General features: G+C 41.5%; 4 protein-coding genes across 12 annotated transcripts in view; 2 read left to right on the top strand and 2 right to left on the bottom strand.

Annotated features, from left to right (window-relative positions):
* Window positions 1-40943, top strand: part of POLR3E (RNA polymerase III subunit E) — a 41954-nt gene extending 1011 nt beyond the window's left edge. The window contains exons 1-22 of one of the 9 annotated variants that reach the window (XM_037814307.1): window positions 11404-11477; window positions 13086-13136; window positions 17336-17493; window positions 17910-18064; window positions 19124-19201; window positions 19984-20099; window positions 20453-20535; window positions 22446-22553; window positions 23522-23571; window positions 25011-25130; window positions 26284-26369; window positions 26629-26673; window positions 26746-26840; window positions 27899-28019; window positions 31211-31292; window positions 31984-32043; window positions 32160-32317; window positions 32843-32904; window positions 33545-34050; window positions 36426-36503; window positions 39580-39705; window positions 40555-40943. In XM_037814307.1, coding sequence (XP_037670235.1) covers window positions 19145-19201; window positions 19984-20099; window positions 20453-20535; window positions 22446-22553; window positions 23522-23571; window positions 25011-25130; window positions 26284-26369; window positions 26629-26673; window positions 26746-26840; window positions 27899-28019; window positions 31211-31292; window positions 31984-32043; window positions 32160-32317; window positions 32843-32904; window positions 33545-34050; window positions 36426-36503; window positions 39580-39705; window positions 40555-40611 — 2010 coding nt within the window. In that variant the 5' untranslated portion in view covers window positions 11404-11477; window positions 13086-13136; window positions 17336-17493; window positions 17910-18064; window positions 19124-19144 and the 3' untranslated portion in view covers window positions 40612-40943. The other 8 variants (XM_037814311.1, XM_037814306.1, XM_037814305.1 and 5 more) reach the window with 8 other exon arrangements.
* A 9598-nt stretch (window positions 40944-50541) lies between these two features.
* CDR2 (cerebellar degeneration related protein 2) lies at window positions 50542-81186 on the bottom strand. Its single transcript, XM_037815324.1, has 5 exons — window positions 80791-81186; window positions 73077-73189; window positions 55045-55193; window positions 54620-54784; window positions 50542-52414 (listed from the first exon to the last, which is right to left on the bottom strand). Exons 1-5 carry the CDS (start codon window positions 80870-80872, stop codon window positions 51550-51552), a joined length of 1374 nt encoding a protein of 457 aa, XP_037671252.1. The 5' UTR covers window positions 80873-81186; the 3' UTR covers window positions 50542-51549.
* Window positions 81187-87339: 6153 nt separating this feature from the next.
* Window positions 87340-88521, bottom strand: LOC119517748 (gem-associated protein 2-like). The gene has a single exon (XM_037814722.1). It carries the CDS (start codon window positions 88517-88519, stop codon window positions 87710-87712), a length of 810 nt encoding a protein of 269 aa, XP_037670650.1. The 5' UTR covers window positions 88520-88521; the 3' UTR covers window positions 87340-87709.
* Window positions 88522-88757: 236 nt separating this feature from the next.
* Window positions 88758-142351, top strand: LOC119518035. Its single transcript, XM_037815140.1, is given in 10 exon segments — window positions 88758-88781; window positions 89233-89339; window positions 89341-89474; window positions 90160-90399; window positions 90402-90565; window positions 132133-132287; window positions 134913-134996; window positions 138626-138748; window positions 141109-141287; window positions 142203-142351. Coding segments are annotated over 10 exon segments (1359 nt in total).
* The last annotated feature ends 1828 nt before the right edge of the window (window positions 142352-144179 follow it).

Here is a 144179-nt window from a genome sequence, read left to right as displayed (position 1 = left end):
ATTTAATTCTCACAGCAGCCCTCTAGCCAGCCATGTGGAGGTGGGTTCTTGTATTACCCTCACGGTCCCTGATGAAAATAAGCCTTTCACGGTCAGATGGTAAGTGGCAGAGGTGGTACTTGAACCTGTATGGTTCAATTCCAGAGCCCAGGTTCTTAACCACTTCACTATATGGCCTCTGTGTTGAGACTGGTCTAGTACACTCATTAAGAAGAAAGATCTTTGACATTAGCTTTTCTGGCTCTGCCATTCTCTAGCACTGTGATCTTGGACAAGTTACTTACTCTCTGAACCCCAGTTTCTTCATTTTCAAATGGTGATAAGTCTTGACTTAGAGGGCTGTTTAAATGAAGAGAAGATTAAATGAGAATGTATGTGAAGTCCTTAGAGAAGGAACTGACACATGGTGAACATGTATTTAAAGGTTGATTAGTTCTGATCACATCAGCCATCTTCCTTTCATAGAAGGGGAAATGGAAATGACCCAACAGGGGAGATGCTTTGTCCAAGGGGCACACGACCAGTGACAAGCCATAAGACGCCAGGCCTTGCTACTGCTAACCCCTGGGCTCTTCCCCTTTAACTACTGTATATTTTTGTCCTATACCTCCCCTTCCACTAGTGCCAGAGCCTGGAGATTATTTGGAGTTGCCTTTGCTTTTCTGATTGGCTGACAGTTTAGATTCCTGGGTGCAGTGTGGATGCACCAACTGTGGCCTTCAAGGACCTCTTCTGCTCTGGACCCCTTGTCAGCTCTGCCTGGTTTTCCTGCCCCCTTTCCATTTATTGAGCAGCTCCCAAGTAATAATAATAAACCTTTCCATAGGTTACATTGATTATCTTATTTAATCCTCACCATGGCCCTCTAGCCATGTGGGGGTGGGTTCTTTTATTACCCTCAGGTTCCTGATGAAAATAAACATTCCACTGACAGATGGTAAGTGGCAGAGGTGGTACTTGAACCCGTATAGTTCAATTCCAGAGCCCAGGTTGGGGATGGAGGCCATTCTTTCCTGAGGCCAAACCCATGGAGCCCCTGCTACAGAGTGCCCTTGTGGCCACAGGACACTCCGTTGAGCCCCAGGTGGTGATGGGTTTAGTGCTGCTGGGGAGTTGAGCTTGGATGCAAGGTCCATAGCTCTGGTCCTCAAGTGTCCATGAGACCCAACCCATGAAGCTACCAGTCCCTGGATGGGGCTAAGTTAGGCTCGCTGGGATGCGGGTCTGTGGCTGGTTCATTTCACTTACTCATTCCTTCACTGTACTATACTATATTGAGTGTCTACTCTGTGCCAGGTGCTGTTCCAGGAGAACAGAAGTGAATAATAATAATAATTTAAAAATAATCCCCACAACTCAATGAAGTTGAGTTCCATTTTATGGTTGAGGAAACTCAGGCACTGAGAGGTTTTCATGGAACTGACATTCTAGTGCAGAAGATGGATAACACATAAGCAAATAGACCAGGTAATTCCAGATTGTTATAAGAACCACAAAGGAAATAAAACAGAGAAATGTTGTGTGGGGGTGGGGAGTGATAGCTGAGGAAAAGAAGCCAGCCTTGCAAAGATCTGGAGGAAATTGATGGCGTGTAAAGGTCCTGAGGTAGGCTGGGGCTTGACCTATTGGAGGCCCACTTGGCTAAGTGCATGGTGAGGGCAAGATGGGCAAGATAATGCAGGATTGTGGAAAGGAGTTTGGATTTTATTCTTTGTAAGAGTCAAAGGTTTTGAGTAGGGGAATGAAGTGGTTTCCTTTCTTTACAAGGACAACTCGCCCTTGCTTGGAGAATTGGAGATAAGAAAGAGGGGATGCAGGGAGACTTGTTGGATCAGTACTTCTCAAATTGCAGGTCGAGATTTATCAGGGATGTGAAATCGTTTTAGGGGGATGTAACTAGCATTTTCATTTTTAATGAACCAGGATAGAAAACATCACTGCATCACTCATGGTACAAGTACAGTTATGTGAAACTGTGTTGCAGTTGTATAAATGTATGTCTGCTCTGGGTTGTTAATGTAAAATAACTTTCTTACTTTGGGTCTTAGGCTGAGAACTTTGGAGACCGCTGAGTTGGGTGCTGATGGGTGAGAGGGTAAAGGGAGGTGTTAGCCCCTGCGAGGACCCAGTCAGAGGGAAGGGTTCCAGCTCCCTAGCTCCTGGGCCCCTCAGCCTCCCTCATCTCCTCAGTGACTGGGCAGAGGCCAGCAGGCAGGCCAATAGCTGACAAGGCCAGTCTCGGAGAATAATCCTGTCTTGGGAGCCTCCCAGGCTGCACCCTCCTTTTGCCTGTGATCCGTTCCCTTGCTCACCTGGAAGTTTCCAGTCTCTGAATTGTCCACAGGAAATGTAGATGTTTGATATGTCTGGGGTCCCTGGCAGCCAGTGCAGGTGGGGTGGCGTCTCAGGCTCTGTCCATTGCCCTCTCTCTGGGTAGTAGTGGGCACTCTGTTGATTTAGGGCTTCTGATCTCCGTCTCATTGCCCACCTCCTGAGCTGTAGTAGTCACCTGTCTGCACTGTTTCTCTCTTGTCTGTCTTTTCTAGATCTTTGTCTGCTCAAGATTCTTTTGGAACTCCCTCTTAAACAGTGTTTCTGTGATTCATTTATTCAGATAACAAATATGTATTGAGTGCTTGCTGTGTGCCAGGTCCTGGGAGAACAGCAAGGAACAAAGTAGACCCAGATATTGCCTTCATGGAGCTTACAGCTTAGCGGTGGCAGAGGTGGGGACAGATAGTAAGTAACATGGTGTCACATGGTGATACAGCTGTGGAGAAAACCAGAGCAAGGAAGGGAAGTGGGGGGTGGGAGGGTTTGCAAGTTTGATTGGGGACTGGCAGGGAAGGTCTTAGTGAGGAGGTCACATTTCAGGAAAACCTGAAAGGCAAATGAGGGAGCCTTGAGGATATCTAGGGGAGTAGAGGTGCAGAGGTGGGAGGGGGCAGGATCAGGGATGAGGTCTGAGAGGTAAAGGCTTCATGCGCGATGAGGGTGACTGACTTTTATTCTGAGTGAGATGGGAGGCCTTAAAGGTTTCTGTGCACAGGAGTGATGTGATCCACTCTGGCTTTTCAAAAGCCCCCTTGAGGGACTGTGGAAAAATGTGGAAATATTAAACTTCCCCAGCTGGGGCATTCCTGATATGCTTGGAAGCACTGGGGACTACCAGCTCAATAGGCTGAGGCCTTTGTTACTGCAAAGGAGAGCCTAAGCCTACTCATTATTATGCCTATGAGTCACCCCCAAAGAACCTCTTCTGTTGCTCAGATGTGGCCTCTCACTCGAAGCCAACTCAGCAGGCTGTGGGTTGAGCACAGATTGTAAGGGGGTAAGGGTGGGAGTAAGAGACCGGTTAGGAGGCTGTTGACGGAATCAAGGCAAGAGACTGAGGAGGTGGCAGTGGGGGGCAGCCAGCTTCCGGATGTACTTTGAAGGTAGAACTGACGGGAGAGAGGAAGAGGCACGAAAAGGAGGCCAGCACTGCTGACCCGGGCAATCTCCAAGTGCGGGTTGTGTGTTCATAAAAAGTGGGGTGATCCCAGAGGTGGCCTGGGGATCCCAAGAGATGATATTGAATCACACAGAGAGAGAGCATTATACCCCTTTAAACTCACTTTTGGTCCTGCCACTTCTGCCCAGGAGAGGCTCAGTTGCTCCTGGTATGTCTTTAATACCTTTAACTCTTGGGCTCTCTGTGATGGCAACAGCAGACAGGTGGATTGGATAGTATTGTTCATTATTCATAGTATATGGCAAGTGGCAAGAGTTTTGATTTACAGTTGTGAAGTGAGGGTTCCTTTTTAAGGAAGTTTATTTAAGTTAAAAAGTCAGTTGATTTAAACAAAACATTAACTAGTTCAAAAGTTTAGTAGATAAGATAAAAATTGTGATGGTCTTACCCAAGAGACAGAGGTCTGTGGGCACCCATGTGCCTTTCTCCTTAGTCCCACCCTTTCCTACTGGGTGTATCAGGTCAGACCAGCTGATTACTCTCCCCGTGGTCACCTTGGCCTTTCCTCCTCCAGTCCTTGCTGAAGTTTTCCTGTCACCTGGAATTCCTCCTCCACTCTGTGCTTGTCCAAATCCATCGGTCCTTCAAGGCCCAGCTCAAAAGCCACCCCTGCTGCCCTGTCTTCCAGCAGGCAGCCCTTCCTCTCCCTCCTCAGAGCTCCTACCTGCGCTGTGACCTGAAATCTTAATGGCCTGGATTTGAAGTCCAGTTGGTGGTTTTCTGCTTGCGGTATGACTTTGGGCAAGACACCTCAAGTGTCTCTGAGCTCCTGTCTCCTCATTATAAAATGGGGACAATCAAACCACCTCACAGGGTTGTTGTGCTGAATTAAATGAGAGAAAAGCATGTGAAGACATAGTTTTAGACACAAAAATCCCACAGAGAGGAGAGTGCTTTGTCAGGGATGGGTTCAAAAATTGGCATGATAATCAAATATCAGAGATAGTTGTTGCTGGGAAAGGCTTTGAATTGTCCGCTCTCCCTATTTGACATCTGGCTCTTTTTTTTTTTTTTTAACATTTTTTTAAATGAAATATGACATATATACAGAAAAGTGATAACTTTCAAAGTACAGTTTAACAAGCAGTTATAGAGCAAATTTCAAAGTATGGTATGGGTTATAGTTCCACAATTTCAATTATTTCTTTCTAGCCATTCTAATACAGAGAGACTAAAAAATATCTGTATAATGATTCAGTGTTCATAATCCTTTGTTAAATCCTATCTTGTCTGTTGCTACTCCTCCCTTTCATTTGATCACTGTCAATCTTCCGGGATATCTAGGCAATGACCGCTCTAACTTGTTCATATTGAAAAGGGATGTTGACATTATGGGGAAGGGGATGAAGTTGGTTGATGTTCTTGAAGACGCAGGTGCCTCCGGGATTTGGGACTTATTTGGCATAGGAACAATCTGGAGGTTTTAAGTCTCTGAAAAATAAACTTAGAGAGTGAAACTTTTATGGAGATCTGAGTATTCTTTAGAGTTGTTGGGACTGCTGTTTGTTAGGGCTTGGCATACTGTGGCAATTTGCCATATCTATTTGAAGCTTGTGTAAGGGTAACCCTCAGAACAGCCTCTATACTCTATGTGAAGTCTCTTAGCCACTGAAACCTTATTTTGTTACATTTCTTTAACCCCTTTTGGTCAAGAAGGCATTGGCAATCCCACATGGCTGGTGTCAGGCTCATCCCTGGGAGTCATGTCACCCGTTGCCAGGGTGACGTATACCCCTGGACGTCATCTCCCGCATAGAGGGGAATATAATGAATTTATTTGCAGAGTTGGGCTTAGAGAGAGAGAGGCCACATTTGAGTAACAAGAGGGATTCTTACGCATAATTACAGGTAGGCTTAGTCTCCCTTTACAGAAGTAAGTTTCTTAAGTTCAAGCCTCTAAGATTGAGGGCTTGACCTTTTAAGTAGGGGGTCCCTAATTTCACATAGCATATATTGTATCCAAAATAAATAGTCTTACATTATCCTTAGTTGCACAATCATCATCACTCTCAATTTTAGACAATTATAACCCAAAACACCCCATAACTCTTACCCCCCTCAATTATTTACCCCTAGTATTTGTGTGGTACAAATAAGGTATTCCTATTACATATAGTCCATAGCATGCAATAGGTAGTTTTTCCTATATACCACTCTCTTGTTAACTATTTGTACAAGTGTCATACATTTGAAGTAGTTCATATAAGAACTTCTTTATATTTGTAGTGCTAATCTGTGAGATACATGACTTCAAACAACCCCTTTCAATCATATTTGCCTTCCATACAGCACTATTACTTATAATCCCATTAACGAACTATTATCACCACTGTCCATTCCCTTACCTCTAAGTTCAACCTTGTTAACTAGTCTGTACGTATTAGGCACTCCCCCCGCCCCCACCTTCTCTAGCTTCTATCTCTAGGTCCCCTATATTCCACATTTTAAGACTCTGATTTTACATTACCTAGGGGGTTCATATTAGTGAAATCATACAGTACCTCTCCTTTTGTGTCTGACTTATTTCACTCAGCATTATTATGTCGTCAGAGTTCATCCATGCTGTCACATGTTTCAGGACCTCATTCCTTCTTACTGCTGCATAATGTTCCATTCTATGGACATACCACATTTTGTTTATCCACTCGACTGCTGAAGGACACTTGGATTGTTTCCATCTTTTGGCAATTGTGAATAATGCTGCTATGAGCATTGGTGTGCAATTGTCTGTGTTACTGCTGTCAGATCTTCTGGGTTATATACTGAGTAGTGGAATTGCCAGGCCATAGGGTAACTCAATATTTAGTTATCTGAAGAACTGCCAAACTGTCTTCCACAGAGGCTGTACCATTGTACCTTCCTGCCAGCAGTGGATAACTGTTCCAGTTTCTCTACATCCTCTCCAGCATGTTTAGTTTCCTGTTTGTTTAACAGCAGCCATTCTTACAGGTGTGAGATCTGGCCCTTTAAAAAAATTTTATAAACTTTTTATTTTGAAATAATTCCAAACTTATGGGACAGCTGCAAAAATAATGCAAAATCTATACCAAGAACGCCAAAATCCCTCCACCCAGATACCCAGATCCACCAACTTTTAACATTTTGCCATATCATTCTCTCTTTCCATCTATCCATTCATTCATCTGTTTTCTGAACATTTGAGAGTAGGTTGTTGTCTTAGTTTGCTAATGCTGGAGAATGCAAAACACCAGAGATGGATAGGCTTTTATAAAACGGGGGTTTATTTCACTAAACAATTACAGTCTTAAGGCCACAAAGCATCCAAGGTAACATCTCAGCAATCGGGTACCTTCACCGAAGGACGGCCAGTGGTGTCCGGAAAACCTCTGTTAGCTAGGAAGGCAGCTGGCGTCTGCTCCAAAGCTCTGGCCTCAAAACGTCTTTCTCCCAGGACGTTCCTTTCTAGCAAGCTTGCTTCTCTTCAAAACATTACTCCCAGCTGCACTCTATTTCCTCTCCTTGAGCCAGCTCATTTATATGGCTCCACTGATCAAGGCCCACCCCAGATGGGTGGGGCCACACCTCCATGGGAGTATCCCACCAGAGTCACCTCCCACAGCTGGGTGGGGCACATCTCCATGCAAACAACCTAATCCAAACATTCCAACTTAATCCCCACTATTCTGTCTACCCCACAAGATTGCATCAAAGAATATGGCTTTTTCTGGGGGACATAATACATTCAAACCGGCACAGTTGTATACACCATATTCCTTGAGTATTTAGTACTTCCATGTACATTTCCTGAGAACAAGGATGTTCACTTGTGTTGCCACCTTAAGTACAGGCATACCTTGGAGATACTGCAGGTTTGCTTCCAGGCCACTGTAATAAAGTGGGGATCACAGTAAAACAGGTCACACAAATTTTTTGGTTGCCAGGGCACATACAAGTTATGTGTATACTGTACTAAAGTCTTTTACGTGTGCAGGGGTATTATGTCTAAAAAAAGCAATGTGCATACCTTAAATAAAAAATACTTTATTGCTAGAAATAAATGCTAACTATTGTCTTAGCCTTTAATGAGTCATAATCTTTTTGCTGGTGGACAGTCTTCCTTTGATGTTGGTGGCTGCTGACTGATCAGGGTGGTGGTCGCTGAAGGGTGGGATGGCTGTAGCAATTTCTTAAAATAAATGAAGTTTGCCATGTTGATTGACTTTTCCTTTCATGAAATATTTCTCTGTTGCAAGTGATGCTGTTTTGATGGCATCGTATCTACAGTAGGGCTTGTTTCAAAATTGGAGTCAATTCTCTCAAACCCTGCTGCTGCTTTTTCAACTAAGTTTATGTACTGTTCTTAATCCTTTGTTGTCATTTCACCAGTGTTCATAGCATCTTCACCAGGAGTAGATTCCATCTTAAGAAACCACTTTCTTTGTTCATCCTTAGGAAACAACTTCATTAAAGTTTTATCATGAGATTGCAGCGATTCAGTCACACTTTCAGGCTCCACTTCTAATTCTAGTTCTCTTGTTATTTCCACAGTTACTTTCTCCACTGAATTCTTGACCCCCTCAAAGTCATCTATGAGGGTTGGAATCAACTTCTTTCAAATTCCTGTTAATGTTGATATTGTTACCTCCTCCATGAATCACAGATGTTCTCAATGGCACCTAGAATGGTGAATTCTTTCCAGAAGGTTTTCAATTTACTTTGCCCAGGTCCAGCAGAGGAATCACTATGGCAGCTATAGCCTTATGAAATGTATTTCTTAAATAATAAGACTTGAAAGTTGAAATGACTCCTTGATTCATGGACTGCAGAATGAATGTTGTGTTAGCAAGCATGAAAATAACTTTCATCTCATTGCACATCTCTATCAGAGTTCTTGAGTGACCAGGTGCATTGTCAATGAGCAGTGATATTTTGAAAGGAATCTTTTTTTCTGAACAGTAGTTCTCAACAGTGGGCTTAAAATATTCAGTAAACCAAGTTGTAAACCGATGTGCTGTCATCCAGGCTTTGTTATTCCTTTTATAGAGCATGGACAGAGAAGATTTAGCATAATTCTTAAGGGCCCTAGAATTTTCGGAAGGGTAAATGAGCATTGGCTTCAACTTGAAGTCACCAGCTATGTTAGCCCCCAGCAAGAGAGTTAGCCTGTCCTTTGAAGCTTTGAAGCCAGACACTGGCTTCTCTCTAAGGAAGTCCTAGATGGCATTCTCTTCCACTAGAAGGCTGTTTGTTGCCAACACTGAAAATCTGTTGTTTACTCTAACCACCTTCATCAGTTACCTTGGCTAGATCATCTGGGTAACTTTTTGCAGCTTCTACATCAGTACTTGCTGCTTCACCTTGCACTTCTATGTTATGGAGATGGCGTCTTTCCTTAAACCTCATCAACTGACCTGTTAGCTTCAGACATTTCTTCTGCAGCTTCCTCACCTCTCTCAGCCTTCACAGAATTGAAGAGAATTAGAATTAAGGCCTTGCTCTGGATTAGGCTTTTGCTTAAGGGAATGTTGTGGCTAGTTTGATCTTCTATCCAGAACACTCAAACCTTTTCCATATCAGCAATAGGGTTTTTTCACTTAGCATTTGTGTGTTCACTGGAGTAGCACTTTTAATTTCCTTCAAGAACTTCTGCTTTGCATTCCCAGCTTGGCTAACTGTTTGACACAAGAGGCCTAGCTTTTGCCCTATCTCAGCTTTTGACATGCCTTCCTCACTAAGCTTAATCATTTCTAGCTCTTAACTTAAAGTGAGAGCTGTGCAACTCTTCCTTTCACTTGAACACTTAGAGGCTGTATTAGTTAGGGTTCTCTAGGGAAACAGAATCAACGAGAGATATCTATAAATATAAGATGTATAAAAGTACCTCACGCAACTGTGGGTATGCATGAGTTCAGATTCCATAGGGCAGGCAGCAAACTGGCAACTCCAGTGAAGATGTTCGATTAACTCCTCAGGCAGGGAACTAGCACCTTTGATGAACATGGTCAATGAACTCCTCAGGAAATGAACTGGCAACTTCGATGAACTCCTCAGGAAACGCTTCACTGGTCAGCCGCAGAAGAAGTGAAGGTCCTCTGTCTGTCTTGCTTAAAAGTCTTAGCTGATTGGATTAAATCCAGCCAATTGCATTCTCTCATTGTGGGACACACCCTTTGTTGATGTCATTAATCACAGCTGTAGCCAATTGACTGATGATTTAACAAACCAGCCTTCTGGTTTATTAAGCAGCTACAAACTTCCTTGCAGTAATGGTTAGGCCAGTGCTTGCTTGACTAGATACCTGGGTACCATCACCTGGCCAAGTTGACACATGAACCTAACCATTACAGAGGCCATTATAGGGTTATTAATCGTCCTAATGTCAATAATGTTTTGTCTCAGGAAATGGGGAAGCCCGAGAAGAGGGAGAGTGATGGGAAGGGCCGGTCAATGGAGCAGTCAGAACATACTCAACATTTATCAAGTTTGGGGTCTTATATGGGTATGGTTCATGGTGCCCCAAAATAATTATAATAGTAACATCAAAGATCACTGTTAACAGACATTATAATAATGAAAAAGTTTGTAATATTGTAAGAATTATTAGAATGTGACACAGACACACAATGAGTGATGCTGTTGGAAAAATGGTACCAATAGACTTGCTCAGTGCAGGGTTGCCACAAACCTTCAATTTGTAAAGTCAGAATATCTGCAGTGCAATAAAACAAAGCACAATGAAACGAGGTATGTCTGTACATTTATCAAGTTTAAGAAATTTAGCATTTATATAAAGCTTACAGTCTGTATTCCAATTCTTTCTTATGTTCCAGTAATGTCCTTTTGAGCCTTTTCTCCTCCATTATTAGATCCTGCCCAGGATCTTGTATCGCCTTTAGTTGTCATTGTCTGTTTCGTCTCTCTTGCTTTTTTACATTGTGGAACCACATATACAACATAATCTTTCACATCTCAGCCACTCCCAAGCTCACCGTTTGGTGAGATTAATCATATTTACAATGTTATGCTATCTTTACCACCATCCATTACCAGAAATTTCCCTCACCCCAAATAGAGACTTTGCAGCCATTATGCTTTAACTCCCAGTCCTCCTTCCCCTCCTCCTGGTAACTTGTACTCTACTTTCTGTCTCAGTGAATTTGCATATTCTAGCTATTTCATGTAAGTGGAATCATAAATACCTGTCCTTTCATGTCTGACTTATTTCAGTCAGCATGATGTCTTCAAGGTTCCTTCATGTACTGGCATGTATTAAAACTTGATTTCTTTTTACTGAAGAATAATATTCCATCATGTGTATATACCACATTTTATTTATCCATTCATCTGCTGATGGGCACTTGGGTTACTTCCACCTTTTGGCTGTTGTGAATAATGCTGCTCTGAACAGTGGTGTGCAAATATCTGAGTCCTGCCTTCAGTTCTTTTGAACTGAAGTGGGATTGATGGGTCACATGGTAGTTCTATGTTTAACTTTTTCAGGAAATGCCTGACTGGTTTTCCATCCGACTTTTTTAAAGCTTCTCTCCAGCCCTCAGTGAGTTCTCGAGCGTTTTAATCATAGCCATGGACTGGCCAGCTCCTGTCCTCCTGCATGGCAGTGAGTTCTTTGTGAGCAGTCAAGAAACCCTTAAAATCAGTCATTTATTCCTCCGCACAGGTACAGCCAACATGCGTTGACTCATGTCTACTCATTTGTACCCAGGGCTTGGTTGTTCTTCTTTTTTGGGGCGTGGGGGAAATGAGGTATATAGTTGACTGCCCGTTGTTGCCGCAACAGTAGACAGAGAAAAGTCAATTTCTGTTTGTCTCAGGCTCTTCCTCCCGCAGGGCCTGTTTCAGTGTAGGTGCCCCAGAAACGCCGCTTGAACGAATGACTGATGGTCCAGGCCTCTCCCTCTCCCTTGCAGACTGAGTCCGAGGACTACGTGGCTGGCTCCTCCCTAGTATGGCCAATGAAGAGGATGACCCAGTTGTACAAGAGGTAACTCCCAGTCTCTGCCCTCTGCCCGGGGTGGCAGGGAGACGTGCCTGGGCCCAGGGCTGTAGGCAGCGGGGCTGGGTCCCTTCCTCCCCTCCTCAAGCTGGGACCTGTCAGCCTCCTTAACTCACCCTTGCCGTTCCTTCTCCCTGGAACCATCTTCTGCCAAATACCTGCCTGCCTGACTCCCCCACTTCCTGCAGGTCTCTGATCAGGTACCACCTTACTTATCTGCCCCTTAACATCAGTTCATTTGCTTATCATCTGTCTCCTTCCACTAGACTGTAAATTTCATGAGGGCAGGGTTTTTTTCCTTTTGCCACTATTTGCACAGAGCCAAGTATAGTACCTGGCACTTAATAGGTACTCAGTAACCATTTGTTGATGAATGAATGGGCCTGACAAAGTCCCCTTTTTCCCTGGTGTATCCCAGATTCAGTCATTCAGCGATTATTCATTGGCTCCCTCCTAGAGGCCGGGGTCTGTGAGCAAGGTAGTGCCCCTGCCTTCAGAAAACATAGGACCTGTGGGGCAAGAATGACAAGGAAGGGGTCTCAGGGAGGTGGGTTCCAGAGGGCATCAAAAGAAGAAATTGCTTATAGTCACACTTACCCTTTCAAATCCTTCCAACCCAGAACCTAGACCTTTAGAAGTCAAAAGCTAAAAGTTAACTGCAGGTGGCTGTGGTCTTCCTGTCTGTAGAGGATGAAGTCTAGTTTGAAGGGAGGGGGCAAGGAGAAGGGCCCTGGAGATGAATAAAGGTAGTTCTCTTGTGTTTTTTTTTTGGGGGGAGAGGCTGATAAAGTGTTGGATTCGAGTTTTTTAAATGCATTTAAACTGTGGGTGCACTGTGGAAACAGGAGTTTCGGTAAGGTGGTTGGTGCTCAGGTAGAGGGAGATCAGGGGCCTCTGAGAACAGAGGCAGGTGCCCTCTGCCTCCCCAGGACTGCACGTGCTCCCCGCACAAAGGGGCAACCTGGCCGGTCCTTAAGGATGAGTAAGAGAGGCCTGTGTAAAAGGCATTCTGGGTGGAGGGAACAGCACGTGGAAAGTGTCAGAGTAGGGAGAGAGCATGGTTCATGTGAAGAGTTAGGGAACAGGAAGGTCAGTTCTGGGGAGGTGGTGTGCAAGAGTGGTTAGTGTGGAGAAGAGAGCCAGCAGGCCAGGTCGGTCCTGCAGGGCCCCGCAGTCCACGGTGGTGGGCCAGGATCGCCGAGGTGGAGGACAGGAAGAGCAGGCGGCTGGGGAAGCCCTCCCCTGCCCGGTCCTTCCCAGCAAACCATTCATCTGGCTCCAGGGAGCATCCTGAGTGGGGAAACTTGGGGGTGGCTGGTATTTTTATTGGGTCCTGGTGAACCTGGGTGGGGCCCACGCCCACCCTTGTCCTGGTCGCCCTGGGAGCTGTAGGGAGGGAGTCCTGAGCTGTTGTTGGCTATAGAAGCATCCAGGTTAGACTTGATTCCCTTTGTTTTTAGCAGGAAGTTAATTCCGCCTTCCCCAAACTGCCTATCTGAGCCACTACCCCTTCCCTGAAATCCGGGGAGCATGCCTGGGGCACATTGGGGCGCTGTGTTCTGTCTCCTGGTTAAGTCTTCTTCCCTTGCTTCCCAGATCGACGTGTACTTGGCCAAAAGTCTGGCAGAGAAGCTCTACCTGTTCCAGGTAATTGTGGGACTTGAAGTTAAAGGGGAAAAAAAGCAAATGTTGGTGGGATGGTAGAGGAACAGTCATAGACCTGTTTCGCTTTGCTTAGGACCATGAAGTGTCTGATAAGGCAGCTCCCTTTGCTATTGTGGGAGGGTTAACATTTGTCTCTCATTTCAAAGATGGGAAAACCAAGGCAGCAGTCACGTAAGAGGCAGAATGGTGAAGGTTTGGGCTCTAGGACTGTCGGGATTGAGGCCCAATTCTGTCCCATCTTAGCTGGGAGCCCTTGGGCAAGTTCCTTAACCTCTCTGTGCCTCAGTTTCTTCATTTGCAAAAGGGTGAGAGTAATAATAGGGTCCTCATGAGGCCCTTGTGAGGCTCAGATGAATCACATGAAAGTGCTTACAACACTGCTGGCCTGGAGTTTGCCCTGATAATGCGAGCCACTGCTGTTACCGAGGCGCAGAGAGGGGACTTTCTAGAGCGTGAACAGCAGGTCAGGGCAGGATTGGTGAGCACCCAGTTCCGTCAGGCGTGAGTCTCCCCATGCCATCATCCCTGCCCTCCCCCTGGGCCAGTGGCTTCTGTTGGTGGCTACTGCATTATTGAGCATTGACTGTGGGCGGCACTGCCTAAAGCACTTTATAATAATAGCTCATTTAAGCCTCACAAAGACTCAGTGGTTAGTATTAAACTATGTATATATATTTTTTAATCATATTTTTTTGTAGACTATAACATAGATACATAGAAGTGATAACTTTCCAAGTACAATTTAACAAGTAGTTAGAGAGCAAATTTCAAAGAATGTTATGGGTTACAGTTCCTCCGTTTCAGTTATCTCCTTATTGTGAAATATATACGCAAAAAAGTAATGTCTTTCAAAGTATGATTTAGTAAGTAGGTGTATAGAAAATTTCCAAAAATATTATGAGTTACAAAATCATAGTTTCGGTTATTTCCTTATTGTGAAATATAACATATATTCAAAAAGGTGATAACTTTCAAATTACAATTTAACAAGTAGCTGTAGAACACGTTTCAAAGGATGCTATGGGTATTACTATATATTTTAAAACAGCCTTATTGATATATAATTCATATACCATATGATTCACCCATTTAAAGAATTCAGTTCAGTGTGTTTTAGTATATTACCAGGGTTATGGTAACCATCTCCAAAATCTAATTTTAGAACATCTTTGCCCCTCCTCAAAGAAACCCTGTACCCATTAGCAGTTTCTCCATTTTTCCCTCATCCGCTTCCCCAGCCCCAAGCAAAACTCTAATCTGCTTTCTGCCTCAGTGGATTTGCCTATTTTGAACATTTTGTCTAAAATGGAGTCATGCCATATGTGTCTTTTGTGACTGGCTTCTTTCACTTAGTTTAATGTTTTCAAGGTTCACCCATATTGTAGCCTGGATCAGTACTTCGTTCCTTTTTTTTTTTTTTGATAACAGTTTTATTGAGAGAGAATTCACATGCCATACAATTCACCCATCTAAAGTATGCAATTCAGTAGCTCTTAGAATGTTCACAGATAAGTGCAACTATCATCACAGTCAATTTTAGAACATTTTTATCACCTCAAGAAGAAACCCTTTAACTTTCACCCCTTTGTTTCCCCCTGCCCCAGGCCTAAGCAACCACCAGTCTACTTTATATCGCTATACTTTTCCTTATTCTGGACATTTCATATTAATGAAATGATTTAATATGTGGTCTTTTGTTACTGCTTCTTTTTTATTGTGGTAAAGTGTACATAACATAAAACTATTTTTATCATTTTTAAGTGTACAGTTCAGTGACATTAAGTACATTGACAGTGTTAGTTAACCATCACCACTGTCTATTTCTAGAACATGTTCGTCACCCCAAACAGAAACTCTGAGCCTATTAAGCAATGACTCCTCATTCCCTCGTTTCCCTAGCCCCTGGTATCCACTATTCTCTTTTCTGTCTCTCTGAATTTGCCTATTCTAGATACCTCATATAAGTGGAATCATATGGTATTTGTGTCCTTTTGTGTCTGGCTTAATTTCACTTAATGTAATGTCTTCAAGGTTCATCATGTTGTGCATGTATCAGAACTTCATTCCTTTTTATGGCTGAATGATATTCCATTGTATGGATAGACCACATTTTGTTTGTTCATTCTTCTGTCCGTAGACCTTTGTGTTGTTTTCATCTTTGGGTTATTGCGAATAATGCTGCCATAAACATTAGTGTGTAAGTATCTGTGTCCCTACTTTCAGTTCTTTGGGATATATTCCTAGGAGTGGACTTGTTGGGTCACATGGTTATTCTATGTCTAATTTCTTGAGGAAATGTCAAACTGTTTTCCATAGAAGCTGAACCATTTCTTATTCTCACCAGCAATGCAGGAGGGTTCCAGTTTCTCGATATCTTCATGAACATCTGTTATTTTCTGTTTTATTTTTATTTTTTGGTAATAGACATTCTAGTGGATATGAAGTGGTATATCATTGTGGTTTTGATTTGCATTTCCATAACCACTGTGATGTTGAGCATCTTTTCATGTGCTTATCAGCCATTTGTAGATCTCCTTTGGAGAAATATCTATTCAGTCCTTGTCTTTTTTGTTACTGTATTGTAGGAGTTCTTTCTATATTATGGACATTAAACCCTTATTAAACCCATATTAAGCCTTAGTATTATTTCCAAATACTTTCTCCTGTTCTGTAGGTTGCTTTTACTTTGTTAATCATGTCCTTTGATGCACAAAAGTTTTTGATTTTGATGAAGTTCAATTTACCTATCTTTTTTCTTTTGTCACTCTTGCTTTTGTTATCATATCCAAGAATCCATTGCCTAATATTCAAGGTCCTGAAGATTTTCCCCTAAAAGTTTTATGATTTTAGCTCTTATGTTTAGGTATATGGTGAGAAGTCAGAGTCCAATTTTATTCTCTTGCATGTGGATATCCAGTTGTTTCAGCACCATTTGTTGAAGAGACTGTTCTTTCCTCCTTGAATGAACTTGGCAGCCTTGTCGAAAATCAGTTGGCCAAAAATGTTTGGGTTCATTTCTGAACTTTCAGAATATATATATATATATATATATTTGTGTGTCCTTGTGCCAAAACCACACTGTTCTAATTACTGTAGCTTTTGTAGTAAGTTTTGAAATTGAAGAGCATGAGACCTCCAACTTTGCTCTTTTACAAGATTGTTTTGGCTATTTGGGCCATTCACAATTTTGTATGAATCTGAGGATTTTGTAAAAGAAGCTGTTGGTATTTTGATAGGGATTGCATTGAATCTGTAGATCACTTGAGGTAGTACTGGCATCTTAATAATATTAAATCTTCCAGTCCCTGGACAAGGGATGTCTTTCTATTTATTTAGGTCTGCTTTACTTTCTTTCAGCTCTGTTTTGTAGTTTTCAGTGTCCAAGTCTTTCACCTCCTTGGTTAAATTCCAAGGTATTTTGTTTTAGATGCTATTGTAAATGAAATTGTTCTCTTAATTTCCTTTTCAGATTGTTCATTGTTGTAAAGAAATGTATCTGATTTTTGCATGTTAATCTTGTACCCTGCAACTTTGCTTAGTTTGTTTATTAGCTCCAATAGCTTTCTTGTGGACTCTTTGGGACTTTCTGTGTTTAGGATCATGTTATTTACAAATAGTTACAGTTTTACTTCTTCCTTCCCAATTGGATGCCTCTTATTTCTTTGTTTTTAAACTTTTTATTGTAGTGATATATATACAACTCAAATAACCACTTTCAAGTGTACAATTCAGTGGTATTGATTACATTAACAATATTGTGCTACCATCACCAATATACATTACCCCAGCTTTTTCATCCCTTCAAACAAAAACTCTACCCATTAAGCAATAACTCCCTTTTCCCTCCCCACTCCCCCACTCCCGGCCTCTGGTAGCCTATAATCTACTGTCTCTCTCTATGTAATTTGCTTATTCAAGGTATTTCATATAAGCCTTTTATTTCTTTTTCTTGCCCCAATTGCTCTGACTAGAACTTCTAGTACAATGTTAAATAGCAGTGATGAAAGTGGCCATCCAGTCTTTCATAAATGAGTGTGATGTTAGCTGTAGGTTTCTCACAAATGCCCCTCCCTGCTTTTAACTTGATTCATTTTTATGGCCAAATAATATTCCATTGTGTGAGTATACCACATTTTTCATCAGTGAATGGACATTTGGGTTGTTTCCCTTTTTGGCTATAGGAATCACACTGCTGTGAGCCTTCATGTGCAGATCTTTGTGTGGACACGTTTTCGTTTCCTCTGGGTCTGTACCTAGGAGTGGAATTGCTGGGCCATGTGTTCAGCTTCTTGAAGAACGGCCAGACTGCTTTGCACTGTTTTCCATTCCCACGCATAAGGTTATTATCAGTACTTTACCCCCATTTTACATATGAGAAAATGAGGCACAGATTAACTAATAATCTGTGCCTCCGCCCTGCACCCCTTAGTGCCTGGGGTTGGGACCAGGCAGTAGCCATGGTTGAAGCCTGTGGTTGCTGTGATGAGCTGAGAAGGACCTAGCACTTGGTGGCAAAAGTCCTGGGGTCCACTCCCCTGTATGTGCCTCTACTGACTGGGCCTGTGGGCCTATGGACCTGTCGATTGGGAATCCAGACCTGTTTGCTTGGCTGCAAGTTGGTAGTGGTGGTAGTGATGAAGCCATGCTACCGGGAGGGTAACCCCTGGGTTAGACCCACTGCATTTACAACGTGCCAGGTCTGGGCCAAGTGTCAGCTCCACTTGCTTTATTCTGTGCTTATCGCGGCCCTGTGAGGTGAGGGGACCCCTGCTCAGGGAAGCGAGGAGCCTGCCCAAGGCCTGACAAGCAGCTGACTGAGTTAGGACCGGAAACCTGGTTCCAGAACCCATGCCTTCAGATGATCGCAGAGCTGTTCCAGACCTTGGAGATCAGGGGCCCCGTGGGCTGTGGTGAGTGAGCCTGCCCAGCCCTGGCCCTTCTCGAGGGCTTGGTCCAGACCACAGCTGTGCCCTAGGCTGCACTCCTCCCACTGCAGCCCCCTCTGCCCTCTCTTCCCTACCAGCCTAGGAAGCAGGGAGGAGCCACTGTGTTGCTATTTAAGTGAGCTTTTAGGAAATAACTGCTTCCTTGGGCTAGAATGTAGCTGATCTGAAATGACCCCAAAAAGGCAGCGCTGACTCCCCACATGCCCACACCTCCACCAGGGTCATTCCCCAGGCCGTGGAGGCACCAGGCAGTGAAGGCCAGTACTGCAAGGATGGGGCTAAACGTGGCCCATCCACCCAGAATTGTGTGTGGGAGAAAGAAAAGAAAACATAGATCTGCGAGTACTGACGTGGAGAGGTGTCTTCAGTGTGTTGAGTGCAGAAGAAGAGGTTCAGAGTGAACTCATTTATATGAGGATACTTTTCTACCTGAGGAAGCTGAGTTCCAGAGATGGCTCTAAGCGGGTCAGTGCAGACCAGCTCCCTCATCTCTCGTTCCAATTTTTTATTAAAGAGAAGTTCATACATATGAAGAAGTGCAGAGAAGGGTGGAATGAATTTCCGTGCATCGGTCACCCAGTTTCAACAGTGAATAATATTTTGCCAGTTTTGTTTCTCTGCTTTGCTTCCTCGGGGATTCGTTTAACTTGTCCTTCTATCCCTGTATGGCCTGTAAACTGGGGGTGAGGACTCGGAGCCTCACTTCTAGTGCCATGGCAATGCCCTTTGCGTTACTAGAACCTGCTGGGCAATGTGCACAGGGGCCTGTTTGGGTTCCTGATGCTTAGTCATGTCCCCTAGAAGCCAAAGACATCCTGAAAGTGCCCTTGGGAAGGAGGCTAGCCCGCGAGCAACAGGGCTGCGGGCAGAGGCCAGTGGCGGAGCCTTAGAGCAGGGCCAGTCATGGGGTTCTCCGGTTTCCGCTCAGGTGGGAGGGTGGCTGGTGATTCTTGGCTGGAGCCCTGGAGCCCAGCTCTGGTCAGGGGCTGGGCAGGGTAGATTGATGGATTGCTTCCCCCTCAGTACCCTGTGCGCCCAGCCTCGATGACCTACGATGACATTCCGCACCTCTCGGCCAAGATCAAGCCCAAGCAGCAAAAGGTTGGACTCTGGGGTGGGCATGAGGACAGGGGAGGGATGATGAGGGTGGGAGCTGGTGGAAGCATGGGGACAGCCCTCTGGGGACTAGAAGCCCAGAGAAGGAACCATTGGAGTGCTAGGAGGAGAACCAACAACTTGCAGGGTCTTGAAAGCCAAGGCAGAAAAAGAGTTTCCAGAAGGAGAGCTGCAGGGGGGCGGGGAGGTAGGGTGGAGGCAGTTATGGAGCAGCCAGGGAGGGCGAGGCTCAGAATAAAGAATGGGATCAGGTGTGTGCAGAGCAGGGCCCACAGACTCTTGTTCACAGGACAAGGCAGTGGGCGGAGATGTGGAAAGCAGGATGGACATGAGGAAAATGTAGTGCCTAGAGGGAAATGGGGGAGAAGGGGATGCGGAGAACCAGAGACTCAGGCCCTGGGCACGGACGCCTGCAGTGCAAGCCCCCTGATGCCACGTAGAGGTGCTCTTCTGATATTGCCAGTTCTGCTGATTTTTCAAGAGACATTGGGAATAAGAATACTTAGGAGAAATCTCGTCGTTTTTAAACATAAGCACTTAAGTTAGATCTTTGGGGATGAGGATGGGGACAAACCAGACTGCACAAACCCCCTCAGAAGCACTGTGGCATTGCTCTTAGTGTTGGGGTTTGTGGCCTTGGGGTTTACTGGAGCCTGGGGCCCCTGGGAGGGACATGTGTCAGTCTCTGCTTCTGGACAGGGACTAGAATTAGGAGGTAGCTCTGCCTTGGGGTCCTCATAGCAGGTGGGGGTGCTTGGTGCCTCTAGGTAGAACTTGAGATGGCCATCGACACCCTGAATCCCAACTATTGCCGCAGCAAAGGGGAGCAGATCGCGCTGAACGTGGATGGCACCTGCGCCGACGAGACCAGCACGTACTCCTCGTGAGTGCCCCGGGCCCCCAGCCCACCTCAGTTCCCTATGGTCAAAGTGAGGCTCTAAAAGGCCTTAAAGACACCTGGTCCCTCTGCCCCACTGCTGCCTGCCCCCAGGGACTCAGCTTTGGCATGGCCATGAACAGAATCTTCCTGGCATGGGAAGCTTTTTCCCGCCTGAAGAACCCCTTTGACCAAGTTCTTTCTGGGACCGAATGGAAAGCTGGCCCCGGGAGCATCCACAACTGGACGTCCCAGCTCCCCACCAAGGCAGACGCCGTGTGGCCTTGGGTGGAGGTGTCTGGGGTGGAGTGGCCCGGAGTTTCCTTCCCCTTTATGGTCGGTTCTCCCACTGCTCCCAGGAAGCTGATGGACAAGCAGACCTTCTGCTCTTCCCAGACTACCAGTAACACATCCCGTTACGCGGCCGCGCTCTACAGGAAAGGTAACGGTCTAGGCATTTCCCTGGGAAGTGGCGGCTGATAGCAGCCTTTGAGGGGAGGGGAGACACTGCCTCGCCTGGGGTCCCACTCCCACCTCCTCCAGTGACAGACACCTACAGGTGCAGGGGGAAGGACCAGCATAGGCGGGCCAGGGCGCCACACCTCCACACACTGTCAGGGCCCCAGGATTCTGGCTTTTTAGGTGAAACCTGATTTTTAAAGTTGGCAACTGATTTAAGTTAAAAAAAAAATGTCCCCCATCTTCCCCCCACTACCACAAGCACACACAAAAGGCTAAGGAGATTGTCAGGGGGCTGGAATCGGCTCTTGGGGACTTCTGGCTAGACACTGCCTGACCCCTGGGGGATGGGGCTCCAAGGTCAGCACCCTCCTGGGACACAGACACAGGTTTACAGACACATACAGCATAGCATAATTTTTGGGATAGGTGGTAGAAGTTTGTTTTTTTAAATGCAAAGTTCTTATGACCCATCAATTCCACGCCTAAGTAACTACCCAAGAGAAATGAAAATATATGTCCACACAAAAACTTGTACAGCAGTATTCATAGCAGAATTATAATTAGCTAGAAAGTGAAAACAACCCAAATACCCACCAACTGATGAATGATATATCCATTCAGTGGAATGTTATTTGGCCATAAAGAGGGATGACGTTCTGACCCATGAACCTTGAAAACATTAAGTTAACTGAATGAAGCTAGACTCAAAAGGCCACATATTGCCCAATTCCATTTATATAAATGTCTAGACTAGGCAAATCTATAGAGAGGTGGGAGAGGAATGGGCAGTTACTGCTGATGGGTTCCTGGTTTCTTTGTGGGGTGATGCAAACATTTGTTCTAAAATTAGATTGTGGTGATAGTTGCACAGCCCTGTGAATTACTAAAATACAATAAATTATATCGTTTAAATGGGTGACTTGTTTAATATGAGAATTATATTCTAATAAAGCTGTTAAAAAATACAAGGAACTTAATTTATTAAGGGTTTAGAGTTTATGAAGCAATGAATGAAACTCATTAGAATACTTAGGACATGAATAGAATCCAAACTAGTGTCAAGGAAGTAATGCTTTCTATTTTGAACCAGTGTCTCAAGGTTATAGTTCTTTAAAGGCACACCCCTTGCAGCCATTACCATTTATTTATTTACTTCTTACCACGCATAGTCTGCTCCCACTGGAGCCCAGAGAGCTGCCTCAGAGCCGCTTCTGCCCTTAGCGTTCCAATGTCATCTCTTTCAAGTCTACGTTGACTTGCCAGAAGTCGATTGTTTGGCACTGCCTCCCAGTGAAGAGTTGTGTGTGTGCTCTGCTTCATAAGGAAAAATCATAATCTTGGTTAGAGACCACATAGAAACTCTTAGCTCTTTCTGCAGGCTCTTCTCCAGTCACGTTTGCACTACTACTGTTTTTAAAGGGACAAGTGGGATTGTGACAGGAAGAGGAAGGAGGTTGAGAAGGAGAGGGCGTCTGCGGGTAGTGGGAGCAAAGGCCTGGAAGAGAAGATCAGGGTGTTTGGTGCAGATGAGTTGCCAGTTGCACAGTTTTGATGGAGCCAACAGTTTGGGGAGTGAGGTGGTCCATGGCATCCAGGGCTGGGAGGGCCTTGGATTACTTGACAAAGGATGGGCAAATGGGTTTGAGCAGAAGAGTGGTAGGTCTGAGCCCAGTTCACTTCTTGACCCCGGTGTGTGCAGCGGGGCCCACGTTGGGGCTGGGGTTGGCCCAGCCTGGTAGCACCAGGGCTCTAGGATCCAGGGCTCGGCGGGGAATAGAGGTGGTTTAGCTGTGGCCCTCGGCTTCAGGGCCCCTAAATAAGCTCCCTGGAGCCAAGCTTGGTGGGTCAGCCAGTTCCTAGGGTCAGACCCAAGCCCTCTTCCTCCACCAGGTGAGCTCCACCTGACGCCTCTACATGGCATCCTGCAGCTGCGACCCAGCTTCTCCTACCTGGATAAGGCAGATGCCAAGCATCGCGAGAGGGAGGCAGCCAATGAGGGTGAGCTCTGGATTCCCGGCCCTGCTACTGTCTGTCTGTCTGCTTCTTGGCAGGATGGGAGGGATGGTCTTGGGAAAAAGTATTGAAGGGATTGGACTTGGTCTCCAGGGCACCGGTACTCAGGCTGGGGAGGAAAATCCTTAGGAACATAGAATTTGGCTTCATGCGAGAGTGGCGAGTGCTTGCAGAGGAGTGGTCGGAAGGTTTGGGTTCTGATGTGGCTTTGCTGCTGAGTAGCCAGTGATCTGAGTTAGCTGGTAGGGCACCTGGCTTCACCCCTCAAGGCTACATTTTCTTTCATTTACTTCTATGTGCTTATTCTACCAACTTAATGTTCCTATCTACCCACCTTCCTATCTTCCTATCTTTATGGGAGGTGTGTGAGTGAGAGTCAGTGCTCATGTACAAATATTCAAATAATCCACAAAGTAAATAGTGAAAATCAAGTCTCCCACCTTGTCTTCCACGTCTCAAGTACCCATCCCTGGAGGAACCACAGGTAGCACTTGTGTGTGTGTGTGTGTGTGTGTGTGTGTGTGTGTGTGTGTGTGTGTGTGTGTGTGTGTGTGTGTATACATGTACACATGTATGTGTGTGGCCAGGTCCCCTTGTAAACAAAGATGACATGATATTTATACTTTCTGCACTTTTCTGCAAAGGTAAGACTTTTTTTTTTTTTTTGAGAAAAAACTTTTATTAGAAAAGTTGTAGGTTTACGGAAAAATCGTGCATAAAATACAGGGTTCCCATGTACCACCCTATTATTAACACAAAAGAAAGGCCTCTTTGACCTACACTGTTGTTTTGGAGATTGTTCCACATTAGCACAAGAATAATGTCCCTCATTCTTTTCAGTAGTTTTATTTGATTATGGAGAAAGGCTAGATGTGACAATTGAGCCTGTGAGCCAGGTGGGAAGTTGAGGGCTCCACTGGAAGCTGCAAGGCAGGGGCTTGTTTTTCTTGCAGCGGGAGACTCTTCACAGGATGAGGCAGAAGAAGACGTCAAGCAGATTACGGTGAGCTCTGGCCCCAGCAGAGAGGGTGCGGCCTGGGAGGCAGCAGGGCAGGCTTTGTGGCTCGGCTGCCCAGGCACAGCAAGGGGGAGGGACGGCCTCCTTTGGAACTTCCCTGCTGGACTGACTACCTGGCAGGAATAACCTCACCTCTGCTCAGCCTCAGTGCACACACCTGTACCCCAGACACCAGCCCTGGTTGTCTCTAGAACCAGGATCCTGGGCTGAGGCTGGAATTGCCTGGGAGGAGGAGACCAGGCCCCCGGAGGCCCAGCTGAACCCACAGACCTAGTTTCTGCCCTGAAGCCCACATGCTTCATGAAGCCAGAGTCTCCTTGTTAATTAAATGTGCAGTTCTGTCTGTTCAGGGGTGCAGAGATGGAGTTTCTATTTTAATAGCCATTCTTTTATTTTAAAGGTTACTAGAATATTGGCCCTCCATTTATGGTTTATGAAGTTTCTCCCATTTAGGCATAATTAGATTAAAATGAGTATTTAAAGAAAACTGTTCTAGCTAATGATGCTCAGTGGGGAGGGATGCTTGTGATTGAAGATGGGTGAGTACTGCATATTGCATAATGACGTGGGCGGTGATGGCCGGGTCCTGGGTTCTTGCAGGCTGCCCTCCCCTCTTGGGACCTCACTGCCCTCATTTAACAAGGCATTCTGAGGCTGGTCTGCAGTAAAGACCCTTCTGGCTTTGGCACCCCAGGATTCTATAATCCGGCCAAAGCATCTGTGCCTTAAACAGGAGACCTGAGACAGGATGGGTTTGTCAGGACTCGGAATTGACAGAAATCCAGATCAAACTGGCTTGGGATTTGTTGGTCCATAGTACTGAAAATTTCAGGAGGCACTTCAGGCACGGCTGGACTCAGGTGCTCAGACCCTGTCATCGAGACCTGGTTTCTCTATCTCCAGGTTCTGTCTTCCTCCATAGGTGTTTTTCTTAGGCAGGGGGTCTGTCTCCAGCAGTGGAGAGAGTTGTCCCAGCAGCAGGCTCATATCCTCCCTGTTTCCAAGATCGCAGGAAAAGGAACATCTTTCTCATTCCTCCCAGTGGCTTCTAAGGCCGGCCAGCCGTGAACCAGCCCCTGTGGCTAAGAGGACTTGCTGCTCTGATGGGCCAGGTCCGAGTCACCTGCCTACTCCCGTAGCTGTGAATATGTGTGCATGAGTGTGAGGGGGTGCGGTTTGCTTCCCTAAACTGAGGAGGAAAATTGGGGTGTAGTTACCAGTGGAAGGGGAAATGGTTTGGATGCCAGGCAGGCAGAAGCAAAAGGTTGCCAGTTACACAGGGACACACAGTTGGAACTGAATTGGAAAGACCTACATATGTCGGGAGATGAAGAGGGAGACAGAGAGTGGAGTGTGCCTCAGACGTGGGGTTGTCTGGTCTCCTGGGAGGGGTGGGACAGCAGCTTCCTGCCCTCTTCCCCCAGGTCCGGTTCTCTCGGCCTGAGTCGGAGCAGGCCCGCCAGCGCCGTGTGCAGTCCTACGAGTTCCTGCAGAAGAAGCATGCCGAGGAGCCCTGGGTCCACCTGCATTACCACGGCCTGAGGGTGAGCCGCCTGGGCCAGCTGCTAGCACTGGGCTGGGCTGGGCCCTGGAGGAGACGCCTCAGTGCCCAGGCAGCGTTACACAGAGGCCTTGGCATCTCACCTTTTGTTGAAATTTCAGATTCATCTCTTGCCACTTGGCAGTACCTAAGGGAGAGAAAATTTAAATACTGTGGGCAACTTGACCTGTCCACCCTTCCAGCCTTTGTAGTGTACTCAGTGGGTGGGACTGTGAGCACAGAGCTGGGATCATGCCGTTTCCCTGGGGGGGGTCTCTGTCCCTCCACCCTCAGCCCACCCTAAGTGTGAGCATCTTGCTGGGCTCCGAGGGGGCCTGGTGCGTGGTTGTTTATTTGTCATGCATTGTGGGCCCTGGGTGCAGGCCATGCACTTCATCTCATGCTCCACTGAACCGTCGGCCACCTGGCATGTACCCCAAGTTCATGGGCCATTTTCCAAGGGTGACTGTCACTGTACTTGGTTTACATCTCATGCATTGACTTCAGAACCTAATCCTTGAGATGTGTATTGAGTCAGGGAACAAATTGAAGATTAACTCCCAAGGATACCAGAGCCCAGGGCTCCCTAGCTTTTTGGGGGGAGGAGCAAGTACTGATTTCTCTAGAAGCTTCTTGAAAGAAGTTTTGTTTGACAGAGCCTTAGACTCAGGAACAGACTGCCTGCCAGAAGCTCCACTATTTCCTAGCTTGTGACCTTGGGCAAATTACCTAACCTCTCAGGGCCTTGGCTTCTTTATCTGTAAAATGAGAATAATAATAAAATAATAGCATGCCTCATGGAGTTATTTTGAGGATGAAGTGAGAATATATACAGCCATTGGAACAGAGCTTGCCATAATGGGCACTCAGTAAATGCTGGCTAATGTTTCTATTATTAGTTGGTGTTCCTGCATTACAGACAGGGCGCCGAGTCCCGGGGTGCTGCAGGTGTGAAAGGTCTTGGGTTGAGGCCATGTCCCAGAGGCCCTGAGGTCTGTGTTCAGGAGGGTGGACGTGATTCTGTGGTGGACCTTAGAGCAGGGCAGTGGGTGGGTGACAGAGAAGACAAGAACTGGGTAGTGAGGGGGGCCTGTGGGTGGCCTGGGCCTGGGGCCTCTGCTGAGGCTCTCTTCTCCCCTCCCTTCCCCTCCCCACAGGACAGCCGCTCGGAGCACGAGCGCCAGTACCTGCTGTGCCAGGGCTCGGGCGGGGTCGAGAACACGGAACTCGTCAAGTCGCCCAGGTGGGATTGGCCGGCCCCCGGCCTGGTCGCTGAGTCTACATTGGTCCCCCCGAGGATCTCTGGTGTGGGTGCCCCTTCCCAACCAGTCCCTTGAGGTGGTGGCTCCTCCTCTAGTGTGTGTTTGGGGGCCCATTGTCCTCTGGAGAGGGCCAAGAGGTGTCCTGGGAAGGAGGCCTCTTCTTTCTGCAGGAGCTATTTGTCTGGTGGGTCTGGGGCAGCTGGGGCGGGCTGTGGCTGACCCTCGGCCCTCTCCCCACAGTGAGTACCTCATGATGCTGATGCCGCCCAGTCAGGAGGAGGAGAAGTAAGTAGGGTGGGCTGGAGCCCCTCGGAGCCCCCTCACCACCCTCCTCTAACCCATCTCCTGTGCTTTCAGCAGAGACAAGCCTGTGGCCCCCAGCAACATCCTGTCCATGGCCCAGCTGCGAACACTGCCCCTGGCCGATCAGATCAAGATCCTGATGAAGAACGGTGGGTGATGCCCTCTGCCTTCCTGGGGTCCCCAGCCCTGCCCACTCCCAGGGGACTGGAATCTCTGGGACGATGGAGGACCAGGGCGCCAGGCAAGAAGCCCCTGTGACCCAGAGCCTCCTGCCCAGCTTGGTCCTTGTGCGGAAAGATTGGGCTCCAACCCAGTAGTGGGCTCCTTCCGGCAGGCTCGGGGTCCTCGGCTTCACCACTCACCTGCTCTGTGAGCTTGGGCCCCCACTAACCTCCGGGGCGTCAGTTGTGCATTTGTAAAAAGAACTAATGATGTTTCCTCGGGTGAGGCTTCAGAAGGGCTTGGCACAGAGCCTCACATGGCAACACAAGCTGTGGTCGTTTTCATAATAAGCGTCTTCACGTGCACTGTTTCTTGGCCCCCTCACCCTGCTGCACAGGAGGGACCAGCCCCTCTTCTCAGATTGGGACTTGGAGGGCTGGGACCTGGAGGGGGCCTGTGGCTCATCGCTAGCAGACCTGAGCCTTGAGCCTCCAGGCTGAGTGCCAGGCCCAAGCACTCCTTAGGTGCCAGCGTAAGAGCATCTGGGGGCCCGAGGTGAGGGGTGGCTCCCGGCTGTGCCCAGGGTTGCAGGGTGCATAGATCACCCACAGGCTGCGAGTGCCGGGCTGCTGCCTTCCTGCAGAAGGCTCCAGGCTTTCCTCACTGCATCCAGCCTGGGCCTGCCCGATGCTCACTTGATGGGGTGCAGCAGAGTGCAGGTCTCTGGAGCCGGTATCTTGAGTTCAAATTTCTGCTCTGCCACTTACTAGCCTGGTGATCTTGGGTGAGTTTTGCAACCTATCTGGGCCTCGACTTGGCCTTTTGTACAGTGGAAGTGGTCACTCAGTCTCACTCGCGGGGTACCGGGGAGGGTCCAGAGAGATGCCCACAGGTGGCAGCCATTCCTACTGCTGATGTTATCATTAGGATTATTTACTTTCTAGGTCTATTACATGAGTTGGAGGCCACACAGACTGTTGGTGGGGGGGAGGAAAGGGCTCGGGGCCCCCCTTCCCTTGTCTGATGTCACGTGTGCCCTCCTCAGTGAAGGTCATGCCTTTTGCCAACCTGCTGAGCCTGCTGGGCCCCTCTCTTGACTCCGTGGCTGTTCTGCGTGGCATCCAGAAGGTGGCGATGTTAGTCCAAGGAAACTGGGTGGTGAAGAGGTAGGTTCCTTTTGTAGACTCTTTGAGGAGAGGGGGCATGTTTTGTCTTTTTAAAAATTTTATTTATCATGTAAAACCTGCCATTTTAACCATTTCTGAGTGTATAATTCAGTGGTATTAATTATACTTACAGTGTTGAGCTACCATCACCACTGCTGTGGACATCAGTGTGTAAATATCTGTTTGTGTCCCTGTTTTCCATTCTTCGGCATACACACCTAGGAGAGGAATTGTTGGGTCATAGTTAACTTCGTGTTTAACTTTTGGGGGAACAACTAAACTGTTTTTCACAGCAGCTGCACCATTTCACATTCTCAACAGCAGTACACGAGGGTTCCAAAGTCTTTACATCCTTGCCAATGCTTTGTTAGTTTTCATTTTTAAAATAACAGCTATCCTAGTGGGTGTGAAGTGGTATCTCATTGTGGTTTTGATTTTCATTTCCCAGATGGCTAATGATGTTGAGCAACTGTTCTTGTGCTTATGGCCATTTGTATATCTTCTTTGGAAAACGTCCATTCAAGTCCTTTGCCCATTTTTAAATTGGGTTGTTTGTCGTTTTGTTGTAGAAGTTCTTTATATATTCAGGATATTATCTGTAATCTCTTTTAAATCCATTTAAGTTGATGTAATTACTGATATTTTGAGTTTAAATCTACCATAGTGCTTTCTGTTTTGTCTTGCTTACTATGTGTTTTTAATTAATTCTCGCTTTCCACTGGATTGATTCTCTTTTATTGTTCCATTTTTCCCCCCTCTAACTTGGAAGTTATTCTCTCATGACTCTTTGAGCGATTACCTTACAGATTTCCGTGTGTGTTCATGACTTATCACAATTTAATATTAATTGGTGCTTTTACCTTCTTCCAAGACAACACAAAGACCTTAGAATGTTTGATATATATCCAACTCATATGCCGTTGTATTTATATATTTTAGTTCTCTACATTTTAAACCCACAAGATATTATGTTACCTAGTAAATATTCCTTAGATTTAGTTACATGTTTATTCTGCTCATCATTCCTTTCTGCATCTCACAGTTATTGTCTGGGATGATTTCCTTCTGCCCAGAGAATGCACAAGTGAAAGTATTTCCTTTCGTGCAGGCCTGCTGGTGATGAGTTTCCTTGGGTTTTGTCTCTCTGGAAATGCCTATTTAACTTTTGTTCTGGAAGGATGATTTTTAGTGGGTATAGAATTCTAGGCTGGCTGTTATTCTCCTTCAGCGCAATGATATCATTTCATTACATTCTGATGTCCCTTGTTTCTGTGATAAGCCAGCTGTCAGTCTAATTGTTGCCTCTTTAAAGGTGATGTACCTTTTCTCCCTCTGGCTGCTTTTAAGATTTTCTCTTTGTTTTGGCTTTCTAGTTTCATTAAGAAGTGTCTAGGTATGAATTTCTTTTTCTGTAACCTTCTGGGATTTGCAGGTCTTGAATTAATGGGTTGATGTCTTTCAGTAGTTTCTCTTCTTCTGGGATTCCTCCACTAGCCTGTCAGTTTCAAGGGGGTAGGAGTGGTCTGTCTTGGTTCTCCCTGTTATCCCTGGTGCCAGGTGTAATGGCTGCCCACAGCGGATTCTTGGTAAAGATGGTGTAACTACATTTTATGTATATTTGATTATATTTATTTTAAATGATTTAATATAAAATACATTAATAAAGACTCACTTTTCAAGTATATTCTCATGTGGTGTAAGGTGAGCAATTTCACAAAATGTGACTTACTCAAATTAAAGAATAAGTGATTTCATTGCAAAAAGTCCATTTCAAAGTTGGTTGGCCAAGTAAATTATGTATTTCGGTTATTGCCACATGGTGGCGCCCTTTCACCACTTAATCAGATGCTTTACCTGCTTTGTCAGGCCCCTTGTGTCCTGAGTTTTTAATTATGAGATTTAATTATGAGGTGGTCCCTCAGAACACCCTGTGTAGATTTGTCCCATGAATGAATGAGAGCTGGTTGTGTGTGTGTGGGGGGGACGGCTATCTCATTATGTACCTGAGGACATGGGCCCAGAGAGGCAGAGGAACTTGCCAAATGCCTCAGCAGCCAGCCATTGCCCCAGTGCTCTGATTTCTACCCCCAGAGGCTGGTGGGTGCTGGTCCTTCCATGCCCTGGACCTTTTTGTCCCCGTGAGGCGATAACTCAAAATTTCACTCATTCATTCAGCAAACATTTTCCAGTTGCTTTTTCTGTGCCATGCACTGAGTTCTTGTTCAGACACTGTGCTTGTCCTCAAGAAACTTGTGGGGCTAGGGGCAGGCACCGTTAGAGTTGAGCACATTGACTGTAAAGACCCGGTATGGAGCACACTCGTTCTTTCAGCACACACTTGGTGGATCCCTTCCACGGGTGTGGCAGCCAGGTGTCGACACAGTGGTGAGCAAAATGGGCAAGGGCCCTGTCTCACAGAACTTTTTCAGCTGAATTGGCTGGGGTCGGGCGAGAGGGCTGTAGGGGCATGGCACTCAACCTTGAAGTAGTAGTTGGTTGTCGGAGAGGGCCCAGGGCGGGGGAGGGCCTTTCCACAGGGGTGGGGGGAGCAGCAGAGCAAAGGCTCTGTAGGGTCTGTGACTGGAGTTGGGGTCAGGGTTATGCTAAGGAAACTCCTGGATGCCCCCAGTGCCCTGCTCATTTGCTCCTGGGCCTTTACCCCAAAGTCTTCCAAACACACTCCACCCGGGCCTCAGGGCCTGTCCAGATCCCAGCTGGCAGCAGCTCTCCAGCCCCGACCCCTCTTGCCTCAGTTGACACAGCTTATGCTGCCTAGCCCGTTCGTTTTGGTGTGTTGGTCATCACCAGTTCCACTTCCTCTTGGTGTCATACATGCTTCACCTGTGGGACGAGCTGTCTTCCAAAGAGTCCTTGGCTGCTTGAGGTCCTGGGCTGTGTCTTCCTTACCTTGTTAGTCTCAGAGCCGCTCCCTCCATGAGCTTGCAGCAGGCCTCAGGACTGAACCACTGTGAACAGTGGGCTGAGAAGGGGGAAGAACCCTGGTGTGTGTGGGCTTCTGAGGGGAGCTACTGGCCTTGGGCTTATATTTGGCCCATGTTGGGAAGAGGCATCGCTTGTCTGGGAACTGAGACTGCGAGACCTGGAGCTTTAGTGCAGGAGCCCGGCGGGGCGGGGTGGGCGGTGGAAGTGGAGAGCAGGGCCTGACCTGCCACTCCCGCTCTCCTTGGCAGTGACATCCTGTACCCCAAGGACTCATCCAGCCCTCACAGCGGTGTGCCCGCCGAGGTGCTCTGCAGGGGCCGCGACTTTGTCGTAAGTACCCGGGCTCCCTGGCCTCACCGGGGCCGCACAGGCTCTACGTGCCTGGCACAGGGGCAGGCATGTGTGAGGAGCCCTCACCACGGGCACGCTGCCTGCTTGGTGCCTTCCTCCTCCTTCCTCCCAGAGTCCTGGAGTCCCAGGCTGTACAGGCCGCTTGGCATTGCTCTAGCTCAGAGGCCCACAGGTGGATTCTGGCTGAGGAGCTTGTTTTATTTGGGCCGAACAAGTGTTTTTAAAATGTTGGTCTGGTTGTTGATGTTGACCAATCAAAATCTTGGTATGACCTAGATTTTCAGCTTGTCTTGAATAATTGGACAGTTGAGCACCGCTGGGCCCACATTCCCACACGGCACCAACTTTGGACAGGGCCAGCGACCTCCAGGTCACCCCAGTGCCTGACTGGATCTTCTTCCTCGTGGGTGTTCCCTGCGTGGTTCCTGTGAGCCTTGTCAGTTTGCAACTCCTGAGCTAGCTCATGGCCCCAGATCCTCACAGTAATCTCCTGGGGCTTTGGGGATACAATGGTGAACAAGAGGGGCTGGGGGGTGGGTGGCCCAGCTGTCCACCTGGAGGAAACGATCCTGGAGCTCCATTTTTCAAGGAGACTACATAGGTTTAAGGGGACATTCTTAGGAGAAGTCCCATCTCTGCCCCTGGAAATAGACTGCTTTTTCTCCCCCAGATGTGGAAGTTCACGCAGAGCCGTTGGGTGGTAAGGAAAGAGGTGGCAGCGGTGACTAAAGTAAGTGGTGTTCTCCATTTGAGAGCCCAGCCCCAGGATGGAGAGGACTGGGCTGGCTGTGGGTCCGGGTGGTACTTTTGGGCAGGTTGTACCTCACCTGGCTCCCTCCTCTCCAGCTCTGTGCAGAGGACGTGAAGGACTTCCTGGAGCACATGGCCGTGGTGAGGATCCACAAGGGCTGGGAGTTCCTGCTGCCTTACGATGGGGAATTCATCAAGAAGCATCCAGACGTGGTCCAGCGGCAGCACATGCTGTGGACGGGCATCCAGGCCAAGTAAGTCTTGCTGTGGGGAGGAGGGGAGGAGTGCCAGGTGGTCTCTGGCAGCCCTGCCTCCCAGGAGGACCTCACGCTGGAGCTGGGTCAGGAAGGCAAATGCAGGGCCTAGGTCCCCCCCTCAGGTGGCCATTGCTGATAACAGACTCCCCCCCAGCACAGGCCTTGTGTGGCCACGCCAGCCCATCAGAGCCAACGTGTGAGGTGGCATCTGCGGAGTCTGCTCCGAGGGCTCGGGGTGGAGGGGAAGGATGGGAAGGAGAGAGGGGGAATGGCTTGTGTGGCCCAGGGCAGGATGGAAAGAGACAGGTTAAATAAGGGAGAAATGGGCTGCCACTTTCCACTTGGGCCACTGGGAGTCGGAGGAGAAGAGGGGCCGGTGCACGGCAGGGGGAGAGAGGGATGAAGCAAGGCCCAGAACCACAGTGCCTGGTGGCTTCAGTTTCCTGGGCGCCCTGGGCCTTAAGGAGGGCGTTGCTTTTGGGCGCTAGGACCTAAAATTAAACAGTTTACGCTTCTTTTCAGATTAGAAAAAGTCTATAATCTTGTGAAGGAAACCATGCCAAAGAAGCTGGATGGACAATCAGGTTTGTGAAGACCCAGGGGCTGGACAAGCCCCTAACCGAAACCCTCGGGCTCTGGAAAGACTACTTTTCTAGAACTGGTCAGGGCTTGGCCTGGAGAAGCGGACTCCAGAGTGGCTTTTGCTGTTGCCCACCCTTTCTGGGCCCCCCTCCCCTTTTCGTGCCACCCACACTCCTCAGCTGGAGGCTCAACGGCAGTAAAGGCTCAGGGTCGGGGGCCTGAGGGCTTGTGCACTCCGGGTCTGTGTCTGGGTCCCGGGCCCCTGGAGGGACAGCTCGCCGTCTTGGTCAGCAGAAGCTGGAGGGCAGGAGGAGTTACTGGTAGGAACTCAGCAGTAGCTCCTTTTCCTCCTTGAATCTCTGGACGTGGGGATTTGATTTTTTTTCCAGTCCTGTTTGTTCCTCATTGTTGGGGTGGCTAAATCCCCCTGGGGTGGGGTGAAAGGCAGGGTAGGGCAGGACCTAGTGCTTCAGCCCCTGGCCTGCATTTTCCTGTCTGGGAGACGGGGACTTCAGCCCCTTCCTCTGTGCAGCAGGGTGTCCCCTGGGGGATGGGAGGGGTTGGTCTCTGGAGCAGAGGGACCTTGGGCCTGGTCTGCACGGGTCCCTCTCCGCCTGAGCAGCGCTGTCCCTCCCCACCCAGGGCCTGCTGGGATAGTGTCTGGGGAGCAGCGGGTCCAAGTAGCCAGAGCCAAGGCCCAGCAGAACCACACGCTGCTGGGACGGGAGCTGCAGCGCAGGAAGGAGCAGATGCAGGGGTCCACCGTCCTGCCCGGAGTGCGGATCAAGGAGGAGCCCCTGAGTGAGGAGGGCGAGGAAGAGGAAGGACCGGAAGCGGAGGAGCCCATGGACACTTCACCCAGTGGTGGCCTCACCAACAGGCTGCCCAATGGGCTGCCTGTGGGGCGGGCAGCAGGCGGGGACGGCTTCAACGGGCGCCCGCCCCTGAGCCCCGTGGCCCGGGAACTGAGGGCCTTCGTGCAGGCCACCTTTCAGAGACAGTTTGTGCTCACGCTGAGCGAGCTCAAGCGCCTCTTCAACCTGCATCTGGCCAGCCTGCCCCCGGGCCACACGCTGTTCAGCGGCATCTCCGACCGCATGCTGCAGGACACGGTGCTGGCTGCCGGGTGCAAGCAGATCCTGGTGCCCGTAAGTGGGGCCCGGAGCCGCGAGGCTGAAGAGAGCCGCTGGGTGGAGGCTGCGGGGCGTGGGGACGCGGGCGGGGCGGCGGCCGGCGTTGCGGTCTCTGCACTGCTGTGCCGTCACCTGAAGTGGGGCGTTGGTCATTTTTGCATCAGGATTCTTGTGAGGGCTGAGAGAGCAGTTTACGGGTCCTAACACGTTGCTTGGCCTATACTGGGGCTCAGGAAGTGCAGGTTCCCTTCTTTCCAATCTCTCTGCCTCTGGCAGCACCTCGCTCGTTCATATCAGCTATCAGCTGTGCCATTTTCCAAAATGGTTTCTAGTATAACTTTATCCTCTGCAACCCTCAGGTGATGGAATTGAGGTTCAGAGAGGTGACATGAACTTGTTCAAGGGTCACTTGCCCAGGAGGTGATGGAGCTGGGATTTGGACCTCAGCGGAGTGACTCCAAGTCTTAAATCCTTTCTGTTGCAGCTAAGATGAGCTGAACTGACCTCAAAGCCCCAGCTTGCATGTGGTCTAGCAGTCCTCCCTGTCCGCAAGAGGCTCGCCGCCCAGTCCAGGCTCTGGGCCCTTTGAGTTAGCATCTCTAGTGGCGGGTGGGCTGCCTGCACCCCAGACTTCTTTTTCTTTCATTGGGAGGGGCCCCACAGCACAGGGAATGTTGGGCTCTAGAGTGTGTTGGCGACCGCTTCCTTAGTCGAGGGTGAAGAGGCCAGGCTGGAGCCTAAGGGAGGCTATTCTGGCCATTCCCCTCCTCCCAGGCTCTGTCCAGACCTGGCAGCAAATGGGGTGAAGTGGGGCTGTGGCTGTCTCTTATCAAGGAGTGTTGACGTCTCCATTGCCAAGGTCAGAAGCCCCTGCAGCCTGGGGTGATGCTCTGAGGTCAAGGCCCATCCCGTGTACGTGAGGAACAGACTAGGACAAGGGGCCCTGGGTCCCAGGCTGGCTGGGCTGTTTTACGGGACCTGGCCCTGTGGCAGGAGCTTCCTTGGTGAGGTGTCCTGCGGAAGGTATTTGGGCATCCTACAGCTTGGAGCTGCCCTTGCCCACCCAGCAAAGGGGTCCAGTTATCTGCTGCCTTGTTTTTCTCTGTGAGGTGGGCCAGTCAAGCGAGGGGCACCTGCTGACATTCACTGGGTTGTTCTGGGCCCCCACAGTGGAGAGAAGGCGAGGAAAGATGGGTGGGCTGCCCTCAGGCCCTACCCCACCCCCAGGGCCTGCTTTTGCCACGCTTCTTTCCTTACGTAGAGCTGGAGTTTGAGGGGGACCCCATGGCCCTATCTGGAGCTCTCGTTGGCTCCCCTTCCATGATCCTAATGTGGGGACCCTACCAAAGTCATGTCTGAGCTGGAGGAGACTTGGATCGTTCCATGCTCCTCAGCTTTTTTGTTTGTTTTTACATTTTAAAAAAAAACACTTTATTTTGAAATACTTTCAAACACAGAATAGTTACAGAAATAATGCAAACCCCATACAGAGAACTCCAACAATCCTTATGCCTCCAGATACTCAAGTCCACTAATATTTGCCATATTATTCTGTCCATCCATCTATTCATCTGTCTCCTCCTCATCCTTTACACATGAGGAAACTGAGGCCCACAGAAACTTGAATTTAACTCTTGGTTCTGCTGCTAATTAGCTGTGTGACTGTGTAAGTGAGTAACCTTTTGAACCTAATTTTCCTCACGGAGAGGACGGTAACACCTCGCTTACTTCCAAGTCTAATAATCAGATGTGGTTGTATATTTAAAGCCCCCCACGATGGCAGCCATTACTGTTACCTGTGTTGTGGGGCCAAGCCTGAAGCGCACTGTCCCAGGCTCCCCCTTTCCCTGTCTCCTCTCTTCGGGCAGCCAGGACCTGGTCCACCTTTGTATCCTGCTGAAGCACATGGCGCTGATTACCTGGGAGTCAGGCAGGGCCTCTCACCCGTACTGACACGGTCCTTGTGGATAGCAGCCAAAAGGAATTCTTCAGGACACCCCTAAGGAGTTATGGAGGAGGGGGCACTTCTTGGGATACACCTGAGGGCTGACATTTTAGGGCAGGAGAACACGGGGTATTAAGGCTGGGATTGTGCTAACACCAGGCCAAGGGGGAAAACCCACTTCCCTCCCTTATGGAGCCTTCTGTGGGCTTCAAGCTAGGCATAGCTGCATCCCTCCTCTCGAGGCCCTCTAAGGCCCCGGGGTATGTGGCTGGTCTCCCCGTGGTGAGGATAAGGAAAGAGACTTGGGTTTTGTGGCTGCCCCAGTGGATGGCAGGAGCTGAGACTGGAACCCCAATTGGATTGGTGCAGACCAGGGCAGGGTAGGGCAGGGTGGGTGGACCCATGTGGTAGACACACAGACAACTCATGGTTGGGCCTTGGTTAGTTTCCCCCACAGACTGCTGCTTCCCCGGATGAGCAGAAGGTGTTTGCCCTCTGGGAGTCGGGAGACATGAGTGACCAGGTGAGGGGGACCTTAACTGTCCACTTTCCAGAGCACAGGGTGGTTTTCCTGGAGCGGGGGGCAGGCCTTTGGGAAGCACACACCCAGGGTGTAGTCAGATACATTTCCACTTTTCCCTCCACTCCCGATTTTAGATATTCCTGCTCCGTGTCTCTGTATACGGCTGTTCTAGTTTGCTAATGCCGCCAGAATGCAAAACACCAGAGACGGATTGGCTTTTATAAAAGGGGGTTTATTTGGTTACACAGTTACAGTCTTAAGGCCATAAAGTATCCAAGGTAAGGCATCAATAATCGGGTACCTTCACTGGAGGATGGCCAATGGTGTCCAGAAAACCTCTCTTAGCTGGGAAGGTACATGGCTGGCATCTGCTCCAAAGTTCTGGTTTCAAAATGGCTTTCTCCCAGTACGTTCCCCTCTAGGCTGCAGTTCCTCAAAAATGTCACTCTTAGTTGCACTTGGGGTATTTGTCCTCTCTTAGCTTCTCCGGAGCAAGAGTCTGCTTTCAATGGCTGTCTTCAAAATGTCTCATCTGCAGCTACTCTCTCAGCTTCTGTGCATTCTTCAAAGTGTCCCTCTTGGCTGTAGCAGCTTGCTCCTTCTGTCTGATCTTATATAGTGCTCCAGTAATTTAATTCACACCCACCCTGAATGGGCGGGCCAACACCTCCATGGAAATTATCCAGTCAGAGTCATCACCCACAGCTGGGTGGGGCGCAAAGAATTACAATCTAATTAACACTGATAGGTCTGCCCACACAAGATTATATTAAAGATAATAGTGTTTGGGGGGACATAATACATTCAAACTGGCACAACAGCCAAGATACGCTGAACATGCCATGATCTGGGCCTAAACCAGTGGTTCCCAAATGCCGATCTGTGAACTGGCCACCTCAGGACCACCTTTAAAAGATTTAGATTCCCGGGACTCATGCCAGAAACTCAGCTGAGCTCAGTGGGTGATGGGGTCGTGTCCTTGGTATTGAGTTTTCTAACACGTTTTCTTGGCAATGCTGACGCTCAGCTGGGCTTGGGGGCCAGTGAGGAACCACGTTTCTCCAGTGGACTTTTGCAGTGGGAATGAAAGGATTTCTCATCAGATCTCTGGTCCTGGCTTTTTTAAATTAGAGAAATTGGTTATTTTGCCTCTGGTCACATGGATCCTGGGTGCCTTTGAACAGAAATAGGAATGAAACCGGCAACATCTGTCTGCATGGTGCAGAGTCATAGGTATCAAAGTGTCCTTTCAATCACGAACTTGCCTAAGCTTTAGAAATTGAGATTTTGCTAAAATTCTAGTCAGTCCGTCCTTTTTCAAGTCCTAATCCCAGGGTATGGTGAGAGGAAGGGGGTAAGCAAAAGCCCATGAACTGCCTGGAAAGCTCTGAGAATATAAAAGGGCCTTTTGGTCCGCCCGGCCTGTGACGGTGCTGTGGGGCGAGAATGGTTTCGAACAGGTCTCCCTGAGCAAGCTTGTGTACTTTTGGCTACAATAGGTGGCACCTGAGTTTCCCACTCCCAAAATATTCTGATAATTAAGATAATAATAATAAATATATTTAAAAAAAATTTTTTAATTTAAAAATTAAAAAATTTTAAAAATTTTAAAAATTAAGAAAAAAACTCCAATAGAACTGAAAGCTTTATGGGAAATAGTTGTTCTGTGCTCTACTTGACTGCATACGCCCAGTCCTCAGAGGCAAATTTTTTTTTAGCTACTAGAAGGTACCACTCAAAAGACTTACGCATCCATATTTTTTTACAAATAAAATGTGCTTATACTACTTTGACTTATCAATTTGACATTATCAGTGGGTTTCCTGTTGCAGTGGATGAGGATTTACCTCTCTCTGTTGGGAGAATATAGAAAAGTGGGGGATATGTTATCACCATTTCTAGTTAAATCGGTTATCTCTATTTATAGCATCATGGCTGGAAATTTGTTCATTGCAGATACAAATAATATGATTCCATTTCTTTTATATACTGCTTCCTAGTTTCACTTGCATAATTTTCTGAATACACATACCTACCAATGTGGTCCTTCTTCAGTTGGATTCCCTGGAAGCCTTTCCCTCTGCCTCCTGCTCTTCCAGTGGGAGCTGGTTCTTTTCTACACCCGCTGCTGGGTTGCTGAATCTTGTCTCCCTCCTTACTTTCTTTTATTTTTGCTTCTAAGGAGACAGAGGCATTGTCTGCATTCTTTCATGTCTTAAAATGGCATTCTTTTGCCTTCATGTATTATTGTTTGTCTGGAACTAGAATTTCAGAAGGCAAATCATTTTCCCTCTGAATTTAAGATATTTTCCTCTTGTATGCAAGTTTTCAGAGTTCCATGATATTCCACTTCTCAGTCTTTTAAACTTGACCCATATTAATTTTCCCGTCCTTATTCTGCATATCAGTGCAATTTCAGATGTGCTATGGGTCATTACTGTACTAGACAGCTAGGTTGTTCTTAGGAAATTCTCTTATTGATTTGATAATATCTTTACTTTTTTCTTCTGTCCTTTTGGAATTCTTGTCAGATGTTGGACATGCTGGAACAATCTTGACTCTCATTTAGCACCTTTCCTCCTTTGGGGGAATTTCAGCTATCTTCCATCCTTTCTACTGAATTTTTATCTTGGAGAGTAATGCTTTCTGTGGTGTCCTGTGTCATGGATGCAAGTCATATTTGTGTCAAGACTTTAAACCGGTTCTGACCATTGCTCACTTTTCACGCTTTTCCCTGCCTTCATGCACTTTAGACTGTGCTTCCCCTTGCCTGCTAAATCCTCTGTCACTCCTGTTTATCATGCAAAACAGCTCTACGCCACTCATCCTCTGATATCCCTTCACCTGCACTTTTATTCTTGAAGGCATACACCTTTATTTCTATATGTCATTTTGCTGGGGTCTCAAGAGAGATGACAGATTGGCCAAACATGTTTGTTTTTAACCAGAGGTCCTGGGAAAAGACTTCTATTACTGACTGCAGTGTGGGGTTAGGTGCATGGCTTTGGAGTTCTTTTTGGGGGATGTTTCTCTTTTAGGTGATTATTTCCCATAATAACATGTTTTGCTGCTAAAGCATCGACAGGTTTTGCTCGAAATTTTTTCCAAAAATTACCGGGTGCGCCGTAACATGATCCAGTCTCGGTTGACTCAAGAGTGTGGAGAAGACCTCAGTAAACAGGAAGTGGATAAAGTGTTAAAGGTACATCTGTTTTGTGTATAATAATATCCAAAGGCTCTCAACTTCCTCTCTGTTGACTAACGAGGAAGCCTGTGACTGGCTTTCTCCTTTGTCTTAGACGGAGGCTGACCCTCCCTGCCACTCTGAATATTAAATCTGGCTTCCGCTGGACCCCTCCCCAGCCAGTTTGTGTCTTCAACAACTGACAGTCATTGGCATTGGTACGATGGATATATGCAAGAGGACTAAATAAAAAAAGGCGTAGACCTAGATTTGAATCCTGACCCCGTTCCCCCTTGAATCTTTTACCATCTTCATGACTTTTGCCATACCCCATATAAATACTTCTATGACTTATTTTCACTAGAATTCAATTTTTAACTTTAGTTTAAAAAGGAGTATCAAATTAAATTTAGTTTAAAAAGTACATAAGGGTAATTATCTATAATGTTTTTATGAACTGCGGTATAGATACCATATTTGCAGAAACATGAGTAAAGAAAGTAGTCTCATTTTTGATGACAATTTTCATACTTTGGTCTATTGTTTTAAATATCCAAGGCCATCTCCAGTAATTCTATTTACTAAAATACCTTTGTCCTGATCAACTTAACAGTTTTTATATTTTGAGTGTATATAGCACATTCTTTTAGAGTCCATAATTCTTAAAATATCCCTGGGGAAAGGAGGTGGCCTAAGGCCCCAAAAAACTGAAGAGTCCATTAGTTATCACAACATCATAGAGGCAGATCTTGTTTTCACATTTCTGTTCTATCCGTTAGTCATAAACTGTTTTGATATTCTGGACAGAATGCAGTAGCTGCACTTCCTGCTAAAATCTGTCCTTAACATGTTTCTCTCTATTCATAGGACTGTTGTGTAAGCTACGGTGGCATGTGGTACCTTAAAGGAACGGTCCAGTCTTGATAATAGTAGGAAACCACTAACCCCAACAAATCCAAGCCCAAGGAAGGATGGCAGGGCCAGCAGAGGTGGAAGTCGAGTCTCAACTGGCTGCAGAAAACCGAGCAAGAACTGACCATCGCGTGGGCTGTGGCAGTGCCGTGTTCAGTGGACAGAGGTGGTCATCGTCATCCTCAGCAGGCTGCAGGGTGGGCTTTCGTTAGAGCGCTCCCAGAGGAGACCAGCCGGGACCTTCTTTGCAGTACAGTTTAAAATTACTGATGTATTTTGCTTATTACTCGGTTTCATTCTCATAATAAAGAGAGTATATATTGACATGGACAGGATGATGAAAATCACGGTTTACTGTTTTACTTTTTAAACTTAATGCCAACAAGGTCTAAGTTATGTTTACAAGATGCAGGAAACCTCAAGGTTTTTAATATTTAAAATGCCTAGAAGCCAATGTTTAGTCTTGGATTCTCTGTCAGCTAAGACTTCTGTCAATCTCATTAAACACACCAAATGAATTGTTTTACTGTTGGGTTTCTGTGGCTCCTTTACCTTTTAAAACAACCTACTTTATGTAGCAGTCTCAACTGTTTACATGAACCATAGCAAAAAATTAGAATCAAATCCATTTGTTTGCATAGCGTGCAAACAAAACCAGGTAAGTATGGAACAATGTATAAGTGAGGTTATCACTTTGATGTAACAAATTTATAATATATTTTGTGTATTTTTAAAATAAATGCTAACACTAAACTGGCATCATGGTGCTGCTGTGTCTTCAAATGGTTACAAGAAGGTAATGCTGTCTGAGGGCTCAAAGCACTAAATGCACCTAAGAGGGAAAGGGCTAATAAAGGGAGACCTTAGAGCTGCGCTGCCCAGTAGAAATGTTATGTGGATCACACTGTTATTACACTTTCTTGTAGCCACACTAATAGTAAAAAGAAACCAGGTGAATTTTAATACATTTTATTTAACCCAGTGTAGCCAAGACATCATTTTAATGTAATCAAAACAAAATTTTCTGTTTTTTTGCACAAAGTCTTCAAGATCCAGTGCATATTTTACACTTAAAATGTGGCTGCTCCAAATTGAGTGTTGTTAAATGCTTAGTTGACACATATGGCTAAATGGTTACCTCATGGTGCAGCCTGAGACGATTATGAAAAAATACCCATGTCTTAGTTTCCCACCTATTAAAATATATACCATTCTTGGGTTTGGCTTAAACAACGGCAGTTTATTAGTTCATGGTTTTGAGGTTAGGAGAAGTCCAAAATAAAGGCATAAGCGAGGCAATGCTTTCTCCCTGAAGACTGGCATCCTGGAGCTGGCTGCTGGCAATCCCTGAGTCTTTGGTTTTTCCATCACATGGCAGTGTCCTGTCCTTTCTCTTCCAAGTTCTGCCGACTTCCAACTTCTCCTTCCTGGTAACTTTTTCTCTGTGGGATCCCCTATAAAACCTTCATTAACAGGATTAACACCCATCCTGATTCATTTGGCCACACCTTATAAAAATAACAACTTCAAAAGGTCCTATTGACAGTGGTGTCCTGGTCACACCTACAGGAATGGATTAAGAACATATTTTTCTGGGGTCCAAAATTCAGCCTACCACCAACAGTAAGCTGGGTTGGGTGATAATGTGAATTTTGCAACATAAGGCTTTTGCCAGCAATACAGCCACTACTAACTGATGGTTTAAATGTTGTCAACCCTCCTCTCCTTTCCAAAAGAACACATCTCATCTTTTAGCCCTCAGCCAATAAGGCAATGATCAGGGACACAGCTTGTCAATTAAGTATTTGGTGACATAGTTCAACAAGTTGATTGTGTTTTATGCTCTTGGTTATAACTGTTAATATGCAGGAGCCTGGAAAGGAAAAAACTACCAGTTAATCTAGACTCTGTCTCAGCTGTTGTACACTAATGATCTCATCCCTTTTGGTGGTACAGCGTGGAGACTGTTAGTACTACCAAGAGCAGAACTTAACGGGGTATAGTTACAGAGTGTTCAGTGGGTAAGTATTAGGATTGCAAACACCTCTACAACTTCCAACACCAACAGCAAATACTGCTGTAACTAAATTCTGACACTTAACTATCCTGAGTTAGCCAGACTCCAGAGATTCCAGTACTATTAGGCCAGGTACAGGTGCAAGTTCAGAGGCCCAGGCCACCCGCGCTTCTGACCAACTGGCTACAAATTTGGGTGTTCAATAATTCCCTGGAATGACTCACAGAACTCACTAAAAGCACTATACAAAGATACAAATAAGAAGCCAAAAGAGGTACCCGGCAAGGTTTGGGTAGAGCAGAAGCATCACCCTGCTGACAGAGATGTCATTATCAATCATGGAGGTTTGCCGCAGCTTCAGGTGTCACAGGCATGATTCAGTCTGCAGCCCTTCTCCCCTCCCACAGGTCTGGGAGGTGGGCTGCTGTGGGCTGACATGACATGGCTCAAAGCCCCAAACCCCTAATCATGGTTGGTCTTTCTAATGTGGTCCCATCCTAAGGCTGAAGGTGTGGCTGGTCCCAACACATCATCTCTTTAACACATTATCAGGTGTGATCCTGGGCCACCATGATAACAAAATATACTCCTAGCAGGACATTCCAAAGATGAGGTTACCTCCCCAGGAAGTGGAAAAGACCAGCCAAGTATTTCCATTAGGCTATAGGAAACTGTAACTTTAAATACATTAATAAACAAAAAGGTATTCAAATAGCTAGAAAAATAATGAATATGGGCTGAAATAAAGCAAAAACTGAGGTAAAGTTAAATGAAACAGAAATAAGCTATATCAACAGCTAGTCAATGAAGGAAACAGGCACAAGACTGAATAGACAGTGAGATGGGGAAAGTTTTTAGATGATCTATAAGGAAAATATGAATCATTTCAACTGGCTGGAGAGACAATTGCAACAACTCAATTACTGGAGAAGAAAAGGTCCAGATATCAGAGTTGAATTATGTCACGTTTTTAAGACACAAAAAACTACCAGGGTCAAACTTGAGCATTTAAAGAATCTCCAAATTGTGATGAAGCACTGATTTAAAACCCTGACAAAGAAAATGAGATGAATAAAAATCTTAAGTAATGGATTCCAGCAGCATGTTAAAAGACACAGCTCCATCATAATAGGATGATGGTATCAAGAATAACCTTGGCAAAAATGTGAAGGTGATATGACAGTAGCCATGAATTGAGCAAATGAGAAAAATCACCATCTTAGAAATCAAGATGTTCAATTCATTCTTGATGTAAACTTTAAAATAGGTGTAGATGGTTTCTTTCATTAACACGATTAGATAATGAAAAGCTAGCATCATGCTAAATGAAACACTGGACATAGTCCTTAGTCAAGATAGAGATAACAAGAAAAAATCCCACTTAAACACCTCAGAGATAAACTTTTAAAAATGTACAGGACCTAGAAGATACAAATTAAGAAACTCACTAAAACAAAATAACACCTGAATAAACGGAAAGACATATACCCATGTTTTTAGGTAGAAGTGTCTATCATAAATCTGTTCTTTATTTAATCTATATATTTTTGATCCCAATTAAAAGTACCAAATTTTCCCCAAGAACCCAGCAAGCTAATTTTAAAGTTCATATTGGAAAAAAAAAAATGCAGAAAATCATGAAACAGTAATGATGGTGATTTATGTTAAGCTATAGCAATTAAAAATTGTACTAGTTGCATGATCCTAGAACATAAAGAGATCCAAATTCACATAGAAATTTAGTGCTGATACAGGTGGCATTTCAAGTGATGAAGAAAAGACTAAAATCAAGTTCAGAAGGAAGACCTTAGCCAAGACACAAAATTCCTAAAAAATTATAACTACATAAAAGTCACAAAATTTTGCTTGGAAAAATTCCATTAACAATAGGTAAAAACTATGATCAATGGGAAAAATATTTCTAATTGCAAAGATGAATTTCCTAAATACTAGAGCCCTTTAAAAATAAATAAGAGGACAACACACATAGCTTTTTAACAGATTAAAAAATATTCAATCTTAATAAAATGAATGCAAATTTAAACTATGATATACCGTTTTCCTACTATCAGTTTGGCAAGGGTCAAAAAGTTCACTGGCATATAAAGAACTTTACAACACAACAAAGAGACAGACAATTCAATTAAAAAATGGCCAAACGACTTGAATGGACATTTCCCTAAAGAAGATAAAATGACCAATAAGCATATGAAAAGATACTCAACTAGCCATTAGAGAAATGCAAATCAAAACCACAGTGAGTTACCACTTCACACCCACAAGGATGGCTATTATCTGAAAAATAAAAAAAAGTGTTGCAGAAGGATGCATAGAAATTGGAACTCTAGTTGGTGGGAATGTAAAATGGTGTGGCCATTGTGGAAAGCAATATGGCAGTTCCCCAAAAAGTTAAGTATAGAATTACCATATGACCCAGCAATTACACTTCTAGGTATATATCCAAAGAAAGTGAGAACAGATGTGTACAATACTTATAGTAGCATTATTCACAACAGTCAAAAGGTTGTGACCCAACTGCACAACAAATGAATGGATAAAAAATGTGGTACATATACACAAGGGAATATTGAATGGATAAACAACATGTGGTACATATACACAACGGAATATTATTTGGCCATAAGAAAGCTCTGAGACATACTGCAACATGGAAGAACCTTGAAAGTATTAAGCTCAGTGAAATAAGCAAGAAACACAAGGACAAATATAGCATGATATCATGTATAAGAGATGTTTAGAATAGCAAATTTCCAGAGACAGAAAGTACATTTTTCAGAGACAGAAAGTACATTACAGGATGGGAAAAGGGAAAGGAAGAGTGTAGGTTTGGTGGATACAAAGTATTTGTAAATAAAATGAAAAAAATAAAAAGTTTACTGGAGTGAATGTGAGAAGTTAGGCATCCTCATACATTGTTGATGGGAGTGTGTATCAATATAAACTTCTGGAAGTCAACATGGTAATATAAAAATGCTCATTTTTTTAAACTTTTTTTATTGTGAAATATATATGCAGAAAAGTGATAAATTTCAAAGTACAGTTTAACAAGTAGTTACAGAGGAAATTTCAAGGTATGGTATGGGTTACAGTTCCACAATTTCAGGTATCTCGTAGCTGTTCCAACACATCAGAGACTGAAAAAGAAATATCTATATAATGATTCAGTAGTCATAGTGAATTGTTAGGACAGGATTTATCTTCTCTGTTACAACTCATCCCTCTCATCTGATCATTCTATCAAACTTGAGGAATATTTGGGCAATGACCATTCTAAATTCTTCATGTTGAAGAGAGGTGTCAACATTGTAGCGTAGCAGGAGGCAACTGGTTGACGTTCTTAGAGAGACTGGTATCCTGGGTTTCCAGGCTTATCTGGCATAGGGACAATCTGGAGGTTTTAAGTTCCTGAAAAATAAATTTACTGAGTGACACTTTTTTATAGAGTCTCAGATAGAGACCTGGGTATTCTTCAGGTTTTTCAGGAAATACTGTTGATGGCAGCTTGGTATACCATGGCAATTTGGAACATTCAGTTGAAGCTTGCATAAGGGTAACCTCCAGAATAGCCTCTTGACTCCACTTGAAATCTCTTAGCCACTGAAACCATATTTAGTTTCTTTTCCCCATTTTGGTGAAGAAGGCATTGTCAAACCCACATTGCCAGGGCTAGGCTCATCCCTGGGAGTCATGTCCCACATTGCCAGGGAAACTGACACCCCTGGAAGCCGTGTCCCATGTAGAGGGGAGGGTGATGAGTTTATTTACAGAGTTGGGCTTAGAGACCACATCTGAGCAAAAGAGGTTCTCTGGAAGTGACTCTTAGGCATAATTAATTATAGGTTGGCTTAGCTTCCCCTTACGGAATTAAGTTTCATAAGAGCAGGCCTCAAGACTGAGGGCTTGGCTTATTAAATTGGGAGTCCCTAATGCTTGAGAGATTATGAGGAATCTCCTAGGTGGGGAAGTTTAGAAGTTGCATATTTTTTCTCCAGTCCCTCAAGGGACTTTGCAAATACTCTTTTATCTGCCCAACATACTCTGGAATGTACAAGAGTATTATATTAAGCTATGCAGAATTACAAGATCTCATTCTTGGCTCCATGTGTTTAGGTTGTTTGAATAAACTGGCCAGACAGGTTAAATTAGATTGTGTGCTACAGAAAATTTAAATTTCGTACAAAATAAACATCTCTTCCTTTGGTCTCACACAGGAGGGGAAGTTTTAAAATATAGACATTATCATCCTTTACCCTGTATTCTGATTTACCTTAGTCCCAATCCGCTCAGCTTCTTTCATGTCTCTAATTGAAGTCTGATCTCTTTTTCAGCTTCTTTAAGAGTTGCTGTATGGAGGAATGCTGATTTTCAGAGTTGCAGAACTAACTCTGAGTCTTAGGTGTCACACAGGTACCCAAAGTTCCAGGGAAATACCAGGTTATACCCATAGAGCACAGCATCTCAGAATTTAGAAATAATATTTAAAACTCAGGAATAAATGTGATTGCTGTAAGAGCTTACAATCTAGGCCCTAATTTTCTTATAAGTATTTTCTGAATGAGATCATACAATATTTGTCCCTTTGTTTCTACCTTATTTTGCTCAACATGTCCTCACGATTCATTCACATCATTGCCCGCCTCATGACTTCATTTCTCTGTAATCGCGCAATATTCCATCGTACGTATACACCACAGTTCACCCTTCTGCTCCTCAGTTGATGTACCCTTTGGCTACCTCTATCCATTGGCTTTCATGAATAATGCCGCCATAAACATCAGTGTGCAAGTGTGTTTTCGAGTCCTTGCTTTCAGTTCAGAGTATATTCCTAGTTAAGGTATTACCTGATCATATGGTGATTCTATATTTAGCCTCCTGTGGATCTGCTACATTACCCTCCGGAGGGGCTGCACTATTCTGCTATCCTACCAGCATTGAATAGGTATACCTCTCTCCCCACATTTTCCTAGCACTTGAATCTATTTATTTATTAGCTGCAGATTTTGAAATATATTCACATGTTCTATCCAAAATAAACAATGCCTCACAGTATCCTCAGCTGTACAATCATCATCACTCTCAATTTTAGACAATTTTCATTGCTCCAAACAGAAAAATAACAGGCTCATATCTTTTTTACTCCATTTTTGATAATTTATCCTCTAGATATATTCACACAAATATCCAAAGATATATACAAGGCTGTTCATTGTATATAATATACTGTGGTAGGTTGAATTATGTACCTCAACAAATGCATTCTCAATCTATGTTCCTGTGGGTATGAAACCATTATAAATGGGATCTCTTGAAGATGTTATATTTTTAGTTCAGTGTGCGGCCCAACTGAATGAGGGTGGGTCTCAATCTGGATTATTTGAGGCTTTATAAAGAGAACTGGGAAGTCACAGAAGCAGAAAGGAGAGGACATCACCATGTAAGAGTGTAGTGTTAGCATTTTAAATGTAACTGTGAAAGTGCAAGAAGCCGTGTATTTATTTGAATCTCACAGAAAAACAATATGTAGAACTCCCAAACATGAGTAGACACTGATAAAGCTATATATTAATCACTATTGTTTGTGTTCTCTCACCTATCGCGCCAGACTTGGAGGCAACATGCACCATGTATCTTAGAGATGTATCCTAAAGGATGTAGTAACTGAGATAAGGAACTAATGAAGTTTGCCAGACCCCTGCTACAGGTTACCCAACATGATTAACTTTGTCTCTAATATGTATAAAAGCCATGTGAAAAATCACTACAGGGAAGCAGATTTGGGCATTTTGCCCCTGCCCTCCTGCCAGCGTAAATAAACCTTCTTTTCTCTATAGCCCATTCAGTGTGTTTGTGCATTAAGCCATGCTGAGCAACGAACCCATAATTGGGGGTTGGGGAGTGGGGAAGGGGGGAATTCAGGGACTCATCGTCAATGGGAGGCAGAGATACAAGCCAAAAACAAACCAAGGAACTCCAAGGATTGCCAGCAGCCAGCACCAGAACACTACAGTCTTCATGCAGAAATCAAGCCTTGCCAATATCTAGATTTTTGACTCCTTACCTCAAAACCATGTGCCAGTAAGTTCCCATTATGTGGTATTTGTAATAGCAGATCTAACAACCTAAGACAATACAGTTTCGTGTGTGTGTGCGTGCGCACATGTGTGTGTGTGTAACAAAGGACTGGAAACAACCTACCCACTGGGATTATTTAAATGAATTATTACATATTCATAGACTGGGATATAGATCACCAGATAAAGATATAAAGCTATTTCAAAGGCATATCATTTAATAAATATGTAAGATGCCAAAGAATACTGTAAAAAGAAATAAAAATAGAGTTACTATGGCTAAGAGATTATTAAAATAGAGTCAGGAGGCCATTCTGGAAGTTACTCTTAGCAAATATCAGCCAGACATCACAAACCGTCAAAGTATGCAAAGCCTCAAGCAGCAATGCTCTTCAATACACTAAGGACATCTGGACACCACAGACCATAAGATAAAGAACGCAGTAAACTATCTAATCTAGAGGACAACTGGAGTACCCCAAATAGCCACCAAACACAAATACACCTAATCTTTTTTTTAAAAACCTTTGCCTGGAAGCATCAAGAAGGGATCTGATTTTGGATTGCTGTCTGAATCTGTGCTCTTCAAACTGCAATGCTAAGACCCTGTTCGGTTTTGCTAAAGCTGCCATTATGCAAAATACCAGAAATGGATTGGCTTTTATAAAGAGGATTTATTAGGTTTCAAATTTACAGTTCTAAGGCCATAGAAGTGTCCAAACTAAGGCATCAACAAGAGGATACCTTCACTGAAGAAAGGTCAATGGTGTCTGGAATACCTCTTGTCAGCTGAGAAGGATGTGGCTGGTGTCTGCTGGTCCTTTGCTCCTGGGTTCTAATCTCAAATGGCTTTCTCTAAAATGTCTCTGGGGTTCTGTCTCTCTTAGCTTCTCTCTCTCAGCCTCTGTGCATCCTTGCTTGTTCTCCCAGGGCGTTTCTCTCTAAGCATCTGGGGGTCTTCTTTAGCTTCTCCAGGAGCAAACTCTGAGCTCCATCTCTTAGTTAGCATCTCCCACCATTCCAAGTGTTGGGGTGTGCATGGGCTCTCAGCTCTCTTAAGGACTCCAGTGATCTAATTAAGACCCACTCTGAATGGGCAGGGTCACACCTCCATGGAAATAGTCAATCAAAAGGTCCCACCTAACAAGATTGGATTAAAAGATCATGGCTCTTCTGGGGTCCATTAACAGCTTCAAACCAGCACAGACCCCAAATAAATGACTTTGTTGCCCTGCAGCTTAGTTTGTTATTTCTTGGTTGACATTATTTATAGTATACTCTTGTTTGTATAAAAATATGGGGTGATATTTGCATACTTGTGTCCTAATATATGCACACAATGTTTTGGAATATACAAGAAACTGGTAACTGGCTGATTTGGGGAAGAGATAGGATGGGAAGTCGGGGAACACAGAGACTTACATTACAAACTGAAAAAAAAAAAAGTTTTGCTATTTTTTTTTTAAAAAACTTAAATAACCCAAAAGAAAATGCTCATTCTACTATTTGAATACTCAAAAGTTTCTCTCCAATGACTGATGAAATGTTTTTCGAGAAGCAACATTTCTGAAAGTGAAAATTATAGCGTATATAAATTTGAAAATTTTTAATCACAGTAATTTTAATGAACTTAGCAAAAGTGTTTGTAGATGGTTTAATGATTAATTATAATTAACATATATGTCTGTGAATGTGAGCAGAGTTTGTGGTATTACATTACCCATTCCAAAACTTTTTTAAAAATAAAAATCACCATCAAATCCTCCTCAAGATATTTATTGGAAGAAAAAGTAAGTTTGTTGCTTAAAATAACAAGCAGTAGATCCATTTTTTTGTTTCATAAGTAGCTTTATTTGGATTTTAGAAAAATATACACAATAATCAGAACCTCAGTTCTCTTAGTTTTAAATTAAAAGTATGCAAAGTGAGAGGATGGGTATTATTTCCACAGTCAGAATATACAATCCTGTTTAATAAAGTAGCAAATAGGAATTTCTGCAGGATGTTGAAACATTTACAGGAATGACAAGAACTGAGCAAGAGCAGCTCAGCAGCTCATGACAACACAGTAAAAAAGAAAAAGGCCAGTGGTTTGATCTTTCCCCTTTAATTTGAATTTCAGAAACGCATTAAAAATTTACGTATTCACCTATTCTAAGTGCTCTAGCTCTGAGTAATAAAATCATTTGAATGTGGGGGTGGACACCCTCCTAGGGCGTATGCTAACAAGCTAACTTTGATTAAACCAAACTACCCTTTCATTTTGGTATTCAGTTGAATTTAGAGATAAAACGGACTACCAGCCAGTCACAGTTCAACTGGTAGCAGTTAAACCAGACCCAAAGGCTTTGAGTATTTGTTAATGCCATTTACTTTGGATTAGACCCCCGCTTTCTCCTTAATGAATTCACAGTATCCAACAGTGCTTGTGCGAGTTTGGCAGCCCTCTGGTTTGTACATACTTTTGACAGTCAAGCAAGGAAGCAGTAGAGTGGCCTTAGCGTCATCTCAACTCTGCCTTTTTCACCCATGTTATAGTTACTCCAGCCTGCTTCTCCGGAAATATAGGTTTAGGGGCTTTTCTAGAAAATGCAGTCTACTTAGTGCACCAGCGAGAGGCCAGTTTGTCACGGGACTTCCTGGAGAGCTCGAAAGGACCTGGATTGTAGAACTGGCACCAGTAGCCACCTCCTTTCCTCGCTGTATGCATATGCTAAATAAATAAGCAAAGCAATGAGGCAAACAGCATGAGCGACATCAGGCTTTGGACTCTACAAACACTTGTCTCAATGGGAGAAGTGACAGGAAATAGGGAAATTAGTAGTATAGCTGGAGGTTCAGTTAAGAATGGGAGGAGAGAGATCGGTATTTTGTTCTCTGTTCATCTATTTCCTGCTTAGTTTTCTTGATGCAACTGAAGATTTCTTTAAAAAGCGCTTTGTATTCGGGAAGCGGGGTAGGGGTGGGGGAACCAATGGGCTCTGGGGTAATGGAAGCTGGTTCCCAGCTGTTGGCGCAGGGCTCAGGCTGGGCGTTCACCCCAGGCAGGTCCCTGGCCGGAGCCCTGGGGGTCTGCACCGCCTTGTGTGACAGGGAGTCCTGTTCCTGCTGGCGCTTCTTGAGCAGCTCATCATACTTCACCTTCAAGGCGCTGTACTGAGTGTCCACTTCGTGCAGAAGGGAGATGCCTCTCTGCTTCACAGTCCGGGCTCTCCTGATGCAGGTCTCCTCGTGGCCCTTCACAATGTCACCCTCTGCCAAGCTGCTTAGGACCGTCTCACTGCTGCTACGCTTGAGAGGCTTTCTGTGTGTGTATGGCAAAGTCAGGAACATCTCCTCCAGCAGGCTCTGGCTAGGCTCTTTGAAAGGGACAAACAGAGAGTCTGGCACCAGCTTCTCAACCCCATTCACAAAAGACTGCTCTGCCTGCAACATCTGCCGCATCTCTGCCACTTCAGCCTCTAGTTCCAGTGCCCGTGCCCGGTAGGCATCTGTGGCTCCCAGCTGCTGTTCCAGTTCACTGTTCTCTTTTAGCACAAGCCCATATTCCTCCTCCATAGTCACCCGCTTCTGCCGCTCCAGGCTCAGCTGGGCCTGCAACATTGTCACTGTTTTTTTCAAGTGCTCATTTTCTTCTTCATCAGGGCTTTGCTGACTTTGCAAGGAAGTGATCTTCTCGGCAAACACATGATCATACACAAAGTGTCTAGGGGAAAATGTTGAAAGAATATATTACACAGGTCAACTGAGAATGAAAAGGGGAAGACTGGTGATTCTTTTCAAATATTTCAGAGGAGCTGTGATAATAACTAATTTTTAGCCTGTTCCACACTGGGGCAGTGGCTAAAATGAAATTTTATGAGACCAGTAAATAAACACATGCATAAAAGAAAACATAATTTTTGTGGCTTTTTTTTTTTAAAACATTAAAAGTTCTACAGAACAACCATTCCCAAAGACCAAACCGTATGACAACTACCTACAAGGGTATCAGAACAGTCTAGTGGTTCTCATCATTGGCTGCATATTAGAATCACGTGGGTGGTCTTAAAAATTACTGAGGCCTGGGTCCCTCTCCCAGATTCTGACCTAGTTGGTCTGTGGCCTGAGCAATGGGGTTTTTTAAAGCTCTACAGCTGATTCACAATATGCAGCCATATTGTGATTTTTAACCAAGAATACACATCAGAATCACCTGGGAAGCTTTTAACCCACACCTAGAAATTCCTGTTTAAGCCTGCAGCAGTCCTTAGTATTTGTAAATTCCACAGGTTTTTGATACCCAGCTGTGGAGCAACACAGCCACCAAACAATGAGCTAGTCTCTCTCCTGGTCAGAGTCCTGAGCAGCTTGTAACTAACTGTAGTTCTTTGTGTGCTTATTTGCTTATCTACCTCTCCATTCCACTAAAAGCAAGAGGGCAGGAACTGTGTCTGTTTAGCTCATCATGGATTCCTCACATCTGAGGAAGCATTTGACATACAACAGGTGGTCAATAAATAATTCTAAAGTAAAGACTCAATCTCCCTGGTCCTAGTATCGAGGGGCTGAAAATGCCTTCTTGACCAAAAGGGAAAAAAGAAATATCACAAAATAAGGTTATAGTAGCTAAGAAATTTCAAATAAAGTTGAGAGACTATCCTGGAGGTTACTCTTACACAAGCTCCTGCGTGATATCCCAAATGGCCACAGTATGCCAAGCGCTAACCAACAGTAGCCCCAAAATACCTAGGTCCCTATCTGAGACTCTTTATAAAAGTTTCACTCACTAAGTATATTTCTCAGAAACTTAAATCCACCAGAGTGTTCCTATGCCAGCCAAGTTCTAAAACCCAGAGGCAACAGCCTCTTTAAGAGCAACAAACAAACGTAGCCCCCTTCTCAATAATGTCGACACCCCTTTTCAATATCAACAAGTTAGGGTGGGCACTGCCTAGGCACCCCTGAAGATCAAGAAAGTGATTAGGAAGGGATAGCAATAGACAAGATAGGATTTAACAAAGGATTACAAATACTGAATCTTTATATAAATATAAATTATTTTTTTTAGATGCTGGGATATTAGAATGGCCGGAAGGAGATAACTGAAATGGAGCATCTGTAACCCATAACATTCTTTGAAATTTGCTCTATACCTGCTCATTAAATTATACTTTGAAGGTTATCACCTTTCTGTATATATCTTATGTAAACATATATCTTATGCTTCACAGTGGGGAAATAACTGAAATATGGAAATGTGGCCCATAACATTCTTTGAAGTTGCCTGTGTGGCTACTTGTTGAATCATACTTTGAAGGTTGTCACCTTTCTGTATATATCTTATATGTCACAGTGGGGAAATGACTGAAGTTGTAGAGCTGTAAACCTAATAGTCTTTGAGGTTTGCTTTCTAACTACTTGTTGAATTGTACTTTGAAAGCTATCACTGCTCTGTATATGTTAAATTTCACAGTGGAAAATGTATTCTTTAAAAAAAAAGCATGCTAAAAAAAAAAACAAAAACAAACCCTCAATCTCACAGCTTAAAGGCACCTCCGTAGGCAAAAACTTGTTCACCTAGATTTTTTTTGCTGAAATTTCCACTTTCCTTTCATTCTAATGTGAAATCACAATCTCAAAATCAGTAGTCTATCAAAAGCACTTCATCTTATTTTAAATTAAGATTTAATACATTGAAAGCACTGAAATAAATGCTTGCAAGCCTCTTTCAAAAGTGACTTTTCAAAGAATTATTTATAACCTAAAACTCTGTAATTTATATGTTTAAGTTAAATGGTTTTCTTCAAATCACTTCTAAGGGCCAAGTGAGGTTTCTTAAAAAGGTACTTTTAACCCATCAGAATCCTGAGTGTCCCAATGACAGGAGACGCTCCCTGCTTGTAAATGCCACAGGAAGGCAGGTTCTTACTGGCGGAGGTCATACAGCTCTTTCAGACAGGAGAGGCTGGGGGCTGACTTCTGCTTGTCACATTTTCCCTGGTTCCTCCTCCCTTGGCCAGAAGACTTCAACTCCTCCACTTGGCTCTGGAGATGGTCAATGTTGGTTTGCAGGCATTCAATTGTTTCAGTTAGACTGTGAGGAACAAAGAGAAGCCAATGGCTGCTTGTCACATTAGATAAAGGGCATAAGCAGGGATGAGAGATTAGTTGTGAGCTGCTCAACTGGGCTTTTTTTAATTGGAAAGGACTTTTATTTAATCTCCATTCTTCATAAAGACTTAAATTAAACCTTACTCCATATATTGACCCAAATCCATTACAGCCATGTTCTATTCTAGTATATCTTAAATACCTCCCTTTAGGGCTTCCTTGATGGAGTCTAGAAAAATTTACCTTACAATCTTTTGCTGTGAGGCCTTGCTGTCAGCAACTAGCTTTTGATTTGTTTCTTCCAGTTCCCTTGCTGTGACATCTAATTGCTCATAAACTTTTGCATGCTGTTCATTCATCTGCCGTAGAAGGTCCACCTGCTTGGTCAGATACTGTAAGAGAATGATTGTGAACAGGTCACAAATTAAACAGAAGATACCATGGGTTGGTTTTATGAAAAGAACTTTAAATCCCAATGAAACTACCTGACTTAAGAGGACAAGAGCACAGCCCAGCCTTTATTTTCTTAACTTCCCTAATGCTTACCAACACCCATCTGTATCATGAGGCTTAAGAAGTACACAGCATGAACAAAATCGATACTCAACAGGAAAATCTAAAGTGAGACATGATAATCCCACATGAGGAAAAGCATGAAACACATCAACATTTAAGCAAAAATATCATGTTTAACAGAAACAAGAAAGCCTAAAGTAGAGGATTTTAGGTGGTTTTCACTTGGAAAAGAATAATTTTTTTTCTCTGAATGAGGCATTCTGGATAAAAAGTAGAAAAGTAGATTGAACCATAAAGAGAAAGCTTAGCTTAGTATGTTTCAACGACCTCTGTTATTTTTAATTCTGTGAGAATGTTATCACCATAATCCTCCTTATTTGTGAGAAATTTAGATTATTATTTATTTTGGAACCTGTTGCTATGACTGCTTTCTAACTGGCCAAGGATAAAGGGGACTAACTACAATTTTAATGCCTTTATGTTAAGCCACCTTGATTCCCTCCTCTATCCTCTGGGCACAACAAGGAAAAAGAAAAAAGGTAGTTTTGAGGCATTACCAATGATAAAATTGTAGCTAGAGGACATGACACAGAAACACTCTTCTTGAGGCTTTTGATACAACTATACAACTATTTGCAAGACTAACAGACTCCCTTCAAAGAATGGACTAAGTGATATTCAATGGGCTTTTTTTAATGGCAGTGGTAGAGTTGAAAAAAGGGTATGTGGCCTCTATCAAATCTTGTTACATCACTCGCTAGCAACGTGTTGAGCTAACACTTAACCTCTCTTAATTTCAACTTCCCCATTTGCACCCCTTAAGGTCAAACTATTTCAGAAAATTCTTTGAATTTTAGAAAGACAACATGATGTACCTTACACTTTGTAAGACCTCCAGTGAGGTCTGGGCAGCACCCTGTAATCAAGCACTATTACTTCTGCTTCAAAAGAATGAATAAAAGGGGTACGGTGGAGTTTTCTGGATAGAGTTTGTACTATTTTTGTAACTGCCCTATAAGTTTGAGAGCAGTTCAAAATAAAAAGTTTAAAAAAAATATGGCTAAAGATTATAAACAGCCTCGTATCAGTGGCCAAGTTCCTGCTAAATCAATTTGCTGCAAACTTATAAAACAAATTTTAGCTTACAGAGCTTTTTGGTTTCAGAATTGAAGACAAGGGATTGTGTGTGGACTTACTATTATCCACTTTGTAATGTTGATAAGATAAAAAGAGAAGTGAGCGCACAGCATGGTGCCTGTGAAATCCTGCATTTACACTTCACTCTCCCACCTCCTCAAGCCACTGAATTATATTCACACACCATACAATCCACCCAAGGTACCTAATCAATGGCTCACAGTATAATCTGAGAGTTGTACATTCATCACCTTAATCAACTTTACAGTATTTTCATTACTCCAAAAAGAAAAATCCCACACTCCTTATCCCTCCACTATTACTGACCCCTAGCATTGGTGTTGTACATCTGTTACAGGTGATGAAAGACTATTAAAATATTACTGTTAACTATAGACCATAGTCTGCATTAGGTACATTTTTCTCCATATACCCCTTTATTAACTTCTTCAATAGTGATGTGCATTTCTAGTTCATGAAAGAGCATTCTTATATTTGTACTGTTAACCACAATCATTGTCTGCAATATGGTTCACTGTGTTACACAGTCCCATGTTTTATCCTCCTGCTTTCCTTCTACTGACATACACAACACCTTAAACTTATTCTTTCAACCACACTCACACAGTCAGTGCTGTTAATTACATTCACCATCATGTGCTACCATCACCTCTATACATTTCCAAACATTTACATTCAACCTAATTAAAAATTCTGCACAAATTAAGCATCTGCTCACATTCTCCACCCTTATTCTATCCCCTGGTTAACCTATATTCTAGATTTTAACTCTATGCATTTGTTTATTATAATTGGTTCACATTAGTGAGATCATACAATATTTGTCCTTTTGTGTCTGACTTATTTCACTCAACATAATGTCCTCAAGGTTGATCCATGTTGTCACATGCATCATTACTTCATTCCTTCTTACTGCTGAATGATATTCCATTGTATATATATATATCACATTTGTTTATCCATTCATTGATTGATGGGTTGCTTCCATCTTTTGGCAATTGTGAATAATACCGCTATGAACATCAATGTGCAAATGTCTGTTCACACCCCTGCTTTCAGTTCTTCTGAGTATATACTAGGAGTGGACTGCTGGATCATACAGCAGTTCTGTACTTAGCTTCCTGAGGAACTGCCAACCTATCTTCCACAGCAGCTGTACCATTTTATATTCCCACCAGCAATGAATAAGTGTTCCTATTTCTCCGTATTCTCTTCAACACTTGCAGTGTTGTGTTTAATAGCGGTCATTCTAGTAGATGTGAGATGGTATCTCATGGTTCTGCTTTGCATTTCCCTAATAGTTAGTGAATATGAGCATATTTTCATGTGCTTTTTAGCTATTTGTATTTCCTCTTTGGAAAAATGTCTACTCAAGTCTTTTGCCCATTTTTAAATTGGGTTGCTTGTCTCTTTGTTGTTGAGTTGTAGGACTTCCTTATATATTCTGGATATTAAGCTCTTATTGGATATGTGGTTTCCAAATATTTTCTCCCATTGAGTGAGCTGCATTTTCACCATTGATCAATATGTCTATCTTTATTCCAGTACCATGCTGTTTTGACCACTGTAGCTTTGTAATATGTTTTAAAATCAGGATGTGTGAGTCCTCCAACTTTGTTCTTCTTTTTCAAGATGTTTTTGGCTATTCAAAGCCCCTTCCACTTTCCAAATAAATTTGATAATTGGCTTTTTCATTTCTTCAGAGTAGATTGTTGGAATTTTGATTGAGATTGCATTGAATTTGTAAATAATTTAAGTAGAGTTGACAACAATATTTAATCTTCCAATCCATGAACGTGGACGTTCTCCCATTTATTTAGGCCTTCTTTGATTTCTTTTAGCAATTTTTTGTAGTTTTCTGAATACAGGTCCTTTACATCTTTGGTTAAATTTATTCCTAGATATTTGATTCTTTTAGTTGTTATGATAAATGGATTTTTTTCCCTTGATTTCTTCCTCAGATTGCTCATTACTAGTGCACAGAAACACTACTGATTTTTGCATATTGATCTTGCATCCTGCTGCTTTGCTGAACTCATTTATTAGCTCTAGTACCTTTGTCATAGATTTTTTGGATTTTCTAAATATAGGATCATGTTTTCTGCAACAGTGAAAGTTTTACTTCTTCCTTCCAATTTGGAAGCCTCTTACTTTTTTTTTCTTGCCTAATTGCTCTAGCTAGAACTTCTAGCATGATGTTGAATAGGAGTTGTGACAGTGGAAATTCTTGTCTTGTTCTCGATCACAGAGGGAAAGCTTTCAGTCTCTCACCACTGAGTACCATATTAGCTGTGGGCTTTTTCATATACGCCCTTTATCATGTTGAGGGTTTCCTTCTATTCCTCTCTTTCAAAGTGTTTGTATTAAGAAAGGATATTGGATTTTGTCAAATGCCTTTTCTGCATCAATCGAGATGATTATGTGGTTTTTCTTCTTTAATTTATTGATGTGGTGTACTAAGTTAATTGATTTTCTTGTGTTGAGCCAGCCTTGCATACCTGGAATAAAACCCTCTTGGTAATGGTGTATGATTCTTTTAATGTGCTACTGGATTGGATTTGCAAGTATTTTGCTGAGGATTTTTTCATCTATATTCATAAGAGAAATAGGTCTGAAATTTTCTTGTAGTATCTTTATCTGGCTTTGGTATTAAGGTGATGTTGACCTCATAGAACAAGTTAGGTAATGTCCCCTCCTCCTCCTTTTTTTGAAGCAGAATTGGTATTAATTCTTCTTGGAATGACTGGTAGAATTTACCAGTGAAGCCATCTGGCCCTGGGCTTTTCTCTGTTGTGAGGTTTTTTATGACTAATTCAGTCTCTTTACTTGTGATTGGTTTGTTGAGGTTTTCTATTTCTTCTCAGTGTAGGTTGTTTGTGCGTTTCTAGGAAATTCTCCATTTCATCTGAGTTGTCTAATTTGTTGGTATACAGATGTTCATAGTATCCTTTTATGATCTTTTTTAAATTTCTAAGGGGTCAGTATTAATCCCCCCCCTCCTTTCTGATTTTATTTGCATCTTCTCTTTTTCTTTGTTGGTCTAGCTAGGGTTTTCAATTCTATTGATCTTCTCAAAGAACAAACTTTTGGTTTTGTTGATTCTCCCTATTTTTGTTTTCAATTTCATTTATTTCTGCTCTAATCTTTGTTATTTCTTTCCTTCTGCTTGCTTTGGGATTAGTTTGCTGTTCTTTTTCTAGTTCCTCTAGAAGTGCAGTTAGGTCTTTGATTTTAGCTCTTTCTTCCTTTTTAACATCAGCATTTAGGGCTATAAACTTCTCTCTCAGCACGCCTTCACTGCATCCCATAAGTTTTGATATGTTGTATTTTCATTTTCATTCATCTTGAGATATTTACTAATTTCTTGCAGTTTTTTCTTTGACCCACCGATTGTTTAAGACTGTGTTGTTTAACCTCCATATTTTGTGAATTTTCCTGTTCTCCACCTGTTAATGATATCCAGCTTCACTGCATAATGATCAGAGAAAGTGCTTTGTATAATTTCAATAGTTTTAAATTTACTGAGATCTGTTTTGTGCCCCAGCATGTGGTCCATCCTGGAGAATGATCCAAGGGCACTTGAGAAGAAGTGCTGCTTCTTCCTGCTGTTTTGGGCTGCAATCTTCTATATATGTCTGTTAGATCTATTTTATTTATCATTTTATTCAAGTTCTCTGTTTCCTTATTGATTCTCTCTCTGGATGTTCTATTTATTAATGAGACTGGTATATTGAAGCCTTCAACTATTATTGTGGAGATGTCTATTTCTCCCTTCAGTTTTGTCAGTGTTTGCGTTAAGTATTTTGGGACACCCTGATTAGGTGCATATATATTTATGATTATTTCCTCTCGGTGGAGTGCCCCATTTACTAATAGATATGTCTTTATCTCTTAAAACATTTTTGCATTTAACATCTATGTTGTCCTATATTAGTATAGCTACCCCAGCTCTTTTTTGGGGTTACCATTTGTGTGGAATATCTTTTTCCAGCCTTTCACTTTCAACCTATTTGTATCCTTAGGTCTAAGGTGACTCTCTTGTAGTCAGCATATAGACAGATAATATTTTTTTATACATCTGCCAATCTGTGTCTTTTGATTGGGGAGTTTAATCCATTAACATTCAATGTTATTACTTTAAAGGCAGCACTTACTTCAACCATTCTATTCTTTGGATTTTATGTCACATTTTATTTTTGTCCTATTTTTATCCTTTTAGTTACTACTACTGAGAGTCATCATTTCTACATTCTCCTTCAAGCTGCTCTCTCCTGTCTTTTTTCAGCCTAAAGAATCCTCTTTAGCATTTCTTGTAAGACAGGGCTCTTGTTAATGAACTATTTCAGCTTCTGTTTATCTGTGAATATTATAAATCCTCCCTCATTTCTGAAGCACAGTTTTGCCGGATAAAGAATTATTGGCTGGCAGTTTTTCTTTTCCATTACCTTAAATACATCATACCTCTGCCTTCTCGCCCCTATGATTTCTGAAGAGAAGTTGATCCTGAATCTAATTAGGCATCCCTTGTATGTGATGGATTGCTTTTCTCTTGCTGCTTTAAGAATTCTCTCTTTAACTTTGGCAGTTGACAGTTTGATGAACGTGTCTTGGAGCGATCTGGATTTACTCTGTTTGGAGTATCTATATCCATGTCTTTCGTTAGAGTTGGGAAATATTTGGCTATTATTTCCTCGAATATTCTTTCTGTCCCCTTTCCCTTCACTTCTCCTTCTGGGACACCCATGACATGTATGCTTGAGACCACACTCAAATTTTCAATTCGTTTCTCCATCTGTTCCTGTGTCTTCTATTTCAGATGTCCTGTCTTCTAGGTTGCTGATCCTTTCTTCTGCCTGTTCAAATCTGCTACTGTATGCCACCAGAGTATTTTTAATCTCATCTTTGTGCTTTTTACTCCCATAAACTGTTATTTTATTTTTCATGTTTTCATATTCTTTATGCTCACCCAGTGTCTTCTTAAAATCCTTTATTTCATAAGACATGTTTTCCTTCATCTCTGTGAATTGGTTTAGATTTGTTTGAACATCTTTGATTAGTTTGTTACAAATTCTGTATTTCTTCCAACTTTTAAATTTATTCCTTTGGGCTGTATCTTCTTGTTTCTTAGTATGGCTTTTAACTTTTTGCTGGTATCTGAGTATCTGATTATCTTGATGAGATTATTCTGAACATTCGTTTCCCTCTCCTGTTGAGGATTTTGTTGTTCACCGAGATTGTGTTAAAGCTCTTCTTTCGTATTTGGTTCCCTAGTACTTCTCAGTCAAAACATGGCCAGGGACCCACGCTAGGGGAACAGACCAGTTCCAGAGAGCCCTGGGGAGACATCCAGGAAAGCAGCTTCCCAAAACTGCACTTTCCTAGCTTGCCCAGCAGATGGTGTTCTTTGGCCAACTATTCCCCACAGCTCTAAAAAAGCATGTACTTTTAGCCCTCTGTCTACCCTGCTTCTGATCTGGGTTGAAACAAGGGTGCAGCAGTTGCCTGTCTGGAAAGAGCCAAGGCTGCAGGACCCAGTGTCCAAATTCACCAGAGAACAGCTGGCTCCGAACTTGGCCACATCCCCGTTTCTGGGGAAGGTGTCTTCCCTGAACTTCCCAGTCCACAGCAGCCCACCAGGCAGGAACTCAACCGGCCAAACACTGCTTGCCTTGAGGATGGGGGATGAGTGCCAGGCTCTGTGATGGAGCGAGTCACTCACCGCAGTTCCTCAGTCTCTTCATCCCACTCTTTCCCGGATGCTGCACAGCATTCCCCTAGTCTCCAGAGCTCCAGAACTGCTGTTTCGGACAGTTTCTGCCTATCTTCTATGTATTTTTGGTGAAGGAGTTAGCACTGCCTCTCCCTATTCTGTCATCTTCCTGGAAGTCTCAGCTTGGTCACCTCCTAAATGCTTTTTTCCAGCTTCAGCTGTTAGCTATTGATACTATTTCACACTCCACCTGGAAATCCTGGCGCTGCTTTGCTCTAAGGAAAGGTCTTCCCTACATAGGGCCTTTCTCTTACTGCCCCCTCTCCTGGGATGGCTCCATCTAACCCTAGAGTCCTTAACCCAGGGCCTATGGATAAAACAGAGTCTGTGGACAGGGTAAAGTTACATCTTCATTTTCATTAACTTCCAATTGAAATTTGGCATTTACTTCAATTATTAATGGAGGCAAAAACACTAGTATTAGGGGTATCTGTGATTTGATCACCAATAAAAATCACAAATATTTTTGTTACACACTACAGAGGCTGAGGAAATCTTGATTTATTGCTCATGCTCATCACTACTTTGAAATTATCAAAGTTTTAGTATGCCACTAGACCTTGGTATTTAATGCGTTAACCAAAAACCCTATATTACAAATTTATTTTTCAATATTTTGATAGGTATTTCAATATACCTCATTCCCTTTGTAATTCTATGTATTTTATGTATTTTAAGGGGTTCACTGAAGACTTCAACAGCCAAAGGGATTCATGATACAAAAAAAGCACTCCAATTATTCTTCAGGCCTCAGTTCACACATAATCTCTTCAGAAGTCTTTTTTCATCACCCAATCTAAAATATTCCTCCGCCCATGGCACCCTATCAATTCCCCTAAAGAGGTTTAACACAACTTATAATCAACCAAATCATTTACTTGTTAATGTTGTCAGCTTCCTAACTCTCCTTGAAAAACCAAAGCTCATATATATATATATATATATATATATATATATATATATATATATATATATATATATATTGTGCTCATTTAGCACAATTCCTGGCACACAGTAGGGACCAGAAAAATAATAGCTGAATGGTAGTTTCTAGACCTCTACTCATAGCAGCTTATTGTGCTTTACCACAAGTGGGACTTCTGAAATGTCTAGAGAGAGATTTAATTGAAAGACTTTAGAAAGGACTTTTGTTTACAGCCCTCTTGGGGCTCGCCAGTAATCTGAAATTCCTACTAGTTACTGTACGGGTCCAAAGTTGCCGCCAGTGGTTTGTTCCGTTCTCATAGGAACATGTTTATTCTTAGAAATTGATACTGGGTCAAGATAATCTATAATCTACTTTCTGACTCTATGAATTTGCTTATTCTGGCTATTGCATGTAATTGGAATCATACAATATTTATCCTCTTTTTGAGTCTGGTTTATTTCACTTAGAGTAATAGGGAAAAGACCCTATTAACCACTAATTCTCTCTTACCTTCCCCATTTATAGATTATTATTCTGCATTTATTCCCATAGCTCCAATACCACTCCCCAGTAATCTGAAATTCCTACTAGTTACTGCATGGGTCCAAAGTTGCTGCCAGTGGTTTGTTCCGTTTTCATAGGAACATGTTTATTCTTAGAAATTGATACTGGGTCAAGATATTATAGATATCAATAACTACGTCCTAACAGCAAAGATAAAATAATCAACTTCTAATAATTAAAAATATGTCCTATGTATATGAGGGACATTTAGAATTTTTATTGTGATACAATAAATAAAACATAAAATGTACCACATTAACCATTTTTAAGTGTACAATTCAGTGGCATTAATTCTTTGTACAATATTGTGCAACCGTCACCACCAAAACTTTACTAAAACTTTTTCATCACCCAAACAGAAACAATAACACCCTACTCATTCCCTCTCTCCCTTGGCCCCTGGTAATCTATAATCTACTTTCTGCCTCTATGAATTTGCTTATTCTGGCTATTGCATATAATTGGAATCATACAATATTTATCTTTTTGTGTCTGGTTTATTTCACTTAGAGTAATATTTTCCAGGTGCATCCATGTTGTAGCATGTATCAGAACTTCATTCCTTTTTATGGTTGAATACTATTCCATTGTATGGATATACCACATTTTGTTTATCCATTCATCTATAGATGGACATTTGGGCTGTGTTCCAGTTTGCTAATGCTGCTATTATGCAAAATATCAGAAATGGATTGGCTTTTATAAAGGGGATTTCTTCGGGTACAAATTTAAAGTTCTAAGGCTATAAAAGTGTCCAAACTAAGGCATCAACAAGAGGATACCTTCACTGAAGGAAGGCCAATGGTGTCCGGAACACCTCTGTCAGCTGAAAAGACACATGGCCATTGTCTCCTGGTCCTTTGCTCCTGGGTTGCATTTCAGAATGGCTTTCTCCAAAATGTGACTCTCAGTTTCTGTGTCTCAGCCTCTGTGCTTCCTTGCTTGGGCTTCTGTCTCTCTTAGCTTCTCTCTGTCAGCTCCTGTGCATCTTTGCTTGTTCTCCCAGGGCATTTCTCTCTAAGCTTCTGGGGGTCCTCTCTTAGCTTTTTGGAGCAGCTTCATCTCTTAGCTTAGCACCTCCAAATGTCTTTCTATCTGCACCTCCAAGCGTCTCCAAGTATCAGTGTCTGTGTCAGCTCTTGAGCTTTCTTAAGTACTCCAGTGAACTAATCAAGACCCACCCTGATGGGTGGGGTCACACATCCATGGAAATAATCTAATCAAAAGGTGCCACCCACAGTTGGGTGGGTCACATCTCCATGGAAACATTCAACCAAAAGGTTCCACCCTAATCAAAAGACTAATAAGTCTGCCCCCACAAGACTGCAGTAAAGAAAATGGCTTCTGTAGGGGAGAGAATAAATTCAAACCAGCACAGGCTGTTTTCACCTTTTGGCTATTGTGAGTAATGCTGCTATGAACCTTGGAATACAAGTAACTGTTACGAGTCCCTGCTTTCAAGACATAACCAAGAGTGGAATTGCTGGGTTCATATATATAATGTTCAATATATACTGTTCAATATACAATGCTTTTTCAATATATATTGTTTTCAATTTTTAATGTTCACATTATAATTGTGGCCAACAAAAAAGAAACAAGCCAATATGCGAATAGGTACAAAGAAGCCATTAAAAATCTAGAGAAAGCTTCCTCGTTTGATATATAAAAACCTGTGATAAATACACAACGAAACCGTTTAGGAAGAACTGGTGGTATTTCAGTCTTAAGAGAACTTGGCTTTAAGGACATTCTCAAGAATGACAGAGAACTTGTTCTCACACGGTAGGAGTCAATCTTATTACATTAAATCAAAGTTAATTAGAAAAGCCCTTCATTTACTCAAAAATTTGTGATGGGTCGGTGACCTACAAAGGAGTCTGACTAAGTTGGCCAGGAACTTAAAAGAAAAGTTACTAGATCTCTAAGCAAACACAACTGTAAAGACGAGGGAACCATATAGAATTTAAGATTTGGTCCCTAAAATTTCAAATCAGTATTTCTCAATTTTTTTTTTTCCCTGAATCTAGAAGGAAACAGGTTAGCTTAGTTTCTGTCATTCATTTAAAGATACATATATACTTCCAATGTTCTAGTTTTCTCAATTCAGAATCTTTGATACACAGCCTCAAATGAATGTGAATGGACTGCCAAGATGCTAAAATTCAAGTGCCAAAAAGAGCTTGAGTACAAAAGCATTTGACACTTCATCCCTCTTTATACAGCCAGCAAGGTAAATTCAACCAGGAAAGTCTTAGACTTGTGTCTATAGCCTACTGGGAATAGAGCCTCACCCCTTCACATGTAGCTGGTACTCACAAATGTCTGAGAAGAATGGCCAACCACTGAACACCAAATTCAGGACAGAGGCCAGCTCTGGGGAGGGCTTCAATGGTATTCGTAATATCTTTCAAAAAATGAAACTATTAAAAAACAGAAAATAATGTGTTGTCAAGGATGTGGAGAAAAAGAAACCTTCATACACTGTTGGTAGGAATATAACATGGTGCAGCTGCTGTGGAAAAAGTCTGTCAGTTCCTCAGAAAGTTAAGTATAGAATTACCATATGACTGGACAATCTCACTTAAAACAGGAACTTTAACAGGTATTTGTACACCAATGACAACAGTAGCATTATTCATAGTAGCCAAAAGGTGTAAACAACTCAAGGGTCAATCAGCAGATGAATGGGTAAATAAAACCTGGTATATATCCATACAATGGAACAGTATTCACCCATAAAAAGAATGAAGTTCTGATACATGCTACAACATGGATGAACTTTGAACACACCATGTTGAGTGAAATAAGGCAGATACAAAAGACAGATATTGTATGATTTCATGTATATGAAATAACTAGAATATGCAAATCATTCCTAGAGACAGAAAATAGAGGAGTTAATACTTAATGAGTACAGAGTTTCTCTTTGGGCAATAGAAAGGTTTTGGTAATACAATACCAGTGAACCGTATATTCAAAAGTGGTTAAAATGGAAAATTTTATGTTGCATATATATTACCACAATTAAAAAAATAATGAAGTAAGTTTGACAAAATATCTGGGTCTAATAAAGGTGACTAGTGGATACATAGGTGTTTACTACTACTTGCACTTTTCTCTATGTCTAAAATTTCAAATTTAAGAAAAAAAAGCATTCTACTGATCACTCTTACTAAACAATCAAAGAACAAATCACTGAGAATCAATATTAAACAAGGCAAAGAGAGACATTTTTAAGCAAAATAGTGGAAAATACAGGAGGAATGTGGGGATGGCAAAAATGTAGGCAAAAATGCTAACATATAGGCAAGAGTATCAAAGTTTAATAAGTGCCTTGGCTTATCTCACATATGTCTTGGAATTTGCCCCAAATATTACATCAACTTTGAGTATAAGGTTCAAGTGTTGCATGAAAGCTATAAATAGGCTAACTTTACAACTGAGGCAAACTTTTGGAAAAGAAAGCAGCAGGATTATAGTAACAACTACATGCAATTACAGAACCCCAACCTGCAATGCAGAAAGAGACACAACCCAAACTAAAACTGCGTGAGGATGGGAAATGTATATGTGAATTATATTGTTTGTTCAAGGCTTGCTCTCATATGTTCAGAAGACAGAGCAATAGATGATGGGTGATAGACAGGGAGGGAGGGAGGGAGGGAAAGAAAGAAAAATGGTGTGACAGGATGTTAAAGTTGGTGGATTGGGGTATCGGAGGAGGGGGCCGGGGTATACTGGAGTTACGTGTGCGGGGTTTGTATTGTTTTTGCAACTGTTCCTGTTAAATTTGAATTTATTTCAAAATAAAATTCAAAAAACAAAACAAAACAAAAAAACAAACAACAAAAAAAAAAACCACAAACCATCCAATAACTGCCAACTGATTAATCCTGTTTAAAAAAAAAAAAAAAAAAACTGCATGAGGAATGAAATGGAAATTTGGCTTTTATGCCATGTTGGAATTATACTTTTGTTAAAATTACAAGACCAAATCCTCTGAATTTGGTATCAAACTGAACTTTCACAGTAGTAAAGAAATGCTTCCTATTACCTGTGTAAAACCTCTTTCCCCGGATTGAGATAATATATTTCCAATGTAGGAAATTTAGAAAATAGAAAGAAAGAAAAAAAAGCAAACATGAATATGAAGAAAATAAAAAACAACCTACAATCCCATTATTAAAAGCTTCGCTTATTTTAAAGATCTACTTTCCAGTAATTCAAAAGGACTTATTTTTTCAGAATTAAGATTCTTTCGTTACTACAGTTCATAAAACATGGATAATTACAACAAACTATGCAACAATTTATACTGTCCAAAATACATCCACTTCCATGATCTCATCCCCTCAACAATCCTGCACCAACGTAGTGCAAACATTATCACCACTTCATATTGAGCAAACAGGATCTGAGAGGTAATTCACATGCTCAGATTAACCGTGGGCTTAAACCTGGATCTCCTAACTACAAGGCCAAGGCCCCCTCCACCTCCTTTAAAATCTCCAGAGTTTAGGAATCACTGGAAGTGCTCTGTAAACTGTTTACCTATCCTCTGTTAATATACTGATTTCAACAAATACTTACTGATTACCTACTATGTGGGAGAGACTGTGAATAAACACAGCAACAGCCCTCCATGTTGCAATGGGAAGTGGAGGAGGAGAGCAAAACAAATTAAGAAGCATAATATACAATAGAATATTGAAAAATACAGTAAAGAAAGCATAAAATGCTTTACAATTTCCAAGGGAGGCATGAACTCTTGAAGGTCAGACTACTGTGAATGATAGGTAACACAACTCTGGAGGGCAGGGGGATAATGTAATGCAAGTGTCCAAGCAGAGAAGTAACACAAAAACATGAGGCTATAGCTGTTTATATGATTGTAGGAAAGTGTAAGTAAACCCAATGGTGTCTGATAGTGTCAGATCTCACTACTCTCCAAAGCAAGTGACTCTATTAAATGTTTTCTTCTCTCCCACCCCTTACCCAGGAGTAAAAAACTTGCTCAGGATCCTAGAAAAATTAGATGCTCAGAAAACACTGAATCAAAGTCAGACAGGCTGGTGAAAGGCATCTCCGAAGTCAGTGGAACCACTGCTTTCAACAGCTCATATATATATATTTTTTTGCATTAAAAATAATGCCTAACACCCCCTGAGGAGCCGGGAGAAAATGCACAAGTGTTGGACTTCCTCACCTGGATTGTTGCTGATGTTCTTGATTTGGTATATCAAGCCTTCTATCTTGGGGCTTGCCCTTGTGGAACTCGTTACTGCAAAGGAGAGGCTAAAACTGCTTATAATTGTGCCTAAGAGTCTCCCCCTGAGCACCTCTTTGGTGCTCAGATGTCGCCCTCTCTCTCTAGCCAACCCAACTTGGCAGGTGAACTCACTGCCCGCCCCCCTATGTGGGATCTGACTCCCAGGGGTGTAAACCTCCCTGGTAATGCGGGATATGACTCCTGAGGATGAATCTGGACCCAACATCGTGGGATTGAGAACATCTTTTGACAAAAAGGGGATGTGAAATGAACAAAATTAAGTTTCAGTGGCTGAGAGTCCAAATGGAGTTGAGAGGTCACTCTGGTGGGCACTCTTACGCCGTATATAGATAACCCTTTTTAGGTTTTAAGGTGTCAGAATAGTTAGAAGTAAATACCTGAAACCATCAAACTGCAACCCAGTTGCCCTGACTCTTGAAGACGACTGTCTAACAATGTAGCTTACAAGGGGTGACAGTGTGATTGTGAAAGCCTTGTGGATCACACTCCTTTTATCCAGTGTATGGATGGATGAACAGAAAAATGGAGACAAATACTAAATGAAAAATAGGGTGGGAGGGGATGATGATTTGGGTGTTCTTTTTTACTTTAATTTATTCTTATTTTTTACCTTTTCTGGTATAAGGAGAATGTTCAAAAAATACATTGGGGTGATGAATGCAGAACTATATGATGGTACGGTGAACAGCTGATTGTACACCACAGATGACTGTATGAAATGTGAATGTATCTCAATAAAACTGAATTAAAAAAAATTTTTTAAAATGATGCCTAACAAAATACCGATCAATTTTTATCAGGATTTTATACTCATAAACAGTTTTTGACAGAATACTTGTAGTTCTATTTCCAAAATACCCTTTTGACAGTTTCCTAGCTATCTAATTATTTTGGGGGTTTTATGCTATATTGTCACCAGTTCTGTACCAACTGCTTTTCATCCACCCTGAGTAGTCTGATCCAGGACCATTCCTCTGGGCTGTCTTTTTAAATCTCTGGGTAGCTGGAAAAGAGCTGACATTTTGGTTTTCAACTGTATATTTTTCTGAATTTTCTAAATTTACAAAATGAACATGTACTACTTTTCTAATCAGAAAAAATCCACAATATACATCTTAAAACATTAGTTTAAAACTTGTATAAGTGATTCCATTTAGATAAAAGTTCAAAAACAGGCTGAGCTAATCTATGGTATTGGAGCCAGATGCTGGCTAGGGGGTGCCGAGCCTGAAGGGGCCGATAATCTTCTCCTTTCTTATCAGGGTGCTGGTTACATGGTTATATTTACTTATGAAAATACATCAAACTCCACACTTAACGATTTGTACTCTTTTCCACATGTATATTATATTTTCACCAAAAAGTTGACTTAAAAGAAAAAAAACTGACTTAAGGTTTAAATTAAGGAAAGAGCCCATAAGGGCTGGTCTAGGGCAGAGCGGAGGGGGCTCCTGAAGGTTGCAATGATAAGAGGTGCATAATGTAAGGAGCTGTCTTCTGGGAGGGAATTAGCCTCCTCAGCTGTCTCATTCCTTCTGTAAGGAATTCTTTGTTTTAGACTATTGGAAAGAGACCTTAGAAATCCTTGTTTCTTAGATGTTTAAGTCTGACAGATACAAACTGAGCAGGCAGTAAGGCCAGGATGTGGGTATCCCCTGGCTGGAAGTAGGTTTAGGTGACCATCAGTAAGGCTTACTCATCTCATTTCCTCTCATTCCTACTTCCTCTCATGCAGTGATTTAAAAACAAAAGCAAAAACAAACCACCATTCATTTCTTTATGAAGGTGGTCCTAGAAAGAAAGAAGAAAGCCAATTGTGATGGTGAGGAAGAAATGTAAAACAATGAATGTTCTTAGCCAAAAATCAATTTTGGATAAACAGTAAAATGATTAAGTTGTGCAGTCCTTAGATCTATGAACCAGTGGACCAATTTTGGATAAAGAGTAAAATGATAAGTTGTGCAGTCCTTAGATCTATGAACCAGTGGACCACATGCCCTATTACAGAAACAAGAGATTCATGAAAATGTTTTCAAAAGTACTTGAGGCTAAATTTATTTTAATATCTTTATACAGTTATTTAATTTCATTTTATTTAATCATTAAGGTCTAAAATGGGTAATTTCCAATATGCCCTGCAACATCTTACAAACAGTAGATCGTCAAGTTTTACTTGTGGATTTGGAGACTCTTAAAGGTTTCTGGATTCTTCCAGAGTGTCAACAATCTGTCTTAACTGTATAATCCTCCTCAATACCACAGATAAGGAAACAAAGGTAGAAAGATAAGCAAACATCCAATCACAGGGCAATTGTGTTTGCATTCTCCTAATCAAAAGGCATCATTCTTCCTAAACATGCAAATATTTGGACTTTTTTTCATCTATATGTAGAAGATATGCTAAAATAAATATTTGCTTTTATGTTCTGATGTAGAGATTTATTTTTGCTTTCAAAAGAAACATCAATACATGTATTAAGACTACCTTTATACCCAAATACATATAAATGTACCTCAGAGAATATGATAGTCTTCATGTATATGCCCTATGATCACTGCTTTATGAAATCTTCCCATGAATTGAAAAACAAAGTGTATGAAACAAAGTAGGAAAGAGTTCCTGACCATGTATAATGTTTGACTAGTTTAAAAATGCCTGCTTTTGATGCATTCTTCGGTTTCTGGCAACTCTACAACTCGTTACATTTAATTTAGGGTACAGCATGTTCTATGCTCTTTTGACATAGAATATGCTAAAACGGAACTGGTGACTTCAATATTATTACAGGATACACCTTCCTGGAATTATAAAAGTACATTTCAGTGACATCATTGGCTCAATTCACAAATCCTATTGAAGATGGAGGGTCTATTGTATACACCTCAATTATGGTAACTAATGAATACTGCGGTCATAAATTTTCCTGAGTTTTGATGATAGACTTTTATTTGTTCCAGAGTTGAAATTTGTAAGGAGATTGCTTTGAAGGCAGGGACTGTATAATTCTACTCCTTTGAATTCCTAGCACCTGGTTCAGAATATAACCAGAGCTCAATAGGTGGTGATCATGATGAACTGCTTCACTGTTCTACCAGCTTTTATATTTTCTGCATATATAACACAAGAGTCCTGGTTCTACTGTACTATACTGGGGAGGAAATGTAATTTAATTTAATGTGAAACTTTTTTTGCAGGAGTAGGGGAAGGCCTGGAGTGGAAACAAAGGTGTTCTGATTGGACAACCATCTTGTTAACATACACAATGATCATCTTCACTGTCAACGGCCTTCTTCACATAACTGGACTACTTTAATGGAATCACTTGCAGGACATTCATTTTAAAGTCTGCACCTAGCATCTTTTCATTTCAGTTTGTTAAACTAGGCAGAGTAATATTTTAATGATAAAATGTCCAGCATAAATGTAAAGAAAACAAGATCATAGCAGGGATAATCAAACATCTATTTATGATTAATTCTTTGAATGTCATGAGGAGTTTAAAACACCTTATGAAATCACGTAGTATGCCTTTTTTTTTTACTTTTTATCTAAACTGAAATTTATTTGGTATTTGGTATAGGGAGGGAGATGCAGTCCAGAAGGGGAACACAGGGAGCTTCAGCAGCGTGGTAGTTGTTTCTTGAGCTGGGCAGTGGGTACATGGTGCTCGTCGTATTATTCTTTTATAATGTTTGTATATCTTACACCCTGCATAATAAATTTTTTTAAAAAGGAAAAAACCTGAAAACTACGTATACTATTCACAGCTTTATTCTGTTTCACATACTGGTAAATACTGGACCATTTACTTCTAGTAAAGGCCAATGAGAGAAATCTCTCCTCCATAATAGACTTATGTGTTAGGAAAGCTTAAAGTAAGCATACCTCAACCTCTCTGACTTCCCCAATGGTTCTTATTCTCAAATAAGTCTGTGTTAGAAATTAAATGTGGCCTTTAATTACAAGTGTTCATTTTAGCAGTGTATGGTTGGTACAACAGCAGCAAGATGCCACACCTCAAAGTGTAACTCACTGAGAAAATTACCTCAATTTCCTGTAACTGCTCCTGATTGGTTGTATACATCTGCTGAAGAGAATCCTCCAACTCTGTGTTCCGATCCAGTAATGTCTTCCCAAGTTCAGCAGCAAGTTGGAGATCTAGCACAACAACTGAATCTTAGAATAACATGAATGATCTCACTTCAACATCTTATATAACCCATTCCTTAACATAAGAACAAACCATAAGTAATCCGTAAGGTTTAAGTCAGATCACAATGGAAGGAGGAATGATATAGAAGGAAACCTGAGTTCTACTAAAAATTCAGATAAACTGGGGCCTTCTATCAAGTAAAGTACTCTCTTATAAACTCTTACTTGTAAGATAAAAAAATAGTAATCCACTTTATGGTGATGTATTCATTAGGCTCAGGAATGATCATTCAGCATTGTAACTTCTAAGATAGTAACTACTTGCTGTTGGAATGTACTTATTCATATCCTGACAGTCTACTTTTTTTAGATGCTTAAATAGACCAAATGAATTGGGACCACAATTAGCCCCTTCTCACCCCAAAGTAATTTCTCCTCTTTGGATGAACCCTTGTGCCAAAGCCCAAGTAGATCTTTAAATAATCTCTAAAGTTGCCATGAATCTGGCTGCTGTGAATGAACTGCCAAAGCAGTCTGTTATAGATCCTGGCCTCCTAAGGGGACTAAAAATTATTAACTTGAGAAAAGGAAAAATACATTAGTAATAAGAACACTGTTCTGGGCCTCTAATCTTTTTCTACTTCTCTTACATCCCTCCAAGATGAGCAAACTAGATACACAATGCAGCAGTACTGTTTGTAAGGCAATTACATGTCAGTAGCTCATACTTCCCTTTAGCACAGAGCCATATTTCTATTCCACACCTCATTTTCCAGCCTTCTTAAGCCAAATATGCACGTAAGACAGGATTTGTTTATATTATACACAATCTTAGAAATGAGAATTTAAAGCAATACAAAAAAGTACACCAGTTCTAATAAAGTTTTTTTTTTTTGCAATACTGAACTGCGTTATAAATTTCATGAAGACGTTCTTTGAAAAAGTGGGAAATGCATGAACTCTGAGGAAGAAGATCTGAGGTCCACTTTTGACTACCACTTATCAGATGAATACTTCCAATATGGCGACTTTAAAGGTCCCTACGCTTAGTATTCTTGTCTAGAGATGACTGCTCTGTCAATATAAGATCGTGAAACTCAAATGAAATAATACACAAGGAAACACTTTATCAGCTGCAATAGAAAGGCAACGTATGATTATTACTCACTGATTCACAAATAAATGCTTTTGTTGCTAAACACTATGCCAAGCTCTGGCTATACAAAAGTGAATAAAACGGACGAGGTTCCTGCTCTCTTGACATACCCAGATCAGTGGGGAAGCCAGACAGTAAATAAATAAACTTACAAATTGTGATAAGCACTATTCACTCACACATTCAATGATACCAGACTCTGCTCTTGGCACTGGAGATGTAAGAATGAGTAACACAGATAAAAAATTCCCTACCCTCATGAAGCTTACATTCTAGTGGGAAAAACAGTATGATAAATAAAATATCTGAGATAGCAGAAAGTGCTAAAGAGAAAAAATAAAGCAAGAAAGGCAGAAAGAAAGTGTGTGGACAAGGGTGATATTAGAATCAAGATGTGAAGAAACTGAGTAAGCAACCCACGAAGATGTATCTAGGGAAACAGCATTCCAGGCAGAGGAAAAAAAAAGTGCAAAGGCCCTGGGGAAGAAGCATGACTGAAGTTAACAGGAGGCCAGTGGGGCTGGAGCAAAGTGGTGGTAGGGGTGGAAGAGGAGACAAGCCACATGGGTTACAAAGGGAGTCAGCTTGTGTAGGGTCTAACTAAGGAAGTCAAGCTTTTGGCTTTTACTCTCCGAGATGGAACCCAGTGGAGGCTTTTGCAGGATCACTCTGGCTGCTGTATAAACAGATGGAAAGCGACAAGGGTAGAAAGAGGGTGGCTGGTTAGGAGGAAACTGAAACCATCTGGTGAGGTGAGATGATGGTAGCTTGGACCATGTGTTAGAAATGGAGATGGAGAGAAGGGGTCTGACTCAGGAAATGTTCTAAAGTAGAGCTAAAAGGATTTGATAGACCAACTGAATGTCGAGTGTAAAAAAGAAAAGGAAAAAAAACCTGGATTTGTTGATAATGAACAGGGGCCTACTTTACAAAGGGAGGTCAAAGTCCTCTCTGAGGAGACATTTAACTAAAGCTGGAATGATGAGAAGGATCTTGCCTTATGAAGAGCCAGGCAGAGGCCCTGTGTCAGGAGAGAACTTTTCATAGTCTACGATCTGACAAAAAGCCAGTGTCATAGAAACAAGAGAGGGAACGTTAGTATGAGAAAGTTGCAGAAGTAGGCAGGGATGAGATCATAAAAGATTTTGTAGGTCATGGTAAAGAAAGCTTGAATTTTATTCTAGGTATGGTGAGAAGCCATTTCAGTTAATGTCATAAATATAAAGATTTATCATAAAAGCAAGGAACTTTTAAAACTTCATTTTTAGAGGTTGACAAATAGGGTTTAACATCTGTCCACTACAACTTGCATTAAAACTCAACCTCAAATGAGTGGTAAAAGAAGAACAACTTTTGTTACCTAGCAATGTCCCTTCAAGTGCATTAGTCTGCTTGGTTAGTTTTTCCTCATTAGGGGAAAAACAAAAAACAAACAAACAAACAAATCTACCACACACTACTCCAACTCATTTAAAACATTTTATGCCCATGTTAAATAAAACAATACACTGCTAGTAAATGAGGTGTTAAAATATGCTCTCATGATTTAATAGTAACAATGTCTACTACTGGCATACATTAAGACTTCCAATAAGTCTGAAATAATATCTTGTGTTCACATGACACAGAACCTTTACGCACAGCTCAATGCATTCAAGAGACATTCATCTTTCTATCTTCACAAGGTCCTCAGCCCTATTTTTCAGATGAGTCAAGTCAAAGTACAAAGATATTAACTGACCTGATCTAATCTTCAAGGTAAGTCACAGGTAAGACAGAAACTACTCGGTTGTCAGGCTGTAACTCTCACAATCATCTATTCCATCCAAATTTAAGTCTATCAAAAGGGGTGCCCACACACTTTAAGAGTGAGAGTACAAATTTCCCAAGCTGAGATACTTAATCTTTTCCACTTGTTTTCAGAGTCGGCGATGAGAAACTAGAGTTGATATATCTGGGTTTTTCTGCCAGCTATACAACCCCAGGCAAGTTAATATCTTGTTTTCACCAACTGAAGAAGAAACTATGTATGTATAGCTGAAGATGTTCCAGAAATAATTACTTTATACTCACAGCGTGAGTAATCTATATACACAGACCCACATACATGCCCCCACACTGTATTAATGGCAAAGCATAAAAACATTCCCTAGATGTAATCTCTCCTTCCCTCCTGTCATAAAGTGGTAAGTAATTCCCCACTGGGAAGGACCAGGGACTTACAAAGATGTTCCTACCTAGCAATCAAAACCTGAGCCGAAACTTCTTCCAGAATCAAGAGTAACTTGAGACCATCATCAACCACTTTCATTCAGTTATGAAACTACCTATCCTACGTAATATGCAGCCAGTAGCATCTTCACTGCTCCTACTGTTGCAGAAATGCCAAGAATAGTGCTCTTCCAGCAAACAGCAAACAAAAAAGAATGGGACTTATCCTTATCTCCATCCTTATTTCCAGTTAAAGCCTCAACCTGGTTCAGTAACCTGAAGTCTCATAGTCTCCTAAATATTTCATAAGATGTTTAGGATAAAATTTTAGCAAGATAAGTCTCAACTACAAGAAAGCACCTGTGAAGTCACACTGTATAATAGGATATTACTTCACCTGTTAGTTTAAAGACTAGGGTCTTTTTCTGGCCTTTCAAAAAGTTCTTTTCCTGTTGTGTAGCATCTGGCTTCCATAACCAAAATAAGCCAAAAGTTGGCAGGAAGCCCAAGAAGGCTTTCTAAATAATTAGTGGAGGGAATGGGAGAATATTGAATGTCCTTTATATTTTTGATTCAGGCAAAAAAGAAAAGGAAACAATCTCATTTTGAAGCATTGTGCATTTGTTTATCTCTATTTTACAATAAGAAGTTGGCTCTTCTAAATCCCATTGAACTGCCCTAAGCAGCCACTGAGATATTCTATACATTTACTTTAGATTTGGGAATTATAACGTATCAGTACTTTCATGTGTTTAATATTCAACAATCTTTGCAAATGATAATATTCTCTTTTAATGGTGTAAGACTGTCGGCTTTAAACAGATACTCAATTTAGCTCTATGCCTTAAGCAAAAAATTACATAACAGCAAGAATGATTTTTTTAACATGACCTTTCTTCCAGAATTTTGAAACCTTTAAATCTTTCTGCTATTATATTTTTCTCATTTTACTTCAATTTCATTAAAAAATGCAAGGACAACCTATTTCCACATTAGCTGTAGCCTGTAGCAGTAATTCAATAACATTAAGACTGAAAGCTTTTCCTATTACAAATTCAAATGTGTCATTTGGTGACGCTTCTGTGTAACTCCCGTTGCCAACGTTACTATAATTGGGAAAGCAAAAAAACTGGAATATAAACATGAAGAAAAATGATAGTGTCAGTTTTAATGACCCACCAAACAGTGATTCAGCAAAGAAGTTGCACATGAGATGTACTCATTAAAACAAACAAACAAACAAACAAACAGAAATCTTAGGATTCCTTTAAACTAAGATTTCAATTACCCAGTCCATATATCAGAAACCTTAATCTTTACTCTAAACTTGCACAGTTCATGAAATGACAATTATAATAGCAGCTGGTAGAAAAGAAAATCCAGCCTCTTTAGTCTTTCCACCTTGTTCTCAGGGACACATTTCAAAGCAAGCCCCATCATTACCTGCACAGAAGGCTCCTCTGTCCAGAAAGGACTTTACCCACAGAGATTACTGTCAGTATTCTTACTGCGCTGACTCAGGCCTCTCACAGAACATACTCTTTTTATCAGTGTTTTATAAAAGTAAAGGGTTTTCTCCTTCTACCAGCACACAGCTTTACATGTTTCTAACAAGGTATGAATAGTAGAACAGAGTCTACTGAGATTAGAATTTTTCAGCAATTTTAATTTTAAAATGACTGCCCCAAAAAACTTTCACACAAAGACTCAAATCTACTTACATAATGGTTTATACTGTTAAAGGAAAAAAAGTATTTTGTAGTTCTAAGACTTTGAGAAAGCGATCTTAGAAAGTTGTTTGAAGCACCTCTCTCCAAGCAGCCTTGCTTAGCAAAACTGATAATGAAGATATATATATAAAAAAAAGCGTACAGCTGCCTGCACACGATCAACTCCTACTACACCTGCTTAATGGACAGGCCTGCTCACAGACTTCATTCAACATCAAGTATCTGTAGAGGGCCTACTATATGCCAGGCATACAGTGAGAAATTCCATGAGGCAACATTTCCAGGCTGTCTAGGGAGCATGTCCTAAGAACGTCCACTGATAAGAGTATAGATGCTGTCTATCATATCCTGTCCTCAGTTGTGGCCCCAGTGCCTAGATAAATACCTGGTACAGAGTAGATAATAAATATTTGTGAACTGAACAAATTTTAAAATCCTTTAGAAGTTTAGGAGTTAGTTAACATATAACTTATTTGTTAACTAACAATATTTGTTAGTAATATACAGGATAAAGATATCCACATATGCACACTGCAGCCCTCACTGCTTTACAGGCCACATTCCTTAGTGATCGTTGTTGGAATTTCACATCTTCTATTCCTACTCCTCACACTTTACAGGGTAATGTTACGATAACAGATGTTAAGAGCACTTTGAAAAGCACAAAACAAATCCCAAACACAAACTGGCATTAAGGAGGTTTGGAACTGTGTCCTTTAAGGTTCTGTTTAAATTTGAAGATCTGACAGCTCTAGTTTGATCAAAGAGGTTAAAGAAAACTCCACCTGTAACCTGTTCACGCTGCATTTGCTTTTCAGTACACTGAACTATTACAATGGGTTATCCTTAACAACGACGGGGAAAGTGCAGTGTAGACTTAGGCCCCTGAAGGAAGAGAGCCATGAAAACAGCAATCCTGTGGGAGTTGTTTCAGTCTGGTTCAACAAATATTAATCAAGCTTCTCTTATGTGCTTCTCTTATGTGCTTCGTGTTATACTAGATGCCAGGGATTCCAAAAAACGAGAGAGACCTGGTCCCTGCCCTCTATGCCCTTACAGATTTATGCATCTTATATACCAGAAAGAAAAACATTCAGCGTCGATTATACAAACTTCTTACTATATTAAAGACAAATGGTGCAACTGCACAGTGATTGCCTCATTAACCTTGAAGAAAGTATCAAACTAGGCCATCAATCCTTATGGGGAAATTAGAAAACAGGTTTGTTAAAATTTAAGACAAATCTGTCTTGTGGACATAGAGAATGTGAGCGCAAATACTGTGGGGCACTGCTCCCAGCATACTGATTTTAGAAATCTCCTTCCCAAAGCAGGCACACTTGTTGTATTTCCTTCTCCTAAGTACTAGTTATTCAAGTTTACATTCCTTGTGGTTTGTCCCCCCAAATTAACCACTTAGTATGTACAGACATCATGATTATTTAATATTCAACTAAATGAGATGTTCATTTTTACTGCAAGTTTAGAGCGGAAAAAAAATGGATTTACACAGATTTGCAGAAACAGCAGAAGCCTGAAAAAAATTCCTGAGGATTATTCAGCACTCAGTATAGTGAGTAAGAATGTTTGCTTTGGAGATTGAATTGGCATCCTAGTTCCCTCCAGTACAGTCTCCTCCACCTCCAAAGTGCTGTCAGGAGGATTAAATGAGCATCTGTGTTAAGGACCTGCCAGCGCCTAGCACATACTTAAGGTCCCTCCTACTGCTAGCTCCCCTTGGCAATATGCCAAAAAGGGACCACTGGCTCCAAAGTGAAGGCCAATCGAAGATGTTTCCTTGGAGGCACGGTCAGCAAGGCCTCCAAGGCAGGCCAAGCTAGGAATGCAGGCTTTTAACCGAAACCTGGATGTACAAACTGAAGGAGGAGGAGGGAGAGGCAGAAGTGCCAAGTCAGTTCATTGGGCATCTGGTGGACTATGCATAAACATTTCTTTCTTAAAACACTTTAACACCCAACTGAAAAACCTGTAACCCGGTTGGTTAAGGAAGAGACAAGGGTTTGGGCAGTGACTCCTACTCCACGTTCTGAGAGGCCACGGAACCGTCTTAGCTTCCTTTTTCCTCTCTGGGAAAACAGGGATGGCCAAAATTACTCCCTCCAAGCGTGTGGGGTGCGGCTGGAAGGAGAGCAGGTCCCACTGCCCAGGGATGCTACTGACAACCGCAGGGCTCCGCGCGGGCCGTCAAGAGCCTCATCACAGCCCAGGGGCGCCGCGCCCACAGGAGCCGTCCTGGGCTCGGCCACTCACTGTGGCTGAATGGATGGCCGGGACGATTAAATAATCTAGTCTTCGTGAGAGCTTAGAGCAGCGCCCCGCGCACAGTTAGCCCTCGACAGCGCTCTTGGGGAGCATTATTATTTCTGCGCCAACACCCGGGGCGGGACAGGCGGGCTCCGCGGCTCCTTCACCGGGCGGCCGGGGGCGAAAGCAACTTTTAAAACACAGTTCGGCAGCCAGCAGCCTCCCCGCCGCCCCCACCCCCTCACCTTGCTGGAGGTCCTGGTGGTCGTACCACGGCTCGTCCTCCTTCAGTTCGAATTCCTCCTCCAGCAGGTTTTCCGCCAGCATCTCGGCCGGGTCCTGCGAGGGCAGCGGCCCCCGCCGCCGCCGACCCGCTTCAGCCGCTGCCCCTGGCTCGCCCCCGGCCCCGCCGCCGTGAGCCAGAGCCGTCCCAGGGAGGGACCCGCCGCCACCGAGGCTCCGTCAGAGCCGCCCGCCGCCCGGCTTCCTAGCCCGCCTTGCGCCGCCCAATGGCCCCAACGACCCGCACCCCAGACGGCTCCACGAGCCGGCTCCTGACGCCGCCGCCGCCGGGCCCAACGTGGCACTTTGGCAGAACCCTCCCCGACCGGGGCTGCGATTCAAACCCCGGCGGCGCTTCGGCCAATCGCGAGCGGGCCACCGGCCGAGTGGCGGCAACATTGTCCAATCACGTCTCGCCGCTTGCCCGCGGCTCTCCCAGTCTTGAGGGACGGTAGCCAATGGCGCCTTTGAAAGAAACAAAGAAGGCGGGAAGATAAGCCGTGCGTCCGAGAGGCCTCGCTCCCTGCCCTGCTCTGTGGGGCTGTTGGGCGTGGGTCCGAGGTCGTGGGGTGCCGAGGCGGCCTGTGGTGGGTGAGCCGCCAGCTCGCCAGCCGATCAGCCAGTCACTGCACCCGGCTGCCGGAGGGAGGTCGGGAGGGCTTCGTGGGTGTGAGGGGCGAGGTGTCCGGCCTCTGAGCAGCGGGGGTGGTCGTGGGTCCTCTTTCATGGGGACAGAAGGCGCGAGGGGTGCCCGGATCCCGAGGACCGCCGCCTGGCTGCCCCTTGTCTTTTGATTCTTGGGTTTGCTCTCGTCGAGGCGGGAAAATTAAGGGTCGTTCGGGAGTTTGGAGCTGAGGGAGACACTCTGGCTGTTAGCTGTGTTTTCCTTTACGTATGTGCGCTTACCCCCACCTCCCCTGGGAATTTTCCTCACGCCCCCTAAAGCTGTGTGTCCCAGACCCACTTGAGAATCGGGGTGGGGTAGGGTGTAGGTGGATCTATCGCCTCAGGAAAATAGTTGCATGTACTTTTTCATATGATTTTTTAAAAAGTCCGTAGGTCACAAATCAAGCATCTGGGCCCCTGATATTGCACTCGGAAAGGAGAGAATGCAGCCTGGGTACTTGATGGCTGCCAAGGCAGTAAACGCTGCTGGCGAAGACAAAATGAATATTGCTTATGGGTTATCAGCTTTTAGCATCATCAAGTAGCTAAAACACGTAACCCTTAAATGGGGTGACAAACTAGAAGATAGGTTTTATCAGTCTTGATGTAAAGGTACAGGTGAGAGAAGGAGGGGAAGACAGCATCGACTTACGTGACAGAGTGGGCCTCCACCGATACTGTCTAACGTTTATGGAACAAAAATAGAGGTTTTATTTTATGTTGTATTAATTAAGGATTGTTTCTAGAAGAATTTAAGGTAACAACTATCAGAAATTAGGTGAGAGGGAAGAGAAGGTGTGGTGTTAGCCAATTAAGTCCTGAATCCCTAGACAATACCTTACATTGATAATATAATAAATAGTTTTCAACCATGTGGAGATAACTACCAGAACTAAAATGGGAAACAGTTCAAAGTTTGCTGGAGGAGAGGGCTGGAGCTGGAGATTTTTGCTTTTTTATTATAGGTTTCTCTGTGATCTTGTGTGTATGTGCATGTGTGCATGTGGGCACTTACACTTGAGCACACATTACTGTGATAAAAAAATACGGGAAATTGTAGGGAAGGAGTTACAGATTCTCAAGCTACTTTTGTTTTCCTGTATAAAGAAATAAAGTTAAGTACTTTGAAGGAGGGAAAAAAATTCACCCTAAATATTCTTGTAGGTATTTAAAATTTTATATGTCCCTACCCCTCTCCGTTTTTTGCTCAAATGGGTGAAATCAGGGTGTAACAGCTTGACTCCAGGGTTGCTTAATGAATAGCCTTTAAGCTACTATCCTTGCAAAGGACAAGAAAACTTCCCTATTGTGGGGTTGCTACCTGAAATTTCACCCTTCCATCCTTAAACAAGACTACTTAATATAGAGTGGAAAGCATGATGGACTCACAACACTTGGGGGTTGTAGCCCCAGTTCTACCAGCACAGAAGCCTTTAACTTTTTTAGGTTTACAGGAGAGGTTACCTCTCTGCTTTATACATTTAGGAGAATCAAAGAGAGAAATCATGAGAAAGTATTTTATGTCCTTTTTAAACATTAGGTGCTGTTATTGTTACTGATATTGGGACAACTATGAGCATCAAAATAATATTAATGGATTATAAACCCACTGAATAAAGAAAAATCTATGAATCCATACCAATATAAATGAATAAATGAATGAGTGAATGAGCAAGGACTTGCTGCCCATTGTGCACAGAGGCCAACACTATGACATCGAAATTTTGAGGAAAAGAGTTTTATTGTGAGGTTGACTGGCAAGGAGACAAGAGGCAAGGCTCAAATCTGTGACCCTGATCTGAGAGTTAAGGGAGATTTTAGGGGAACAGGAGTTGGGGGGTGGGGACAGAAGTGGGGGAGGTTCAACTTGGCCTAGACTAATTGGTTGATTATAGAGTTGTCCATATGTAGTAGAGTGGATTTTAGGCCAGATCTTACTTATTGAAGGACCTCTTGCATTTGATTTGCTTCCACTGTCTCCTTGTCCTCGTAATCTTGAATCCGAGGAAGGTGACGTTTGTTCCTGGTGTCTCAAAAGCCATCTACAAGACAAGAAACTGTTTCCTGCATATGCTCAGGTTATATGACGTGTGGTTAAACAAGCCCAGAAGGAAAGGTTACAGGACAGAGGACATCCCCACAAACTGGTTTTGGCCCACCTGTGGTTTCACTCTTAATTATAATGGTGTTAGAAAGTAGTAATAATAATAACAATATAATAATGAAAGAGGAATGGGAAGTTCACAAATCAGTTCCTCTTGAATCCAAAAGATTCAAAAAAATCTGAAAGATAAAATGTTACTGATCTATTTTTTATTGCCAGCTTAAAAAGAAGAAGTAAGCTAGGTCCCTTGTAGAGCCTCTGGTTGCCCTTGCTGTCAATATTCAGGTAGAGATATTGGTCCAGAGCCAAAAGAAAAATAATTTAAAACCAATTATCTTAATTTAAAAATAAATCAGTATAGATAGAACCTTTCGGAAACAGCAATGATTGGATTTAGGATTTGCTAATAGTGATTTGTGGAAATTGAAGGGCCAAAATCTTGCATTTGACCTTCAGTAGGCTCATATTCCATTGTTGCTGATCTGCAACATTGAAAGTACTGGCTGTTTCCATGATGACAAATAGAAGCTCATTTCCTTGATGGCAAATAGAAGCTCATTTTGACTCCTTTTGGGAAAAATGAATTCCAATATTCTTTAACAATTTTCTTTCAAAAAATAAATTACTTGCAGAATTAAACTTTTTGATAGTTAAAAATGGCAAACAACAATAAAACAGGCTTTATGTTTTTTGAAGTTAGTAGGTTCTTTTCATTTGGGGATTTTTATTTTCCTGGAAAAGTTTGAACACAAATTGCATTGAAAAAGAGGTGTTAGCTTTTAATTGCTAAAAGCCCTGGTTTGATAGAGTTTCTAGCATTCTTTTTAGAGTCTGCTTAGTCATAGCTTGGAAGCAATCATAAGCAGCCTCTTCAGCAACAATATTTGTTTTATTAGCAGGTTAATGAATAACAATCCAAATTGATTTTAATATGTGGATTTTGGGTGTTCATCTTATAATTCATTGGTATTTAGTGCATCCACTCAGCCAAATCATTGCACCTTTTCACTACTTTTAAACTTTTCTTTATAAAACATTTTGTGGTAAAGAAGAACCAGCTTCAGAAGTCCTTTGTCCTTGGTTGTAAAGATAAAATATGCTTGTTCTTTTGTGTCTCATTGCTATAGTAAAATCATACAAGGAGAGTTTTTGGAGAGTTTTTAGATAGTAGGGGCAGCTTTTTTTTTTTTTTTAATTTTATTTTGAAATAAATTCAAACTTACAGGAACAGTTGCAAAAACAATACAAACCCCATACACAGAACTCCAGCCCCCCTCCCCCGATACCCCGATCCACCAACTTTAACATCCTGTCACACCACCGTTTCTTTCTTTCCCTCCCTCCCTATCTATCATCCATCATCTATTGCTCTGTCTTCTGAACGTATGAGAGCAAGCTGCACATATCCTTGAACAAACAATGTAATTCACATATACATTTCCCATGAACAAGAAGTAGGGGCAGCTTTTAAAAAAAGTAAGTGGTGATTTGCAGTTTGATACTTAGTGAAATACATATTTATTCTGATGAAAGTAATCTACAGCAAAATAATATTTCCTTTTGCAGATAGAAATAAGGAAGATTTTACTTCCTCTTCTAATGCATGCAAGCAAAAAGAAGTTCAGGCTGTAGAATATTTTTGGAATGCTGTAAATGCCTTCTATTCACATGTTTCAGTAGGATGGCTGCTTAATGCAATATTCTTTTTTAAAATTTTGAACTCATCTCAAGGCGTTTATAACTCTTTGCCATAGTCTGCAGTTATAAATACTGTTACCTGCCTGCGGACTTAATGATGAGGAAATTCTGAAAGGTGTGTCATGTTTCTTGTTTTAACATGCCTAAAATAAAACTAAAAAAAGAAGAGGGCCTAGATTTTGGTGAGCTAAATTTGTGTCTCTGCCTTTGGATCTACTGATCCCCTTGTTTTCTGGCTCTCTTAGCCAACCTGTGAGCTTTACCCTCAATCTTCATTCTCATTTATGCCAAAACTAACTCCCTAGAGTGAGATCTTTCATAGTATCTCCCAGCTTTTTCAAATCTGAGAATTACCTTTTAAAGCCAAAAATGTTGGCTGACCTCTTCAAAATAGTACTTGTACTTTTCAATTATCCTTTGTGTAAAAACTGCATAATGATGGAAAAAAATCAGATTTGTATTTTATCATTGCAGCAGAATCTACAAAATTTTCTTAATACATTGCACTAGTACATACATTGGCAAACTGTTCTTTATTCAATCTATAGACATTACTTGGTCTGCATATAGGTTTATGACTCCTTTTGGTAATTCTAGGGCCCTAAGGCCCATAGAATTAGAATCATTTATGACTCTATCCAGTGACAGTGTTTAGGAGTGTTAGGTAATTTGATCATTTGAGCACAGCTTCAAACTTGCCCTCATCTTTCCTAATTAATTGGGCAGAACAGACTGAAGTACTTGCTTAATTCTGTTCCTGAGTCTCCAAAGTTAAAATTAAGGTCCAAGGATTGTACAAGCAAGTAACATCCCTTGAGTTATCTATTTGTCTGTTTTCTGACTCAGTAATATTGTGGAGACCTGGCCAAATATTCCAGTAAGCCAGTGATAAAACAGGAAAATCACAGCATTCTCTTGAAACTCTAGTCAAGATTAAAAGGAAGATGAATCTCTGCCTATCTCTTGTTTGGTTAACTCAACCTGTTTTCCAGTTGAATAAATCAAGTCATTGGAAGGATAAGACAATAGACCAGAAATAAGTGGGGCAAGGATCAGAATTTATTCATTCTATATGCACCTTAATGTGTGCTTTGCACCAAAGTTACACAGTCCATCAGGAGAAGATTGATAAATCTTCAAATTTAAGTCTGTACTATTGATGAACAACTTTACACTAAGATGAAAGGCTTGCATCATCATCATCACTATCATCCCTTCTTTCTCTGACTTTAACTACAGGATGTCACTTCACTGTTCTTTTTCTGTTGTACTCCCTACCAACTAGGGAGAATAAAAATGCCATAAACACATCTACTGGGCATGTCCAAACTCTTGGCTAAATTCTATTTTTATAACTTAGAAGAGATATTAAAAATATATTAAACTAAAATCAACATCTCAAAAAATGTTGAGTGGATAAATAAGTAAAATGTTAAGTCTGGTGACATATTCACAGCTAATGATTTTGGACTCTTTAAGTTGAATTGGAAATGTCCCTAACTTTCCTACTTTGGAGATTTTGCTCATAATGAATATAATTTTATTTAGCCAAAATTAACTAGTGCCCAGTGGAATTTTGCTACCCTTCAGCTGTTCTATGCAAACAGTAACTTTTAGTTTTTTTTTAACGTAAGAAATAAGAGTTCTTCTGCATGGAAAAATGAAACTTTTAAGTATCAAACCCATTGCTTGGGCATATTCTAGGATCCCTTTATTTTTTTTTATTTTTTTTATTTTTTATTTTTTTTGCCTTTTAAAAATGAATTTTATGAAGATGTAACAAGAGAAAAAAAACAAAACATAAAATCTGCTTCAATTATAACGTGTGGCAAAGCTATTGGTTGCCTGATTATTATTATTCCCAACCCCCTTTCCCTTTTCCACCTCCCATAGAGGATGGAAAGGATTACAACTTTATTTTGTTGATTTTAGACTATGAACATATTTGTCACTTAATCTACATTATTTTACTTCTAATACTAAGGGCATTTATCCATTGTCTTTTGTTTTAAGAGTCAAGCAAAATTTTAGTAACCAAAGCAAGTTTTCAATAAAGTTTTATATGTATTAGGTATAAAGATAATGAAACAGTAAACAAAATAATGTAAAATTTCATCATACAATTTCTGTGTAGGCTGCTTCACCAATAACTGGCACTAAGTTTTAAAAGCATGTGATTGCAGAAAACTATTCAAAGTGATAATCAAAAACTGGGCGGGATTTTTCATAGATATTTCGGACTTTCAAAACAATACATTGCATTTTCTGAATATCAACTTGAGCTGCACAGGTTAAGATGAGGGCCCTTCACATAGTGTTGAAGATGAGAGGCTTGTGCTTGAATTTGCATTGCATTCCTCAAACTTAGGCTGTCTTTATCACAAAAATCTTCTATTCCTGAAATAGCAGCTACATCAAGATGGATCATCAGCTAAATCACGTTGGTCAAAATACCTGCTAACCAAACAGATTAATAAATTTAAAGCAGGAATTTGCTCATCATCTTTGCTGTCCACTAAGAGTCTCACTTCAGAGCACCTTCTTGCAAGCTGCCGGATCAGTGAATGAGCCTCAGGTAATAAGGGTTTTTCAAGACAAACCAACAAAGCATAAAGCCATCTTCCCAACTCTGGAGTAAAGTCTCTTTCTCCAAACCAATTACTCAGGTACTCCAAGACACTAGTTACTGTTGCCTGATTCATTCTGCTAACAATACTAAGCAAGGGAGGGAAACCAATTTGTACATAATCGATTCCTGGATTTTCATTTGTAGCTGGTCCAGCAGCCCCTTCAGCACATAATCGTTCACCCAGACAAAATTTTTTCCAGCCTTCTTCATCCTCAGATTTTGGCATGGTCACATTACTATCCAACTGTTGTGATTTCCAGTGGCTTCTATGTTTGTTCACACTCTGTCGAACAGCTGAAAACCGTGCCACTTGTTGCTGTTGCCATTGTAGTGTTGGGGAATATCCTTCAGGAGCAGGCTGGCATCCTGAAAGAGAAACATTTACAGTTTGCCTTCTTTTCAACTTCTTTGGATCAATCTGAGCTACCACAACATCTGGACATAAAGCCGCTTCAATCTGGACCCGCCTCAGGTATTCCCGAGGCGTCCTCGGGAGTACAGAGGGATCGAAACCTTCTGACACGTCGCGGGGCTCCACCGGCAAGAGCCCGGGCATCAGCTCTTCCACTGCAGACTCCACTGGTACCCACGCCATGGCTTCCTCTCTAGGATCCCTTTAAAGACTGAAATGCTAAACTCATCTTCAGTTTCTACTATGTGAAGTTTTTTTTTTAAGTCTATACCAGATTTCAGAAGGGCCTTTTACCAAGCCCAGGTGAGAAAGCACCCTTATTGTCCTTTCACCTGGGACAGAGTTTCTCCTTTCTCATAGTTGTGTGATTTGCCAAAGAGTTGATTCTTCAGACACTGAAGTTATCAAGAAGAAGTTAACCATGTCCAAGATCCTCTGTTTGAGGGCAAAGAGAGATTTAAGTAAAAGATTACTACTTAAAAATATAAAAGCTTCAGTGTTAAAAGGGTAATCTTTGGTTATCTGGAAAATTAACTTATTTGTAACAATTAGTATTATTATCGTGTTTTTAAAAACCTTACATTTTATAATGTATCTTGTTTATTACTGATAATAACATACTTATTACATCTGTTTTGAGATGGCAAAAATTGATATTTTAAGCCCTCAGTTTCCTCATTTGTAACAGGATATAAAGTGAGTGAAGGTTGGCTTTTAGAATAGTCTTTGCTGTTATTGTTATGAGTATTTCTACACGTACGCTCCCTGCTGGTTCTGAAAATGAGTTTTGTTTTGGCTGATCATCTGTGGCTCCTTGACATAAATAAAAATTCAGGATTTATTTTCATAAATATAGGATGATGCTAAAATAATCCTGTGTGTTTTCTTCTCTCTAGGTAATTTTAAGGATCTGGAATGCTCTTAATGACTTAACTGGGTATTGTCACAACAAGTTTAAAGCAAATGCTGGTCAAGCCTCTGTGTTAATGTCTCGCACAGTGCATCCTGCTTCCTTGGTTCCCTTGGAAATACTATTGTGAAGGTGACTGGCTTAGTGGCCTTCACCTTGTGGTGTCATTATGTGCTTTTGATGACACGCTTACCTTTGTTCAGCAAGCTCAGTGTGCACTGTTCACAGGTTTTCACTAGACATATGCTGGTTTGGTTGTATTATATCCCCCAAAATGACATGTTCTTTGGTGCAATCTTGTGGGGGCAGACATATTAGTGTTAAGTTAGAACCTTTGGATTAGGTTGTTTCCATGGAGACGTGACCCACCCAACTGTAGGTGATAACTCTGATTAGATAATTTCCATGGAGGTGTAGCCCTGGCTATTCAGCATGGGCCTTGATTAATTTACTAGAGCCCTATATAAAAGGCTCGGATAGAAGGAGCTCACTGCTGCTGCAACTTACAGAGATATTTTGAAGAAGGCTGTTGAAAGCAGAGTTTTGCTGATCCTTTGGAGGTACTAGCCCCAAGTACCTGAGAAGCTGACACAGAGACATTTTGGAGAATGCCATTTTGAAACACAACCTGAGAACAGCCAAGAATCACATTTTGGAGAACTGCTGCAGCCTAGAGAGGAATGTCCTAGGAGAAAGCCCTTTTGAAACCAGAAATCCGGAGCAGGCACTAGCCACATGCCTTTCCAGCTAACAGAGGTTTTCCAGATGCCATTGGCCATCCTCCAGTGAAGGTACCCAATTGTTGATGCCTTACCTTGGACACTATGGCCTTAAGACTGTAACTGTGTAACCAAATAAAATCCCTTTATAAAAGCCAATCCATTTATGGTGTTTTGCAAAATGGCGGCATTAGCAAACCAGAACAAAACAAAAGTTGGGTTCAGCTTATTAACATTAACCAAGTTGGTGTCACTGGTGGGACCTACCAGAATCCTTTACTGTGGCCTCATCTCTGAGAACATGGACATTTTGCCCAATTTTCAGGCGATCACTGTTGTCACTGTCATTCTTGCTACTGCCAGGCTTCAAGCCGACATGGACAACCTGTGCTTCTTGGAACCCAAAGGAAACCCTGAGGCAAACCCTCTCTTAGAAATGAACGGAACCTCTCCTGGACCATCATCATTTTATTGACAAGACAAATCTTGAACCAGAAAAACTTTTGGCTTTTTCTCATAATGAATTTCCTTCCAGTCTTCCGTTTAACTTTCTTCAACAATGTCATGATGATCTTTGCAGATAATATCATTCCCAGAGATGTTCTTCCTTAAGGAGCATCATGTACAGGCAAGCTTCATAGGTCCACAGGTAAGTGATGGTTCTTCCCATATTTCCCTACAGGGGTTAAAGATTTAACTCTTAGCTGACTGAGGAAATTGAAAACCTGGTGATATCAGTAATTTGGAAAAATGACTTACATTTATTAAGGTTCCTTAAGATTCAGAGGCTGTTCCAGTTTTCTAATGCTGCCATTTTGCAAAGTACCAGAAATTGATTGGCTTTTATAAAGGGGGTTTATTTGGCTACAGATTTACAGTTCTCAGGCCATAAAAGTGTCCAAACTAAGGCATCAACAAGAGGATACCTTCACTGAAGAATGGCCGATGGCATCTAGAACACCTCTGTCAGCTGGGAAGGCACGTGGCTGGTGTCTGCTGGTCTTTGCTCCGGGGTTGTGTCTCAAAATGGCTTTCTCCAAAATGTCTCTGGGCTTCTGTCTTTGCTTCTCTCTCTCAGCTCCTGTGTGTCCTTGCTTCTTTCTCCCAGGGCATTTCTCTCTAAGCATCTGGGAGTCCTCTCTTAGCTTCTCCAGGGCAAACCCTGGCCTAGCATCTCCAAATGTCCTTTGGTCTGTATCTCCAAGCATCTTCGAGCATCAGCAAGCACCTGGGTCTGTGTCGGCTCTTGGCTTCTCTCTTAAGTACTGCAGTGAACTAAGCAAGACCCTCTCTGAATGGGTGGGGCTACACCTCCATGGAAATAATCTAATCAAAAGTATCACCCACAGTTGGGTGAGTAACATCTCCATGGAAGCAATCGAAAGTTTCCACCCTAATCAGAAGACATAAATCTGCCCCCGAAAGATTGCATTACAGAACACGGCTTTTTGGGGGACATAATATATCCAAACCAGCACAGGAGCCTAGTCAATATATACAAGATTCAGTAGAAACATAATGGAAAAAAAGAGATCAAAGGAAAAAGGAAGGAAAACCCAATGAGAACCAAACACCATGGTATTTTAAACCTTTTAATTTGAATTTTGTTCCTCTAAACTTTTTTATTTAGGCCTCAGCAGAGCTTCCTGTGAACATGTACTTTTTCTTTATTAGGGCATTTAAGATTCCCATGTCTGTTATATATAAAACGAGTTTTCTTGGAGCCAGGTTTCAAAATACTTGGCTAAGAGCCTGAGTCCTGGAATTCCAGAGCATTACTAAAATACCATGGTCATGACCATTACTGAAGAGGACATGCCCTCCTTCAAAAAATATACCAGTCTACTGTTTATTCATTTTTTTTAATCTTTTTTTAAATCTTCATTTTATTGAGATATATTCACATACCATGCAGTCATACAAAACAAATCGTATATTCGATTGTTCACAGTAGCATTACATACTTGTACATTCATCACCTTAATCAATCCCTGACACCTTCATTAGCACACACACAAAAATAACAAGAATAATAATTAGAGTGAAAAAGCAATTAAAGTAAAAAAGAACACTGGGTGCCTTTGTCTGTCTGTTTGTTTGTTTCCTTCCCCTATTTTTCTACTCATCCATCCATAAACTAGACAAAGGGGAGTGTGGTCCTTATGGCTTTCCCAATCCCATTGTCACCCCTCATAAGCTACATTTTTATACAATTGTCTTCAAGATTCATGGGTTCTGGGTTGTAGTTTGATAGTTTCAGGTATCTACCACCAGCTACCCCAGTTCTTTAGAATCTAAAAAGCGTTGTCTAAATTGTGCGTATGAGTGCCCACCAGAGTGAGCTCTCGGCTCCTTTTGGAATCTCTCTGCCACTGAAGCTGATTTCATTTCCTTTCACATCCCCCTTTTGGTCAAGAAGATGTTCTCCATCCCACGATGCCGGGTCTACATTCCTCCCTGGGAGTCATATTCCACGTTGCCAGGGAGATTCATTCCCCTGGGTTCTACTGTTTATTATACCACTGGAGAGTTGATAAATCAAATTGCTTCCCTTACTAAAATATATCTTTTTAAAACATGACTTAATCCAGCCTGTGATACAGGATTTTCCTTATCTTCACCATTAAATGATAAATAAAACCTGTTATTCATAGTCTTCAAGGAGTAAGTTATTCTCGATAGACTAGTTCTTACTGTTTGCCAGCTTTCAAAATTGTTTAAACAATTTGGAATAGAAATATTTCTAAAATGTTTTAAGTGTTGCTGTGTTGACATGCTTTCTTTTTCTTCTTCTTTTTCAACTCTTGTTTTGGAATAATTGCAAACTTACAGGAGAGCTGCAAAATAATACAAAACCCATACAAAGACTTCCACCCCAATCCTTGCCCCGGATACCCCCATCCACCAATTTTATTTTATTTTATTTTAATTTATTTTAATTTTATTTTGAAATAAATTCAAACTTATAGGAACAGTTGCAAAAACAATGCAAACCCAATACACAGAACTCCAGCATACCTTGATCCCCCCTTCCCCGATAGCTCAGTCCACCAACTTTAACATGCTGTTACATCGCTATTTCTTTCCCTCCCTCCCTCCCTCCCTCTCTATCATCCATCATCTATTGCTCTGTCTTCTGAACATATGAGAGCTAGCTGCACACATCCTTGAACATACACTGTAATTCACGTATACACTTCCCATGAACAAGAACATTCTTTTATGCAATCCCATTAAGCGCAGCTAAGAAGTACAAGAGATTCAACAATGATACAAAGCTTACATTCTATATTTCCTTTTCCTTATGTCTCAACTGTGTCTCTTTGAGCCACCAGTCCTCCATCCTCCAATCCCATCCAAGTTCATCCTTGGCATTCAATTGTCATCTATTTAGAATGTCTTTTTTTTTTTCAGTTGTGGAAACATATATACAGCCTAAATCTTCCCATTCCACCCCCTCCCTAGACTTCCATTAGTGGGATTAATCACATTTAGAATGTTGTAATGCTCTTTCCCACCATCCATTACTAGAAATTTCCCTTCACCTCAAATAGCAACGCTACACTCACTTCTTAACTCCCTATTGCCCCTTCCCCCATTTCTCTTAACCCATACTCTACTTTTTATCTCTATGGTTATATTCTCTGATAATTTCTTTGTGTTTACTGTGGGGCTTAAAATTAACCTCTTAAATCCGTAACAATCTTGTTTTTTTTCATACCAACTTAACTTCAATAGGACACATAAACTATGTTCCTATACTCCTCCATTCCCCCACCTTTATATAGTTCTTGTCAAAAATTACATATTTTACATTGAGTTCAAAACCACTGATTTGTCATTAGAGTTTGTGTATTTTATATCATGTAGGAAGTAAATAGTGGAGTTACAGTTCAAAAATTTTTGACTTCTATTTGTATTCCATTGTGATCAGAGAATGTGCTTTGAATATTCTCAATTTTTTTTTTAAATTTCTTGAGGCTTGTTTTATGTCCCAGCATATGGTCCATTCTGGAGAAAAATCCATGATTACTAGAGAAAAATGAGTGTCCTGGTGATTTGGGATGTAAGGTTCTATATATGCCTGTTAAAATTCTCTATATCTCTTTCTCCTTTCTTTGTTTCTCTGTCAGTAGGGCTCCCTTTAGTATCTGAAATAGGGCAGGTCTTTTATTGGCAAACTCTCTCAGCATTTGTTTGTCTGTGAAAAATTTAAGCTCCCCTCAAATTTGAAGAAGAGCTTTGCTGGATAAAGTATTCTTGGTTGGAAATTTTTCTCTCTCAGAATTTTAAATATGTCATGCCACTACCTTCTCGCCTCCATGGTGGCTGCTGAGTAGTCACAACTTAGTCTTATGTTGTTTCCTTTGTATGTGGTGAATTGCTTTTCTCTTGCTGCTTTCAGAACTTGCTCCTTCTCTTCAGTATTTGACAGTCTGATCAGAATACGTCTTGGAGTGGGTTTATTTGGATTTATTCTATTTGGAGTTTGCTGGGCATTTATGCTTTGTGTATTTATATTGTATAGAAGGTTGGGGAATTTTTCCCCCAAAATTTCTTTGAATACTCTTTCTAGACCTTTACCCTTCTCTTCCCTTTCTGGGACACCAATGAGTCTTAAATTTGGACGTTTTATTTTATCTATCATATCCCTGAGATCCATTTCGATTTTTTTGATTTTTTTCTCCATTCTTTCTTTTGTTCTTTCATTTTCTGTTCTGTGGCCTTCTAGGACACTGAGTCATTGTTCAGCTTCCTCTAATCTTGTATTATGAGTATCAAGAGTCTTTTTAATTTGGCCAACAGTTTCTTTTATTTCCATAAGATCTTCTATTTTTTTATTTGCTCTTGCAATTTCTTCTTTATGCTCGTCTAGGGTCTTCTTTATGTCCCTTATATCCTGTGCCATGTTCTTCTTCATGTCCTGTTTATCCTTTGCCATGTTTTCATTCCTTGCTTGTAGTTCTTTGATTAATTGTGCCAAGTACTGTGTCTCTTCTGATATTTTGATTTGGGTGTTTGAGATTGGGTTCTCCATATCATCTGGTTTTATCATATGCATTAAGATTTTCTGTTGTTTTTGGCCTATTGGCATTTGCTTTGCTTGATAGGGTTCTTTCAAGTTGTAAAAAAAAATACCCATCTAGTTTTTCAGAAATACAAGTTGGTGGCGTACACTTTCTCTAACTAACCAGCAGATGGCATCTGCGAGTCACCTATACCCCTCAAGTCAGTTCTCCTCAACCTTGTCTTTGTGGTGTGTTGGGAAATGATTCTTGTGGGGTTCAGTTGGTGAACTCAGTTTGGGTGTGTTGTTGGAGCTGTCTGCCCTTAATGTGGACATGTGTCTGGGTGGTTAGGGAGGCAGGACTGCTTTAATATTCAAACCTCCCAGGTGTTCCCAGAGTTTCAAGGCTGTTGCAAGAGTCTAAGCCTTCATTTCAGTTTTGCCCCAGATTTTCTCTGTGGCTGATCCACAAACCACCAGCATTGACATAGCATCCCTGGGTTTCCTGAACAGGCCCACCTTCTCAGCTGTGATCTTCCAGGACCTCTGCTGAGGGAAGGCTGTGCTATGTTACAAGTGCGCACCGTCCCTCAAGGGAAGCCCTGGGCCGCCGGGCTGTGCAGGGGCGCTCTCAGCCTGTTGCAAAGATGGCTGATTGGGGCATCTCAACCCCCACCCTGTTTGCACAGATCCTCCTTCCCAGCTCCAGGACAACTGGTGCAGCTCTGGGCTGTGGGCACAGCCCCGGGTAGGAGTGTCTCCAGTCTGCCGGGGAGCCAGCTGCAAGCAGAGGGGTTTCTTTCTCTTTTTGACTCTCTCCTTCGCTCCCCTGGTCCTGAGGGAATCTGCAGCAGGCTATTCTCCACGCCAGACACCAAGAGGTTGGCTCAGCCCACTCCTGCCGTGCTTCACTGTGCGGTTCCCACTGTCGCAACTGTAGCCACTCCTGGGTTTTTCCCTTTTTTTTTTTTTTAAAGAACCAGTCCGTCTCCAAACGCCAACCCCCAGCTTTCCCACACCACAGCGCAGCCATGGGTCTTTCAGCTGGCTTACTTGTTTCAGAATGCAGACTCCCGGTTTCACCAAGTGCACAGCCCCTGTGGTTCTAGCAGACCTTGTCCAGCTGGTGCATCACTGGAAGTGGTGTTCTGGGTCATCCCCTGGTTTTTGTCTAGTATTTTTCACAGAGGTGTTTTTTTGCCCTGTCTCACCTAGCTGCCATCTTAGGTTCTTCCCCACCAATTTTAACAGTTGCCACAGGTTCTGTATCATTCTGCCTGACTGTCTGTCTGTCTACCTATGTATCATTTTCTAACTATTTGGGATTAGGTCGTAGCTTCCATGTACATTTCCTAAGAACAAGGATATTCACTTGTGTGAATATGTGCACCTTAAGTTCAGTTATCAAGTTCAAGAACTTTAACATTGATATAAAATTTATTTCTATATTCCAATTTTTTTTCAAATGTCCCAATGAGGTCCTTTTGGACCTTTTTTCTTCCATTATTAGATTCAGTCTGGGATCATATATTTAATTGTCATTGTCTCTTCAGTTTCTCTTTTCTTTTTTTGTAATTGTGGAGACATATACAGAACATAAACTTTTACATGTCAGCCATTCCCAAGCATTCCATTCAGTGGGGTTAGTTACATTCAGAGTGTTGTGCTACTCTCACCACCAACCATTACCAGAACTTTCTCATCACCCCCAAAAAATCCTATACCTACTATGCATTAACTACCCATTCCTCACCCACCCACCTTTGGTAACCAGTACTCTATTTTTAGTCTCTCTGAATTTGCATATTCTAGCTATTTCATGTAAATGGAATAAAGCAATATCTGTTCTTTTGTGTCTGACTTATTTCACTCAACATGATGTCTTCAGAGTTCATCCATGTAGTGATGTATATCAATGTCATTCCTTTTTAAGGCTGAGTAGTATTCCATTGCATGTGTATACCACATTTGCTTATCTGTTTATCTGCTGATGGACATTTGGGTTGTGTCCACCTTTTAGCTACTGTGAATAATGCTGCTGTGAACTTCAGTGTACAAATACTCTCCAAATCCCTGTTTTCAGTTCTTTTGGTTATATACCTGGAAGTGGGATTGCTGGGTCATATGGTAATTCTCTGTATAACCATTTTTTTTTTTATTTTAAACTTTTAATTTTGAAATACTTTCAAGCTTACAAGACAGATAGAAAAATAAGACAAAGAATTCCAGTAGACCCTCTCCCCCTAGATACCCAAATCCACAAATTTTAACATTTTGCTACACATGCCATATCATTCTACCTACCTACCTATCTAGCTGTCTGTCCATCCATATGTCTACCTGTCTGTCTGTCTATCTTGAGTGTAAGATGTATACATCATGTACCTTGAATAATTAATAGGGGCCATGTACATTTCCTAAGAACAATGACATTTATTTATGTATCCATCTTAGGTATAGTTATCAAGTTCAAGAAATTAAACATTGATATAAAGCTTATAGTTGATATTCCAATTTTTCTGTATGTTCCAACAATGTCCTTTTCAGCCTTCTCCCCTCCCTTTTTAGATCTCATCCAGGATCAGTAATTGCTTTTAATTGTCATTGTCTCTGTAGTTCTTCTTTTTATTATTATTATTATTATTATTATTATTATTATTATTATTGTGGGAACATATACACAGCATAAGTTTTCCCATCTCAACCCCCTCCCAAGCATCCCAGTCTACTGAATTGATTAATTCCATTCACTATGTTGCAGTACCCTCACCACCATCCATTTCTAGAACTTTCTTATCACTCCAAACAGAAACTCCAAACGTGTTTTGCATTAACTAACCATTCCCCTGTGTGTTGGTTTGAAGCTGTTATAGACCCCAGAAAATGCCTTGTTCTTTTAAGCCTTTTAATCCATTGTAGGTGGGATGTTTTGATTAGGTTATTTCAACTGAGATGTGACCCACCTTATTCAAAGTGGGTCTTAATCCTCTTACTGGAGTCCTCTATAAGAGGATAAAACACAAAGAAATGAAATTAAGAGAAGTTCACAGAAAAAGCCCCAGAGAAGCTGAGAGGGAGCCACCGAAGCCAGAAACTGGAAGCAATGAAACCCAGGAGAGAAGGACCGGCAGACATCACCATGCGCCTTGCTGTCTGACAGACAGGCCCAAGATCACCGATCGCGTGACTTCAGAGAAGGTACTGTCCTGTTGATGCCTTAATTTGGACATTTTTCACAGCCTAAGAACTGTAAGCTTGTAAGTTAATAAATCCTTATTGTAAAAGCAAACCCATTCCTGGTATATTGCATTTCTTCAGAGTTACCAAACCAAAACACCCTCCCTGCCTATGCCCCTGGCAATTGGTACTCTAGTTTCTGTCTTTATGAGCTTATATAGTTGTTCCAGTTTGCTAATGCTGCCAGGATGCAAAATACCAGAAATGGATTGGCTTTTATAAGGTGGGGGAGGGTTATTTAGTTACAAAGTTACAGTCTTAAGGCCATAAAGTGTCCAAGGTAATGCATCAATAAGTGGGTGCCTTCACTGGAGGATGGCCAATGGCGTCCGGAAAACTTCTGTTAGCTGGAAAGGCACGTGGCTGGTGTCTGCTCCAAGTTCTGGTTTCAGAATGGCTTTTTCCCAGGACATTCCTCTCTAGGCTGCAGCTCCTCTTCAAAATGTCACTCTCAGTTGCTCTTGGGGAGTTTGTCCTCTCTTAACTTCTCCGGAGCAACAGTCTGCTTTCAATGGTCGTCTTCAAACTGTCTCTCATCTGCAGCTCCCCTCTCAGCTCCTGTGCATTCTTCAAAGTGTCCCTCTTGGCCGTAGCAAGCTTGCTCTTTCTGTCTAAGCTTATATAGTGCTCCAGTAAACTCATCAAGGCCCACACTGAATGGATGGGGCCACACCTCCATGGAAATTATCCAATCAGAGTTATCACTCACAGTCGGGGGAGGCGCATCTCCATGGAAACAACCTAATCCAAACATTCCAACTTAATCAACACTAATATGTCTGCCCCCACAAGATTGCGTCAAAGAACATGGCTTTTTCTGGGGAACATAATACAAACTGGTACAGTAGTCTCTGATATTTTCTTTGTAGTTACATTGGGTCTTATAATTTAACATCCTAAATCTGTAACAATCTTGTTTGCTTTGATACCAACTTCACTTCAATAGTATGCACAAACTATGTTCCTATACTCCTCCATCCCCCCACCTTTATGAAGATTTTTTTAAAATGTAAAACTATTTCTTTTTCTTTGTTGGATATACATCTACAAAGTAATGCTTTTCAGTCCACACTGAGTGCATGTACATGCAGAGCCTGTGATGGGCTGGTGAGAGGATCTTTCCTAGAGGACCTGGTTTCCGTAAGAAATGGTCAATATAAAAAAAAAAGATCACTCTGTAATGATTAATTTGACAGGATTAGTTTTTTCTATTGGCATTATAAAATGGCAGCCATGTACTTTAACTTTTGTAGTGTATTTTCCAAATAGAGCCTTGACATTAAATGTTTACTCCACTATAACCTAATGTTAGCTTTATTTGTAGACACAACATACTCATGATCTCTATAAAAATACCTCTTACTGTGTTATCAGAAGATGTGTGTCTAGACTTTCAGTTTGTTAGCATATGTAAGTCCATTTTTCAGTCAGGAAGTCAAACACAGCTAAACCTGGGAGCTGGCTCATCTAAACCTTTACTTCTGCTGTTTTTACTTGCCGTCTCATTGGCAGGGCTTTTATACCAACTCATCTTCCACCATTTCTCTCGGGGACAGAAACAAAACAAAACTAAATAAAACAAAAACCTACTCCAGCTAAAGGTGTTGAATGATTTCATAAGTGGAATTCCAACACAAAGAAATATCTTGTTTCTCTCATTCTAAGAACTGTTGATTAATGTAATCCAGCTCATGGATTCCTGTTAGAGTGCTACATTTCGCTCCCGTAAAATATGTAACAAGCAACCTTATAGTTTGATACGCTATGCAGACTTCCTTTCCTTGGGGAATGATTTTGAACCAATGAGAAAAAGTGTTTTGGGTATTTAAAACAAACAAGCAGACAAAAACCCTCTCCTCTTTTGTTCTTCCTTCAGGAAATATAACATTGGTGCTTTAAAATCCTCTCATTACATTGCCAACCACGTTACATTCTTTCTTAGCTGGCTCTTTATAGTGTTCCATAGTAAGTCCATGAGCACCCTTGCTACTCTTATGTTTTATTTTCTAAAAATCTTTTGTCAAATTGAGGAGAACCTCCTTCCCAGAGCAGTCCCTTTAGTTTAGAAAGAGTAGGAAAGAAGTGGATATTTTGAAGGGTTTTATGAATTATTCCACTCCTGACATGGCCTTTTGCCAGGTGACTTGTGAAACTGACACTCTGGAACAGACCTGGTGAATATACAACCATCTTGCCCTTGGTTAGAAATGTTCACTCCCAACAAAATGTTGTTTCTGAAAGCCCCATGTTCTAAGAATGATACTTGCTACAGGATGTTCTGAGGGAAATAGAGGGCAAGGACTTTCATTCCGTCACAGGATGTTCAAACTAGAAAAGACTGTAAAGGCATCTAGGAACCCACCCATTTTACAGATGAGGACATTAAAGCCTAAATATTAGAAGTGACTTGCTCAAGGCCACATGGAAATTTTACTTTATGCCCCTCCTCACCACTGTGCTAGCTGTGTATATGTATTATCCTGCTACTAATATAATAAGCACATAAGTCAGAAGAGAAAGGAAGAAACCCTTCTGTTCAACTAATAACTGATTGTAGTTTCTCAGGTTGTTATGTATTGAGACTAAAATAGAATTGTGTTCTGAAGGATTTTTAAACTTCAAAACCTGACTTAAAAATATGTTTTTTGCTTATATTTGATTCTTTAACTTACAAAAAAAATCACATTTACAGGATTTTGTGTCACATAAACTGATCAAGAATATTTTTTTATCTCAATACCTTATTATGCAAGACTGACATGAAATGATTTAAAATTTTGAAAGGTAGTATGAAAGCCATACATTTTGGTTACTGAAAATTCTCCCTTGCTTTTGGATGTGTATGTCCAATACTATCAGAGTAGGGAGGAAAACAAAATAAGGGGCTTATTGTTGAAAACTGAGGAATCCTAGTGACCCCAATGCTGGTGGCCATGGCTATGATGCTGATCATACTAATCTGTCCAAAATTCAGGTCAAAGTTGTTAACCTGAGCAATGAAAGTGGCAGCCAAAGCTTCATAGAGAGTGGTCCCATCCATGTTAATGGTAGCCGCCACTGGGAGCATGAATCTGGTGACCCATTTGTCCATGCCATTGTTCTCTTCCAGACACTTGAAGGTGATGTGTAGGGTGGCAGAACTTGAGGAGGTTCCTAGAGCCGTGATACGTGCTTGCAGCACTCCTCCAATAAAAACCCAAGGGTTTTTACGTGTTACCAGGAAGAAGAGGAAGGGCAGGACAACGACTGCATGAATGAGTAGGCCCATGATGATGGTCACTGTGTACATGGTGAGCTGTCCCCTCAGTTATTCCCATATCTTCCACCTCAACAGTTTTCCCTGCAATCAGGAAGAGAATGCCAAGAGGAGCATATCACATTATCACTGCTACCAATCTCATGATAGCTTCATTAAAAGAATCAAAGAAGTCTCTCAGGGCTTGCCCCTGTTCCTTCATGTTTCCAATCACAAAACCAAATCACGTGGAGAAGATGAGTCCCAAGGCATTGACCTCATTCATGGATCCTGGAGCTGGGACCAGCTCCTCTGTGATTCACATAAGAGTCTCCATGGCTTCTGACACATTGCTTATCACAGTGCCCACGAGTGTTTCATTGGTCTAGATGGGCACTTTAAAGCTTATCTTCTCATAATTGGCTTTAAACTGTTTAAAACAAGCTTCCACCAGATCAAGTCCAGAAAGGCATCTGCAGCTGTCACTTGTACAATTTTACCTTCTCTGTGCATGTTTTCCTTTGTGACCTTCCCAGGATGGATGGTAATGACAGTGTTATGCCAATCACCATGGCAATGATGGTCATCATCATGTAATAGACTACAGCTCGCATTTGCATCTTCCCTGATGCCTTACTATCTAGGGCTGCCATTCCTGTGACAAGACTGGAGATGATCAATGGTGACACCAACATCTGTAACATCCTCATCAGAAGTTCCCCAGGAAAGAAGTACTTCACTTCCCAGTAGCTCATTTTATATGGTCAGAGGACAAATCCAAGTATTGTACCCACAGTGACAACAGTGACCATGAGAAGCACAAAAGCATTCCAAAATAAGTAACTTTTAACATCCTTCTTCGTGAAGTTCTGTGCTTTCTTCTTGGCCAAGAGCGTGTGTTTACCGACTCCTTGCTGGGGCCTCTCCATTCTTCCCCCTGTCTTGGGCTCTTCTCCATTGCTTCTAGTCATATTTTACTTCTCTAAAAGTGTCTCTTCTTTGTACTTCAATGTCTCTGAATCACTCCCAGAAAGCCAAACCTCCTCTGTGGTGTTAGAGAACACAACTCTCAACCCCTCGAAACAGTAGCTGGAGTCTCTAGACTTAAATTTGCATCTTAGCTCCCCCAAATCCAGTGGGAATCCCTTTATGTAGTTCTTGTCACAAATTTTGTTTATACATTATGAATCCAAAACCACTGATTTCTGACTACATTTTATTCATTTGCCTTGTAGATCATGTAGGAAGCAAAAGGTGGAGTTACAAACAAAAAATATAATATCACTGGAATTTTATTTACCCCTGTCATTAACCCTCACCGGAGATCTTTATTTCTTCATGCAGCTTCAATCTATTGTCTGTCGTCATCCTTTCCTTTCAACCTGCAGAACTCTCTTTAGCATCTCTTGTAGGGCAGTCTATTGTTGACAAACGACCTCAGCTTTTGTTTATCTGAGAACATCATAATCTCTCCTTCATTTTTTAAATTAAAAATTTGTTAACAGCTTTATTGAGACTTAATTCACATACCATAAGCTTAGAATTTTTTTGACAAAAAGATTCACATCTACTCGTACCAGATAACATACCTAAAGCACATATTTAGTAAAAATATCCCGAATTTACAGCAGTAGCTATCTTGGGGAGGTTAGGAAGAGCTAGGGCAAAAGAATTTTTTAGCTTTATCTCTCATGTTCTAATTTTTTAAAGAAGAGATTCAGTGTAGTACTTAAGTAATTAAACATTAATAAAAAATCCAAACATAAAATAGAGTCTCCAAATTTATAAAATAAATTTTTATGGGGCTGAATATAATAAGTGAAAGATAATTAAGATGGATAGTCTTGGCAGGGAAAATAATTTCAGAAGCCTTGCCCCACCAACTTGGCCTCTCCCTCACTGCTGCAATCATTTCCTAGCTCATTAGTTCCAAAACCATAAATACTTCATCCTATGATTGAGAAATGTTGGATTCATCATAGTACTCTGAAATTTAGGTAGACAAACTGGTTTTTCATTTTTGTTTTCCCTCCATAAATATGTTCCTGATTATCAATTTTCAGTGATTCCTAAAAGAAACAATTATTCGACTCAAATTTAACTCACCAAGCACATATGGGACACATGCATTGTAAAAATGTTCAGGACCACTTGGAGTTGTAGCAAAAGATACTCCATAAGGAGACTAAATAATTAAGATGCATAATTGTGTTTTTTAAAAGCCCACACAATTCCCATGGGATTTGATGGCATTTTTAGGATGCCAGTATAGTTCATTCTCAGAGTGATAGTATCAGGAGCATCAGATAAATCCTGTTGTAGTTGGGTCACAGAATACCCATTGCATAAGAGGCAGCAGCTGTTCATAATTGCAGGCTTGTGGCAGAGTTTAAAATACCTCACCTCATGTGATTATTCTACTCGGCCTATGTCTAGTTGGAGTGGGGTTGGCATTTCTCCAGCCAGCATCCTGCATATACAGAAGCTAGAAACAAAAAAAGAGATACATGCACCTCATCTGAGGTGTAGATTAACCCAAGAAATGGGAAAAGCTAAGAATGAAATGATCTGCTGTATCAGATCTTTATTCTCCTAGTGTTGGGTTTGATGTTCTTTCAACATGCCACTCCTTCAAGTCTTCAAGTCTCTTCCAGGAGCTGCCCTGAGCCACAACCATCTTGCTCCCCTCTACTGTGTGACAGCAGGAACATATGCAGTATCTGTTCTGGTTTGGATATATTATGTCCCCCCAAAAGCCATGTTTTTTAATGCAATCTTGTGGGGGCTGATTTATTAGTCTTTTGATTAGGGTGGAATCTTTTGATTGAATGTTTCTATGAAGATGTGACCCATCAAACTGTGGGTGATACCTTTGACTAGATTATTTCCATGGAGGTGTGGGCCTGCCCATTCAGGGTGGGTCTTGATTAGTTCACTGGAGTATTTAAGAGAGAAGCTAAGAGCTGATATAGACCTAGATGCTTGTTGATGCTTGGAGATGCTTGGAGATGCTTGAAGATGCAGATAGAAGCACATTTGAAAATGCTAAGCTAAGAGATGAAGCCCAGAGTTTGCCCCAGAGAAGCTAAGAGAGACCCAGAGACATTTTGGAGAATGCCATTTTGAAATGCAACCTGGAAGCAAAGGAAGAGCAGGTGATGGCCATATGCCTTCCCAGCTGACAGAGGTGTTCCAGATACCCCAGAGTTCTCACCTCTCTGAGCAGTGGGCTGTGCTGCCTGGTCATGGTTTTCCACTGGAAAGGGCATCACAGCTCATTATTAGGGAGACCAGGCTCCCGTGCCCTCAGGCCTCACCTGCACAATAGCCCCATGCTCATGATACCATAGCTTTGATTGAATCAATTCTCAATGTTTATAGAATTATCATTACGAAACTAGGTAAAACCAGCTGAGCTTCCTTTTTCTTCCTCGAACAACTGTTTTAGGGATCTATCAATCATCTCACTTTTTTATTTGCCTGGTTTTCTATATAACTATCTCTCATTCTTCCCTAAAACTCTCAGTGGCAGAGCTTCTGAGTGGAGAAAGCACATGGGGAATCATTTGCTCCTGGAGAGTGTCGTCAGCCCCTCTTGCTCACCCGGCTGCCTTCACCCTGAGTGGGAGGATCCCCTTGCCTTCCTGGGTTTATTGCTTGGTTTTGCAACAACTTCTGCCAGCCCTGAGAAAGGAGCTGGGGCAAATTTTGAGACTGTGCATGCCTGAAACTGTCTTTAATTCACCTACAAGCAGGACAGCAGTTTGAGAGACATAGAATTTGAGGTCACAGCACCACTGCCTTCTCACTTGCAAAGCTGCAGTTGGAAAGTCCAATCATAGTTTGGTTCCTGGTCCTGTGTCTATGACCTGATTTTCCTCTCTAAAAACATTTTACAATACTTTCACTCCCCCTCCCCACCCATTTCTGAAATTTAAAACATGCCTGAAGTAGAGCCTTTGAATCTATAAATTCAAGTGTTTTGGTTCTTGTTTCTTAGGTCATTTCTTCTTCCTGTTTGCAGAGTTCTTGCTTTCTCAAATTCCTACTATTTGGATGTTGCACTTGGATCAATCCTCTAATTTCCTTAATTTTTTTCTTTCCTGGTCTGTGCTTCTGTCCTGTTTTCTGGACGATATCCTCAACTTTATCACCCCATTCTTTTATTCCATTTTTTTTTTTTATTTCTATGGACCCTTTTCTTTTTTCAAGAGCTGTTTCTCATTTTTGGAATAATTTCCTGTTTGCCACATCCTAACCAATTTTGGGGTAAATTGTCCTCCCCTCCAAGGCCACCTGTTAGTGGCTTTTGCTGTTCTGGCTGTAGTTTTCTTCTGTTCCCTGCTTCATCTCCTTTTCTTCCTGATTCTTTTCCCAGGTCTGTTTTGCTCTGTTTTTCATGTTGAAAGGCCTCCTTGGACATCCCGTGACTCCTGGCTGCTCCTTCCTTGCAAGCGCACGTTTTGTCCAAGCTGAGGTGCCCATAGCACAAGGTCAGCCTGCTGGGAGGCAGCATCATCAGCAGGTGATGGGGTGGGGGCTTGGCATTTCCTGGGGGACCCCCTGATGTTGACGGCTGCAGCTGGCTCTCCAGAGAGAAGTGCCTCAACACCTCATTGAGCTCTTCAATCCTCCAGGTCACGTACGGGTTGCTGGAGGAGTTCTCAAAGTAGGTGTAGTCTCCAACCCTGTACGTGTTGGCGGCCGTATCTCAGTCAGGCAGGGCATGCTCAGGCATGGCACGGGCCTGCCCTGCCACTTGTAAGTAGGCTTTTCCTTGAAACAGCACTTGTCCAGTTGCTGCAATCCTTTAATCATTTTCTGAAACTTTGAGAAAGATGTTTCTGTGAGTTCTTGCTGGTTCAAAGCTTCTGTCCTATGTTTGACTTTGACAAACTGCCAAACTGTTTTGCATAGTGGCTGACCATTTTACATTCTCATCAACAATATACAATAATTCCCATTTCTCCGCATCCTTGTCAGCACTATTATTATCCATTGAAAAAAATAGCTATTCTAGTGGGAGTGAGGTGGTGTCTCATTGTGGCTTGGATTTGCATTTCCCTAATGGCTAATAATGTTGAGTATTTTTTCTGGTGGTCATTGGCCATTTGTATATCTTCTTCAGAGAAACAAGTCCTTGGCCCATTTTTTTTTCTAAACTAGAAATTATTGTGAGGCATATTGGAAGTGTTTAAATTCAAATAATAAAACAAATCTATACTTTAGAATTATACCCAGCATTATTTGATTTCCTTTGATGGTGGCTACAGACTGGGAAACTGTCAGACAGGCTGGTCTTCCTTGAGGTGGAATTCATGGCCTATAGCTGCCCTTGAAATTCTCACATTGGTTTTATTTATTTATTTATTTATTTTCTATTATATATTTTTTTTAATCATCATTTTATTGAGATATATTCACATACCACGCAGTCATACAAAACAAATCGTACTTTCGATTGTTTACAGTACCATTACATAGTTGTACATTCATCACCTAAATCAATCCCTGACACCTTCATTAGCACACACACAAAAATAACAAGAATAATAATTAGAGTGAAAAAGAGCAATTGAAGTAAAAAAGAACACTGGGTACCTTTGTCTGTTTGTTTCCTTCCCCTATTTTTCTACTCATCCATCCATAAACTAGACAAAGTGGAGTGTGGTCCTTATGGTTTTCCCAATCCCATTGTCACCCCTCATAAGCTACATTTTTATACAACTGTCTTCGAGATTCATGGGTTCTGGGTTGTAGTTTGATAGTTTCAGGTATCCACCACCAGCTACCCCAATTCTTTAGAACCTAAAAAGGGTTGTCTAAAGTGTGCGTAAGAGTGCCCACCAGAGTGACCTCTCGGCTCCTTTTGGAATCTCTCTGCCACTGAAGCCCATTTCATTTCCTTTCACATCCCCCTTTTGGTCAAGAAGATGTTCTCCGTCCCACGATGCCGGGTCTACATTCCTCCCCGGGAGTCATATTCCACGTTGCCAGGGAGATTCACTCCCCTGGGTGTCTGATCCCACGTAGGGGAGAGGGCAGTGATTTCACCTTTCAAGTTGGCTTAGCCAGAGAGAGAGGGCCACATCTGAGCAACAAAGAGGCATTCAGGAGGAGACTCTTAGGCACAAATATAGGGAGGCCTAGCCTCTCCTTTGCAGCAACCATCTTCCCAAGGGTAAAACTTATGGTAGAGGGCTCAACCCATCAAACCACCAGTCCCCTATGTCTGTGGTCATGTTAGCAACCATGGAGGTGGGGTAGGCGAATACCCCTGCATTCTCCACAGGCTCCTCAAGGGGGCACTACATCTTTTTATTTTCCTTGTTTTTCTTTTTTATTTTTTTTTAACTTTCCCTTCTTTTTTAAATCAACTGTATGAAAAAAAAAGTTAAAAAGAAAACAAACATACGATAAAAGAACATTTCAAAGAGACCATAACAAGGGAGTAAGAAAAAGACAAATAACCTAAGATAACTGCTTAACTTCCAACATGTTCCTACTTTACCCCAAGAAAGTTACCTAATATAGCAACATTTCTGTGAACTTGTTCCTACTATATCCATCAGAAATTAACAGACCATTGTCATTCCTGGGCATCCCCAGAACGTTAAATAGCTTATCTGTTCTTCTTGGATTATTGTTCCCCCTTCCTTAATTGCTCTCTATTGCTAGTTCCCCTACATTCTACATTATAAACCATTTGTTTTACATTTTTCAAAGTTCACATTAGTGGTAGCATATAATATTTCTCTTTTTGTGCCTGCCTTATTTCGCTCAGCATTATGTCTTCAAGGTTCATCCATGTTGTCATATGTTTCACGAGATCGTTCCTTCTTACTGCTGTGTAGTATTCCATCATGTGTATATACCACATTTTATTTATCCACTCATCTGTTGAAGGACATTTGGGTTGTTTCCATCTCTTGGCAATTGTGAATAATGCCGCTATGAACATTGGCGTGCAGATATCTGTTCGTGTCACTGCTTTCCGATCTTCCGGGTATATACCAAGAAGTGCAATCGCTGGATCGAATGGTAGCTCTATATCTAGTTCTCTAAGGAACTGCCAGACTGACTTCCAGAGTGGCTGAACCATTATACAGTCCCACCAACAATGAATAAGAGTTCCAATTTCTCCACATCCCCTCCAGCATTTGTAGTTTCCTGTTTGTTTAATGGCAGCCATTCTAACCGGTGTTAGATGGTATCTCATTGTGGTCTTAATTTGCATCTCTCTAATAGCTAGTGAAGCTGAACAGTTTTTCATGTGTTTCTTGGCCATTTGTATTTCCTCTTCAGAGAACTGTCTTTTCATATCTTTTGCCCATTTTTTAATTGGGCTGTCTGTACTATTGTCATTGAGTTGTAGGATTTCTTTGTATATGCAAGATATCAGTCTTTTGTCAGATACATGGTTTCCAAAAATTTTTTCCCATTGAGTTGGCTGCCTCTTTACCTTTTTGAGAAATTCCTTTGAGGTGCAGAAACTTCTAAGCTTGAGGAGTTCCCATTTATCTATTTTCTCTTTTGTTGCTTGTGCTTTGGGTGTAAAGTCTAGGAAGTGGCCTCCTAATACAAGGTCTTGAAGATGTTTTCCTACATTATCTTCTAGGAGTTTTATGGTACTTTCTTTTATATTGAGATCTTTGGTCCATTTTGAGTTAATTTTTGTGTAGGGGGTGAGGTAGGGGTCCTCTTGCATTCTTTTGGATATGGATATCCAACTCTCCCAGCCCCATTTGTTGAAAAGACCATTATGGCTCAGTTCAGTGACTTTGGGGGCCTTATCAAAGATCAGTCGGCCATAGATCTGAGGGTCTATCTCTGAATTCTCAATTCGATTCCATTGATCTATATGTCTATCTTTGTGCCAGTACCATGCTGTTTTGGCAACTGTGGCTTTATAATAAGCTTCAAAGTCAGGGAGTGTAAGTCCTCCCACTTCGTTTTTCTTTTTTAGAGTGTCTTTAGCAATTCGAGGCATCTTCCCTTTCCAAATAAATTTGGTAACTAGCTTTTCCAAGTCTGCAAAGTAGGTTGTTGGAATTTTGATTGGGATTGCATTGAATCTGTAGATGAGTTTCGGTAGAATTGACATCTTAATGACATTTAGCCTTCCTATCCATGAACATGGAATATTTTTCCATCTTTTAAGGTCCCCTTCTATTTCTTTTAGTAGAGTTATGTAGTTTTCTTTGTATAGGTCTTTTACATCTTTGGTTAAGTTTATTCCTAGGTACTTGATTTTTTTAGTTGCTATTGAAAATGGTATCTTTTTCTTGAGTGTCTCTTCAGTTTGTTCATTTCTAGCATATAGAAACATTACTGACTTATGTGCATTAATCTTGTATCCCGCTACTTTGCTAAATTTGTTTATTAGCTCTAGTAGCTGTATCATCGATTTCTCAGGGTTTTCCAGATATAAGATCATATCATCTGCAAACAATGACAGTTTTACTTCTTCTTTTCCAATTTGGATGCCTTTTATTTCTTTGTCTTGCCGGATTGCCCTGGCTAGCACTTCCAGCACAATGTTGAATAACAGTGGTGACAGCGGGCATCCTTGTCTTGTTCCTGATCTTAGAGGGAAGGCTTTCAGTCTCTCACCATTGAGTACTATGCTGGCTGTGGGTTTTTCATATATGCTCTTTATCATGTTGAGGAAGTTTCCTTCAATTCCTACCTTTTGAAGTGTTTTTATCAAAAAGGGATGTTGGATTTTGTCAAATGCTTTTTCAGCATCTATTGAGATGATCAATTGATTTTTCCCTTTCGAGTTTTTAATGTGTTGTAATACATTGATTGTTTTTCTTATGTTGAACCATCCTTGCATGCCTGGAATGAACCCCACTTGGTCATGGTGTATGATTTTTTTAATGTGTCTTTGGATTCGATTTGCAAGTATTTTGTTGAGGATTTTTGCATCTATATTCATTAGGGAGATTGGCCGGTAGTTTTCCTTTTTTGTAGCATCTTTGCCTGGTTTTGGTATTAGATTGATGTTAGCTTCATAAAATGAGTTAGGTAGTGTTCCATTTTTTTCAATGTTTTGAAAGAGTTTGAGTAAGATTGGTGTCAGTTCTTTCTGGAAAGTTTGGTAGAATTCCCCTGTGAAGCCATCTGGCCCTGGGCATTTATTTGTGGGAAGATTTTTGCTGACTGATTGGATCTCTGCTTGTGATGGGTTGGTTGAGGTCTTCTGTTTCTTCTCTGGTCAGTCTAGGTTGTTCATATGTTTCCAGGAAATTGTCCATTTCTTCTACATTATCCAGTTTGTTGCCATACAGTTGTTCATAATATCCTCTTACAATTTTTTTAATTTCTTCAGGATCTGCAGTTATGTCACCTTTTTCATTCATTATTTTGTTTATATGGGTCTTCTCTCTTTTTGATTTTGTCAGTCTAGCTAGGGGCTTGTCAGTCTTGTTGATCTTCTCAAAGAACCAACTTTTGGTGATATTTATCCTCTGTATTGTTTTTTTTGTTCTCTATGTCATTTATTTCTGCTTTAATCCTTGTTATTTCTTTTCTTCTACTTGGTTTAGGATTGGTTTGCTGTTCATTTTCTAGCTTCTTCAGTTGATCCATTAGTTCTTTGATTTTGGCTCTTTCTTCCTTTTTAATATATGTGTTTAGTGCTATAAATTTCCCCCTTAGCACTGCTTTTGCTGCATCCCATAGGTTTTGGTATGTTGTGTTCTCATTTTCATTCGTCTGTATATATTTAGCAATTTCTCTTGCTATTTCTTCTTTAACCCACTGATTGTTTAGGAGTGTGTTGTTTAACCTCCAGGTATTTGTGAATTTTCTAAGTCTCTGATGGTTATTGACTTCTAATTGTATTCCATTGTGGTCAGAGAATGTGCTTTGAATAATTTCAATCTTTTTAAATTTATTGAGGCTTGTTTTATGTCCCAGCATATGATCTATTCTGGAGAAAGTTCCATGAGCACTAGAAAAGTATGTGTATCCTGGTGATTTGGGATGTAATGTCCTGTAGATGTCTGTTAAATCTAATTCATTTATCAGATTGTTTAGGTTTTCAATTTCCTTATTGGTCTTCTGTCTGGTTGATCTATCTATAGGAGAGAGTGATGTGTTGAAGTCTCCCACAATTATTGTGGAAACATCAATTGCTTCCTTTAGTTTTGCCAGTGTTTCTCTCATGTATTTTGTGGCACCTTGATTGGGTGCATAGACATTTACGATTGTTATTTCTTCTTGCTGAATTGCCCCCACCTGCTTTCTTTTGGCTGTAGCTTGAATGAAATATTTTTTTCCATCCTTTCACTTTCAGTTTCTTTGTGTCCCTGTGTCTAAGATGAGTCTCTTGTATGCAACATATTGATGGTTCATTTTTTTTGATCCATTCTGCGAATCTATATCTTTTAATTGGGGAGTTTAATTCATTTACATTCAACGTTATCACCGTGAAGGCATTTCTTGAATCGGCCATCTTATCCTTTGGTTTATGTTTGCCATATTTTTCCCTCTCTCTATTAATATCCTTTATTGTACCCATACCGAATCTCTTTAGTAATGAACCTTTCTCCAAGTCTCTCTGTCCTGTCTTTGTTTCTCTGTCTGTAGGGCTCCCTTTAGTATCTCCAGTAGGTCAGGTCTCTTGTTAGCAAATTCTCTCAGCATTTGTTTGTCTGTGAAAAATTTAAGCTCTCCCTCAAATTTGAAGGAGAGCTTTGCTGGATAAAGTATTCTTGGCTGGAAATTCCTCTCACTCAGAATTTTAAATATATCGTGCCACTGCCTTCTCGCCTCCATGGTGGCTGCTGAGTAGTCACTACTTAGTCTTATGCTGTTTCCTTTGTATGTGGTGAATTGCTTTTCTCTTGCTGCTTTCAGAACTTGCTCCTTCTCTTCTGTGTTTGACAGTGTGATCAGTATACGTCTCGGAGTGGGTTTATTTGGATTTATTCTATTTGGAGTTCGCTGAGCATTTATGATTTGTGTATTTATGTTGTTTAGAAGATTTGGGAAGTTTTCCCCAACAATTTCTTTGAATACTCTTCCTAGACCTTTACCCTTTTCTTCCCCTTCTGGGACACCAATGAGTCTTATATTTGGACGTTTCATATTATCTATCATATCCCTGAGGTCCATTTCAATTTTTTCAATTTTTTTCCCCATTCTTTCTTTTATGCTTTCATTTTCCATTCTGTCATCTTCCAGGTCACTGATTTGTTGTTCAACTTCCTCTAGTCTTGTAGTATGAGTGTCCAGAATCTTTTTAATTTGGTCAACAGTTTCTTTAATTTCCATAAGATCATCCATTTTTTTATTTAGTCTTGCAATGTCTTCTTTATGCTCTTCTAGAGTCTTCTTGATTTCCTTTATATCCCGTGCTATGGTCTCATTGTTCATCTTTAGTTCTTTGAGTAGCTGCTCTAGGTGCTGTGTCTCTTCTGGTATTTTGATTTGGGTGCTTGGGCTTGGGTTATCCATATCGTCTGGTTTTTTCATATGCTGTTGTTTTTGGCCTCGTGGCATTTGCTGAACTTCATAGGGTTCTTTTAGGGTTTGTAGACCTATTGAAGTCCTTATCTCTAATTTTTCCGATCTACAGCTTCGTGGAGTACACTTTCTCTAACTAACCAGCAGGTGGTGTCCACGAGCCACCTGTTTTCCACAAGCCAGTTCTCCCCTGCTTAGCCTTTTTGGTGAGTCGGGGAGTGAGTCTTGTGGGGCCCAATTGGTGTACCAAGCTTGCGTGTGTAGTTGGTGTTGCCTACCCTGTATGTGGGGCGTGTTTCTGGGCAGTCGGGGAGGGGGGGGTGGCCCTAACAATCAAATCTCCCTGATGATCCTAGAGTTTTAAAGCTGCTGCAATAGTCTAATCCTTCAGTTCAGTCCTGCCACAGTTTGTCTCTGCCACTGACCCACAAGTCCTTGGTATTGGCGTATGGCTCCTGAGACTTGTAAGTGGGCCCCTCTTCCAGGCCGTGCACACCGGGTCCTCTGTTGAGGGATGACTGTGCTATGTCACAGGTGAGTGCCGTCCCCCCAGGGCAGTTCTGGGCTGCTGGGCTGTGTAGGGAGGCTCCCAGTCTGCTGAAATGATGGCTGAATCGGGCTTTGTTAATTCACACTGCTCCACCTTCCCAACTCTGGGACAATCAGCTGAGGTTGCAGGGAAGGCTAATGTCCACGCCCAGTTTTGTGGTGTGTGCCTGTTATTTGAAGCCCTTCCGTCACACTGGGTTGTCTGGGGCAGCTCTGGGCTATGGGGCTGGCGATGGGCAGGAGTGTTTCCTGTCCACCAGGATGGTGGCTGTGAGCGGACAACCCCCTTTTCTTGGGAAGTTGTGGTGTTTAGTGAATTTTCTCAGCCACTGGATTATTGCCTTTTGTCTCAGAGCTCTCTTAGTTCTGCTCTTGACTTGAGGTGCCCAAATTGCAATTCTTTGAAGCTTTCTGTATTGGGCTTCTTAGAGTAATTGTTTTAGAAAAAGAAAAAAGGTTTAAAAAAAAAAAAAAAAAGGGCCCTCCTCAGAGATCTAATGGGTTATTGAAATGCTAATAGACAAAGCAACCAGGGCCATTAAGGAAAGGTCCACAGGGCAGAGAGATCAGCTTTTCTTCGGGATTTGCATATGCGCCTCAAGGCCTGAGCTCCGCCCTTCCCCTTTCTGTGTTCACCAGAACTCCAAAAATCCTCTGCTTTTATTTTGGAGTTTTTCGTGTTGTTTTTTTTTTCTATGCCTGTCTCCTCTCTGCTGGGCTGGCAGCTCTCAGATTCTCTGGTGTCTGGTCTCAGTCTATCTATGGTTGGAGTATGGATCAGTAGAATGAGTTTCTGATATGGGCTGCCACTGCAGTTCTCCCTTCTCCTTCCCGGAGCTGGCAGCCCCTCCTCCCACGGGACTGAGCCTGGCAGGGAGGGGCGTGGGTCCCCTGGCCGCAAAAACTTACAGATTTCGCTGATCTCAGCAGTTCGACATTTTCATGAGTGTTGTATGAAGTATGCCCAAAGACAGATTGCTCTGTGGTGTCCAGTCCACGCAGTTCCTGGCTTTCTACCTACTTTCCTGGAGGAGTAACTGAAACTTACAGCTCACCAGTCTGCCATCTTGCCCCGCCTCACATTGGTTTTAAAAAAAAAATACCCCACAGAGCAGGGAGAGCATCATGAGGAAAGTTTGAGTTCCATTTGAGGGCATTATGTATTTTAATTGGAAGAAGTCAATTTATATTTCACCAGGTATGTGAGAATTGAGGTGGGAGGAAATGGAGTTAATTGGCACCATATTTCTGATTTGGTCTATAAGTGTTTTAGAGTTCCTTACAAGGACTGGCTACATGATTTTCAGTACCCAGTGCAGAATGAAAATGTTGGGCCCCTTGTTGGCCTATTTTTTAATGGGGTTGTTTGTCTTTTTGTCATTGAGTTGTAGGGGTTCTTTATATATTCTGGATATTAAACCCTTATCAGACATATGGTTCCAAACAGTTTTTCCCATTCTTTTGGTTGACTAACCGCTTTCTTGAGCCATGCCTTCTTAAGCAAAGTATACAGGATAGAATTTGCCTTTCTGCTATTAGGTCAATGTCTTTATTATAATTTGGTTACTGTGTATACCATTGTAATGATAACCCACCTTTACTGAGTGTGTACCATGTGCCATAGACTATGTCAAACATATCACACATACCTGCTCTTAGTCTCACAACAATCTGCCAGGAAGAGACTCATCTTATCCTTACAGATGTGTAAAGGAGGCTCAGAGGCATCTGCCTTTGGAGCTGGTGCACTTTAAAAAACTGTCTCTAAAATGTACTCTGTTTACATTATTTCTTTAGCAGAGTACACCAAAGAGAACTTTCTTTTTGGATCATCAATATAGTCCCAGGTACTGAGTGTACATAGTAGAATGATGCTCTCTCCCTTCAAAACAGTTTGAGGTTTGTCAGTCTGTTTTCTCCTAAGTTCAGTGACCTAGAATGGGAAGCTTTTTAGTTCCCATCTCTGCTTTTTCTTTGCTATCAGATTCTAGGCTCACTTTTATACCTGTATCTGCTGTAGTATCACCTCTTCACCAGGTTAAAAAGAATAGTTTGTTAAACTTTTATGTAAGATAAGTTGGGTAGATTTTTAGTGAGGTCCAAGGTACTTTTATGAGTAAAGCATATGGAATTTCCTTAGTGCATGGATTTAGTGATTTTATTTTGGTGGTTCCCACAGAAGTTTTTTACTTTCTCTTAGTTCTTACCTATATTGTGGGTAGAGATCACCCATATTGATTCTGATTGAGTGAGGGGCTGCTATGCTTCCAAATAAACCATACCATAATATCTGTGTTGTGTTACATTGTATGGATGTACTGTAATTTAACTCTCTCTATCTTTCTCTATCTATGGGTTTTAGGCTATTTCCTGTAGTTTACTCTAACAAACTATGCATAACAGCTTTCAATACAGGCACCTTTTCTTGTTCTTCATACTTTATTAAATATTTGGAAAAGTTTAAGAGTTGGAAAAAAGGGCAGTTGTTTAAATAGCTTTATCGAGGTATAATTGACCTACAATATACTGCACATATTTAAACTGTATAATTTGACACAGTTGACATGTTGACATATGTATGCACCATGAAACCACTACCACCATCAAGATAGTTAACATATCCATCACCTGCCAAAGTTTCCTTGTGCCCCTTTGCAATCCCTCCCTCCAGCCTTTCCCTGCCCTCCCTCTTCTTGAGGCAGCTGCCAATCTGCTTTCTATCATTATAGGTCAGTTTGTGTTTCCTGGATTTGTATATAAGTGGAATCATACAATATGCATTTTTTTGGTCTGGAGTCTTTTATCCAACTTGTTGTGGATATCGATATTTTGTTCCTTTTTATTTCTGAGTAGTATTCCATTGCATGAAATACTATTTTATTCCACTCACCTTTTGATGGACATTTGGGTTGTTTCCTGTTTTGGGCTATTACAATAAAGCTACTATGAACATTGTGTCTTTGAATGGACATATGCTTTCTTTTCTGTTGAGAATGGAATGACTGGGTTGTACAGTAGGTTTTTAAGAAACTGCCAAACATTTCCCAAGAGGTTTTGCCATTTTACATTCTACTAACAGTGTATAAGAGTTACAGTTGTTCCACATTCCTACCAATGCTTTGTATGATTGGTCTTTTTAATTTTAACCGTGCTGGTAGTTGTGTATTTGATTGTGGTTTTAATTTTTATTTTCCTAATGACTAAAGATGTTGAGCATCTTTCATGTGCTTATTTGCCATTCATGCATCTTCTATGGTGAATTGTTTTTTCAAATCTTTTGCTCATTTTAAATTGTTTTTTTCACCTTCATATTATTGAGTTATAAGTGTTCATTATGAATTTTAGATACAAGTCTTTTATTGGATATATGTTTTGCAAATACTTTTTCCCAGTTGGTCTTGGCCATTAATTTTTTTAAGCAATTTTATTGAGTTGTTCAATAAAATTCGCATACCAGATAATCATTCAAAGTGTATAATCAGTGGTTCACAGTATCATATCACCACAACCAATTTTTGAGAATTTTCATTACTCAAAAAAAAAAAAAATAAGGATAAAAATAAAAAAAAGAACACCCAAAACAACCCATACCCCTTATGTTTTCTTACTCATCTGTGCATACACTGGAAAAAGGTTTTCACAATTACGCAGTCATACCTTAAGAGCTATATAGTTATATAATCATCTTCAAGAATCAAGGCTACTGGATTACAGTTCAACAGTTTCAGGTATTTCTTTCCAGCTATTCCAATACAGCAAAAACTGCAAAGGGATATCTATGCAATGCATAAGAATAACATCCAGAATGACCTCTTGACTCTATTTGAAATCGTTCAGCCCTGAAACTCTATTTTGTTTCATTTCTCTTCCTCCTTTTGGTCTAAGAAGGCTTTTTCAATCCCATGATTCCAAGGCCAGGCTCATCCCTGGAAGTCATGTCCCATGTTGCCAGGGAGATTTACACCCCTGAGAGTCATGTCCCACATAGTGGGGAGGGCAATGAGTTTATCTGCAGAGTTGGCTTAGAGAGAGAGAGGCCACATCTGAGCAACAAAAGAGGTTCTCTGGGGGGGACACTTAGGCATAATTATAAGTAGGCTTAGCTTCTCCTTTGCAGGAATATGGTTCATAAGGGCAAGCGCCAAGATCAAGGGCTTGGTCTATTAAATTGGTAGTGCCTGAGATGGTTAGGTTCATGTGTCAACTTGGCCAGGTGATGATGCCCAGTTGTCTGGTCAAGCAAGCACTGGCCTAACCGTTACTGCAAGGACATTTCATGGCTTGTTAATAAACCAGAAGGCTGGTTTATTAAATCATCAGTCGATTGATTGCATCTGTGACTGATTACATCTATGATCAACTAAGGGAGTGTCTTCCACAATGAGAGAATCCAATCAGTTTGATTTAATCCAATCAGTAGAAGACTTTAAAGGTAGAAGAGAGAACTTTCATTTCTTCTTCAGTCAGCTAGCCTCTCCTGGGGAGTTCATTGAGGACCTTCATCAGAATTGCCAGCTTGTGGCCTGTCCTGCAGAATTTGGATTCATGCATCCTGCTATACAGAATTTGGACTCATGTAACCCTGATTTCATAAGACACTTTTATAAAATCTCATATTTACAGGTATCTCCTGTTTGGTTCTGTTTCCCTAGAAAACCCTGATTAATACAGTCCCCAATGCTTGTGAGAGTATCAGGAATTCCCCAGATGGGGAAGTTTAATATTTCCACATTTTCCCCTAGTCCCTCAAGGGGGCTGGACAGATACATTTTTTATTCTCTGCCCAAATTACTCTTGGATGTATATGCCATCACACTAACTTGTACAAACCAACAAGATCTCACTTCCTATTCAAGGTTCCATGTAATTATGGTGTTCAAATAAACTGACCATACAAGTTAAATTAGATAGCATGCTACAGAAAACATAAATTTTGTACCAAATAAACATCTCTTCCTTTGGTCTCACACAGAAGTTGAAATTTTAAGACACCGTCAATATTGTCATTTATCTTTTAGTCTGATTTGCCTTAGTCCAACCAGATCAGCTTTATTAATATCTCTAATTGAAGTCTGGTCTCTTTTTCAGCAGTTGCTTATGGGGTAATACTGACTTTCATAGCTGCAGAACTCTAGCTCTGATTCTCAGGTGTCACATGATACCTGAAGCTCCAGGGAATGACCAGGTTATCACAAATTGCCCAGCATTTGAGAATGTATAAATAACCTTAACAACTCAGCAATAGATGTGACAGCTGTAAGAACTTATAATTCAGCAACCTTTACAATAAGACTTCCCCTGACAATCAAATTCAATTCTGAGTTTGCATGTTATATTTAGTCCATATTAGTGAGGCATTATAGTATTAGTCTTTTCATTTCTGGCTTATTTCACTCAACATACTGTCCTCAAGGTTCATTCATCTAGTTGCATGCCTTACAACTTCATTACTTTTTGCAGCTGCTCAATATTCTCTTGTATGTATACACCACAGTTCACCCTTCCGTTCATCAGTCAATGAACCTTTAGGCAACCTCCATCCATTGCAAATCATGAATATTGTGACCATAAATACCAGGGTGCAACTGTCCATTCATGTACCTGTTTTCAGTTCCTCCAAGTATATACCTAATAACAGGGTTGCAGGATCATATGGCGACCCTCTACTTGGCCTCCTGTGGAATCACACTGCCCTCCAAATGAGCTGCACCATTCTACTTCCCTGCCAACAGTAAATAGGTACATCTCTCTGCACACTTTCTCCAGCCCTTGTATTCTTCTGCTTATTTTTTAAACAGTTTTATTCACACACTGTACAATCCATCTGTGCTGGTTTGGCTGTTTTATGTCCCCCAAAATGCCATGTTCTTTGATGCAATCTTGTGGGGGCGGGCATATTAGTGTTGTTTACCTTGGAACCTATTAATTGAGTATTTCCATGGAGATGTGACTCAATCAGCTGTGGACAAGATCTTTGATTGGATAATTTCCATGGAGGTGTTGCCCCACCCATTCAGGGTGGGTCTGAATTAAATCACTGGAGCCATATAAAAGAGCTGACAAACAGAAGGAACTCAGAGCAGCTGTGAGTGACATTTTGGAGATGGCCATTGAAAGCAGACTTATGCTAGCCCAGAGTTTGCTCCAGAGAAGCTAAGAGAGGGCAAAAGCCCCAAGACCAACATTTTGAAGAATGCACAGGAACTGAGACAGGAGCTGGAGCACAACCTGGGATCAACAGACACCAGTCACATGCCTTCCCAGCTAACAGAGGTTTTCCAGATGCCAATGGCCTTTCTCCAGTGAAGGTACCCTAACAGAGGTTTTCCAGATGCCAATGGCCTTTCTCCAGTGAAGGTACCCTTGGACACTTTTACCTGTAACTTTGTAACCAAATAAACCCCCTTTATAAAAGCTAATCCATTTCTGGTATTTTGAATAATGGCAGCATTAGCAAACTGGAACACCATCTTAAGTAAATAATCAGTGGTTCTTGGTATAATCACATAGCTAGGCATTCACCACCATAATCTATCTGAGGATATTTCCATTTCTCCAGTGAAGAAAGAAGAAGAGGGAAAAAAAGTGAAGAGTAAAAAATAAAAAAATAAAAAAAAGGAGAAGCAACAGCAACACCAAGAATCCCATACTCCTCCCTTATATCCTGCTCCTATTGACTTTTAGCTTTTGTATATTGACTTTGTTACATTTCATGGAAGTATATTACAATGTTACTGTTAGCTCTAGACTCTAAATTGCATTGATTAAATTTTTCCATATACCATCTTATTTTTAACACCTAGCAATGTTGACATTCATTTGCTTTCCTTCATGTAAAAACATTATTATATTTGTACATTTGATCACCATCATTGTCCACTCTAGGTTTTGCTGTTATACAGTCCCAGCCCTTATCTTCTATCTTTCCTTCGGTGTCATACATATCTGTAGCCTTCCTCTTTCAACCCTACTCACACTCAGCTTTTTTCAGTGTACTTACATCATTATGCTTCCATCAACCATTTTGTCTTTTGGATTTTATATATTCTATCTTATTTTATTTTCTCTATATCCCTTTTTACCCTTACTCATAGTCTTTATTTCTATGCTGTTCTCCAAATCTCTCTCTCCTGTCTTTTCCTATCTGCCTGTAGTGCTCCCTTTAGTATTTATTGTAGAGCAGGTCTCTTGTTCACACACTCTCAGTATCTGTTTGTCTGAAAATATTTTAAACTCTCCCTCAGTTTTGAAGGACAGTTTTACCAGATATAGAATTCTTGGTTGGCAGTTTTTCTCTTTCAGTATCTTAATACTGCCTGCTTGTCTCCCTGGTTTTTGCTGAGAAAGCCACACAAAGTCCCTTATATGTAATGGATTTCTTTTCTCTTGCAGCTTTCAGAATTTTCTCTTTGTCTTTGACATTTGACAATCTGATTAGTAAGTATCTTAGAGTAGGTCTATTCAGATATATTCTGTTTGGGGTATGCTGCACTTCTTGAATCTGTAATTTTAAGTCTTTCATATGAGATGGGATATTTTCAGTGATTATTTCCTCCAGTATTGCTTCTGCCTCCTTTCCCTTCTCTTCTCCTTCTGGGACACCCATGACATGTATATTCATGCACTTCATGTTGTCATTCAATTCTTTGAGACCATGCTCATATTTTTCCATTCTTTACCCTATCTGTTCTTTTGTGTGTAGGATTTCAGGTGTCCTGTCCTGTAGTTCACCAATCTGTTCTGCCTTTTCAAATCTGCTGTTGTAAGTCTCCATTGTGTTTTTCATCTCTTCTATTGTGTCTTTCATTCCCATAAGTTCTGCCAGTTGAGTTCTTCCTTATGTTCGCTGCCAGTTGTTTTATCAAACTTTCTAGTTCTCCCTTACATTCATCCAATGGCTTTTTTATATACTTCATCACTTTTGCCATATCTTCCCTCAACTCATTGATTTGATTTTTGAATTGATTTAGCATGTTTGTTTGAACATCTTTAATTAGTTGTTTCAACTCCTATATCTCATTTGAAGTGTCAGTTTGTTCCTTTGACTGGGCCATATCTTCAATTTTCCTAGTGTGACTCATAATTTTTTGTTGGTGTCTAGGCATGTGATTTCCTCAATTAATTTATTTTAGAGGTTGTTTTCACTCTTTTACTTAGGGCTTTCTTGTTGGTTGGCTTTGTTCTCTATCTGTTCTTTGGCATTCAGTTGTAACATATCTTCTGTTTAACTGATCAGATTTTTTCAGCTCTTATTAATTTGGTTCTTGCCCTGCCTATATGGAACCTTTTTTTTTTTTTAGGAGGATCTACCCAGATATTATTGACCCCAAGCAGATGTTCCCAGGCCAGACAGGCCCATGTCTGAGGAGGAGGGAGTAATCAGCATAAAGTTTTCGTGAGGATGAGACCCAGCAGGTTGTCAGATGTTCCTGTGAGGCCTCTAGCCTCTGTGCTTTTTGTATCCTGCTAAAAAGGTGGTGATTGTTTGCACACAGCTCCCTACTGGCATGAAGAGGTGCAGTGCCTTTAATTCTCAGCAGACCCTGACCCTGTCAGGGTTGTATTTGAGACCAAGGTTGAGTCAGAAGCGAAGATTAATCTGTTTCCGTATTTTTTTCCCTAAGCCCCTGGGCTTTGAATATTCTGAAAGAGGGTGGCCACTTGAGCTGGGCCCTGCCCCCATTTTCTTGGGGAAGATACACCCTTTAGGGACTTATCTCCTTCACTTGACTCCTTACTTTGTCTCTCAGACCTATCTTAACTCCACCCATGCCTGAGTCAGGGCAGACAACTGAAAATGCCTGAGGCTTTCTCAAATGAGCTCCCTAGGATAGTTTAAAAAGAAAGAGAGAGGAAAAAGAAATCCCTTTTCAGAGCCAATCCCCAGTCCCCCAGTTTTGCCAGTCAAGAGCCGGAGTTGTTACCTGGCTCTATGTGCCCCTTTCATTGGGGCACGGCCCTTTTCCAGTATTCTTAGCTCAGCCAATTGCAAAAGCCTCTGTTTTTATTTATTTATTTATTTATTTATTTATTTATTTATTTTTCCATCATCTGCTGAGAGAGACCTCAGGGTTCCCTTCCTGCTTGCTCTGGTTTATCTGTGCTCAGTAGTCCAAATTTGTTAATTAAAACTGCGATTGGAGCTTGGTTGAGGTACCTTCCCTTGCTCCTAGTAGAAACTTCTTTTTTCCCACAGGGAAGTGTTCCAGCTCAGCCTGCTGTGCCAGTGGCAGAGGGGTGCTAGCCTCTGCTGTTTGGCAGGCTTTACTTACAGTGCTACTCTGTGGTCTTGGTCCTTTCAGCCATTCCAGACTGGTGTATGACATGTGTCCAGTCATGGGTGTCCCCAAAAACAGTAGTTCCAGCCTATTTACTAGTTGTTCCTGGCTGTTTACTAGCTGCTCTAGATGACTAACTAATCTTGCCCTGTCTCCTTGGCCATTACATTTTCTTTGTTGTTCATTAAAATTTTTTAATGGAATAAACAAATTAGGAAGGTAACAGAATAGGAAGTAATAACTGGATCATATTAAAGTAAGGAAAATTGGCTAATGACACGGTTTAAATAATATTAATGAAGGACCAAGAAGAGCTTAGAAAAGTAAAAGGACAGTTAAGGTATTGAGTTATACTAGAAAAGAGAAATGTGGCAGGTTCCTGCATTTTGTTAATGTTTCTGTAAGAGGCTCCATCATAAAATTATTTTAAAAATGTAATAATATAACACAAAATTATAGTAAACTGTAGTATATTCTTTTGATATAAATTACCAAAATTTTATAAACAATCCCCCTAACTTGCATTTTTTTGAAAGTACTAACTTTATTTCATACAAATAAATTTCAAGTATGAAGAGTGCATTATTGCAAAAATACCTCTTTCAATCCAAAATTTTAAAACCGTGAAGTGAAAAATAAAAAAAAAAAAACCAAAGGAGTAAAACCATCAGGTCATCTATTGCGGAAGTCCAGCATCTTCTTAAAATGTTGCTCAACAAGTTTCAGAGAAATATGTCTGGAAGCAACATATAATTGAAAAGAAACTAGGTTTTTTTTTTTTTTTTGTTTAACCATTTTACATTATTATTGTCTCTAGTATTTTCTCCTTCCCAAATAGAAATTCACGTCTTCTATAATGTTGCTCTTGAGTCAGCCATTCTGTGCAGCCGCCACTTCCATGTTTCCAAAATTATCTTCTTCATGTGTTCTCTTCAAATTGCCTGTGGTACCAGAATGGATGGATAATGACCTTTCTATCTGTAGTGGTGGCATCATTTGTATTGTTAATTTTGCTAGGTAGATATAGGTAGATGACTTTGTATTCCTGAAGTTGATGGACAAATCCAGCATTAGGATTAATACAAAAATCTTTCTTGAATGTAAGCAAATGCATCTCTGTACTTCATTCCAAATGTTTCCATAATGTATGTAATAACAAAAGCAGCACTCCTGGAGATCCCTGCATTTCCACAGACAAGCACTTTTCCTCCAGTTTGTAAGCTCCCTTCAATAAATTCTTAAGTCGCGGGAAAAAATGTATCATATTTTCAAATGGATTAGCTGCAATATCCAAGACTAACTTTCTAAATAATTGCTGAAAGTTTGGTTTAATAAAGTTTACATCAGTATTTTGTCTTATGCATATTATATGGTTTATTCCATGTTTCTGTAGTATAGTAGCCCAGAAAAGTTGGTTAATAAAGTTTCTTGGTGAACCGAACCTAAAGTTCATACCTTGCTTTTCATACCAGAAGAACATGGGCCTAAAAACAATCCAGGTAAAGTTCCCTGCATCTCTCATCTCACTGGATAGGTCCATGCCTCCTTATCGTCTTCGCACTGTGGGAGGATGGGGAACTCCAGCTTCACGGTCCCGGCCCCCGTGTAGGTGGGTGGGAGGGCGAGTTACCCCGCCCGTGGACCCTCAGAGCTGGCAGTGGGGGCGCAAGGGAGAACCGACAGACGGATGGACTGGAGGACTGGTGGGCAGGCTGCGGGCTAGCACATGCCATCTAAAGGTTCCCGGTGGGCAACAACGAGGAAGAGGAGGGTTGGACGGCCTCCATGCTGCCACTGTCTCCCACCCCCAGTGTCTCCGCACTCTCCGGCCATTAATATTTTTTATTCACATACTGTACAGTCATCTATGGTGCACAATCAACTGTTCACAGTAGCATCATATAGTTATGCATTCATCACCCCAATCTATTTTTGAACATTTTCCTTGTATCAGGAAAACAGCCATTGAATTTTAAGAGAATCTGGCCCAACGATTCCAATACCCTTTTTCCTCAAGTCTGCATAAGAACCTATGAATTTCTGTTGATTTCAATAAAAAGTCATATAAAAGCTGCTTTAAATTTACAATACATTTTTTTACAGAGGTGACACTTCATGAACTATTGGGGTTAAAAAAAACTAGACAACTCATTGGAATCTGTTGTTATTGTTTTGTTGTCCCCCCACCCACCCCCACCTTTGGCTAAGTTACTTTAACAGTAACTGTTGGGTAGGGTGATGAGGGTGAGCACCATATTTTCATTTTCTAAGGCTGATTTCTTAGTGGTGTTCTTTTTGAGCAGTTGAATAAATGAGAGGAGAAAAGAATGAACAAGTGTTCTTTCTCTCTAACAAACTGTTTTAATAGGTCTGTCACTTTTCCACATCCTGCTCCCCTCAGAGAGGCAGAGTAGTCAATGGGTTAAGAGCATGGCTCTGAAGTCTGCCTGAGCAGGAGACTGGCTCCCCATTTAGTAACTGTGTGACCCTGGAAAAGTTACTCAACCTCTCTGTGTCTCAGTTTCCTCATCTGTAAAACAAGAACAAAAATAGTACCTAACAAATAGAATTCTTATGAGGAGCAAATGAATTAACACATACAAAGTATTCAAAACAGTTCTTGGCACAAAATAAACACTCAAAAATTGTTGGCTTTCATTATTTGGTACAGCAGACTCAATGCTGGAGATATTCATTAAACTTTCATCACTCTATGTTTTTATTTAGGCTTCTTTGCCAAAACATGTTGGGACACACTATTCACAAATTCCTACTCAATGGAAAATGAATAGAAAGCCCAAATCCTCAGTTTGTAAAACATTTAATTTTAGTAAAAGAAAAGGTAGTCTTTGTTTCTTTCCTTTCATGATTTTTGTAATACTATTGATTAATGGTTCTTGACTGATATCCTTTTATGTTTGGACGCAACGCTAACAATTATTGAGTACCTTATATGTTGAGTATGGTGCTAGATGTTACAGCAGTGGGAGAGTTAGAACGTTGGGGGAAATGCCTCTTAGATAATTTAACTTTGTCCTAATAACACACGGTGGTAAAAGCGGCAAAGCTGGAATTCAAACCTAGGGACATCTATTTCAAAATCTTGCAGTTTCCACTCTGCTATGCACTTCTCACAGTATCAATTTCCTGTATTTTGTATATTCATGTTTTAGTGCTTGAGAACAAGAAGCTTCGTTTCAGGACATGGAAACGCATACTTTTACAATGCCATTATTATAAGTAAGAATCTGATTAGACTTGTTGGGGCATTTTACGTACTTTCTCTTACAGAACTCTAAGAAATGTCTCGGATCCTATCAATCACCGGGCCATTGTTTTTAGTATCCAGATAATGTGCTCTTGTTCCTTGAAAGTAGAGAAGTAAGCCAAAAAATCAGTAGGGGGATAAAAACCTTGTGCTTATTAAAGAACATTTTGCATTCTACTTATATCGTACAAAATTCTCTTCTAATTATAGTGTCCGTACATTTGGTTAGTGAACACTTTTCAGGGCTAAACAATGCACTTTTTATTGAAAACAAAGAGTATCTTCTGATTTTTTTAAATGTAAATGTCTATATTTAGCACAGACTTTTCAGTCTAGAACAAAGAACTTTTGCAAAAAGTTCAAAAAATGTGGAAAAAATGTAAGCTTGCCCTCTCAACATGAATCTATTAGAATTATGAAAAGATGCAAGGTTAGGCAGGAAACAGCTGGTATAGACATAGATAGAATCATAAACTACTGTTTGATTTTAGAGTAAAAAGTACATTTTGGACATATGGTAAGAAGACTAGTGAGTTTTTTTTTTGTTTTTTTTTTTTTGTTTTGTTTGTTTGTTTTTTTATTTAATTTTATTGAGATTGTTCACATACCATACAATTATCCGAAGATCCAAAGTGCACAATCAATTGCCCACGGTACCATCACATAGCTGTGCATCCATTACAATAAGTAATTTTTTTTCCAATTTTTAGAACATTTTCATTACTCCAGAAAAATAAACACAAAAAAGAAAACTCAATTCCTCCCCTACCCCTAACCACCCCCTCCATTATTTTTTTTTTAATTTTGGAAGAACTTTTAAATGGAATTTAAAACCTATTATAAGAAGAGAATTCCAAGAGGTAAAAAAGAAACTTGCTGTGATCTATGCAGCTAGAGATTTGCCCAGCATTCAGCCCTTTCTGTGCACTGAGGAATCCATGCTGGAGAGAAGGCCTATAAGTGTACCAAGCAGGGGAAAACCTTTTGTAGAAAATCATGTCACAAAGCATCAGAAAGTTCACACTGGGGAAAAACCCTGTGAACACAATACATGCGGAAAGGCCTTAGCTGCAGCTCAGGCATGATCAAACACTGCAGAGTTCACACCGAAGGGAAGACCTGTGAATGTAAGAAATGTGGGAAACTCTTCAGCTGCAGCTCACACTTCATTCAACACCAGAGAGTTCCCACTGGAGAGAAGCCCTACAAAGTGGAAGACTTCCGTCAGCACTCCATTTGCCATCGACACTAGAGAGTTCACACAGAAGAGCAAGAAGCCCTAAGGATGTGAGGACCATGGGGAGGGTTTCAGTCAGAGCGCTCTCGTCACTGAGCATTAGAAGTTACACTGAGAAACCCTTTGATTGTCCTGCCTGTGGGAAAGCCTTCAGTTACATCCCAGGTTTCCCTCAGCATCAGAGGGTTTACACGGGAGAGAGGCCCTCACTGTGAATATAGCGAGTGTGTGTGGGGGCCTTCAGACACCTTCTGCCCTCCTCCAGAATCTGTGCACTCACCCTGGAGAGAAGTCACTCTTGGGAGAAAGGGCCTTTAACTGGCACTCCCACCTCGCCCCTCACCAGAAGGCCCGTGCATGAGAGAAGCCTGGCCAGGCAGCATCTCCTGCCAGTCACCCCTCACCCAGCTCCATGCCTGCCTCAGTGTTTAAAGGGGATGGCTGCCAGGAAAGGAGAACTCTGTGGATGCCCTTGGCCTGTTTGGAATGGCCGCTCACTCCAGCACATGTAAATTCTTGAGGAATTGGTTTTCTGCATCTGTATCATGTCTAGCTCGGTGTCACGATGCACACGGAGTCAGCTGTCCATATCCCTGGGAGAGGACAGCTTGTTGGCTGGGGTCACAGTGAGGCAGGTGTGAGCATGGTTAACGTGTGGGCCAGGAGCAGAAGCTGGAGGGCTGGGTCCACACTCCTTGAGGTCTCCTAAGGCCCCTTGCCTGGTGCTGCCTCCTTCAGTGTCCATCTCCAGAAAGGACCTGATCAACTTCACCCTCTAAACTCACTCATTTTTATTAAAGAAATAATTCTGACAGGTGACTGGATCCAGGGAGACGAGGGATGGCTGCTTTCTACCATGGCCCTGCTGACCCTGGTCACCTCCCTTTAGAGCTCCAGGTGCTGTCAGCCTCCCTGCTCTGGCACTGAAGCTGGCAGTAGCCCCAGGCTCAGGCATGGCCAGGATTAAGGAAAGGGGTGAGGTCTGGGTGCTCACGGGATTGGCAGGACACCAGGAGCTCTGTGGGCTGCAGGCGGGGGCCACATGTTAGGTGGAGACCCTGCCTGCCTAGGGCACTGGGAAAGGAGCAGCAGGGGCAGGTAGGGTGCAGGGCCAGAGGTGGGGTCTGGGTAAAGGCCTGGGGATGGCAGAGCCGGGGGAGCCAGGCTTGGCCAGGGAGACCTCCAGCTGTGCCCAGCCCACTGTGGCCACCAAGCAGTGCTCCCCTCCATTATTGACTCATAGTATTGGTATAGTACATTTGTTACTGTTGATGAAAGAATGTTAATGTACTGTTAATTGTAGTACATAGTTTGCAACAGGTATTTTTTCCCTATATACCCCTCTATTATTAGCTTCTAGTTATAATGTCATAGATTTCTAATATTTGTACAGTTAATCATGGACATTGTCTACCACAAGATTCACTGTTTTATACATTCCCATCTTTTAACCTCCAACTTTCCTTCTGGTGACATATGTGACTCTAAGCTTCCCCTTTCCACCACATTCACACACCATTCAGCACTGTTAGTTATTCTCACAATAATGTGCTACCATCATCTCTGTCCACTTCCAAATGCTTAGGTTCGACCTAGTTGAACATTCTGCCCATAATAAGCAACCACTCCCTATTCTTTAGCCTCATTCTACATCCTGTTAACTTATATTTCATGTCTGTGTGTTTACATACTATAATTTGTTCATATCAGTGAGACCATGCAATATTTGCCCTTATGTGTCTGACTTATTTCATTCAATGTAGTACCTTCAGAGTTTCTTCATCAACCCATTTTTTTAAGACTTTCCATCCTAAGTAAACAATTGATGGTTCCCTGTATAGTTACATATTTATGTATTCACCACCATCACCACTATCTATATAAGGACATCTTCATTTTTTCCACAAAGGAGGAGGAAGAGTCAAAGAAGTTAGAGAGACAAAAGAAAAAGAAAGAGAAAGAAAAAAATGACAGCTAAAAAGCAATAAAAGGAAAGATAGAATTAAACTAAAGTGGAGTAAAAGAGTCAGACAACATCACCAATGCCAAGAGGCCCATACCCCTCCCTTATGTCCCCCTTTTATAGGCATTTTGCATTGATATATTGCCTTTGTTACATTAAAGGAAACATAATACAAAGTTTCTGTTAACTATAGTCTCTAGTTTGCACTGATTGTATTTTTTTCCCCAATACCACCCCATTTTTAACCCCTTGCAAGGTTGACATTCATTTGTTCTCCTCATGTAAAAACATATTTGTACATTTTATCACAATTGCTGAGCATTCTAGGTTTCATTGAGTTATACAGTCCCAGTCTTTATCTTTCCTCTTTCCTTCTGGTGTCTCACATGCTCCTAACCTTCCTCTTTCAACCATACTCACAGTCATCAATGTTCAGTATACTTCCACTGCTGTGCTACCATCATCCAAAATTGTGTTCCAAACCTCTCACTCCTGTCTTTTCCTATCGGTCTGTAGTACTCCCTTTAGTATTTCCTGTAGTGTAGGTATCTTGTTCACAAACTCTCTCATTGACTGTCAGAGAATATTTTAAACTCTCCCTCATATTTTAAGGAAAGTTTTGCTGGATATAGCATTCTTGGTTGGCAGTTTTTCTCTTTCAGTATCTTAAATATATCACACCACTGCCTTCTGCCTCCATGGTTTCTAGTGAGAAATCCTCATATAGTCTTATCAAGCTTCCTGTGTATGTGATGGATTGCTTTTCTCTTGCTGCTTTCAGGATTCTCTCTTTGTCTTTGATGTTTGATAATCTGATTATTAAGTGTCTTGGCATAGGTCTATTCAGATCTATTCTGTTTGGGGTACACTGTGCTTCTTGGATCTGTAATTTTATGTCTTTCATAAGAGATGGGAAATTTTCATTGATTATTTCCTCCATTATTGCTTCTGCCCCTTTTTCCTTCTTTTCACCTTCTGGGACACCCATGACACATACATTCATGTGCTTCATGTTGTCATTTAATTCCCTGAGACATTGCTCATATTTTTCCATTCTTTTCCCTATCTGTTCTTTCATATGTAGGATTTCAGGTGTCTTGTTCTCCAGTTCCTGAGTGTTTTCTTCTGCCTCTTGAGATCTGCTGTTATATGTCTCTGCTGTGTTTTTCATCTCTTCTGTTGTGCCTTTCATTTTCATAGATTCTGCCAGTTGTTTTTTCAAACTTTTGATTTCTACCTTATGTTCACCCAGTGTTTTCTTTATAGCCTTCATCTCTTTTATTATATCTTCCCTGAACTTGTTGATTTGATTTAGCATATTTCTTTGAAACTCTTTAACAGATTGTTTCATTAAAGTGAAACATTATGTCAACTGTATCTTGATTGAGGTGTAAGTTTGTTCCTTTGACTGGGCCATATCTTCATTTTTCCTAGTATAGATTGTAGTTTGCTGTTGTCTAGGCATCTGGTTTCCTTGGTTACCCCAGTAAGATTTTCCCAGACCAGAATGGGTTCAGGTCTAAGAATGGGGTTATATTCAGAATGTATCTTAGAAGAATGACAGACTTTTCTGTGAGGTTTCCAGTCACTGTGCTTTTCCTAACCTGCCCAGCACGTGGGATCTGTCAGCCTGTTGCTCCTGACTGGTGTAAGGTGATGTGGCCTCCTTAGTTTCTGTTTTGGCTGTTGTCCCCCAGGCTCTGGTGCTTGGTTCTGAAGGGAAAGCTGGGCCCCACCTTCTTAATCTTAGGGAAGATACACCCCATAGGGAGTTATCGTCTGCATTTTAATAGTCTCACTGACTCTGTTATCTCCACCCCTGTCTGGGTCAGAGCCTTGCGAACTGAAAATGGCTGCAGCTCTCTCTTCTGAGCCCCTCAGGTTGAGAGAGAGAAAAAGAGACAGAAAGCCCCCTTTTGGAGCCAGTGCATGGCCCCCAGTCTCACTCATTGGCCAGAGGTAACACTCTGTCTTCTGGTCTGCCCTTTCCAGGACAGATGAGTCTTCTGGTTCTTTAAGGTTAGTTGTCACTAAAAGCCTCTGTCTGCTTGTTTGGGGTTTGTAGCTTGTATTCAGCAATCCATGTTTGTTAATTAGGAGTCCAGTTGGAGCTCAGCTGAGCTATATTCGCTTGCTTGGGGAGTGGTGCTAGCTTCTACCTCAGTGAGGTTTTGCAGCTCAGCCTGCCATGGGGGGAGGGGGCTCTCGGCGTGGTTCCACAGCTTTTACTTACAGATTTTGTGCTGCATTCTCAGGCATTACTCCCAATCCAGGTTGGTGTACGATGTGTGGACAGTCACGGTTGTCCCCCAGAAGATATTCCAAGTTATTTACTAGCTGTTTCTTATTATTTATTAGTTGTTCCAGGTGACTGACTAAATTCCACTCCTCTCTATGCTGCCATCTTGCCCTTCCTCCCAAGACTAGTGAGATTTTAATTCATTTATTTATTCAACAAATATTTGTTCCACCTACTATGTGCAAGGTGAATTCTGGGTCTTAACCCTAAATTTTAAATTTAGGATTTATTTTAGAATTGAATTGGTATTTTCATCTTGCTATAAAGCATTGCCAGTTGTTTCTAAGTGATGGAAGGACTCTTTCATATGGTCAGTTTTAGTAAAATCTCTTAATATTGGTGTGAAAATTAAAAATGCAGGAAATAATTTCCTAGTTTCTTTGTTTTATAGAAAATAGTAGCTAATTTTAATATTTGCAGAATATTATTATCCTTAAGGATATATATGGATGATAGTATTTCTAACCAAGGTAGACAATATTAGTTGAGTGTTTAAAATGGTATTATAATTAAGAAGCACATTTATTTTGGACTGAAAACATTTATTTTTCATCAGCAAGAGTGAGCACAATGTGTGGGGTTTCCTTCTAACACCATGTCAATCTGTTTCCATTCCAGTGCCTTATGCTTATCAGCCAGTCCTGGCTCAAGAAGTTTGGGTACTATAAATTAATCTTAATTTCTTTTTATCTAGAAGGAACAGCTTCCATTGTCATGCTACTTCTTGAACAGAAATACTATTACTTTTTTGCTCTTTATCCCTCTATTAATATGTAAGTAAGTGCCAGTTCCAATTCCCAAATTACACTAGGTCTTACCATTTGCCCTTTGAAGCAAAAAAAAAATCTGGGATCTGAACTGTGTTTAATATTCATTTCTAGACAGGGTCATTGCACCTTTCTGCCAAACTGTCTGAATATTAGGTTGTTCTTTGAAGGAATTTCGTGCACTGAATTTTATAGCAAATTAAGTTCCATTAAGTTCCTATTTCTAACCAATTAAAGTGCATCATTTAGTAAATTCTGCTACCAGGTATAAAGAAGTCTAGCTTCTGTTCTTTTCTTCAACTCTTTATCCTATTTATGCAACCTCTCCTCCTCCCCAAGGACACCCCATCACCACCACAGGCATCTCAAATTCAATGCATCTAAATCAGAAGAATCTTGCCCCCCCCAAACCTGCTCTTTTGCCTTGGTTTGCTATCTTGAAATATGGCTCTGTTATCTATCTAGTTGCCCAGAGGTTGAGAAATTTTCTTTGCCTCCTCTCTTCTTTATTGCCTACACTCAATGATGCTATCAATTATTATTAGTTTTATCTCCCTACATGTTCTGAACCCATCTCTTCTCTTTTCCCACTGCCATTACTTTAGCTCAGGTCTTCATTGTCTCTTACATGGAATACTATAATAACCTCCCATATGTCTCTTTGCCTCTAGTTTCCACTCCCCCCAACCCCTTCTTCCATACTGTTTCAAGAATATTACATCATTCCTTTGCTTAACCTTCTTAAATAGCTTCTCATTGCTTTTAGCACAAATCTGAATGATGACATATGAGGTCCTTTGCTATTTAAGCTCTTGTTACTTCTTCATCCTCATTTCTTGTTACTCTTCCACTTACATTGTGCTCTCCAGCCATACAGAAACACTTTGAAGTTCCTGGTTCAAACATCTCAGTGTCTAACAGATACAGTTCCCTGGGCTTGGAAGGCTCTTCCTCCATTTCTTGCCTGGCTCTCCCCAATGGTTCTTTAAGCTTCAGCTCAGGTTGTGCTTCTTTGGGAAGACTTCTGTGATTTCCTCATCTGGATTGGGCTCCCCTTCTACATGACCCCAGTGCTCTAGGCTTAGCTCCGCAATAGCACTTATAAGTGACTCTCTATGGTCTCCGCTGGACTGAGCTTATTGTTAATAGGGTCTAATCTCTTATCACTGTGCCCCATTATCTTTTTAAAAAATTTTAATGCAATTTTAGTGAGATTATTCACATACCATACAATCATCCAAAGGATACAATCAGTTGTTCACAGCATCATCATACAGTTGTGCATTTGTCAACAAAATCAATTTTTGAACATTTTTATTACTCCAAAAAATAAAAATAAAAATAAAAGTAAAAAAGAACACCTAAAACATCCCATATTCCCCCCCAAGCTGTTTTTCATTTAGTTTTTTTCCCCCTTTTTCTACTCATCTGTCCATACACTGGATAAAAGGAGTGTGGGCCACAAGGTTTTCACAATCACACAGTCACACCATATAATCTATTAAGCTATATGCTCATCTTCAGGAATGAAGGATACTGGATTGCCGTTCAACAGTTTCAGGCATTTCCTTCTAGCTATTATAATACACTAAAAACTAGAAGGGATATCTATATAGTGCATAAGAATAACCTCCAGAATGACCTCTCCACTCCATTTGAAATCTCTCAGCCACTGAAATTTTATTTTGTTTAATTTCTCTTCGCCCTTTTGGTCCAGAAGGCTTTCTCAATTCTATGATGCATAGTCCAGGCTTATGCCCAAGAGTCATGTCCCATATTGCCAGGGAGATTTACATTCCTGGGAGTCATGTCCCCCGTAGTGGGGACAGCAGCAAGTCCACCTGCCAAGTTGGTTTAGATACAGAGGTTTGGCCCATTATCTACTGCAGTTCCAGTAAATAGTTGGTCTTTAGAAAATGTATTTTGAGTGGATGGATTAGTAAATCCTATCCCAAGTCCTTGCTGGAGAAATTTGAGAACATTTTCATGAAGGTTTATTTGCATTTTGAACCAGTTAGTAGTATAGAGTATAGTAATTAATCCAAAGGATTGAATTTCTATGAATTTTCAAGACATTAGAACACACATAAATAACTACTCTATAAGTCTGTAAGAATGGCCCTGATTGTTTCATATTTAGAGTGATATTTTTGTAATAACTTTAGAATGAAAATTTTTTTGCTCTTTTTAAAAAACTTAAACTATTTCCCCCATTTTCATTCTCCTATCATAATTAAGATGTTATATGCATTTTTACATGTCTTAATTTGTCCTATTCTTGATATCAAGAGAAAGTTGTCTGATGAATTTCCCTGGTGTGTTCTATTCTTTAGACTATAATTTAAGCAGATTAAATGAACAGGTAGTCAGATGGGAATGAGAATAAAGCATAAAAACCATTTAAAAAAATCTCAAGCCAAAGTAGTTATTTCATTTTTTATAGATATTTACAGTCATAGATACATAATATTTAGAGATAGAAGTGTATGCATAATATATTTTTAGTTTTGTAGTATTGTATTTTATTTTTCCTTCATGTGAACCCAACGTCAATTTTCATTTGATTTTTTAAAAAATCTGTGCCTCTGAGATGTAAAATTTTCATATGTATATATTTTTAATTTTTTCTAGGGTGATTGTGCTGGCTTCTTTTTGCTTGTTTAATTTGCCACTGGCTGATGTTGTTGATGCAAATTTACTTACATTCAATCGGCAGTAAGTATATTTACTCAAAGTACATTTAAGTAATATATTTACTCATTATAGTTACTCAATTTACTTACTATATTTATATATATGTTTATATATTATTTATAATAATACTATGCATAGTATATTGTACTATATACTCAAGTATATTACTTTGAGTAATATATTTACTCAGTATATTACTCATTACATCACATGTAGGTAGGATCTCTCCAAGTGTCCATATTTCAGTTATGTTGCCCTTACAAGTCACATATCTGAGAGGTGACCCTAAGAGGCATCATTGGGAATTAAGGAACAGAATATAATAGAATATTCATATTTGTTTGCCCTGGGCAACTTTTCCCCACTTCTGAAAGGATAGCTTAATTTTTTTACCCCTCAATTTCACACAGCCAATGCTACAAAAGGATTACATCTCAGAAACCAAGGTGAAATTCCAGTTAGTTGTATCTTTTCCATACTGCAATATGCATTATTACACTGGAAGATAAGGCAAAATGACCTTTGCTCTGTGTCATTGCAAGAACTAAAATAAAAATCAAGGTCCATATTGCTCTTTTCTTAATTGGAAGAGTTTAAACTGATGATGAGATACTTTGTTCTTTGATATAAGCTTTTTAGATCAACTATACAGTTCACTTGATTGGCTCACATGTTGTGATATGTGCCTTATTTTATGGATTAGGGAGGAACAGATTATTAAGACAGAGGCACATTCTTTATTAGCTCTGTAGAAATAGCCTCTCTCTCTTTTTTAAAGTTACCTAAATTGAGGAAAACTTTGTCAATCCAGCTACTTGATTTCCTCTTCACAGAATTCCATCTGACTCAGAGTTTTCTTGCTTAGTGAGCAAGATGGTGAGCTCCTTAGAGTTCAGAACCCTATCGTCTTCCCTTTTGTGTTCCTAGTGCCTAGAAAAGGGACTGGCTCAAAACACTATTTTTGAATGAATACATTAACATGCAATAACTTCAGTAAACATCTCACATTGCTCAATGAGATGGAGTACAAATAAAATGCTTAGACAGTTGGAAAGGGAAGGTCACCAACATTTATCAGATGTCAATATATGCAAGCTCTGGGAGACTGTTTTCTCATTCAAGTCTCACACCAGCCTTGTGTGGTAGATGTTATTTACTCAACAAAGATTTATTGAGTAAGTGCAGCGGATGCAATGCAGCAGAAGGTCTTGGAAGATTCCAGCTCTTTCCTTCTAAAACATGCTTACCTATGCCCAGGTGCTCCTGACAGTGTAGGGCTAAATGGCCACTTTCCAGGATATGGTGCTTTTCTGCCCCCATAGGGTGGGTGTTTTTTGTTGCAAATCTGTTTTTGTCATATGTACTTTTTATTATGATTACAAATTTTAATTACATTGATATTTTATATACTGAGGACGTCTAAGTATGAACTGAGAGTTATTTCTCCAAAAACCAAGTTGAATGCTTTAGAAAGACTTGATAAAGTTATTTTAAAAATTAGTACATAGGGGACTTGTGGTTTGATGGGCTGAGCCCTCTACCACGGGACTTGCCCTTGGCAAGACTGTTGCTGCAAAGGAAAGGCTAGGCCTGCCTGTAATTGTGTCTAAGAGCCTCCTCCCGAGTGCCTCTTTGTTGCTCAGATGTGGCCTTCCCTCTCTAGCTAGGCCAACTTAGCAGGAGAAATCACTGCCCTCCCCACTACGTGGGATCTTACACCCAGGAGAGTAAATCTCCCTGGCATCATGGAATATGACTTCCAGGGAGGAATCTGGACCCAGCATTGTGGGATGGAGAACATCTTCTTGACCAAAAGGGGGATGTGAAAGGAAATGAAATCAGCTTCAGTGGCAGAGACATTCCAAAAGGAGCCGAGAGGTCACTCTGGTGGACACTCTTACACACAATATAGACAACCCTTTTTAGGTTCTAATGAATTGGAACAGCTAGCAGTAAATACCTGAAACTATCAAACTACAACCCAGAACCCATGAATCTTGAAGACGATTGTATAAAAATGTAGCTTTTGAGGGGTGAAAATGTGATTTGGAAAGCCATATGGACCACACTCCGCTTTGTCCAGTGTATGGATGGATGAGTAGAAAATTGAGGCAAAAAAAAAAAAGGGGCACCCAGTGTTCTTTTTTATTTTAATTGTTCTTTTTCACTTTAATTTCTATTCTTATTATTTTTGTGTGTATGGTAATGAAAATGTTCAAAAATTAATTTTGGGGATGAATGTACAGCTATATAATGGTACTGTGAACAATTGAATGTATGCTTTGTATGACTGCATGGTATGTGAATATATCTCAATAAAAATGAATTGAAAAATTAGTATCAGATTTGATATGGTGAGAACTGTAAGTATTTTGGGAAAATGTCATAAAAATCCAAAGGTATTCTGTGCTCAGATGGATCTGTAAATGACTTTTGGTTCTCTCCATAACTGATTCCAGAAATTGTAGATCATGAGCTATGGATACTGTTTATGCAAGAAATATGGCACGGCATTTTCATCAGTGGACCCATACTCAAAGAAAAAAAATAAAGTTTGATGACTGAGTACAATTAAGTTAAAACAGAATGCTTGAAGCGTCTTCTTTTAAAAATGATGTTTTGCTTAACTGATTGTCCTGGTCATGTCAGATAAGGTTTTCTACTGTGGTGAGCAAAAGTGGATATAGCCCTTGCCTTCATGGGGGAGACAAGCAGCAGTTATATTATCATACCACCATAACTATTCCTATTTTTAGGAAACTATGATTCTTGACAAATTAACTTTTCCAAGGTTATATAACCAGCAAATTAAAGAACTGGGAATGAAACTCAAGTTCTTATCATCAGATCAAATTGCCTCCAATTCTCTGGCCTCTTCTTTCATTCTTTCCTTTTTTCCTTCCTTTCTTCTTTTCTCCTCCAACTTTCTTCCTTTTGCCCTCTGCTTCCTTCTTCTTAGTTACAAGGTGTTTAATTCCCACCATTAATTGAAATACAACATTTCAGCTTATTCAGTCAGTGTACTTGATTTATTTTATGTGAAATAACTTTAAAAAATTATATAGCAAGTTTCTTACTAGGAACACATTGAAGTAATCCTTAATGAAATTTGGTCAGAAAGACTTAGGTGTGAATCCCAATTCTATCACTTACTGGCTGTGTGACTGTTGACAGGTTGGTTAATCTGTTCTCCCATCTCTAAAATGGGGGCGATAATATCTTTCTCATAGGATTGTTGTGGGACTTAAATGAAATAATATATGTAGAGCACTATTCACAGTGCAGGGTAAATTGCATTATCACTTACTGAGCATTTAAGAAAGTAGCTAGGTCTCCTCTCTGGCTCTTAGTTTCTTCATTTGAGAGTTAATTTCTTCCAGCTCTGTGAGCCAGTGACTCTATGCCTACGGGGTTAATATTTTATAATTACTACATTATTTTTATTATTGTCTATTTATGGTCAAGGAGGACTTCACAGAGGAGGAAGCTCTTTCACTCCCTCTCTCCCTCTCCCTCCTCCACCTCTCTTTCTCTCTCTATAAATTCTTACTCACACACACACATACATATATACACACAAAAATAAATACATAAGTACACACATGTAATTTGTGTGTGAAATAAATCTATACTATTTTTGTCTGTTCCAGGTCACCCCTTTCATCAATGGATTTTGGCATCAATGTTTCATTTACCAAAACTGCTCAGTCTTTAGCTCCCATGGTGATACTCTCTAGGCTAAAATGGTATGGATACGGATACCCAAACAAAAGGTAAGGTAAAATACTTTTGAAATAATGTAAAAGAAATATGAAAGCAAACTCAGCCCTTTGCATTCATTACTAGGGAGTTATCTTGAACTTTGGATGTCATTAATCATTAACTCACATATCTTGAATAAGCTTGTGCCTGTTTGAATGTATTATGTCCCCCAGAAAAAGCCATATTCTTTGATGCAATGTTGTGGGGCAGACATAATAGTGGGGATTAAGTTGGAACGTTTGGATTATGTTTTTTGCATGGAGATGCGCCCCACCCAACTGTAGATGATAACTGATGGGATATTTCCATGGAGGTGTGGCCCCACCCATTCAGGGTGGGCCTTGATCAGTGGAGCCATATAAATGAGCTGGCTCAAAGAGAAGGAACTCAGTACCACTGTGAGTGACGCTTTGAAGAGGAGCAAGCTTGCTAGAGAGGAACATCTTGGGAGAAAGACATTTTGAAACCAGAACTTTGGAGCAGATGTGCCTTCCCAGCTAACAGAGGTTTTCCGGATGCCATTGGCCATCCTCCAGTGAAGGTACCCAATTACTGATGTGTTACCTTGGACACTTTATGGCCTTAAGACTGTAACTGTGTAGCCAAATAAACCCCCTTTTTATAAAAGCCAATCCATCTCTGGTGTTTTGCATTCTGCAGCATTAGCAAACTAGAACAAAGCTATAATAAAAAGAATGTTAAAGGAACATGAGTAAGAGTATTTTAAAATATATTCTTTAAAATTATGGACAGTATAAATGTCCATATAATCCATGCTAATGTTCACATTGATTGCTTTATCTAAGTCATCCATTCCTTTAATATTTCATTCCATGAATGTTTTTGAGGGCCTGCTATTATAAGCCAGGTACATAGTGTTGGGCAAGCAAGATGAATAAGGAGGCTTTAAGAAGCCCCATGGATTACAAAACACTGTGATAAGGGCCCCACCAGATGCATAATGAGGGGCCATGGGAATACAGGAAAAGATTCCTACCTCTGCCTGCTTAGGGTCAAGGAGGTCGTTGAGCTGAGTTTTGGAGGCAGAGTTGGAGATCACCTACTGAGCAGGTAGGTCTCTTCAGAAGCTGATGGTTGCTGAGCTGATCCCACGTCAAGCCCTCCTCTGTGCTTCTTAGACCTGTGAATGTGGATGGGAGGGGGCAGTCTTCCCTCCCTTTCTTTGCCCAGAGAGTCCAGATGTGATGATGGCCAGCCCGGGGAGCTCAGTTGTCCAAAACTTGGTCTTGGATGATGCTCCCAGCCCCAAGCCCTTCATGTCAGATGGGGTCACTACTCTTTACGATATTGCCACAAACCTCTAAAAGTATAAGGCTGCCTTTCCCCAGTCTGAAGAAAGAGACACAAATTCTTAGAATTTCTTCTGTTTTTCTTCCCCAATATTTTATGAAAAACAGTGGCAGCAGTGATTGTCTGCTAGCACACAGGCTTGCAGGAGACAGAAAAATAAACAAGCGACCGGTTAATGGGACTATTTCGAAAAGACTGATCCTGTTTGTTTTGAGAGAGTATTTTGTTCAAAGACATGGATGCTTGTGGTTATGATTTTGTAGTGCTGTCTTAGAGCAACAGTTGTGTTGACTGACAGTAACATTGAATGGAATGAACATGGAATGAAGTGTAATCAGTTACTCATGGAGTTCTGTGAAGAGTTCAGAGGCTTCCAGGTGTACTGTTTCTGAACAAGTTGGAGGACCCATTGCTCCAAAGGCCCAAGTCCAAAAGCCCTGGCCTGGTATCTAAGGGCTCCCCAGCTTCCAAGACCTGGCCTTCACTTGCCATTTTGTCTTCATCTCCCACAAAACCCTTCCATAAGTTAAAACTTGCCTAGACTGATGTACCTATTGCTCACTACCTGTTGGACTCCTATGCATGCTTCAAAGCCCAGCTTTACTCACCCCTTCTCCAGGAAGGTTTCCAACACAGCAAGTTCGTTGCTCTCTCCCTCCTTAAAATTCTATATGTACATGCTCCCTGTACTTATGTTTTATGTTAGTGATTTTATTTTCCTGTGTACATGCCTGTATTTCCAGCTAGACTGTGTACTCCCCAGGGACAAAGTCTACAACTTATACTTTTTGTTTGTGGCCTGGAACTGCTAAGGAAAAAGAAAATCCTGTGGATTGATTGCTGTGTCATTTCCATAGCAGCTTTCACGGTCTGCTGTCCAGACTTTAGTTGAATGACGAGGTTAGCACAGACCTGGGTCCTGGTTCTCACTCTGACAGTTGCTAGCTGTGTAACTTGAAGTTTCCTTTTGCCAGGTCTCAGTTTACTTATCTGTAAAATGAGATGGAGGATCAGGTGATTCTGCAAGGCTCTTCAGGGCCAAAGTTCTGGGAATTTCCAGGTTGTTTGGCTCCCTCCTGGCCCGTGGCCTGTCTGTGTGTGAGACCTCACTACAGGCCCAGTTGGCTGAGGAGTCCCAGGCAGAACCCTGGCCCTGCTGGCAGGAGACCTGGATTCTTGTCCCAGGTCTGCCGCTTCTTGACCATGTGACCTGGGTCGGGTCACTTAATATCCCTGAGGGTCAGTTTACTCCTATTTATAAAACGGGTGGGTGACATGGCAGGTAAGAAATGGGTCTGACTATTCACTTTCTCTGTGCCAGAGAAGATAAGAGAATAGCCCCCAAAATGGCTATTTTGGGTGTTTATCTTTAGCTAGTTTTGCTAAATGAGAATTATTCATGAAACCAGTCACTGCCTTTCTGACCTGTCATAGAGGAAATGGAAGTCTTGGCTGAGAAGGGATCACTGGACGCCCGTATTTATCTTCCAATTCTAAAACCCAAATAAGTATAAGAAAAGAGAATAAAAAATTTGTTAAATGACAAGGCAGTAGTTTTCCAATTTTAAGTTCTGCCTGAAGAACCCGCGAGAGTTTCTGGTGGTCTCCCCTGGTGGGCAGGGTATTCAGGGTGTGCCCAGGATGTGCATTTCTTTGCATCTGTGCCTCAGTTCCCTCATTAAAAAAATCCTGGTGATCTCTGCCTTGCCTACTCCACAGGACTGCTGTGAAGATCAGATACCACAAATGAACTTGCTCTCTAAGTTTTAAAGCTCTGTGTTATGACAGGCATGGTGACGGCAAAGATGGGGAGATGTCATAAGTGGCAGTGAGGGGGGTAACTCAGAGCTTGGACTTTAGGGTTGGATCTTATTCAAATCTGGGTTCTGTCACTTAAGAGCAGCCTGACTTTGGAGAAGTGACTTACCATCCCTGGGTCTCAGCTCCTCTTCTATAGAACGCCCCAGGTCTGCAATTTCTCTTCTGCAGCTTCCAGGTTGAATGAGATGGGTGCACAGGTTCTGTTGCTCCAAAGAACTGTGAGGACCTGGCCATTGTGGGGCTCTTCCCCCAGCCGGGAGGGCTCCCCTCCCAGGCAGGGAGGAGGTGGGCAGTGGGCCGGCTGACCCACCAGGGTCCATCTGTGCTTCCCAGGCTATGGCCGAGAGTTGGACTGCTACTTCTGCTTCTCAGAGCTGCGGTTCATTCTGGAAGAGGCTCAGCTTTGTTTGCCCTCCACGCCACCGCCGCACTGCCAGATGCCGCACTCACCTTTTATCAACATCACTCTGGCTGCGTGTTGAGAATAGACTGAAGGGGGTGGGTGGTATCAGGTGCGGAGAACCTGTAGTTTACTAGCATGTGGCACATCATGCCTGATGGCAGCTGGAGGGAGGTGAGGCTGGAAAGATAATCAGTGGCAGATGTGAAGGACCCTGTACACTAAATTTAGAAGATTTTATTAATCCCATACATCAGGGTTCCCCAAACATTATGACTTTTGAACTGTTGTTATGTAAGTACTCTCTGTTCTATCATTTACTTTATATTTTTATTTAAATTGCTTTTAAATCACTAACAAATCTTAACTGTCATAAAAGTGTCCAGGAAATCATTCATTTGGTGGGTTTCACTTTTTCTAACACAAAATACCTAACTTAAACTAATAGAAAGGCCTATTGAGGTATCAGACAAAAATCATCTGAAAGTCACCACGTGTACCACCAGATGTACATATCCTATACTCTGGAAAAGATTGTTGTAGGACAAGGGAAGACATCAAAGATTTTTGAGCAGGGGAAAGACATGATCTGATTTTTGTTTTAGAGCATTCTGGTGGCAGGATTGGATGGAGGTGGAAATGAAGGCTTAATTACTAACTGCTACCATGTGACAAAAACTCAGAGTAAGATGATGAAATAGACAAGGTTGCTGCTACTACGGAGCCTACAGTCTGGCAAGGGAGACCGACATGAGGCCAAATAACTGCAGCACAGAGTGGTAGGCACTGTCGTTAGAAGTGTATAGGAGGTATAATGGTGGGGAAAAGGCAGGCGTGATCAACAGTGCCTCTGAAACCAAGTCAGGGGAAAAGAGGCTTCGTCCAAGTTCCAGTGGAGGCATGAAAACTCTTCATGGAGATTGTGCAGGGAGGAGGAAAAGCACACCCAAAGCATGGACATGGAAAATGAAAAGGCATTCATTTGACAAATATTACTGGTTGTGTGTGCTAAACCTCAAGTGCAAAGAAATTAAATATGTTGTCCCCACTCCCAATAAGCTCCCAGACAATTAAAGCGAAAAGCTTATGCTGTGTATTAGAATCTGTTGATAGAAGAAAGCGTGGGGTGCTGTGTGAGTGCACACTGGTTCTACATCTATTTAATCCAGACTGGGTAACACAGGCTTCTCAGAGGAAATGAACTCTCAGATGAATTTTGAAAATATACTAGGAATCTGTGCAAGTGTAAAGAGGCATGATATCATATAACATCCCTGGAGGAATCTCCAATATTTAGTAGAGTTTGAGAAATAAGGACTTGACCCTAACAGGAATGGAGTATTATTGAATTGAAGAGTAATAGCATCAAATTTGCCTTTTTAAAGATCACCCTGCAGTGTGGAGAGTGTTTGAAGGGAGAGGCTAGCTGAGTTGCCGAGAGGGAACAATTTGAAGGTTAATGAAGTGATTTCATACGAAAAATGCTGGTGTGGGCCTGAGCTGAGGCGATTGTAAAGTGGAAGGCAAAGGGGAGACTGACATGGGAGATATTAAGAAGTTAAAATCAACAAAACCTGGTGATGCTTGGTGATGCTTAACTCACGATTGGGTAATTGTTAAGAAATGAGTTGAAAATATCTGCATTTCTTCTGTAAAATTTGAAGGAACTCTTTCTCATCTTAGCTTCTGTATTTAGTAGGTGAACATTTTCCACCTGCACTGGATAAGTTGCTGGAAGTCCAGGTAAAAGCCTCAGGCAATGCTGTAGAAGAAAACCATGGTGGTTTGAAAGGCGGCAGGAACAGAAAAGACTCAAAGCCCCAGATCTCCTGCTGTAGCATATTCACTAATACAAGTGGGGGCAATGGAGGAAGAAGGGACAAGTTTAACTTTCAGGTTTCTGAATTTTC

The sequence above is a fragment of the Choloepus didactylus genome, chromosome 21 (genome assembly GCF_015220235.1).
Source record: "Choloepus didactylus isolate mChoDid1 chromosome 21, mChoDid1.pri, whole genome shotgun sequence".
Classification (NCBI taxonomy): domain Eukaryota; kingdom Metazoa; phylum Chordata; class Mammalia; order Pilosa; family Megalonychidae; genus Choloepus; species Choloepus didactylus.
This window is presented reverse-complemented; position numbering and strand designations above follow the sequence as displayed.

Bases quoted from the DNA above. Each gene is read 5' to 3' on its own strand.
- CDR2 (XM_037815324.1), bottom strand. From the start codon at position 80,872: ATGCTGGCGGAAAACCTGCTGGAGGAGGAATTCGAACTGAAGGAGGAC. The intron at 55,194-73,076 runs GTAATTTTCTCA...ATTCTCTTACAG, and splicing joins AGCAGTTACAGGAAATTGAG to TATCTGACCAAGCAGGTGGA. The intron at 52,415-54,619 runs GTAAGAACCTGC...ATTTTCCCCTAG, and splicing joins GAGCTGTATGACCTCCGCCA to ACACTTTGTGTATGATCATG.
- LOC119517748 (XM_037814722.1), bottom strand. From the start codon at position 88,519: ATGGCGTGGGTACCAGTGGAGTCTGCAGTGGAAGAGCTGATGCCCGGG.